General features: G+C 48.4%; 1 protein-coding gene across 1 annotated transcript; it reads right to left on the reverse strand.

The window, feature by feature from the left end:
* Positions 1-1296: 1296 nt before the first annotated feature.
* GALNT9 (polypeptide N-acetylgalactosaminyltransferase 9) lies at positions 1297-76432 on the reverse strand. The gene is made up of 11 exons (XM_080941253.1): positions 75871-76432; positions 44593-44773; positions 33257-33423; positions 31558-31732; positions 25493-25690; positions 19216-19333; positions 9100-9285; positions 7553-7690; positions 5105-5200; positions 3243-3410; positions 1297-2044 (listed from the first exon to the last, which is right to left on the reverse strand). Exons 1-11 carry the CDS (start codon positions 76109-76111, stop codon positions 1898-1900), a joined length of 1815 nt encoding a protein of 604 aa, XP_080797379.1. The 5' UTR covers positions 76112-76432; the 3' UTR covers positions 1297-1897.
* Positions 76433-140448: the final 64016 nt, after the last annotated feature.

The following is a 140448-nucleotide window of genomic DNA, read 5'->3' on the forward strand; positions in this document are numbered from 1 at the left end:
AGCCAGGGAGCATTGTGGCAAGGTGCAATGCTAGACCAGCTAGCAGACTGCCCGGGTCAGAGACTACCAGGGACTGGCTTGGAGCAGTGACCCGCTGGAACCAGCCGCAGCATTTAAAAATATTTACTGCAACACTTGCCCGGTGGTTACACATCGAGACAGCTCTGTGGCTGTGGCTTGCAACGTTCTCCGAGTGAAGGCACAGGCCATATTTACCCGCTGATGGATGAGATCTCACACCTGTGGACTTATTCCCGAGTCCTCCTAGGAGGGGTACAGGGGGAGGGGTGTCCCACGGGAGCTTCGGAAGGAAAAATGGAGACATGTGTTCTGTGTCTCCCCCATAGTGAGAGAGCATCATGGAACACCTCTGGAAATAGCTCTGTTCGTTCCTCCAAGAGGCCAAGAGCCTGAACTGTGGAACTTAGCCCACATCGGGGCAGTTAGGGGTGGGGTGGGTAGCCTGTCATTTACTGGCTCTTTCAGCAGTTTCCTTCCTGAGCGGTCAAGGTTGTGACACTTCCTTTCCTGGGAAGAACAAGCCAGAAGAGGGACTGTCAAGCTCTGGGCCCCTAAAGTCGAGGCTGCTCGGCTAATACAAGAATAGGGCAGGCCTGTGGCAGATGGAGACTCTGTTGTACAGAAACTAACGTGCTGTCTCTGTGGATAGACATGGGAAGCCAGCAACTGGTCCATAGTTCCACCCTTGGGAGACCATCAGAGGGGTCAGGAGGCTTCTACGTGGGCAGAGCTGGCTGGTTTTCAGCAGCCACCAGTGAGTAGTGAGTTCTGATGTCTGGTAGGTGTTAAGACTTCAGTCACAGTTAATCTTCAGTGTACTTCCTCCTAGTGAGGACAATAAGGGACAACCGGTCTTTGGTATACTTCTTCCTATCAAGGGACGAGTTGCCCTCACTGCCCTTTGTTAGGAAGCTTTGCTGCTCAGTTTGGCAGCCCTGGAATGGCCAGGGTTTTAGGGTAGTGGACACAGCCAGAACCCCACAAGCACACCTACCTCCAGCTGCTTAGCTTCCAAGGCTGGTGCCCCCACGTCTATCTTCCCCCTCCACAGCTGGGCAGCAACTCAGCGAGGCCAGCCCTCCTGAACTACAAGAGCGTGCACATCCTAGCAAAGACATCTGGAAGCATCCCATAAAATCCAAGACATTAAGAGCCATGCAGCATGGTCTTCACCTTGCTGCAGCTCAGCCACTGCAGCCGCACATTATCTCAGACAATAGGTATGGCTGTGTGCCAATAAAACTTTATTTATAAAACAAGTGAGGGGCCGGAGGGATCATTTGATGATGTGCTGCAGAAATGGCAGAGCAACGAGAGACTCACACTTCCCAGGCTGAGACCTGGGAAGAAAGATGTGCTGGGTCTCATCCCTGTGATCTCTTCCTGTTGCCTTGCTACCAGAGCACAAGTGGCCGCTCTCTAAGTTCACCCTAGGTTATGGTGAGGTTGAGCAGGTGAGCGAGGGCAGCTGAGCTGAGAGGTCCAAACCTTCGAGGACACGGTGCCCTCAGCACTGAATAGCTGAGTCTGTTTCCATATGGGTTATGTACAGGGACATGGCACATGCATGATGGCTATCCTCGCAGTCAGTTGGGGAACACTGTAGAAAAGGCACGTGATTTGGCATGTGTGTGCACTGTCCTCAGGTGTCCTCCCTCAGGCAGAGCTGCCTGTTCCACAAAAGTTTGGTTCCAAAGTCTTGGCTACCCCTGGTGACAGGGCCCAGCCCTGAGATGTGCAGGGCCCACATTCCTCTAGGGTCTGTGGGGGTGGGCAAGAAGTTCCCATCCTGGCTCCAGCCCAGGATATTCTGAGTTCTGCAGCATTCAAGAGTCCAATGGCCCAAATGTGTGGTGGAGGTGGGCAGGGGCTGAGGTCAGGGCTTGGCGTGTTTAATCCAGTTTCTGATTATCCACTTCTGCCCCGAGCAGCGCTGTACCACCAACCGCAGCCCAAAGTTGGCATCTTTAGACATCTCTACCTCCAGACACCGACCTGTGTCTCGGCTCACGATGGGGCCACTCTGTAGGTCAGGAGAAACATGTCAGCCTGGGGGACCAGGACTTGTTGCTGATGAGGGATGATCCTAGCCCCATCCTGGTTCCTGCACTAGCACCATAAAGACGTAGGGACCTGTCTCTTTGGATTGCTTGCATCTCCTCTTCCCCCCTTCAGCCAGGTGCTGGCCACTCTCTTCAGTTTTCTTGGAAGTTCTTTGAACCCCAGAGCACATCTAGGGTCACCCAAGACTGTCCTTTTCCTGGATGCCCATTGATCCTTTTAATTACTTGGTATCTTTGTGGCCCCCAAACACTGTAGAGCCTGGCTTACGTCTGGTGACTTTGGAGTCATCTTCAGCAGGTTCTGTGTCCTCACACTGTCCGCTCAGCTAGGCTCCTGGGAACCTCAGTGCTCAGCAAGCAACAGTGGCAGCTCATCCCTACAGCCAGAGTAGCTAGACCCCACCTTTCTGCTCCTACAAACTGTGTGGGATTCCTAGAGGCTGAGGGCCAGAAGATCAGAGGATATGTGACCCGTAGAGGCTAGTGCTGAGTAGATCGGGGTACACAGAAAGGGATGGTGAGGGGTGCTGGACCTGGCTCAGGGCCCAGAGACCCAGAGGAGCAGAGCTTGACATAAATGAAGGGCACTGTGGAAAAGAGTCAGAACCCAACGCATCAGAGCCCTGAGGAATTCTAGTGGCCAGGGCTTGTCTTAAACTCATCCCCCCCTCTCTCTGAGACCAGGTGCTGGGACAGGCAAAGCTGTGCCCCTCTCTTCCTATGTGGCTCAGGGCCAGTTTTATAAACTTTCCGTGTGACAGGGCATGAGGTGATCAGTCTTAACTACCAACCTGATTTGATTGAGAGGTGTCTACCAGTGGCAAAGCACACTTTTGAGTGTGTCTGTGAAGGGTACTTGCAGAGGTTAGACAGAGGTCACGTCTTATACCCCTAGCTAGGGGCAGGGTCCAGGTGAAATAGTAAGGAGGAAGCCAGCAGGTATAGGCTAGCTCTCTCTCTCTCCCTCCTTCCCTCCTTCCTTTCCTCCTCCTTCCCCTCTCTCCCACCATGATGAGTGGTGAGCTGCCCTGCTCTGCCACTATGGTGAGCCCTCTGAAACCATGAACCAAAACAAATCTTTCCCTTAAGTGGTTTCTCTCAGTATTTGCCACAGCCATGAAGTCCGACTTTCCAGGGCTGTCAGCCCCATCCACTGACCTGAGTGAAGTCCCATAGCCTCTGCGTAGGCCTGGCTACATCCTCACACTTCTTCAGGGTGGGCATGCGTCCCCGGCCATCATCTACCAGACACTTGGAGTCTGGCAGAAAGGCGGTAGAGCCCAGAGGGCCCAGCTGCAGGAGGCCTTCAGCATTGTAGCGCACCAGCTGGGGAGACAGTGGGAGCTGTGAGTGAAACTTAGGTTCAGGCTCAAGGTGCCCTGAGCCTGAAACCAAAGTATCTATGCCCAGGCCTTCATCATTTATTTCCCAGGCCCACAACTTTCCTCTCTAGCAGGAGAATGTGATTTTGGTGTGGCCATGTCTACCCTGGTCACGGCATGAGGCACCTTTGCAGGGACTCCTGTCCCAATAGTACAAGCTTCCTCATCTTGGACTTGGGAAAATGGTGTCAGCCCTAGATGTTGACAAGAGACTGGAGAGACAGCTTTTACATCTTCACTGAAAGCTCCCTTTGTCCTCAAGCAGAGGTCATTGTGCTGAAAATCTACTGGGAGAGGTCCATTCAGAGTGCTTAACAGTGGTGGGTCATGGAGGACAGTCCTCTTCTACTCCCTGGGGCCACTGTCTCAAAGCAGGCATCTTGCAGTCTGAAATTAAGAAGCACCAGAGACTGGCTGTCTCTATCCATATTGGAGGCAGCAAAACCAGAGGCTCACAGAAATCCAGGTCTACCCACATGGATGTTCATGAATGAGGCTCAGGTTCAGAACTCAGAAGCTGCTGGGGAGATGCTATTATCAACAGCAGCAAAACTGGATTCACTTGTGGTTGGAACTAGCCACCTAGAGGTATGCAACCCCAGCTCTGAGCTGCATACAGTTCTTAGTCGAGTCTGAAAAGCCTTGGGGGCTCCCCTAACAAAAATGGAATGGAAACAACTGTTTCCCCCATGACTAGGCAGCACCTTGCAACTCCTGTTTAACCCACAAGACCATGGGAGAAAGTAATTGCTGCCTCCGCCCCATTCAAATGGTAGAGAAACTGAGGCATAGGACTGCTCATGACTTGCTAAGGCCCATTTGACCCAAAGACCTTTTCTGTTTTGTTTTTTTTTTTTTTGTTGTTGTTGTTGTTGTTTCTGTTATGTGTTTTATCACAATTAAAAGTAAATAATACAAATACAAATTTATCAATGTATTTCAAAAACTAAGTTTAAATTTGGTACTGTGGTTAAATGACATTTCACAAAGTAGTTTTTCTTGTGGGGCTAAGGACTGGATCCAGGGTCTTGTACATTAGGCAAGTGCTCTACTGAGAGCAGCCCCTGGGACGTATTTGTTGAAATAAAGGCCACAGGCAGCTGACCACAGCCCCACAGTAGGATCCTAAAGTAGTTCCATCGTTCAATAAGTCAGTCAGTTAATGAAATGTCCTTAGAGCATCATACATATTTATACATACCTATTTATTATAAACATATTAGGAACAGAGTCAATGTAAAAATATAAATTTATATAGACTATTTTCTGATTATGCTTTACTATGAGTAATTAGGAAAGTGAAGCAGCTAACATTTTAAAAACACAACACAACCATAACTGCTCAAGACTCGGGGGGGGGGCTACTCCTCCTCTTCTTCATCAGTCTCAAAGAACAGAGAGCACAGGGCTGCATTAGGGCGGCAAACAAAAGCATCCCCTCCCAACTCAGACAGCTGCTCCAGGGAACACACAGAAGGGTCATGAAGACCTTGTTTTAAAACTTATGGCACCCACTGCCTCCAGAGTCTCAAGATGCCCCAGCCTCTTCTGAGCTTGGCTCCAACAGCACAGCGACTTTCTGTGACCTATTCTGTGCCAACCTACCCTCCTTCACTGTGAGGTCTAGATGCTACCTACCTGTGAAGACATGCCATGGCAGGGGTAGAGGATGGCTCGGTCATCATCTTCTGACCCCTGGTCCAAGCAGTAACCACTGGCTTTGCTGTTTCTCACCTATATCCAGAAGTAACAGAGAAACCACAGGTCACTGAGGAGGGTCCCAGGGCTGAGGGAAGGTCTCTGGGAGCTCTCCCACCCCTGTCCCCACTTTGTAGCTGACTGTGGACTGCCTGTATGAGACAGGCATGAACTTTAAATCCACAGTTCCTCTCTTGGGATAAAACCCTGGGGCTTGGCATCTGCCTGGGGTGGGCAGAAGATATGCTGCCTAAGGAGGAGGTGGGGGGAAACAGGTGTGGCAATTCTGGCTCCTTAAGCAGCCTGGAAAGAGATGACTGTGTTTGTCACATAAGCGTGTGCTCTGTGAGTATATGGACAGTTGGCTGGCCCCCAGTAGATGAGGCTGGATTTGGTCAATAGGATGGCTTGTGTTACTAGCTCAGGGACACCCCTGTGCTGACATCTCCTGTGCAGATGCAGAAGCTCTTCTGCCTCCAGGACACCTTGGCTAAGGACTACAGTGAAAGTGACCGTGTATAGCCATGAACGCAGAAGACAATTGCAGGTTCCTCAGAGGACCTACTAGGAGCTCACTGTAGCTCCCAGCCAGTGACAAGGTCATATCACCCAGCCAACGGCCAGCTGATCTCTAGTCTACGTAACAAGCAAGGGGCGGGGGCACCAATGCAGCCCCTGCGCATCAGAACAGTGGTGACCTTGGGCTCTGACCCAGGAGAGCTGTGTTCTGTTTCATCTCACTGGGTTTCAGGCTGTGGATTTTGCAATAAGTCAACCACAAAGCACAATGCCCCAAAAGGGCACATGGGCCTGGCCCTAGGACGGAAAAAGTCCTAGGGTCACAGCATTCTGGCTGGGTATGGGTCCCACAGTTGGCACAAGTGGGAAGGACAACACAGGAGAGCAGAGAACACTACTCTCTACTTGAACTTACAGAAAAGCTTCGTGTCCATAGGCTGGATCTGACTAAGGGGTTAGTTACCAAGGGGTGATGGTTCTGCAAGGACCACCCACCAGGCTCCTCACCCCTACCCCTGAGTGCTGTCCCAGGGCTAGCCTGTTATAGGGAGTAGAGAAGCTGGGAGCAGGGGGTTGCTGCTGTCTGTGGAAATGCTTTCCGTTCTCCTTGTCAGTTCTGTAGTGAGAGACCTTAGATTCCCAACCTGGGTCAAGGTAGGGGAGCACAGTACATTCTCTCCAGATTCAGAGAGAGCCCTGTGCACAGCTGTGCATTTGGGAGCTCAGAATAATACATGGTACAGCCGATGTGCCAGCACTCAAGTGTACATGTATACACGTTTCTGTGTGTACTCAGAGTGTATGGACTGTGGTGTGAATGTGGCTATGTGGTACTGGTGCACAAATGTGTGTGTGTTCTTCCATGTTTCAAGGGGGGTTTGTATAGGATGAAAATGAATGTTTTGGAGAGCTCCATGTACACGAACAGGAACAGTGTGCACGTGTGTGTGTGTGTGTGTGTGTGCACCTGTATCCATAGGTGCAGACATGCATCAGTATGTGTTTGTATGACACATGTATGCATGTTATGAACTTCTGTATAATATACACACATGAGTGAGCACAGGCTGCACATATGTATCTGTGTAAGTTCATTTATTTACAAATGTATGAATTCGAGCTCATGTGTAATCATGCATTTACGCACACGTTATCTTAATATGAATGCATGTGAATTCATTTGTGTGTGATGGGCACACTTGTGATTTTATGTGTCTGTCAGCATGTGTGAGACTGCATGTCTACATACACATGGGTATGCATGTGTGGATGTCTGTTTATACATGTGTATATAACAGTCCTATCTATTTGGGTATATTTATTATAAAAGTTTATTTTTCCAGGCACTGTAGTATACATCTTTAACCCCAGCAGGAGGATCTCTGTGAGTTTGATACCAGCATGGTCTGCATTGAAAGCTCCAGGACATCCAGGGCTATATTGAAAATTTTTGTTTAAAAAAACTCAGTTAATTAATATTCATCTCATGTGTGGGCACACACTTGTTATGGCATGCATGTGGAGGTCAGAGGGCAACTTGAGGGAGTTGGTTTTCTGCTCCTACCTTATAGGTCTCAGGGATCAAACTCAGTCATCAGGCTTGGCAGCAAGCACCTTCACCTGCCTAGCTGCCTCACTGGTCCATTTATTTGGGTATTTATTTTTTTGCATGCAAATGTGTAAGTATACTCCTGTGTGGACTCAATAGTAATTCTGCTCACAAACAGGATATAACTGTGTCATCTGGGTATACCCCAATGTCCCAGAATGTGCACAAGAATATATGCATTTATGCTGTTGAGTTTCTGGTGTCAGGGCACAGGATGATGGGGCCCACCACCCCAGCAGGGCCCTGTGCAGAGGCGGTACCTCTCCGTACGTGAGGGTGTTGTTGTAGATCCTCATCTCGGGGTACACGTTCTCCAGGTACCATTTGAAGCTTCGGCATTTCAGCTTCTGGCGCAGGGCCAACCTCTCAGACACATCGCCAAAGTCCACTCCTGGGTTCTATGTATGGCACACAAGCGCAGGACACTGTAAGTGTTGCAGATCCTTGCCCCCCCCCCCCCCCGTGGTTAGATCTTTCCCTGTGGTAAGGTCTCTTGGGCTTACGAATGGTCCCAGTTGTAGACTTGGGCCACCAGGGCCTCATCTTGGCTTCCTAACCTGGAACTCATGGAGGCTTCTGGCTGTGTGTGCAGACTGCCCTGAGCTTTAGTCTTTCTGCCTGATCTGCGTGGGGTTTGCCTGTGCTTCAGTGATACTCATGGTGGGGCCCTGGACCATAAAGCATCAGCTGGACTCAGTTTAACTTCGGGGCTTGGGGTTGTCATCACAACTGAGCCCCAGACAGAGAAGCTCAGGTTACATATTAGTACTGGGAAGGCTCAGTAGCAGATTCATGGGCCCTGCAAATTCATGCATCTCCTTCCTATGTATGCTTACACAGAAGCTCTGCTGAGTTTGTGGTCCTTCAGGTGAATTGTGGAGGCTGTGTTGCTGTAGAGCTTGGTACCCTTTCTGGGCCCTGAACCATCATGTGCTTTTTCCCTTCCAGCTTGACTGGGTAGAGCTGGGGTAGTAGACCTTGTGCATGTGGCTCCCATGATTGGCTGTGATGTCCTATGCTCCCTTCCAGTGTTAACAGAGATATAGTTGTGTGTTCTTGAAATCGGCCTGTGTTACAGTCAACAGGATCTTAGGGGTTTTGCCTCTACGATATTAAGACTACATTCTAACAGGATCCTGATCCTCGAGGCTGGAGGGAAACCTGAAAGCAGACTTTTCAGGTCCTGGGGAAAGGTGGTCCATTTCCTGCATCTCAGCAGGGTTGGCAAGGGATGCGGGTGGTCCACTAGAGACACTCCACATGGTTATCCAAATGACAGCTGTGCTGCCTTAGTGAAGGTGAGCCAGCATGGGAGAATGAAGAGAGATGTTTGAAAAATTCTAAGTAGGCCTGTGACCCCAGCCCAACAGGGGAAGAAGCAGTCTACTGCGGGTGAAGGCCAATAGCAGACTATGGCAGAGCGAGACCCCACTTAAAAAAAACATAAACATGAGCCCTGATGGGGATGGAAGGAGAAAAAGAGAGGTTGTTTCCAAGAGGCTGGACCAGCTGGAGAAGACTGACTTGGGAACATTGGGGTGAGACTTGGGGCATGGCTGAGCTTTGCTTACAACCTTTGGTGGCCACTTGCAGCTTGGAATAGTTACCTATAGGGAGGAGAAGGTTGTGGCCACAGAGGTTGAGCCAACGCAATGAGAGGAAGCCTTTCCTGTATGAGCTACCTACCTACCATGCGGGGGAGGCTGCCTGGATGTGGCCCAGAATTCCAGAATACTTCACGTCAACTCCTTCCCTAAGGCCTACAAGCTTCCCTGTATCTGTCCACCCCACCCAGTCACCGCCTTACTGTCATGGGGATATTCCATGCCATGTACACGTGGGACTTGAAATCATCCATCCACACCTCGGCAGCCCTCAGTGCATTACGCTTGGCGTAGTAGTCGATGTCATTGTTATATGGCTTTTTGGTACGCTCAATGTGGGCCACGCGGGAGCAGGGGAGTACCTCCATGCTGCCACCACACTGCCACACCTGGGGAGAGAGGAACGGGCCTGGTTAGAGGCCACCCGACATGCTAGGTAACAACATACAATGGGAGGGCACCTGAGCCACTGGAACCCAGACAGTTTGATTTGTTAGAGAAAGGTGTCTAAGGAGAAGTCATGGACTATAGCCTGTACCTACCAGGGCTTCAGCATGAGGCTACCTCCCTTTTGGATTTTGTCATGCCTGATTTATGGTATGACCATGGATTTGTGCCCATCCACCTCACTCAGTGCTGAGTAGGAATTCTCAATAACTACCTTCCCAGCCCAGTTTGCCAGTCAGTCTAAAGCTAATTTGGGTTGAGTAAAAAGTTTTATCAGTTGCATAACAGCAGCCAAATTGGAAACCACCCCTCCCTCTACCCTGCCCTAAGCATTTTTAGATGCTTTCTTCCCAGTGTTTGGTGCTGTCTTTGGCAGCCTGGAAATACCAAGAGGAGGAAGTGGAATGCAGGTCAGGTGTGAAGCCTGCTTCCTGTTATACTGACCACTTCCTCATCAGCCAGGATGTGACATGTTCCTGACGCCAAGCCTTCTCCAACATGAGGGATGGAGCCTATGAAACTGTGCATCCAAGTAAATGTTACCTTACGCAGGCTGTTGCTATTGAGTGTTTTGGTCACAGTAAACTGAAGACAGCACACAGCCTCTGGTACCATAAGCAAACACACGTATCCAATAGAAGGTGGAGTAGTTTGCTTCCTCCCTTCACCATCTGCTGCTCTGCAGTAGAAATGGGTTTCACACTGGGTCCAAGCACAGACTTTCTCCATTCATTTCGATTAAGCTTAGCTCCCCCAGCTGATCTCCATGATTATCTCCAGCTGGGCTAGCACGTGACTCATTCATGCTGCTCTCTGTCTGCTCAGGAGTGGGATGGTTACACAAGTGTTATTTGGATCTACTTCCTCCAGCCTTTCCCACTAGCTGGGGACCGAGCCCTCAATACACAAACCTGTAGGGGACATTTTATTTTCAAACTGTGACACAGTAATAAAAACAAGAGAATAGCCGAGAAAATTCTAGATAGAAAACGAGGACATAGTCAGTTGTTAGACATTAAGTATCTTATAAACCAGTGAAGTAATGGCTAAAAGTAGAAAGCTCAAGACAGAGACAACACACACATATATAGACATATACATAGAGACATTCATATATACACAGAACCACACACACACACACACACATATATATACACAAAATACACACATAGATACACACATACACATACACATATTTATGGACAAACTCATTATATACAAAACCACACATGCACATGTATATACACACCAACGTATACAATTACATATATATAGACACACATATGTACACAAAACCACACATGCACATGTTTATACACAAACACACACACACATATTACTCACACACCAACACAGACATGCATATATACCACACACCAAATGCATACCACACACTGAAACACATGCATACACACCACACATACAAACACACATATGCATACACACATGCAGAGCATATGGCAGAGGCTGTTGTTCTTGTGGCAAAGGATGGAGGAGCCTCTATCTTAAAACAGTGGAAAGGTAATTAGAACCTCACTTCTGTACAAGTGCACTGCACACTGACCAAGCTCTTAGAGTGGGAACTCTGTAGTGCCAACAGGAAGGTATTTAAAGAGCTGATGGTTTCAAGTTATCCCTCCAGAAAACACCAGGAAAAGCCCAGTGCCCAGAATGTAAGCCAGATGCAACAGGAAGTAGCTTCCCAACCACACACGGAGCTCATGTCCCTGAGGGCAGAACAGCTCTTCAACCAGCCAGAGAAGGAGGGGCAAGCAAGCAGAGCCAGCCAGGGAGGGAAAAACATATGGTGAGCACTTGTACACAGTGCTCAGACTCATTCAAAACCACAAAGCTATGTCCCCAGTGTCTGTCATGGTTGCAGAAAATAAAAAATGACAGCTGATCAGCCCCCACAAGTCACAAGACCTGAACAATGGCTTCCCTCAGGCATCACTGCCAAAGAAAACATTCCATACACCATACACATATATACCATGCACAAACACAACACATTCCACACACATACACAAATATCACAACACATGTATGCCATACACATACACATACCACACACACAAATATGCATTACACACAACATATACACATAAATGCATATATGCACAAATACCACACCGTACACCATAAGTATCCACATGCATAGACATATATATCACATATATGTAGACATATCACACATGTATACATACAACATACATACAGATACCACACTCATTCCATATGTGTACATATCACACTCACATATACACATAGATGTATAATCTATATATAACACACATACAAATACCAAATGCACACGCACATGTGCACATTGAAATATACCATACGAATAAACATACGAATATCCTTCTAGGGGCAGAAAAAGGGGCTAACATTTGTATCAAAAGCTGTACAAATAGAAGCCTCATTTGACCGGACAATTCCATTTTCAGAGAAGTATTACAAGGGGTTACTGAGACGGTTACTTGTTGGAACAAGCTGTCCCTCCCAGGCTGGTGACAGAAGCCACAAGAGCCTGCCAGGAAGGTACCATGAGTCTGAGGATGTGGAAGAGGATGAGGAACTATGGATACATGTCTGCAGTAGATATGGTGTTTCAGGATATCTGCAGAACCACACCAAAGACACCACATAAATAACACATGGCAAAGCTCATCACGAATGACCTGCCACATGCAAGAGCGCACGCATATCCACAGGCAGGCTCTGACTGGGAAGCACCCCTGCCGCTGACAAACTGGGCAATTCTGATTCTCTGAGCTAGTGTGCCTCTTCCCGCCCCCACCCAACCCCTGCCACATCAGGCCGATTTCATAAAAAGAAGTGAAACCATCAACACTCACAGCGGTTAATCCTTAAACTGTTCCAGGGTAAGTTCTCCAGTGGACTGGGAAACAGGCTGAGAGAGCTGGTGGTGCAGATGAATGAGCAGAGACTTGAATGCAAGTCTCAGGGAACCTTTGAAGACACCGTACCTGTGATGCCTCTGCTCATGAGGCAGCAGGTACCCTTCACCCTCCCCTCCCCCGGCAATGCCTGCACCCCACAGCTGGAGCTCGTGGACATGTTGATAGCTGTCAGGGAGGACACTCAGCTTGTGGCTACTCCTGCCCGACACCCAGACAGCAAAGGGCCCCTCTGCCCTGTCTCACACGGGCGTTCTTAGTGAGGTCTGCAGCTGCATGGCAGCCATAGTTGGCCCACAGGACGTGTCCAGGTTAGCCCTGCTCCTTGCATGGTTGAGTTACCACGTAGCCAGTGCCCCTAGAAAACTCTTGGCAGCCTGCAGCAGTTAATGTCAGAGTTGGTGGAAGCAGGCTCCTTCTAGGCCACCCACTTGCAGGGGAGCAGTCGAGACACCCCAATATAAATAGAGACAGTGTGGTAATGGCCACAGGTCTGGCACAACTCTGAGTTGCTCTCTCAGCCTGGTCACCTTGAATTGAGGTCTGACACCCAGGACTCAAATGAACTCTCCCCATGCAGTCTGTGTGTGCTTTGGCTAAACAGAAGAATGGAGGGGCTGAGGGACTTCCACGAGGAAGGCTGGGAAGATGGGAGGAGGGCTCTAAGGCTGACACCTGAACAGAGACATGAAGGCTCCCGTTTGGTGGGAGCCAGGCTAGCTGGGGGCCAGCAGGGTAAAGTGGCCCCGGTAGAGAAAAAGCAACTCTGAGGGAGAGCGGGCTGTGTGCACCTGTTCAGGACGCTGGTTTGCAGCCACAGGTCTATGCTGTTCCCTGTTCTCACCGTCTCTGACCTGTGATTAATATGATGGCCCACACAGCCTTTCTAATCGGCTCAATCCAATTAGAGGGGACTCCGAGGTCTCAAGGTCAATTTTCATCCCTCTGATTGTAGAAATACCAGCTGCACGTCCCCTAATGAGGAATGTCCTGGAGCCAATTAGGGGGAAATGATTCTGCTGCGTACATTAGGTTTAATAAAGGTCAGGATGAAATCGAATGACACCTGCGTTGGGAAGCCAGCGGCAGAGCGAACGCTCAGATGCTTGCTCCAGTGTTGTAAGTCACCTACGGCTCGAGGAGCAGGGCAGATGCTCCGTCCTGTACTGAGAATCACCGCTGGCCCGGGACCCCCACCCCATGGGGACTGGCCTTATGGCTTGGTTTGCAAGACGGGGTTTCTCTGTGTAGCCTTGGCTGTCCTGGAACTCTAGACCAGGCCAGCCTCAAACTCACAGAAATCCATCTGTTTCTTCTTCCCCAGCTCTGGGATTAAAGGTGTGAGCAGCTACCCAGCTGAAACCCTGTTCTTATTCTGTAGATCCACTTTCAAAAAGTGCGGTCTAGGGGCTGGAAAGATAACTCAGTGGCTGAGAGCATTGTATAGGCAAGAAGACCATGGTTGGAGTGAACACCCTTAGACGGATGACTGGTGAAAAGGAGCTATGCCATGGCTGGGGAACGGTCTGTCGGTTTGTACAAAGGATCGCAGTAATGGGTGCAAACACCCTGGCCCCACCCGCTTTCTGCCTATATAAGCAAACTGTTCATCTCTGTGAGTCACTGGGAGACGCCCTCCTTTGCTGCACGTCCCACCCTGCCCCAGGTGAACTGGTAACAAGAAGAAAAGGCTATGGTAGTGGAACAGCAAGGGCAGCAGCAGCAGTGACTAGAGGCAGGAACAAGGGTAAAGAGACAAGAGGCAGAAACAATATGGCGGGGGTTGGGAGTCAGAGGTAGTGAGCAAGTCAGAGCGGGTGAAGAGTGGAGACTGGAAAAAAAAACAAAACAGAGAGCCCTAGACAAGAAAGCATGGGTCCAGGCTGCTGGAAGAATTGCACAGAGCTGCACAGCTTTAAGGGCTAAAGATCCTGACATCCAAAGCCTGAGAGCTGTAAGTCTGTCCCTCCAGGCCAAAGGGTCCCAGCACCTAAGGCTTGCTCCAGAGCTATGTCACTGCAGTTGGCACTCCAGCTGCTCCGAGCTGTCTGTCTGCTGCCGCCATTTATTTTCTGTGGCTAGAAGCTGAGAGGATCACAGGAGCTGCCAAGTATTTGGGCTACTGGTAGTTAAGGCCCAGGACAATAAGCCTCTAGCTGGGGTGTCCAGAGAAATGCATTTCTGCCATCTGGAGGGCCTGGAGCCACAGGCATCTGGGTCCTCAGGAAATATAGGGCCCAGGACGCCCTGGAAGAGCATCTCTTTCTTCTTAGGATTCCTATCTGGGTGGAGCAGGAGGAGGAGCCAGCTGTTGGCAACACAGTGAAGCTTTCCCCTGTGTGTGCATTCATGCATGTGTTCCCATTGCCTCTCAGGATGGGGCTTCATATGGTTAGATGAGCATCTCGATTGAGGTGTCATGGCCCTCCCCAGCATGCCTCGGACATCAATCACACCAGAGCCCATGAATGTCAGCTGCGACAGAACCCCCTCCCCCACCATATCCATGTTCTCACAGAGGGTGTCAGCACTCATCCAGTGGGGTGGATACTGGGACATTTAGACTTAAGAGGTGGATGGCTAATCTGGATTGTTGACTTGATAAGACTTAGAATCACCCCCGAGCCTGTCTATGGGGAAGTTTCTCCATTGGGTTAACTGAGGAGGGAAGGCAGCACCTGACCTCGGACACAGTATCATCCTCTGCCTCACACTCCTGCCGCCATGATAGGTTGCACTTTCAAGCTACAAGCCAAAACAAACCTTTCCTCCCTCCCTCCCTTAGGTTGTTTTGTTGGGTATTTGGTCACAGAAATAAGAAAAGTGACTGAGCCTGAAGCCAATACAGCATCCGGGGTCACAGCATGGGAGTCCACCGAGACTGAGGTGTAGCAGCTGCTGTCAAAGATGGCAAAGGTCAACTCTTCTGAGCCATCATGGAGATGGGCTTCCATACCTGGTTACCTCTGCTTACTCCTGACTTCTTCTGTCTTTATTTCCAAGTGCTCAGTGGCAGCTTTCTCTCTTTAAAAAGCTGCTTTATGCTCACCTACTTTAGGAATGATTTTTTTTTTTAAAAAGCCAAAAGACACCAACCCTCACCCCATAGGCAGTTCCCAATAGCCGCTAGCCATTCCCGTCCTGTCTGTCCCCTTCCAGACTAAACCACAGGCATCCTGTGATGCACCAGCCACATCCGCTGACTTGCCATCTCTAGCTTGGGTCTGTCCTGACTCCTTGCTTGCTTCCAGATCATCAGGGCACTATGGGTGAGGGTGGTGGAGCGAGCGCCCTGGATCTCTGTGCTCGAGGGTCCTTTTTGTCATCTCAGGGTCGCTGTGGAGAGCAGGAGCATAGCCTGAAGGGTCAGATCTACATCGATCTGGGCAAAACAGCTTCCATGATCGCTACTGACTGCAGAGACACCTGTCCATTGCCGCTTTCTAGAACCACCCACCTTGGGGGAGCCATTTTCCATCAGTTATGCTAGAGCCATGTTCAGAGGACACTCATTCGGGAAGACAGAGATCTGTGGAATTCTCTGAGATTAAGTACCTCAGTAGGGGCTGCCCCCCACAGTTAAAGAGACCTGCAGCCACACGGGTGTCAGGTGAAAGCAAATTTGGTACCTTGGTGGGGAGGGCAGCTCACCTTGCTTCCTATCCATGGATCAGGCCTCTTGCCTGGCTCCCACACACTCTACCCTGTTTGGGCTCCTGGTTTTGGGTTCTTCCCAGGACTCTGGGTCCCTGGATAAGTAGAGTTCCTCCCTGCAGAGCCCTTTGGAATTCAGACTCCAGTCTTTGACAATGAAAACAGAGGGTCCTGGGTTCAACCTTCCAAGCCTCAGGGTTGGACAGAAAAACAGAGCTTCTTGGCAGTGGCCTGGCTCAGAGGACTGCCGGCTTTCCTCCTACCCAGCTCCGCAGGGCTGTATAAGTATGCTGTGTCAGCCCCTCCCTCCTCCCTCCCTCCCTCCTTCTCTGATTTATTTTATCTTGCTGGAACTGTCTGCTTCCATGCAAGTTCCCCTAACTGCGGTCAGAAATAAAAATAGAAAATACACGCTCGGCTCCCTCATGTGAGTGACACGCAGCCTTGCAGCCTGTGCGCCTGTGATGTGCACCCTCCTCAGTCCTGTGTGCAGATCTCCACAAAGAATAAAATTTACCTGCAGGTGGAGCCACACTCTTGTCTCTTCCCTTACTGGCTAATCTAGGGGGGCAGGTCAGGACTGCCCCTAGGAAGGTGGGTTCACCTTAAAGATGACGTACTTTCCTGATGTAGAAAAAACTCAAAGCAGTAAAATTGATGTTACAAAGGATTTGTTGTTAATAGATTGGCCTTGTAAACATAAAATTGCAAAAAGTGGAATTTTAGTTGAGGGGTACTGCTCCCCAGATACCCTAAAGATATGTAGTATGCCAGCTAGGCCTGTTAGAGATAATCAAATTTACAATGCCAGAGTATAAACATTTGTTCACCAAGGTTGACCATGCCTCTGACATGCTCAAGGGGGCAGTGCAGAGCCACAGCCAGTGTTAAGTCCTGGTCTGACACAAGCCCCCTGCTCCCTTCTGGGGAAAACACAATTCTGCCAAATGGGAAAAACGAACCCAGATCTTTAAAAAGATCTGGTTTACTTAAATTGTTCTGGGGCTGGAGAGATGGCTCAGTGGTTAGAGCACTGACTGCTCTTCCAGAGGTCCTGAGTTCAATTCCCAGCAACCACATGGTGGCTCACAACCATCTCTAATTGGATCTGAAGCCCTCTTCCGGTGTGTCTGAAGATAGTGAAAGTGCACTCATATACATAAAATAAATAAATCTGAAAAACAAAAAAGAAATGATTCTGGTGACATCTTTGCTATGGAGAATCTCTCATCTGCCCAAGTGGCCAGACTTGCAGTCTTCTGTGTCTGTTTACATTGTTTCAAGTGTAACCTGGGGCCTGGACCTAAAAAAAATTTAAGAATGACTGTAACATGCATGAGCCCAAGTTTGACACAGATTTTCACTAACTTATTAAAATCTATTAGTGGCCAACTTGTATTTGGCCATCAGCCCCAGTAGGCCATGCGCTTTTTTCCTTCATTTCTAAGTATGCAGAGAGATTTCCCAATGAAAGGGGTTATTATTTCTGTGACATCCCTTCCCAGAATTCCAGCCCCTTAGTGCAGCCCCTATGAACCTCAAATTCTGCTGGGTCTGCCTGCCTTTGGGCATTCTGACTCAGAAAGATCCAACAATTCCCTTTCTCCTTTTTATCTGGGATGCTGGTTAGAGCCTAACTATGCATTTCAACTCCCTAATGCAGGCTTGGGATTTCCTTCCTCACAGTCTGGCTGCCTGCAGCCCCACTGCTGACCTTTGTGCATGTTTAACTCCTCCTCCTGATGGTGCAGGTCACAACTTACCTGTCCTTGGGTTTTCCTGTAAACTCTAAATCAACTTGAAGCTTTCCTGTGAGTCTGCTCTTTGTCTTCCAGGAAGTCAGAGCATGGCACAGGTGGGCTGCACACAGCCTCCTCCCCTGAGCCTTTACTAGCACAAGCAGAGCCTTGGCTGCTAGCTTCCAAGTCCAACCTGATTGTTTTCGTTTTGTGAACAAAACAAAGCACTGAACAACTGTTCTCTCCACAAGATACTGGGAACACAGACAGAGAGAGCAACTGAGGCTTGGGAAGGCTTCGGTGAGGTCTCTCCCAGTAACAGAGCTGCAGGGATGCTGAACTTGGGAGGGACTTCAGGATCTGTGGCATGCACCCATAGTCAGTCTCCATACTCCTGAGACACCTCTGTCCTTCCAGATGCTCAAAACCAATAAGGCAGGGAAGGGGCTTTCCATCCCCTCCTCCACCGCCCACCATCAGACATGGCTGGTCTCTTTCAGGATATCTCAGTCTGAGGAGCAAGCCCACTCCCCATCACTACCTCCTCAATTCTTCCCTCAGCTACGTCTTGTCCTCTCTGTGTAGTCTCTCCCATCCCACAAGTCAGAGGCATCCTGGAAGAAGGTATCAGGAACCTTGGAGTCTGGTGTTCCATGTCCTGCTCCATCAACTAGGTGAGTACCCCTCCCATCTCTGAGGTATACAAACCTTGGGAGTGCCTCAAGCTGCGCCAGAGCCTTGTACTGGTCAGTCCCTTTCCTGCCACATCTTGCCTTGCTGATCAGGCTCCTGTGGCTCACTAGAGTGTTTCCCTAGATGTCTTTGTTGTGATTAATGCTCCTGCCTCAGCCCCTCCCTGCTTCATTTCCTACTCCATCTTCCCCTCTGAAGGACAGGCTTCCTTTACTCTAGTCAGCACTTTCCCTAGAAGGCAGGATACAGGAAGGCAGGCCGTCCTCTCCAAGAGGCCCAGTGCTCGAGGGATACAGAGGCAAAAGCTCCAGGCAAGCCTATGCTCACATCTGGCTCACCTGGGTTGCATAAGGGCTCATGGCTCTTTAATCTCTACTTCACAACCTCTCTGCCTGAGGTCACAGTCTACCCTGTGCAAAGACCCTGTGCCCAGTTCCCCCTGTCATCTCTGCAGCAGGCTGTCCTGATGCTCTCCTCATAGGGGCAGCTGTGCCTTCTGTGGGTGCTCTGTTTCCCCTGTAACCAGGGTGATAGGTGCACGAGCTGTATCCAGTTAGCTGGAGAACCAATTTCCCCCCACTGCATCCACCTGGGCTCTAAGGACAAGACTTTCCCAGGCAACCCCACCAGCTAATGTGCATAGCATGGGGAAAATGACAGTTTGAGACACAAACAGACATAGGGCTCCATCTGCTTTGATGGGCTCAGAGGCAGAGCTTCACTTTCAAAGTGCTAGCAAGGACTCCCACTGGGCCTTTGTCTTGTCTGAGCTAACATAGTCTTCTAGGCAGCTTGAGTCCTCAGGGCCACCCCTATAGACTGTCTTGACTCCCCAAATCATGCCAGCCTTGTGCCCACTCACCCGCATCCCCAGCTCAATGTTCTCTGCACCGTACACCTCCATGCCTGGGTCCAGCAGGCCAATGTCCCCGAAGTACTCCCGGTCCACCACAAATGAACAGCCAATCATGGCAGGTGTCCTGGGGAAGGAGAGATGCAGAATGAGGCTATCACCAGGGTCTAGCTCGGAGCCCTAACTGCCCTCTCTGCCCCTTCAGTATCCCCACACCTCTTGTTCTTATGGACATCACTGCCCCCTGGGTACAGTGGGAAGCCATTGCTCCAGCTGCCACAGACCTTCCTTGTATGCCTCAGGCTCTGGTAGAACAGGCCAGGCCAGAGTCTAAGAGCTTGGCTTGGGTTGTGTGACTCCAACAGACACTGCTTTCCACAGGTCACACCTAGTCTTCCTCATTTAGTGTTGTGCTTGTTGGAGTAATGGATTCAGGGTTACATGGGACAACTGTGTAAGCTGTGTGCTACTCAGCTCCATGAACCTTTACTGATGTCAGTCCGAGCAACAAGCTCTGAAGTTCTGGAGTACACAGCTAGCTATGTAGCTGCAGTGAGTAGACCGCCAGCTACCATGTAATATTTCAGTTTAAATGCACACACTCAAAAATGGCAGCAAAAAGCCTTTCAGAGTTTTGTTGAAATCATGAATGAATAGGCTCGTTACCTAGGTACCAAAAATCCATCAATGTCAGCCAGGCAATGGTGATGCATGACTTTAATCCCAGAAGCATTTGGGGGCAGAGGCAGGTGGATCTCTGAGTTCAAGGCCAGCCCGGATTTACATACCCTGTTTCAAAATCAAACAAACAAAACGGAAAAACAAAACAAAACAACCCATTAATGTGCATACCCCCAGGAAACAGGACATAGAGAAGCAAGGTCATAAAGGACCAGATGGCATGGAGAGTAGGGGCCACCATCTTGATGACATTTGCATGTGTGGATGTATTGGTACAGGGTGGAGTGCCCTGAGCCTGCCAGGCAGGATGAAGAAGACTGTAGAGATGGAGTAAAGGCAGTGATCTATGTAGACCACAGGGACTGTGAGCCACATAACACACTCTGGCCTGCAGACCACAGGGGGCATGAAGACTGTGAGCCAAGTACTCTTTCATACTCTGCATGAAAGACTTTGCCTCAGAACAAAGGCATCCCTCGGCATCCAGAGCTTAGTCTCTCCTAGGCCATGGCACTGGTGCTAAAGCCAGTGGAGGCTGCTAATGCTTTCTCCAGGCCTCAATTTTTCCAATAAAAAGAATAAAAAGACGTCAGTGGTGTGCATTAAATTTAACAGAAACATTCTGCTCTTGTTGACTGAAAAGCAGTGGTGAACACAGTAGTATTAAAAAGCAGTTGTCCTTTTATGTGAGCAAAGATTATTTTTGTTATTGTTCACAAAGCTCACAGTAACAAAATCTTAATAGCACCCTTGAATTTTGATAGCAAGTACTCAATTTAATAGCAAGTACTTGATTGGTTAAGGTAAGATCCCAATGTCCAACAGGTATGTCTCTCATCTTAACAACAATCCCAGGATGATTTCGGATGAAGAGAGGCACCAAATTCCCCACCAAGGCTATCATAGCCAGTAATGACTTCTTATTGCTCTGCTCCAAAATAAACAGAAACTCAGGAGGCCTCTGTGCACAAGTCAGATGCACTGATTTTATTTGCATGAGGAATCCTTGCTGTGATTACAGAAGAGCAGAACCAAGCAATACCTCAGATGAGGTCTCCTCAGGTTGGGGGCGTGTCCTGGTCATTAGAGTGACCCCTACTTCTCCAGCATTCAGAGGACACTGAGACACAGCAACAGGTCCCCATGAGGGCTAGAGGATCTGTTCCAATACCAGATCATTTGCCTCTAACCCCATCTTCTGGGCCTGTAGGGTCCACTAGAACCCAGATGTTTCTGTTGTAGAGTAAAAAGTGGATTGACCCAAATGGCTGCTGCAGTTGATTGATAAACAATGGCCTGTGCACAGCAGAATATTATTTGGCTATTACAGGAGTCTATCAGGCCACCAACAGTCAGGACACACCAAGGAATGGCCTCCACCTTTTCTGACTCTTCTGCATTTCTCTTTCATTTCTGGTAGCTTTATCATTTGTGTAAGACTTGACTCCAGTATCCTGTTCCAGTTACATATCTGGAGGGTGCACAGGTGATTCTGGAGACCCAATGGAGCTATGGTGTATCGATGAGTCGGAAGCATATTCCATGGGCTTGCAGAAGCCGTGGCTCTGCGTGGGGGTCACAGGCAGTCAGTTCAGAATCAGGGTCCAAAACTGGGAAATTTCTGATCTGCAGCACAGCCTGTTAAATGAACTCCAGTTTTCCAAGGGAGGTTATAGAGGTCGGACATGGTAGTGTTTGACTGTGTGGGGAAGGTGCTTTCTCTTTAGGAACTGGTCAGTGTGTGTGTGTGTGTGTGTGTGTGTGTGTGTGTGTGTGTGTGTGTGTGTTTGAGCTTGAAGACAAATCTCAGGGCAGACAAATGCCCTTAATCCCAACACTGAGGAAGCACAAGCAGGTGGAGCTCTGTGAGAACAAGGCTGTCCTTGATCTACTTGTCAAGTTCCAGGCCAGCCAGAGTTGCATAGTGGGACTCTGTCTCAAAAGGGTGCTGTGGAGGAGGAGGAAGAGGAAGAGGAAGAGGGGGAGCAGAAGGAGGAAGAGGAGGAGAAAAGGAAGAGAAAGAGCAGAAGGAGGAAGAACAGGAAGAGAAATGAGAGATGGAGGAAGACAGAGGAAAGGGAAGAGAGGGGAAGGAGGGAGGGGAGGAGGGAGGAGAAGGAGAGGGGAAGGAGGAAGAAGAGGGAGGAAATGGAGGGGAGGAGGAGGTGGAGAAGGAGGGAAGGGAGGAAGGGGAAAGCCATGTCTCTTGGCCATTTGAGTTAAGACAGCATGATAGCAAAGCAGCCACTTGGTGAGAAAGGCTTCGAGGAAGATCTAAAAAGCCCAAAGAGAGAAAGGACACCCTTAGGCTTAGGCCAGTATCAGAAAGAGAGAGAAAAGAAGATGGTGGGCAGACCTGATAGAACCTCACAGTAGTTCTGTTATGACCATATCAGGCTCAGGCTTGCCAGGAAGGGAAAACGCATTATCTCATTAAAGAAGAATTATTCCTCTCCTCTCTTTAGCCTGGTGTTAGGTGAATCTACATTCCTGAAGGGTGGTCCCTTTAGCCAGGTCATTGACTGGCCCAGCTGGCTTAATTAAGGAAGGAGATCATATTGTGTTCCACCCACGGGCAGATTCCATTCTTTTGCTGGTCTCTCCTTTGAGGAATCAGCATAGATCTTCTGGTGTGAGAGAAATCAGTCTTGGTTAGAAGCAATAATTACTCCAGATCCTCAGCTGTGAGAAGCCACACTTGACCTGACAACATAGAGTAAATGCTGCCTCATCGGGCTCTAGATTTCTGATCCTCCAAAGTGAGCCGGATTCCTCGCTGTTACTCCTGATACCGTAGAGTGGGTGAGGTGACAAGCGAGGGCTCTTCCTCCTCTGTTGTGCCTGTGGCAGCACTGTGAGGAAGGTGAGACCTGCCCCCATCCCAGAGTGAGGGAGCTGAGGACTGACAGGATTCTCCTCTGTTGCTCTTGCTCAGACACTGTGAAGGAGGAAACCTGACAGGATTCTCTCCCACACTTCCTCGTATTCCAGAGGGAGGCAGGCAGTTTCTGACTGGATTCCCTGTCTCTCCTTGCTCCTCATACTCCAGAGTTTAGGGAGATGAAGCCTAACTGAATTCTCCCTTGTGCTCTCAGGCAGGAGAAACAATAATATCAAGACAGCGATGCAAACCAGATGTAACCACCTCTAACAGCAAATCCTCAAGGGAGAGGATGTCTGTCAGGATCCTCTTCTCTGCCACTTCCTGTCCTCCGAAATAAGGGAGGCTGTGTCTGCCAGGACACACCAGGCCAAAATGCTTGGCTTGTTTCTACAGGGAGCATTTTAAAATTCATCATCCCAAGCCTTTTTGTGGGCTGTGTGTACATTCGTTTGGTAAAACCTTCCAGGAATAGAATGTACAGAGGACACAGGAATCTCTTGCGTCTTCACAGGAGACAGCAGTTCTCTAAAGTGGCTTCCACCAGATAGGCACTAGCTTCCGTGTGCTCCGGCCCCTTAAACTATAACTAGTTTTCCATGTGCATTTTTAAAAATGTGATATCTGTTAAGTCAGCCCCATTAGTTAGCTGGGTTTTGGCAGCAGGGTTAACAGCTCTGGTGTGATTTTGTTAATTTTTATTTATATGAGTATGCTGTAGCTGTCTTCAGACACACCAGAAGAGGGCATCAGATCCCATTACAGATGGTTGTGAGCCACCATGTGGTTGCTGAGATTTGAACTCAGGACCTCTGGAAATGCAGTCAGTGCTCTTAACCACTGAGCCATCTCTCCAGCTCTCCGGTGTGGTTCTAATAAAGGGGTTTGGGAATCAGCACCCCTCAAGACTCAACCAGACTGTCAGGGTTGTTCCGCAGTGTCTCTTGCATGTCCAGAGCCTGGCACAAACTGTGGGAGATGTCTCCCATTGGGCCTCAGACTTCTTCTGATTTCTAAAATGTCACACACGAAGCATTTATCTTGCTACTAATTGGGATCATGAAGTGAATCTCAAATGAAGAAAAATAACCTTCAGACTGTCACTCTCTGCTTCAATGGGCCCCTTGGGACCCATCTGTGGGCCCGTGCCTTGGGAAGCGCCATGTGCCGGTCTTGCCGCAAAGCCCCGGAGCCCAGAGCCCTGCCCAGGAAATCACTGAAGCCCGAGCAACTCCAAGATTCCCAGTCCATCTCTAAGAAAACCTTATGGAGCTAAGAGATTTGGGATATGGCACTTTGCCAGTTTCGGAAGCTGCTTAGTCTTGGCATTGTAAAACCGTTTCCTCTGGGCTGATGGTTTTGTTTTGCTTTGCTTTTTTTTTTTTGGTCCCCACCCCCACCCCGCTTCCGTGCCAAATGATTTCATCTCACAGTGCTGAGTTCTGGATTTACTACCAATAGCTCTTTGCCAGTGGAGAGGAGATAAGCAAGGCATTTGGATGAGATAGCTCTTCAGTGTGCAGGGTCAAGCTGTTCACCAGCTCCTAGGAGGCCTCAGGAGACCCTCCTGCGGGAGCAGCAGGTCCAAGGGATTGCAGCTGCTCACAGCATTCTAGCCAGAAGGTGCCATTTTTATTAGGAGGCAAGGAGGCATCTCACCACATCCTACACTCTGTAGGGAGATAGGACAAGGTGCAAAACAACACCCGGGGGCCTGGAGATGTCCATTCATTCCAAAGACAGTTGAGCCCCCAGGAGAAAGTGGAGCAAGCCACTAGATATAAAGGGACAGATTTCCCAGGGGCTCATCGGGTGGTGTGGCGGGAGGTGGGCGTTACCTGAGGAAGAGCCTGAAAGCTACAGAAGATTGTACCGTCAGGAGCAAGCAGGTGGAAGGAAACTGAGTGGGAGTGACGTCAGGTAGCAGGATGTCAGGTAACAGGAGGGTCTCCCACAAACACGCTCCCATGGCCCCTGTTGGGCAGAGTCCATAATTCTTTTGGATGAATGGGGTTCCCAGATCTTATGAAATGGTCGAACTTCCTCTCCTCAAGTTTAAAGTACCAATTCACACTAAAGGAAAATGTTCCACAGGGTAGTGTGAGGTGAGGGTATTATCCTTACTGAGCACAGTTCACAGCCATGGGCTGTCCTCTCTGCCCATACTCGGGGCTTCTCCATGGCTGCCTCCCCTCCTCTCCACTGCCATCTGTGTCTCTGTGTCTCTATGTCTCCCCTTCTCTGTCTCTTCCAGTCTCTTTTCTCGCTGTCCCAGTCTCTCTGTCTGTTTCCATCTGCGTTTTTATGTCTCTGACCTTCACTCTTTGTCTCAGCCTTTTGTCTCCCTCTGTTGCTGTCTCTGTCTTGTTTTTCTGTTTCTGTCTCAGTCTGCGTCACTCAATCAGCCAATCTGCCTCTGACCCCGCCTCTCCATTGCTGCCTCTTCTAGTCTCTCTTCTATCTGCCTCTCCTTTTCCCAACACCACACAGCCAGACCACAATCTAATCAACCTGGTCATCATTCTAGACTTGGATCTGAGCCATCCCTGTCCATGTTCCCTGACTATGGCTATTCTGTAGTCTTGGCACTCCCTGCTCCTGTGAGGTAGGGACACATTTTTAAAATCTGGGGCCAGGCTAGGGCTTCTTCAAGGAAACAATCCTCCCTCTGGTCCTGAGCCGTCTTTGGTGGAACTTCCCAACCCTCACACTGATCCGGCTCACCTGATGGGTGCTGCCTCGTCGCCTCGGTCCAGCCAGTCCTGTGGAGGGATGATGTACATGCACCACAGGCCCCAGTTGTACCCATGGGCTGCACTGGCGTACTGCTGCACCTCAAATGTGCTGTACTTGATGTTGTCGATGGCTGGCAGGATGATGCGCCGGCGGTCCTCCTGGATCCGTGCAAGGGCAGGCTCAGCCCTGGGAAAGGTACTGTCAATGAGCAAGAGCCTCCCCAAACCCTCAGAAACCCAAGGAAGAAGCCCCACTGGCCATGAGTTCAGACCCCGCAGCTGGGCCTGATATCTAGCTGAACACAGGACCCAGTCACGGCAGACTTGGACTGCTAGGAATGGCTAAACCACAATACTGCCCTGAAGAAGCCTGGGACTCCTTGACTGGTTAGTGCTAGGCACAGGGACATCTGAAGATCCTTCATGGGTCAGCTAGGGTCCTGGGGCTACACAGAGAGACTTCTTAGCCTAACCCTTCGCTTCCCCCAATTCCTGTACCTGTGGCAAATACATCTGTTAACTGAAGATCTGTCTCGGGCCACACTTATTGTAACAGATTGCATTCATAAAATTAAAAATAAAAAAAAAATACATGCTTCATGGTGCTTACATATACTGCACACAATGCACAGCCTACACAGCAGACCGTGGTGAAAGGGAGTGAGGATGATGAGGCTTGGGTAGAGGACGTGTGGGGGGAAGGTACTGTGGAAAACAGGAAGCGTTGAGTGGGGTGTGCTCTGCATTCTAGATGATATTCAGTGTGGAGTGTTCTGGGTACTGCGTGGGAGGATGCTAGGAGTGTGGATGGACAGTTTATAGACAGAGCATCTTTACCAGCTGTCTGCACATGCTCAGTATAAACATAGAGCATGTCATGAGGCCATAGGAGAGAGGGGCAAGAGAGCCTCTAAAGGCAGAGGTTAAGGGCCAAAGTAGGAGAAATTCGCTCTGTAACATCAGCTGGGCTGTTGACTGTGTACTGTCTTGGAGGTGAAAGGGACAGCCCTAGCCTTTAAAGACGTTATCTGCCACAAGGTAGAGGGCTGTATCCAAACTGGGGTTCACTGAAGATCTGAGATTGAGGTGACTGGTGGGTCAAGGGTCTATGTGCTACAGCAACGAAAGGATCAAGAGTCAGGGCATTGTGGGCCTATCCCCTTATCCTGTCAGGAGCAGCTTTGTCCCTCTGGGTGAGCCTTTATTGATCAGTGAATAAACAAAGCCCACCAAAGACATTGCAAGTGCTGTTTCTGCCAATATGTAGGATCTGCAATTTGCATATAGCAGGGTTTCCGATTATGAAAATGAGTCATGTAGGCACACACACACACAAAAAAAGTTGCATTCTGACTGATAATTTCAGCTCTCCCAAGTGCCTACTATACTCACGGAGCTGATGGTAGACAGTGCCGGCTGTAGTGAAGGGCACAACCCACACTGCAGTACAAGGTGATTCCAGTGGTTGGAGGGTAGCTGATGACATGATTGACAAATGGTATAGGATATGAGGAGGTGACAGAAAGATGAAAAAATAAAAGGAAGAGCTGCATCACAGAGCTGCAGAGGAGGGAGGCGTAGGAGTATTGAGAACAGGAGGAGGCAGGTCTGTCAGACACCCGTTGAGCATAACCAACCAAGTTGTAGTTGTAGGGTACCTAAGATAACTGGGGTATCACAGTAGCTGCACAAAAGAAGATGCCTCCAAGACATGTCTGTCTGACAGGCCAAACCCTGGTGAGTCAGGAAACGCTGTTCCATTACTAGGAGCTAAGAGCTGTCCTGAAACTCTCAGTACCTGGGGACCCTCAGTGGCTCTGAGACCACACATGGGTGGGTGGATAGTTCCACACACTAGTGCACTGAGCCCTCCTGTAGCTCTCAGGCCCCCAACTCCCAGGTTGACACCATGACAAACTTCTCTATTTAAAAAGCAAGTTGGTGGGCTAGTGAGATGGCTCAGAGGGGAGAGGTACTTGCTGCCAAGCCTCAATTCTATCCCTGGGACCCACAAGGAAGAAAGAGAGAATCGTTCCTTCTAATTTATACTCTGATTTCCACACGTACACTGTGGCATGCTCTTGTGTATATGTTCACAATAAACAACAACAACAAAACAACTTAAATTTCTTTTTAAAAGGTGAGAGAAGGACTGGAGAGATGGTTCAGTGGTTAAGAGCATTGGCTACTCTTCCAAGGGTCTTGGGGTTAGTACCCAGCAATCACACACGGTGGCTCACATCATCTATAGTAGAATCTGATGCCCTCTCTGGCCTGCAGGTGTACATGCAGATAGAGCACTTATATACATAAATATTTTTTTAAAGGGTGGGAGAAGTGATACAAAACTCTGAGTTTTTGTTTTTCTTGAAAGTGGACAACTGGATTTTCCGTGGTAACCTGGTTCTGGGTGGGTCCTTCACTGTCGTTTTAGTTAGGGTTTTACTGCTGTGAGGATGACATTTAATTGGGCTGGCTCACAGGGTCAGAGGGTCAGTCCATTATCATCAAGGCAGGAACGTGGCAGCGTCCAGGCAGACATGGGGCTGGAAGAGCTGAGTTCCACCTCTTGTTCTGCAGGCAGCTAGCAGAAGACTGACTTCCAGACAGCTGGGATAAGGGTCTCAAAGCCCACAGTGACACACCTCCTCCAACAAGGCTACATCCACCCCAACAAGGCTACACCTTCTAATAGTGTCACTCCCTTGGCCAAGCACAAGCAAACCATCACATTCCACTCCATGACCCCCATAGACTTGTTCAAACACATGAGTCTATGGGGGGGGCATACCTACCCATAGCATAATAAAAAATACATTTAGTCCAATTTCAAAGCTGCCATAGTCTTCACAATGTTAAAAGTCCAAAGTTCAATAATCACTTCACTGTAATCCCCAAAGCAAGACAGGAAACCAGCTGGGCAATCTCTGCATCTCTATGCCAGTCTGATAGCAAAGTGCTTTTCAGATCTCCAACTCCTTTTTCATCTTTCTTGACTGCAACAAACCTCTTTCTCCTGGGCTGGTTCCACTCCCTGTTAGCAGCTTTCCTTAGCCCATGGCTCTGGCATCTTGAACCTTTTGGGATCTCTAAGGAAACATCAGTGTTACAGCTTTTTGTTTCATTGTCTGAGATCCACACATGATCTTCTGAGCTCCTGCAAAGGGCTGGCATCACTTCTCCAGCTCTGACTCTGTAGAACTCTAAGCTCAGGTTGATCCACTCCACTGCTGCTGCTGTTCTTGATGGTCATCCCATGGTACTGGCATTTCCAATACAATGGGGTCTTCCACTACGACTAGGCTTCACCAATAGCCTCTCACAGGCTCTCTCCATGGTGCCAAGCCTCAAATCCTTTGTATGACCCCTTCAGTCCTGGGCCATCAACTGCAACTGGGCTGCACCTTCACCATGGCTTCTCACAGTGCCAAGCCTCAGCTGTTCTCCATGACCCCTTCATCCCTTCACAACCAGTACCAGCTGGGTGACTCTTACACATTACCAAGTCCAGCAGCAGCGGGAGGTACAACGTTGACCATCTCTGGAACACAGCTTCACTGTGCTCTCAGAAAACACTTTCCAGATTTCACCTCAGCGGTGCTGATCTCTTCTCAATCACTGTTAATTTCTTAGCTCCAGCTGACCAGCATCAATAGTCCCAGTAGTCCCTTCTATTCTTGACTAAAGCCAGAGCCAAATGGCTGAAGCTGCCGATTTCTGCTGCTTGCTAGGGCTGGAACATGGCCCCTTGTTCTATTCTATTATCACTTCCTGTTTTTCAACCCCTTCACCACCTAAGCTTGGCTGACCTGGAACTTTCTCTGTAGATGGATCTTGAACTCAGAGATCTGCATGGCTCTGTCTCCTGAATGCTGGGAGTAAAGGTGTGGCCCCCCACACCTGGACTTTAGCTTTTCTCCACCTAGAACCTGCTCTGTTTTAGGCTTGAACTCAAAAAACTGCTTGCCTTTCCCTCCTGGGATTAAGCCTGGACCTACACTTAGCTGGGTTGGAACTTGCCCAAGGTTCCCTTAATTCAATTTAATATCCTTGAACACAGGATTCAGCTCCATTTCACTTCCTAGTGCTCCTTTAATACTCTAGCCATATATTTTATATCTTTCCTTCCTCGGCTTGCTATGCTTGTTTAAAATGCTCTTCATGAGATTTAACCAGAGAACAAAGTCTATGATGAGTGTTTTCTGAGACTTCCTTTGTCAATGCAATTAATCTGAGTCTCTTCACCTTAGCCTTAGGCAGACTCTTCAGATAATGGCAAAAAGCAGCCACATTCTTCATGGAAGCACAACAAAAAGTCTTTACTCCAGATACTGGAATTCTCCTCTGAAACCTCTTGGGTTAAGTCTGCACAATTCAAATCACTCTCAGCAATAAAGTCTTCCATATTCCTACTAGAATGGGCCCATTAAGCCCCATTAAAGCATCCCACCACTTTCCAAATCCAAAGTCCCAAAATCCATGTTCTTCCAAACAAAAGTATGGTCAGGCCTATCACAACAGTACCCTAACTCCTGGTACCAACTTCTGTCTTAGGGTTTTATTGCTATGAAGAGACACCATGACCAAGGCAAGTCTTCTAAGGACAACATTTAATTGGGGCTGGTTTACAGGGTCAGAGGTTCAGTTCATTATCATCAAGGTGGGAGCATGGCAGCATCCAGGCAGGCATGGTGCAGGAGGAGCCGAGAGTTCTACATCATCTGAAGGCTGCTCGCAGAATTGGGACTTCCAGACAGCTAGGATGAGGGTTTTAAAGCCACATTCACAGTGACACACCCACTCCAACAAGGCCACATCTCTTAATAGTGCCACTCCCTAGGCCAAGCACATGCAAACCATCACAACTTAGAGAAGCTCTAAGGCTCAGGTTTGGCACAGACCTTCTTGGTAGAGCCAGTGACCAGGGTTCTAACAAGGGACAGGAAGCCAGTAGAGTGATGCAGCCACATATTGAGGGACATCTGGCTACCAGGAGCTGAGAGAGGGCAAGACCCCCTCTAGAGCCTCAGAGGGACCAGCCCGAAAGCACCTTGATCAGAGTGCCTGAGCTGGCATTGGACAAACCTCAGCTGTCTTCAGCAACTAGTGAGGGGCTTTGGTGGTGGCAGCCCTGGGGCAGCACTATTCCAGGCCACCTTCCCTCTGCTCCACCCTGCTCTCTGCACCCTCTGGTACCCACTCTCACTTCTCACAACACCTTGCCCTGAAGTGGTCTTGGCATCTTGGCTTATGGTTCCAGATGCTCATGTGGCATGCACATATATGTGACAGCAGGTACCACTCTGTGATCTTGACAAGCACAGAGACTGAGTCCCAGAGTAGAGCTACAAGCAGGGATTCTAATGCCCCCTTCTCCATATGAGAAAAAAAAACATAGGAGATCTCTGCCAGCCACACCCATAGGAACAGCACAGCCACCATAGACACCATGGATTAGTAGCTGGGGACCCTGGTCACCAGAGGAGAGCATTGCTGAAGCACATAGCTGCCCAGGTTCAGCAGGACTGACATGCTCTTTTCTAGCAGCATGGGACAAGGAACAGCTCTGGCCCCATTGCTTCTCCGGGATGTGTCACTTGCTGGACAAAAGACACTGTACTTGCTGTCCTCAAGGTGTTTTTTTGCTGAACAAATATGAGAAATCCCAGGACAAAGATGCTAAATCATTTAGCCCCTGTGGATGTCTTGGTCTTACACAGCCCTGCCTCCATGGACCACAGGATCCCAATCAGTACTGAAGTGATAGATTGCTCCTGTAATGGAAATCTTCATGCTTGCTGACTTATGACCACAGGATGGGGATGCCTCTTCATCTCCTGGCCACTGGGCCCCATTGTTTTCTCATTTGAGCCCTGAATGAGAAGTAGTTCTAGAACTAGCATTTCCCACAAGGTCAAGAAGATACTTCCTCTTGTGCCAAAGAGCCATCAGCAGAGACCATTTCTGGAAACCTCCAGAGACCCAGCCGCCACCCAGCCTTATATGCTGTCTGATCTGAATCCATACAGAATGTTCACACACCCCAGTCCTTACCAACCAGTGTTGAACTCGACGTGGGCATCAAAGAAGCCAACGATGGGAGCCGTGGCCACCTTCCATCCCTGCAGCCGGGCACGGATCAGACCTTCCCGACGGCTGTTGCGAACAACCTTCACGAGGCCTGGGTACCTTTTGTGAACATACTGGTCCAGATTGAACTTGAGTTCCACTGAAGGGGAAAGACACATGTGTTAGCATGCTGCCCTGGCAAGAGCCCAAGCCATGTCTGGGATGTTTGAGCTCTGCTCCCAAACTGGGATTTCAAAAAGGTACTGTGAAGTCACATTGGGTTGAGTGAGATCCAAAATACTGGACAGGACCCGCAGTCCCATGAATCTGGGAAAGTTAGCAAAAGAAAAAAATAAGAACAGCTCAGATAAAAGTGATTGAGGCAGAGTAGGCACAGCAGGATCCCAGTTGCGCTACAAGCAAGAATGAGGACCTTGTGCAGAAGAGGGTATGGCCCACCACATCTCTACACACAGGAATGAACTCCTGTGTAGATGAAGGGGCAGCCAGCAAGATCCCTCCACACAAGGGAGTCACTTGGTGATGATGAGACAGGCACCATGATACTGCTGCAATACGCAGGGACTATGACAGTATAAAGTGACACACACCAGACACTAACAGATAGTGTGTTTTGGTTGTCTTTTCGACATGTCTACAGGTGCCAAATCCTCGCAGGGGCAGTAGGAAGGTGCTGGCTGCTGGAGCAGGTAAACAACTGGTTTCCAAGAGAACATGTTCTGTTTTGGACAATGAAAGAAGAATTTTGTGGCCACAGCATGGTGGCCTATGACTGTGATCCCAGAACTCCAGCAGGTGAGGCAGGAGGATCTCTGTGAGTCTGGGATTAGCTTGGGCTATGTAAATGAGTCCCAAGCTAGCCTAGGTTACAGAAAGAGGCTCAAAAGACCCCCTCCCCCAACAGTTCTGAAGTAGAGGTGATGGTTGTCCAACATGGATATCCTCCATATCATCAAACCACACACTTGAAGATAGTTAAAATGGTTAAAGTGGCAAATGAAGAAGGTTTTAGACTGGGTTAGTTGAGGTGGGAGGCCCATTCTAACCGTGGGCGGCACCACCTATGAACAGGAGAAATGATCAGAGCACCAGCATTGATCTTCTGTTTTCTGAATGTGGATGTGACTAGCTGCCTACTGTGCCTTCTGCCATGCCAGCCCCATCATGATGCACCAAACCCTCAAACTGTGAACCAAAACAGACCCTCCCTTGAGTTGATTTTGTTAGATACTTCCTCCCAGCCATCTGTAAAGTAATTAAAGCAGGCCCATTGGCTGAAGTTTGAGAGAGGTGTAGAGGACTGGGTGCCAACAACACAAAGACAGAACAAAGGGTCACAGCCTAGAACCTGTGTGCTGCTGGTGGTGGCAGCTGAAGATGGGACGAGGCTCAGCAGGGTGCTTTCCCAGGCTGCACCTCCAGGCTGTTGCCTCTTAACCTAGCAATTCAACTCTATGGCTTCAAGCCCCTAATTAGAAGCCCTTAGCTGGAACAGCCACAGGAATCCATACACACTGAGAGCTAATCCACAGCTGCAAAGCCTTGTACTCCACAGCACTGCCCTTAAGGCATCAAAGCCATATGCTTGCCCAACATAGATATCCTTAATATCAATGGATATCTGCTCACCATTGAGTGGGGATATCAACGGATAGCCACTCACCATTGTCGCTGTTGTCATCCACCAGGATGACTTCCTTCAGGAGCTGGGAGGGTGTGTGGTTGACCACACTGTGTACGGATCGAAGGATGACTGAAAGAGCCTCGTTGACAAAGATGAAGACCACGGAGATCTGAGGCAGGTCTTCCGAATATGTTATCTGTCTGCACCTGTGGGAGGCATGGTGGTCACCAGGGCATGCTTTGGGAAGCTGGGACGGCGGTGGTCACTGTGGGGTGCTGACCTGGTGGGTTCTAGACCCTGAAGCCAGCAGAAGGGCAAAAATAAGGCAGTCGCTGGAAAGCAAGCAATGCTACAGAGGGGCCAACCTTTGGAAGCTGCAGCTTCTCACACACTGAGCCTGTGCCAACCCACTTTAAGCCTTTTATACTGAAGGCTGTTTAATGGGTTAGGGATTTGGGTTAGGGTTAGGGGTTAGGAGTTAGGGTTATGTAGGGTTAGAGGACAGAAGTTCATGAGGTCTATTGGAGGGTAAGGGTTTAGGGTTAGGGTTAGGGGTTAGGGTTTGAGTTAGGGTTTAGGGTTAGGGTTAGAGTTTATGGTTAGGGTTTAGGGATAGGGTTAGGGTTAGAGTTAGAGTTTATGGTTAGGGTTAGGGTTAGGGTTTAGGGTTAGGGTTAGGGTTTAGGGATAGGGTTAGGGTTAGGGGTTAGGATTAGAGTTAGGGTTAGGGTTAGGGTTTAGGGTTAGGGTTAGGGTTTAGGGATAGGGTTAGGGTTAGGGGTTAGGATTAGAGTTAGGGTTAGGGTTTAGGGTTAGGGTTAGGGTTAGAGTTAGGGTTAGGGTTAGGGTTAGAATTAGGGTTTAGGGTTAGGGTTAGAGAGGGTTAGTGTTAGGGTTAGGGTTAGCGGTTAGGGTTTGAGTTAGGGTTTAGGGATAGGGTTAGGGTTAGGGGTTAGGATTAGAGTTAGGATTTAGGGTTAGGGTTTAGGGTTAGGGTTAGGGTTTAGGGATAGGGTTAGGGTTAGGGGTTAGGATTAGAGTTAGGGTTAGGGTTAGGGTTAGAGTTAGGGTTAGGGTTAGGGTTAGAATTAGGGTTTAGGGTTAGGGTTAGAGAGGGTTAGTGTTAGGGTTAGGGTTAGCGGTTAGGGTTTGAGTTAGGGTTTAGGGATAGGGTTAGGGTTAGGGGTTAGGATTAGAGTTAGGATTTAGGGTTAGGGTTAGGGTTAGAGTTAGGGTTAGGGTTAGGGTTAGAATTAGGGTTTAGGGTTAGGGTTAGAGAGGGTTAGGGTTAGTGTTAGGGTTTGAGTTAGGGTTTAGGGATAGGGTTAGGGTTAGGGGTTAGGATTAGAGTTAGGATTTAGGGTTAGGGTTAGAATTAGGGTTTAGTGTTAGGGTTAGGGTTAGAGAACAGAAGTTCCTGAGTCTATTGGAAGGAGCTCTGCTGCTCACCCTCAGTGTAGTTCTAGGGTTGTCCATTGTCTCAGAGCAGGAGGAACAGGTTACAGTCTCTAGATAAACTGTATAGATTCTGCTCAACAGTAGCATATGCCATGAACAGCTGGGTACAACTCTCCAACAATCTCTGCTGAGCTAGGGGAAGCATGCAGGAGCCACTTGGCTTTTGGGAACAAATGTGCTGTGGAACCACAAGGGTCCAGTGTGAAAGACATAAGGAGGAAGCCTCATGTCTCTGGGACTACAGAGGGAAGGTCAAAGCTGGGAGGGCCAGGGCTCTGCGGTTGGAATCCAGGACCCGAGACAGAGAGTCTGGTGACAAAATTGAGCAGGGAAAGTCATGTTTCCAGCAGAAGCAAACACAGCTGAGAAACACACAAGGGTGTGACAAACAAACCCAAGGGCAGGGATGGAAGGGTCAGGAATTCAAGGTCATCCTCGGCTACTCTGCAAGCTTAACCTGAGCGTGCCAGCCAGTGTTATGTTAACTTGACACAAGCGAGAGTTATCAGACAACCACAATGGCAAATTTTTCTTTATGAGACTGGCCTGTAGGAAAGGCTATGGGATACTGACTTGATTAATTATTGGTGTGGGGGATCCAGATCACTGTGGGTGGTACCATTCCTGGGCAGGTGGTCCTGGGATCTATAACAAATCAGGCTGAGGAGCCATGAGGAGAAAGCCAGTAAGCAGCACCCCTCTATGGCCTTTGTGTCAGTTTGTCCCTCCAGGCCTCTGCCTTGTTTGAGTTCCTGCCCCAGTTTTTCATTTAGACATTACCTGGAAGCTTAAGATGAAATAAATCTTTTCCTCTCCAAGTTACTTTTGGTCATGGTGGTTTATGACACCCTAAGATACTGGGATACTTAAGATTCTGTCTCAAAAAAAAAAAAAAAATCGAACTCAGGGCTACAGACATGGATGATTGTTAAGAGAACCAGCTGCTCTTCCAGAGGACCCAGGTTTGATTCCCAGCACCCACATGGTGGCTCACTACCTTCCGTACCTCTAGTTCTAGGGGATCTGATGCCCTTTTCTCGCCAGCATGAGAAATGCACATGGTACACAGACATATATACATATATGTAGGTAGATCATCCACAAACATGAAATAAAATCCAAATAAGAAAGTGAAGGATCTAGGGAAGTCAGGTGGTTGACACTAGTAATCCCAGCACCCAGGAGGATGAGGCAGGAGGATTGCAGTGAGTTTGAGGCTAGCCTGGACACACAGAGAGTTCCAGACCAATCTGTGCAAGAATGAGATCCTATCTCAAAACAACAACAAATAAACAGATGGAGGAAGAAATGAAACTCAGGAAATTAGGTGAAGTGAGGGATGGAGCCCACTGGAAGCTGTTAGACTCTGCACAGAAGTAAATAAGGTTTCCTTCCTAATGGAAAAGCCGTTTGAACTTAGACATACCTACCTTTGTGTGATACAGGATGCTACAGGAGAGACGTGCTGGGTGGGTACCACCTAACCCTTTCAGAAGCAGGAGTGTAAAGAGCAATGTGACAATACTGGACGTAAGGGTAGCTAACACTTCGGAAGACAAAACTGTTACAAGACCCTATCACCAAGGGGGGGGAAAGACTGGAGGGGAGCTAGGCAAGCTCAGTATCAGCATCCAGGATGGAGTCAGGAGACTACAGGAATTACACAGCATCTCCCTAATGCTTCCAGGGCATGTTCCTATTTGTTCTGATGTCCAGCATCTAAAGACACTTGCCAAATCCGACAACCTGAGTTTAGTCCCTAAGACCCAAAAAGCAGAGGAAAGAAATGATTTTTACAAGTTGTCCTCTGACTGCCAGACATGTGCCGTGGCATGCGTGCTCCCCAAACCCACAAATAAATAGACAAATAAAAATGTAATTTAAATGTAATATAAATAAAGAAAACCACAGGGGTGCACAACAGGCAGTGTCCTATCCAACCTCTGCCTCCTCCTTACATGGGATTTGGGGGGGGGGCACCCTTGATTAATCATGCTCATAGTAGCTCTGCTTCCAGGTGAAGCATATGAAGTCCTGTAGGTTAATGTTTCAAAGCGAATTCAGGGGACAGAGATCAGCCTGTGACACCAGAAGCTGCTAGCAATGTTCACTCTGGACACCCTGTACACAGCACAGCTAAGGATCCAGCCTCCCCCAGCAGTCACCGCCTTCACGGCCAGGCTGCACACATCCTAAGCTGCCTGTGTGACTTTCAAGGGACAAGCACCGCGCAGCAGCCCTGCATTGACATGGATTGTGTGTGCTTAGCGATGGAGATTTCATCACTCAGACAAACGCTTCCTGACAAGAAGACCTGGGCCCGTTTATTTATCCGTGGAGGGAGAAAGTTAAATGTGTGATTTTCATGAACTTGCAGAGCATGTAAAACAGAAATCATCAGCGGGCTTGCAGGAGCTGCAGCCACCTGGAAGGGACCCCATGCCTCCCCACGGGAGGAGTGTAACTGTTTCCTGCACTAGGAAACTGTAGGCGGCTGTCACTGAATCCATCATTAGAGTCCCTATCCATGATTTACCCTTATGGCAGCTGAAGTTCCTTCCTGAGGAGAAGATGCAGGGTGTAAATCAAGTCTATTTCTCCTCCTAGGGTCCCAACAACAAACAGGTGCAATTCCACTAACCAGCCACGCTTTCATACGGAGCACAGGTTACTTACGAGGTTGTGAGTGCTACTGGAGAAAGCTACACTGGAAAGTCTTTCATCAGCAGGGATGTTGATTTCCCCACAGCCTCAGATGAAGCCTCTCTCACTTCGTCTTCTCGGGCCTATATACTTTAGCCCCTTCCTGGGGCCACATGGAATCACAGCATATTGCAAGTGGTAGAGAGATGCTAGATACTCAGGTAGCCATCGTGAAATCACTCCTACCTCTCTATTAGTGGATGTAAGCAGTCAAGAAGCCCAGATGGGATGATCTTCTGCATGTGGGATGGTGGTTGGTCTGCTTTGAGGATAGTTATGTAGAATACGCACCCAGCACAGACCTCATGACTGTGTCCCTCCATATGTCCTGTGTTAGGGTCTTCTCCTCTACTCCTTCACAAGAGAATGATGGTGGATATCCAGGCCAAATACCATTGCAGCATCTAAAAAAGCCCTGCTGTGTAGCTGGCTGGACCGGGGTAGACTCTACCAATTCTCCTTCTGTTTCTGGGTTAGTTGTCTAGAAGCCCACAGACTTGGCCATGGACATGTGCACTTGTTCCAAAGAACCTTCCAGCCACAAGGACTGGTTTATTAGGGTGAGTGCTTTTAGAGTGTCCTGTCTCTGGCCCTTAACCTGTCAAGGGATGTTGAGAGGGAAAGATCCTATCTCCTGGTCCGTGGGGTCCAGCCTTGACTTACCACTTCCACTGAGGAAGGCTAGACTTTCCTCATATTCGCTGTCCACTGGGCTGGAATGTAGGCATAGGAGACTGTCCCTGATCTCCTACAGAAGAGCCATGGTTTCCCAGGAGTGGAAGAGTAATGGGCCTTCCCCAGACACTGATAAATGTCTGTCCAACAGAAGCCCAGTGAAATGGCCTACAGGATTGCACAGGGACCCTGCTTGCCAGAGCCTGGCCTCATGGTCAGGAGACCCCAGGAGATGGTGGGAGTGTCTTCATTCTGGCTCGGACCTAATTTTATAATTCTCTCCAAGAAAGACATAGTCAGAGACAAAGACAAGGTAACAGAGTCAAAAAGAGAGAAAGATAGAGACAGAGGGAACTACAGACATGAAAACAGACGGACAGGGACAGCAGACAGACAGTGTCATGAGTCCTTTAAACAAATACAGAATGCGTAGTTGCTGGCTCATACTTCACACTTTGTCTCACACACTCCTGAGCTTTTGTTGTTTGGCTCATCTTTCGGCTTCCATATCCCATTCTGAAAGCTCAGATATGACACAGAGTTGACCCCATCCTGCTCTTGTTCTGCCCCTTCCTTATGGACACTGATGTCCTCACGACTGTGTGTTACAGAGGGCCATGTGTCATGTTTCCTGGAGGTACATTGTCCCTCTTCAGACAAATGATGGCTGAATATGGAGTCAGTGCAGCACGCAGCACTCTGGGCTGCATGTGTGAAAATCATTCATGAAGTAATGTCTCAATCACCCTGTGCCCCCTCCTGACCTTGGGTTCCCTAGGGTACTATGTATGCTGAGATAATGCTCAGAACCATTCAAGACTCCAAGACTCAGAGAAGAAAAGAGTGAACCACAACTCATAGCCCCACAGTGTACAGGAAGGAGGCTCCTCCCAACTTCAGTAGTATCACATCTGTCAGGGAGGAAATAAACCAAAGCTTAGGTCTTTTCATGGTTAGCCACACTGCCTTTCTGGCCTGCCATGCACCACGATGTGATGGCTATGTTTTGTTCCTACTCCTGGGCTCAGTGACGTGCTGTCCCTAAGCAGAATAAAGCAGTGCATTCAACCATAAGAACTGATAGACAATCAACCAACTAGTTTGCCCATCATGGCTTTTCTGTGCACAGAGTCCCCTCCCATTGCTGGCACAGAGTAGGGTTTCTGCAAAGGCACAGTTGAGCATGAGTTTGACAGGAGGGTGATGTCAAGGCTGGGAAGTACACTAAAGGTACCATGTGCCACGGAGATTCAAGCTTATAACCAGGAGATAGGAGAATCCTGCCTGAGAGATGGCGGTGTGGCGCCCTTGACAAGAACCCGAGCTCCTCTCCCCAGATGCCCAGATCATCGGTGCTAATGGAAATGTACAAGGCTGCCCCTTGTGCCCTGGAAAAATGACTATGGAAATGACAGGAAGTGAAGTGGTGGCATGTCCCTGAGAGCTGCTGGCTGCGAGACAATGGGACCCGTGTCTCATGCCAAGCTGGGCCTCAGTGGACAGAAAGTTGCTCATTTCTGGGAATATTGTTTGGGGAGATTCTTAAAAGGCAGGTCCTTGGGGACTGCGCTGCTGCCATGCTTCATGTGGCAGAATCCTGCTTTGCTCGGAAACACATGCTCATGCAAGCAGAACGTGCACATGAGTTCAAAACCATGAACTGGGCAGCCACCTGTGCTACTGCCTTCTTGCTGCTATCTGAGAAGCAGTGGAGGAGTGCCCTCCATGGCCAGTAAGATAGTAAAGACCCAGAAACTAGGGGTCCCTCCTGTATCAAATTGTCTTTCACAGACTGAATGAATCCATCCATCCATCCATCCATCCATCCATCCATCCATCATCCATCCATCCATGTTGCTAGAGACAAGCCTGCCCTACAATATACCCACACCTACGCACAACACACATTTCCATACACGCATGTTCACATTCACACATGCATACCCAGCATTTTGTCTGGAGACCCACACACATCCCACCAAGCCCCCTCTAGTTGGCATGCTGATGACATGTGGGGCACATACACTGATTGACACAGTGCCTGTCCCTACAGTTATAGCCACATGGCCATATGGCCACAGACAATATCCATGCACAGACTGAAAGCCACAAGCAAAAAGCTGAAAGCAAGCCTTCACACTCTGCCTACCAGCCCTCTTTTCACAGGTCCAAACTCCCTTTTGGAGACATAGACATACTTCAACCACATATCAGAAGCAAGACACATAGATGTAATAGGCACACACAGAACACTCTCATAACACCTCCTGTCAAAGGGACTTCAAACTAGTTATAGGGTCACAACCAGAGTGAACCAGCCACTCAGAGACAGGCGGCCTCCCGGGACCCCATGGGGTGTTGGTATGTCCCCTATTCTTCAGGCAGTGACAACACTCAAACCATTTGTGGGTCACTGGTGTTGGCAGATCTCCCAGGTCTGGGAGACACACTACGTTCTGGGCCAACTCAGCTCACGATGTTCTCTGTTGACTTTAAGCAGCTGTTATTAGCTCCTTGCTGCCTTAGCCCAGGGCCCTCTACAGGGGCCTGTGGGTGCTCAGTGGGCTCTGGTCAGAACTCACACAGCAGGAGAGGGGACAGTCACACTGTAGGCCTAAGGTGGAAGGTAAACCACAGTCAATGTGCTCTGTGTCCAGCTCTGCCTACTGAGAGGCCTAGAGCCAGCCCTGAGCTCTAACTCCATTTAAGGATGTAAGGACAGTGGCTTTCATTGTCAGATTAGGTTTCATAGCTCCTATCGGTGGTATCAAGGACAGGTCTGGAGCACCACAGACAGTTGCTGGGTTGAATTCTCCTGGAAGCAAGGCCTTCATCTGTCCTTCACAGTCCTACAAGCATATAAACCTAGGCGGAGAGAAATGGTAAGGACCAGCTATGCATTCAGGACAAGGGCTTGCTGTCCACAGCTCCACACCTGGTAAAAGCCAGGACCAGGAGTCAAGGCACAGACCTGTCACCCCAGTACCCAGAAGGCTGAAGCAGGAGGACTGTGAATTTCAGCCCAACCTGGACTCCATGAAGACACCCTCCAGAAAACCGCCACCGAACGAAAACTGACAAAACTACTGTGCCACAAAACACAGGTCAAGGATCATGTGGTCGGGGGACCCCAGCAGTCCTGAGATCCAAAGTGCTCAAAATTCTTCTCTTCCTCACAAGGACCAAGAGCACAAGGGGATGGAAGTGGGGTTCACCCAGTAGACGGTGCAGCTTGAATCCAAGGAACTAGCTCAGCCTTCCGCTACCACGCACTCGATCCACACTTATCGGAGCTGACAGCCACGCTGTTCCTGGCTCAGTCGATGAATATGCATGGAGACCGCAGACACGAGGCGAGGGACGTCGCAGTGGAGGCTTCTGGGGAACACTGTTCGTTTTGATGACACTGTTTAATTTGGATTTACCGGCCTCCTTTCGTCATCCCAGGGGCAGGCTTAGTAATCAACATCTATGTGATGTGCTTTGTGCCATAATTAAAGCTGCCGCCTAATTAGAAAAACTGTCCACCCCCAGACAAAAGGCATCCAAGGATGACACCAACTAGAAAGTGTGAGAAATCATTTGTGTGGGTGGTGTCGCCTGTGGGTGCCGGAACACACTCACATGTATGCACACACACACACACACACACACACACACACACACACACACACACATATCTCTGCAGCCCAGTTTCTGATGACCATGTTTGCTGGTCCTGGAGGCATGTTCTGGCCATGCTGGGAGGGTAAAGCCCTTGAAGAAATCATAGAAAGCTTTGGGGGAGCCTGGACTGAGCCTGTAATGGTCAGTTTTCCCACTTAGCTATCCTCACACACCTGTCACTAAGACCAGGTGTGAAAGTTTGCCGAGTAGGACAATGCTCAAAGGTGCTGACAAAACCGCCCGTGTGTTTGCTCTTCACCGGATGTCCTACTACAGGCTGCACACAGCAACCTAAACTTATGATTCATACAATAGCCATTTCTTGTCATGGTTCTGGGGTCACAGGGTTGGGACAGGAATTTGGAGACCTCTTCAAAGATTATAGATTGGGGGCTGTCATGTGGTATGGTCATATGAGGAATAAAGAGGATGTGAAGGGGCTGAGCCCCCAGGAGGTGTGGGTGTCTCTTTTAAGCAGCACCTCAGAGCCTGCCCACAGCACACTGACTATCCGCTTGCTCAGACGTACCACTTGTTCCTGTTTTACTTCTCAGCAGCTCCAACATGCTTGTGGTTCAGTCTCTCTGGGCTGTTGCCCATCCTGCCTGTGCTCTGATTGGCCGGGCCTGGCAAACATGCCTCACCTAGTATGCCTTCTGCCATACTTCATGGAACTAGACATGGGAAAAGGGGATCCACGGGCTGAGTGACGAAGTTCTGAATGCGCTTGTCCTTGATTCACTCTCTGGGAAGGGGAATGTCCGTCGGGGAGAATCCCATTGTGGGACTGTCCATTGGGGAGAGACCATCGTGGGAATGTCACTGTTCCTTGGCAAGACAAGTGGTGACACTTTGATGCCGGTGGACTGCCCAGGTCAGGATCTTACCCACATAGCCCTTTCTTACCTTCCCAACCCAGGTCAGCAGGCTGGGAGAAAGAATCTAACAGGGGCCCGCCAGGCTCTGTTAAAGCAGCTCATAAACCTTTGTGTAACCTCAAACTTAAAGGCAGCAGCTAGCTTCCTGGGTCTGTCTCAGGATGTAAATAATTCAACTTCTGAATTTCAGAAGATACCCAAAAATAAAAGGATCAAGCATGAAAAATACAGGTTATTTTGGGACTTAAAAAATAGCACAGCTACCAGGGTAATCCGAGAGGTGCAGTCTCCATTCCATGCTGGGAGGCTCACCCAGCCCAGGCACCATCCTGCAAGTGATTCAAGCACAGCCCCAGAAAACTGTTCCAGATTCTGGGCATTCACAGCCGGCTGGGACTCTGGGCTTTGGCCATCTTACTACCTTGGCTCATGCACAGAGCAAACTGGGGGTGAGGAATGAAGGACCTCAAAAGCAATTTGAAGATTGAGACTCAGGAACTTGGTAGATGGTGGGGTGGTCCCACCTTTCTTCTCCATCAGAGCACCCACTGCTCTGGTGAGGTACCTCCCTGAGCTTCTTGTTTCACCATCCTGGCTCCACCGTCCTTGGCAAGCTCCTAGTCCTTAGGTCTACTGGGCAGTAGAGCTACAAACAGACCTTCTCCGGTTCCAAGAACACTCTAGCAGATGCTGAGCCCTAAGCTCAGCTATCAGGAGTTGCAGAGTTTCTCTATTGAGGCTTTCTGTCCTGGTGGTCTGGGATGGAGTTGCTGTTGGCAACTCCAAGTCTTGGAATTCTAGATGCTGGGACTAGCTGGTTCTCATATCAAGATATTTGTTCAAGCTCAGCCCTGATCAGCCCGCTTGTGTGCTTTTGGAATGAGATAATAATCAGGGGCAAGAACCCAGTCCTGAGATACAAGCAAGGCCATAGCAATGAGCATCTTGGTGGTGAGAAACAAGATGGCCACACCCTCTGAAGGACTGCTGAAACCTTTCGGACACCGAAGGCTCACTGGGCAATAACAGCACTAGAACATCAGCGATAGCTGAAAACGCCATCGAGAACATACTTAGCAGGAACCAAGGCCACTAGCTCAGGTGTTTGAGTCCATCTGCATGCCTATGTGCACGTTTGTATACACAGCTACAGCTGGGCTCATAGAGATAGCCTAGCCACCTCTAGCCTGCTAGCCTCTAAGACCAAAGAAAAAGGGGACTGATCCTGTGTGAGGTGTGGGGCTCAAAAAGATGAACATAGCAGACAGTAGAGGGGCAAGAGAGACAGAGATAGGAAGGGGGCAGAGACAGGGAAAGAGACAGAGAGAAAAACAGAAAGAAATAGAGATAGAAACAGAAAGAGAGAGATGGGTAGACAGAGAGAGTCAGAGACATGGAGGGAGAGACAGAGAGACAGATAGGGAAAGAGACATGGAGAAGACATTGACAGAAAAAACAGAGAGACAGAGACAGGGAAAGAGAGATAGAGAGATAGAGATAGAAAAAAACAGAGATAGACAGGGAAGGAGAGAGACAGAGAGATAGAGAGACAGACAGAAAGAGATAGAGACAGATAGAGGCAGAGACAGGGAGGGAGAGAGAAGGGAAAGACAGAGAGACAGAAAGAAGCAGAGACATAGAGTCAGAGATAGGGAGGGAGAGACAGAGACAGGGAGAGTCAGATACAGGAAGAGAGGAAACAAGAGAGACAGAAACAGGGAGAGAGACAGCAAGAGAAAGAGACAATGAGAGAGACAGAAAGACAGAGACAGGAGGCACAGAGAGAGAGACAGAGACAGGAAGAAAGTCAGAGAGAGATAGAGAGACATACAGAAAGGAAGATTGAAGGAGACAGAAGAGAAACAGAGAGATGCAGAGACAGAGGGGTCAAGGGAGACAGAACCACAAAGAGACCGAGGGATGTTCTACAGCATCACTCCCCTGTACAGCAGAATCCCACCTCCAGTCCTCAGGGACTAAGGCCAGGCTGCTCACCTCTTGGGCCTGTAGTCAGGGATGGTCCTATCCAGGGAGATGCGGTCACTGAGCTGTGCATTGTACCCAAAGTCCTCGAACTTGCCCTCGGTCTCTTGGCTGTCATCTTGTAGAGTGGCAGCCACTCCTCCCTGGCCCAGGCCACCTGGCCCCTCCACCAGCCCAATGGGCTTTGCAAGGCCTAGAGAAGACAAGAAAAGACAGGTCAGGAGATCCTTGAAGTTGCTCCCAGCATCCCCACCCCCTGTGCCGTGTACCCTGGAATGAGACTGGCAGTGAGGTCAGAGACACAGTCTGGCAAGGTTATACAAGGGTGAACAAGGGAAGCATGAGCCAAGGCAGAGGGACTACTCTACAGTTCACCATGACGTCAAGAGTGAGTCTGTAATCAGTAAAGAGAGTCTGAGAGGCATTTGGGAAGTGAGGGACCCTATCAAAGCCTCCCAGTAATGAGGGCTATGGAGCCTGAAATACCCATCTTCTATAACCAGGAAAGGCTCCTAGCAGTGGCACAAGGACAGCAACCCAGTGACAAACCTCTGACCTACAATATGTCCTGCCTGAAAGATGTGCTGGGGTAATGGAGGTATAGAACTTGTAGGAGTGGCCAACCAATGACTGAGCTAAGCCGAGGCCTACACAAGGAGCCCACACTTGACACTGTGTGGATGGTCAGCCCAGAGACCCAGGATAGAACCAAGCATGACTGTCAAAAAAAAAAAAAAAAAAAAAAAAACCAATAGAATGTTTTTTCAATGATACTCTGCTATACTCATAGATTAGTGCCTAGCCCAATTGTCATCAGAGAGGCATTGTCCAGCACTTGAGAGGAGCAGATACAGAGAACCCCAACAAAACACTATGCAAAGCCAGGGGAAGAAGAGGGGGAAAAGGATTCTAGGAGCCAGAGGGGTCAAGGACATCATGAGAACATGACCCACAGAATCAACTAAGCAGGGCTCATAGAGGCTCACAGAGACTGAAATCACAGTCATGACCCTGGATGGTTCAGAGCTAGGTCCTCTGCATGTACACTGTGGTTGCATTGCTTGGTGTTCTTTTGGGATCCCTAATAGCAAGAGTGGGAGGTATCTCTGACTCTTTTTGCCTGCACTTAGGACCCTTCTCCTGCCGGGTTACCTCATCCATTCTTAATAGGAGGGTGTTTGCCTAGTCATACTGTAATTTGTTATGCTGTTTTGGTTGATACTCCTAGGAGGCCCCCCCCTCTTCCCCCAGCCCCATCTCTCTTCCTCCCTCCCTCCCTCCCTCTTTTGAAGGGAAACAGGAACAGTAGATTTGGATCTAAAGGAGAGGAGAGGTTGGGAGGGGGGACTGGGAAAATAAACATAGGTAGGAAGGAAAGAAGGAAGGAAGGAAGGAAGGAAGGAAGGAGGGAAGGAAGGAGGGAAGGAAGGGAGGGAGGGAAGGAGGAAGGAAGGAAGGAAGGAAGGAAGGAAGGAAGGAATGAGGGAAGGAAGGAAGGAAGGAGGGAAGGAAGGGAGGGAGGGAGGGAGGGAAGGAAGGAGGGAAGGAAAGAAGAAAGGTTCAGAGGATAAGGGTGCTACTGTGTGGAGTTCAACCCCTAGAAACCACACGGTATAAGGGGAGAAACGGCTCCTGAAAATTGTCCTCTGGGTTCCACCCACATGCTGTGGCATACATAAGCATGAACACACACACACAAAGAGACAGACACACACACACACACACTAAATAAGTAAATAAATAAATGTAATAAAATTTACAATAAAGAATAAAGTTAATTAATATATAAAATTTTAATATGTGGCTGGGTAGTAGTGGCACACACCCTTAATCCCAGCACCTAGGAGGCAGAGGCAGGCAGATCTGAGTTCAAGGCCAGCCTGGTCTACAGAGTGAGTTCCAGGACAGCCAGGGCTATAATATAGAAAGACCCTGTCTAAAAAAACTAAAAATAAATAAAAACAAGTGGTGAAAAGTAAACATATTGCAAAGAACTAAAATAAATTAAACTTTTAAATACAAAATCATCGTTTGTGCCCTGGGCATGGGTAGTGCTTGTCTTTGAGACCAATTGCAAATTGCTGCCGTATATTGTTCCAACCGGAGGACACCGGTGGTAACTCAGGAAACAAGGCATTAGAGAAGAGAAGCCAGGGACTCTTCAGAGAGCTAAGACAGAAGCCTGCTCTGCTCCAAGCCTTAGATGGGGCAGTGGCTGTGGAACCTGGGGACCCCAGCTACGGAGGTTCTCAACAGTCACTGGGGTCATAACACTGGACGTGACTCCATCTTCGGAGTTTCCATCCTAGAGGAGCTGTTGTCCATGGCAACAACTACACAAGAGACCCTTTGCTCTCCTTGGTCCACCAAGGTCCTCTAGGTCCAGCTGGGTAATGTGAGGCATCAACCGCCACACTCCAAATAGCCAGCAGGGGAGTGGAGGCTCTTGTTCCTAAATCTCTGTGTTCTGTAACATTCCATTTAATTTTTTTCTTATTTTACAGAATTATTTATTTATTTAATATATGTGAGTACACTGTCACTGTCTTCAGACACACCAGAAGAAGGAATCAGGTCTCATTACAGATGGTTATGTGGTTGCTGGGGATTTGAACTCAGGGTCCTTTGGAAGAACAGTCAGTGCTCTTTAACTGCTGAGCCATCTCTCCAGCCCCAATATCCCATTTTAATTGTTCAAACATAGAGCTGGTGTTTGTATAGGACTGGAGGGTATGCACTGAATATAAAACAGAAAAATCATGAGACATATCACTTCACCTGCTTGGTTTTTTTTATTCACTTGCCTTTTTTTTTTTTTTTTTTTAATCTTAGTACTGCAACATATCTAAAAACCATGCTGTAGACATGTTGTCTCCTGTAGCCCAGGCTGGTCTAGAGTTCACTGTGTCATCCCTGCAGAACCCCTCCTGCCTTACCACCACATATGGCAAAATCCTACTATTTTTAAACACGGTACACTTTGTGCCTTTCATTAAGACAGGCTTCCCACAGGGCAGACACACAGTAGCCTCCAAGCTGGCAAGAGAGCAGCCCTGATACCTTCTGAGTACTTGTCCTCAGAGCCTGCTGCCTGGCTGACGTGTGGCTGGGGGCTGTCCAGGGGTGCTAGGACCCAGCTTTGTAAAAGCAAAATATCCACTTGATGAACTGTTCAGTCAATCCAGAAAACACCACTTGTGCTCACTTCCTGCAACCCCACCCTTGGAAGCACTTGGCTCTCTGTGGGGTGGCCTGCTACATTCTTTCCACACCAGCAGTATATGAACACTGTAGCAGCAAGTATATGAACATTGTAGCGGCAAGTATGTGAACATTGTAGCCCTCATAGCCGGATGGATCTGGTTCCTGCTTTGTGAGCCAGAGACAAGTCCCAGGGCTCCTCAGACTGAAAAATGAGTGGAGTCTGTTTCCACCTCCGCCTACATCCCCTCCCCTGCGCCTGCCTTCCCCCGATTTTTCTCAGCTCTGTTTTATTTTTAGTGATTCTGGTGGTTGCCCTGTGACTTCAAGAAGAGTATTGAATGCTCTATCTCCGGGAATGTCAACTTTTGCCATGTCCCTCGATGCCTAACATGTAAAATGAGGGACATATGGCTTCTTGCCCACAGCACCACAGTGTCCCCCAAGGTTGTCTCCAGCAGCCCTTCTATGCTGTGCAGAAGCAGGAAAAATCCCATGAGATTTTAAAACAAGATATGGATCAGTATTTATCCTGTGAAGTTATGTGAACAGAACTCGCTCCAGAATCCACCTGGATCAAAATGTAATAATTCCATCACAAACCAATCTCAGGCCACATAATGAATTTTCAAATATCAAGGCAATATTTCTTCCTTCCTTCTTTTTTTTCTCTCTTTCTTTCTCTCTTTCTTTCTTTGTCTCCTTCTTTCTTTCTTTCTTTCTTTCTTTCTTTCTCCCTCTCCCCTTCTCTTTCCTTTGAGACAGGGTCTCTCTATGAAGTATTAGCTGTCCTGGAATCGACCCTGTAGACCAGTCTAGCCTCAAACTCACCAAGACCCACATGCCTTTTCCTTCCACATTCTGGGGGTAAAGGCATGGGCCAGCACTGCTTAGCTGGCAATATTGATTTCTATTGCCTGTGCTCTAAATTTCCAGAACCACATGTACTTTGGTTGTTTTATATTAGGTCAAGACCATCTTGCTCTAGCATGGGCATGTAAGTGTGGTAGTGACAGTATTGTATGTCTGCAGACATATCCATTCCCTCATTCTCTACAGCACCTCTAGGAGGTCATAGGGGCATTTCCATCTGCAGAAGAGGAAACTGAGGCTCAGAGTCAGGTGACACCTGAGTTTGTGGTGTTAGGGAGCACATGACCAGAAACAGCTGGTCTCCATGCTGTATCTCAGGCCTGTTAATGAGGTGATTGTGAGGTAGACTCCAGCCTGTCTCACTGGAGAGCGGGGACCATGAGCAGTGTTCAGCACCCAGGGACTTTTACCTCCTACATCATTTGTATTGTCTTTCTTAGACACCATCCTTGGTTTCTTATGCTCAGCCTGGGTAAGGCTCTCCAATTTTGTGATTTCCACGTCTCTTTAGATGCTCAGGAACCTCTACTGTGAAATGACAAAGTGGAGTCCTGGTGGCTCTGCTGGTCCAGGCCTGGCCCCCAACTTCCTTCCTACATATGACCCCACTGAATACACTACACATGTGGAAGTCTTGTATATCAGTTGTCTTTACCACTGCTGGGATAAAACACCTAACAAAGGGATGTAAGGAAGGACAAATTGGGGCCGGAACATGAGGCAGCTGGGCATTCTGCATGCACAGTCAGGAAGTAGGGAGATGAGCATGCTGGCACTCAGCTTGACCTCTCCTTTTGGTTCAGTCCAGGACCCCAGCCCATGAAATGTAATCACCTATTCTGGGCGAGCCTTCCCGTCTTAAATAACCTAACCTAGAGACTCTTTCAAACACGGAGCTTTTGTCTCCTAGGTAACTCTAGATCAGCCTGAGTTCACAATCAGCACTATCACACCTTGTTTTCAAAGTGTGCCCAAGGGCCGCAGGAGAAGTTCAGGGTGGTACACGTCTATCAGTCCTTAAGGACACACCTGTTTCTCGACATTCTCTAGGTTTCTGTGGAGCCCCAAAAGAGAATATGGGACATGAATGCTATTTGGGGGGGGGGAGATTCACATGTGGGTTCCACACAGACTTGCTTCTGAGGTGCACTGGGTTAGGGGCTGCCAGTGGAGAGGGGTTAGCACAGGCAAAGCAAAACTCCAGAACCAGCCTTGGAGTGGGGCCTGAAATCAGAGCTTCCTGCCTGTGGCTCAGTCCCCCTCACAGTTCTCTGGAGCTGGAATCTGTACCAGCAACACTGACTGAAAACTCCAGACTGGATTTGCCTTTAAGGAAAGGCCAATCTGCCGTCAGATCCTGGCCCCTAACCTTTCTTCACTTCCCAGATTTTACTTCACAAAGACTTTTTTCTGTAAAGAGATGTTTGATCTCACCAGGAAACAGGGGCAAACCTGGAAGGGCACCAAGATGGCCTCTTGGTGATAGAAATGTCATGAGGCCTGTTTTACCAAGTTAACTGTCTGTAGGGCTGCCCATACTCTGAGGCTCTGCCAAAAAACATGCTGAGCTGAGAAGCCCCTTCTACTCGGACTGTGGAACTTCTGGGCAGCAGCTGTGGGTTTTCCCTGTCTTCACTGTAGGCCAAGCTCCAGACACCATACAGACTGGGTGGGAGGTGCGTGGTTCTGAGTAGGTGCTGCTGTTTCATTCTTTCCTGGTTCTCAGGATCCCCAGTTCCAAGGGGGCAGAACAAGTATTATACCCACTAGACACACAAGATCAGACTACAGACCCTACTGACTGCATCCTCCAAATATGTGTAAGGTCAATGTGCTTAAATTCTCATTTCAAGAGTCATGAATGGAGCCCAGTTTGGAAATAGTTGTGATTAGAGTAAAATGAAGTCACACTGGGTGAGGCTGGACCCCAAGTCTAGCATAGCTGGTGTCCTCAGAACTGGGGAATCTGGATGTCTACTCACAGGGAAGACCATCTGTGTACAAGGCAGAGAGAGTTGATGCCACAAGACAGGGATACCTGAAACTTCCAACGGCTGGACGGGGTGGAAAGGGTTTCCCTGGAACTGTGAGAAGTGAAACCTACAGACTCCTTGACTTCAGAGCTTGTTGTTATAGCTGGTCTGTGGTGTTTCCTGCACAGTCCCAGCCTGCACCACCTACTCAGACCTGACCAAGGCCCACTGGCATCTGGGACAGGAGATCCTGATATGTGTGGACTGTGCTTCACAAAGGGTGACCCAGTGTGTGTCCATCCCAGGGAGCTGAGATGTGAGAAAAGGGAGACATGGTTTACAATAGCACAGCAGTTCCAGGAGAAGCTAGGATGAAGTGCTTTCTAGTTTCTGGTCCAGAAATCGCCCCTAGCTGAACGATACTGTAGCATGTGTTATGTCCTCCAAGTCATGTGACTCTAAGAACAATGGGAAATGTACACTCCTTAGCTCAGTTTAAAACATCTTCTCATCTTTCCTAGAAGACGGAAACCAACATCCTGTCCATATGACAGCTCATATGTCCACATGAGGCAGTCTAACAGCCGGCCTCCCACGCTCAATCCAAGGTCACCCTCCAAGGATCTGGAGCCCTGCAGAAAAGATGGAGCCACTCAGGGCCCAGGATCATCATATAACCCAGCCAGTCACTCAATATTGAGCACAGATGTGCTCAATAGAAAACAGAAAGTCAATAGTTAACCTATCAACCAAAAGCATTGTCTTTAATCCCACCAGGCCAGTGAAGGAGAGATAACCGATAAAGGTCAGCTTTTTGGTGAACACTCTTGAGGGATTATCACCACATTGCCTTCACATTGGCAGGGAGACCATGAATGCAGAATCATTCAAGGGTCTCATCTCAGAGACAAAATCAATATACACGGCTTAGTGCCCTACATTATTTTTGTAAGATTATGACCATGGGGGACATAGGGGACAGATCAAGTTCACATTTGCCCTCCTCACTCTACTTTAACACTCACTTCCCTGCTACTGAAGATTCCTTTAAAAGTTCAGTTGGATATCGATAGGGATTAAAAACCCAGTGTGGAACAGCATCTCTTATTTCTTTGTCCATTTGTCAAAATGACCATGAAGAGGGACTAGAGAAATGACCAAAAGCATTTGCTTCTAGGGAACCAAAGTTTGGTTCTGATGGCCTCCTGTGGACCCGTGTGCACATGGCGTTCATTCATGCTCCTGTACACAAACACACACACACATGCACACATGCATGCCTGCACACATGAATTATGTGTAGCCCCATACCAATGGGCAGGCACATGCTGTCATCAGGAAACTCGGCAGGGGCAGGAAACCAAGTGTGGTGCAAACCATGGTAACCGTGAGCACCAGCAGTGGGGTCCAGCTGTGATTGGCTGCTCCACACCTGGAGTCAGTACAGGGAGAAGAGTATTGTGGGGCAAGGCATGCTGGGAAGAGATCAGGAAAGACCCTGAAAGGTTGGTATGGGAGTTATAATGGGGCGGGGGAGCTTAATCCTCAGTGTAATCCAAAGCTACAAATGGGTCTGTGCCGGGCACTGGGGGTGACTGTTCAGTCTCACACATGGGGAAACTACTGAGGTAAGCATGGTGGGGACTCAGGGACAGGGCAGGGAGCAGGTGAGAAAAGCAGGCTGAGCATGTTGGGGACTCAGGGACGGTGCAGGGAGCAGGTGAGAAAAGCAGGCTTTCTGTTCTAGGGAGAGGGGAGAGAGTAGGTGCAGGGAGAGCTAGACACAGGAATAAGAAGTTTGGTTTTTCTCCCCAAACCCCTGGGAGGCAGCAGCTGGAAGGCAAAGGAGCTTAGAGTTGAGCTTAACATTTAACAGGTCTTAACAGTTAAGACCTGGCTGCACGGAGGAGCAGCTCTGCTTAGGACAGAGGACATTCAGAGCCACCATAAAAGTGACTACAGCAAACATAGGATCCATTTGGAAGGTTGTTTTCTCATCTTAATTCCTGTTCCATTAATTTCTGTTTATTGTCTCCCTCTTTCCAATTTATTTAACCACTGTGTGCTTTCCTCAAGACCTGAGGTAATACAGTTTGACCTTACTTGTTTCCCAGTATATTACTATAAACCATAAAGTTAAATACAGACCAGGCTGAACCTAACAATTCTTAAATCATTTGGTTTCTGAGTCTTTTATGATGTTCAGTGTCCTACCCGTTCTAGTTCACAGAACACATAAGGTTAGAGCTTTATGTGAGCATATGTAACTTGCTGGCGTCTCTTTTCTACAGAGTCTACCTTCCATGTGTCCAGCAGAAAACGTGATGTACACGGTGGGCTGCACTTGGGGCTTGCCTGTGGTCTGGTGCAGGCTCAAATTTTGTTTTGTTTTGAGATAATGTCTCTCTGCATACCCTTGGCTGTCCTGGAACTCACTATGTAGACCAGGCTAGCCTCCAATTCACAGAGATTCACCTGCCTTTGCCTCCCAAATGTTTGGTTCAAAGGAATGTGCCACTATACCTGGCTCGGGCTTATTCTAATTAAAAAACTTTTTTTACATTATTGCATATATACATACATGTACATGTCACAGCACATGTGTGAAAGACAGGATAATTTTCAGGAGTGGGTTATATCCTTCCACCACGTGGGTTCTGGGTATCAAACTCAAGCTTTAGACTTGACAGCAATTCTTTTGACCCTCTGAGCCATCTAGTTGGCCCTGCCAACTCAGGTCTTGAGAACAGTCTGTGCATCACCTAAGAAAGCAGGATGTTTGATCCGACAGAGCTGAGAGGCCTCCCCTCGCTCAGTTTCCCAAGATGCTCCATTTCTTCTTAGTTCTTTCAATGTTTTCCCTTATGGGGACATGGGAGGACACTGAAGCACTTCCCTGGTGAGTCATCCGTCACCTTGGTTTTTACTGTTAGAAACACCTGTGTTGCACTCCTCTGGCATGCTGCTTTTAATGATAGCTCCTGAGTTTCCTGCAGGCACACTTGCCTCTTACCGCCAATGATCACCATCTCTGCTCTCCTCAATACCTCAGATCCTATGTGATGATGACGGATAGACTTTGTGTTCTTAGAGTGGCCCTTGTCCTAAATGTGGCTCAAACAGCCAGGTGCTGCAGACCTGTCCCAAGCTTGCCTGGTTTATTTTCCAAGCCCATCTCCCAGTCTTCTCTTCAGGGGTCTGTCTCTTTCTGCTCTCAGGACATAGTAGGATGCTGTTGCCTTTCCAGGTGCCCTCCCCCATCCCATCCACACAATGCCTTTCCTCTTCCTCAACATAATTGGCCCAGGCTATCTTCTCAAGAACATCTTCCAGGTCTACATCTTTTCTTCAGCAGCATCTAGTTCCTTTGTAACTTTGTAATCTTCCATTTTAATGGCAACAATGTACTTCAAATTTGGAAGTTTGTATATATTTGTCTTTACTTTTCTTTTCAAATTGTTGAAACAAGGCTCAGTAGTCTGGGCTGACCTCAAATTTGCAACCCACTTGCTACTACACCAGTGTTACTACATATTTTTCTAACCTATACTTTCTTGTTTTACAATATAATCTCCTTATAATTTTCATCCCTGTTCTCTTTTAAGTACTTCACAGAGAACAGCTGATTGTCTCTCAAAACATCCATCATCCCTGTCCTAGGTGTGTCTCTCGGCCACACCCATCAGTTCTCAGGAGTGGTTAGCTCCTCTTTCACTACAAGGTTTGTCAATTTCCATGTGAAATGATCCTCAGAGGGGGCCTTTTGATCTGGGAAGATTCTGATGGTCCACAGTACAGAGGGAAATGTCTAGAGCACTCCCACACTGGCTAGGAAGCACCAGACAGAGCTAGCCCTCCCCTTTGAGTAATCAGTCAGGGCCATGCATATGAGTCAAACGACCCTGGTTCCTTCCTCAGAAGGCCAATTTCCCAGGATGACCTGGAATCACCCTGCCACTGAGGTGGGGCTCACCTCAGCCCCATTGGAGTCTTGTCAGACATCTATCTATATATGAAACTAGTTCCCTTGTTGGGCATCAAGAAGTCTCTGTGGCTTTGGCCAAATGTTGATAAGAGGCACAGGTTTTAAAAGTAAGTGTTGGGAATACTCACTACAGACTAGCAATGAGGGAAGCAGAAACCAGGCTTACCTGGCTGACCTCTTGGGCTCCAGATAAGTGATGTCTGTCTGAGGCTCAAGAGTCCAGGGGAGAGGTGAACAAAGGGCTATTATAGGAGAAGATAGCAGAGTAGCAGATACAGGTGTGGCTTTGAGACAGGGCGTTTCTCCACAAATTCCTCAGATTATGACAAAGAGCCACAAGGAAGGTTCTAGTCCAGAAGAAGGAGGATGGGGATAGCATCTCACACTGGTTCTGGAAATAGGGTCTCAGGGTCAGTGGCATCCAGTCACCTGGGAGTGTGAGAGGAAGGCCCAAGTACCACAGCCCAGCACACTAAGTCAGAGGACGCAGAGCCAGGTGGAGACATGGCTCAGCAGTTAAGAACATTTGCTCCTCTTAGAGAAGAGCCAGGTTCTGTTTGGAGCACCCACATAGCAGCTCATAATTGCCTGCAACTCCAGTTCCAGGGAATCCAGTGTCTTTTTCTGGCCTCTGCAGGCACAAGTTATACATATGGTGCACACATATACATGCAGGGAAACACATGTGAGAATAAAAAAAAGGGGGGGGGGCAGGGCTTAGGCCCTGAACAGCACACAGCTAACATAGAAGACTGCTGCTCTAGGTCCCTGAACCACTGACTGACCTCACCCAGGAGTCTGAAAAGCACTAGTTAGAATCTAAAAACCAGCACCCAGCCCCTCCTCAGAGCTGCACCTGACTCGTCAGGGCGGGAGTTGGGGGGATGGGGTCGGGAACGACAGGATCCTCAATGTTGTACTCCTCCTGTCTCAGCTTCCAACTGTTGGGATTACGGAGGCCTGCCACTGTACCCAGCTGGTTTCTGGAATCCTTAACAACCCCCAGATCATTCTCATAAGTGAATGGGTGCTCTGGTTCTGGCCTTCAGGTATCACTGAATCTCAGGTGTCACCTCCTAGCAGGTGAATTAGAGCTGGACCAACTTGGCAGAGGTGAAACCAGGACTCCTAGGGCTGGGGAACAGTTCAGTGTTTGGGTACAAATAGATATCAGCTGGTCCTGGCTATGGGGAGCAAGTATCCAGAGCAAAGGCCAAGAGCTGGAGGAACCACACATTTGTACCTCTACCCGTCCCCATGGAGGCAGGTCACATGACAACAGGAGCAAGCTACTCCATGCCACTGCTCTAGCCCAGGGCCCAGGCCCTCGTCTGGTTTGGGGCAGTGGTCTGACTTGCAAGTGGCAAGCAGCCTTAGCATGAAACTCACGCAAGCTACCTCCCCATCCAATCCAATGGCAACAGAGCCACCGAAGGCAATGGCTCGGTGATGTGCAAAGCTAGCAGTAATCCCACCTTTCTAGAATAATACTTCAAAGTTCTTGTCCTGTGACCTGGGGCAGGGAACACACCCCTCTAATTATCATGAGATCACCGTGGGTGGAGCTGTTGCCAGAGGGTGGGTGTGAGGTTGTTTAACACAAGGAGGTGACTCAGTTTGAAAGCAGGGTGGCAGGCAAGGGTGACTCAGGAGTTGTTATGATTTGGATCCATTTCCACACATCCCTTCAAACTGCACTCTGAGGACAATCATGGCAGAAGTCCCAGGATAAACATGCCATTCACTGTGGTGCTGAGAGCTACAGACGACGGTAAGGGCTGGGGTTGACGGCTACACCGCCAGCCAGAATTGGGACCAAGAGTTCCAGGTCATCTAAGATTTCCAGAGAAGCATCAATACATAGGTTCCTACCATTGACATGGTTTTGGAAGAAATAGTTAAAAGACAAACATAAAAAGTCTGTGTGCCAGGCTGGGTTTTGGCTGGCTAAGTACTGGACACTAGGAAGCTGGCGTGGCTGTATCCAGTCTGTGAGAGTGACTAAGTCCAGCAGATTGAGATGAGACACGTTTCATGAGGGATGGCGTGGAGGCTGAATGCAGCCATAGGTAGTATACAAAATGGGTGTTATAACCAGGCAGTCCCTATAGCAACACCGCCAGGAATCGTGGATGCTGGGGTGGTGGTGGATTTCTCAAGAATACGAGTGGCAGGGAGACACCAGCCCCAGTGTCTGCACAGGCAGTGCAGCCTCCGGACACCTAGGTTTTGGTTCAGTGACACCCACTCTGGACTTCTACAATCCAGACCATCATTTGTGGTGACTTCTTCCCACAGGCCCAAGAAGAGAGTCAGGCAAAAACTCAGTGTTTAGACCCCGGATGCTAATGTCTACTGTCCTTCCCATGGGACCCTTGGACTTTGAGGCCCCTGGAGATAGCTGCAGTGGGGTTGGGGTGTACGGGAGCTGAGCACTCCCTGTGGGCCTGGACTGGAAGAGATGGTGGCTGCAGCCTACACAGCAGCCAAAGGTATGCTACAACCTGTTGCTTCTCTGTTTCTGTCAAGTGGGTCTGTGCACGAGAGCAGTGAGCCAGAGTAGCAACCAACTCTGCAGGGAGTGGTGAGGACAGGAAGCAGTGTTTCAGGCCTATCCACCAGGCCCATGCATATCTTTGCTGCAGAGGCTGCTTAGAAATCTGGCTGCTGCGATTATTCAAGGCCTGGAGATTCTCAGTTTAAGTATGGACATTCGGCCTCTTCAGGGGACACAAATTTGGACACATAGATCTGCTTCCCGCAGGGTAGGGATGGGCTCTTATGAGGACTGTCTGTGCCCACCGTAAGCAGCTCCCAGAAGCTGCCTGAGGGCCCAAACTGTACCTTAGACTGTGGATATATCCCTTGAAGACTGCAAATGGGGCCTTGTCTGCAAAAGGGGTTGTTGTTGGCACTGTTAAGTGTGAATGTGGAGATGAAAGGGGTCTGGGTTGAGAAGTCCTAAATCCAGTAGGCAGTATCCTCATGACAGGCACAGCAAGTAGGCAGAGAAACGATGGCAAGTCTAGGTCACTGGATGTCTAGAACCATCAAGAGAAAGGTCAAGGGAGGCAAAGCTACCTGTGCCTCCACGTTGGAACCTTCAGACTTGTCATTTGTTACACCAACCCCAGGAAATAAGAAATTAAAGACAGAAGGGAAGTAACAGTGGAGGACCTGTAGTGAGGTCTGGCATCCACTGCTTCCTGCAGAGCCACTGTTTGCTTCAGGGAGAATGGTTTGAATGGCCCTGGTGAGTCACCTCCATGAGGGCCATGCAGGCTGGAATGAGTCTGAACCTAGGCTGTCCTCAGTATTCAAATTGGACCCGATGAATGCCACTCTGAGAGACATACCTAAGGGGCATGTCCATCCCCATAACATGTGAGCTTTGCTTTTTATCTAGTCCTGGGCCTCTTTCCTGCTTGGAACTAGGACTCAATTTCTGGGGCAAGAGTAGCCATGGTGTCAGCATCAAATGATGTCAGCATCAAATGATGTCAGCATCAAATGATGTCAGCATCAAATGATGTCAGCATCAAGTGCAATGCCACATGGCAGGGCTTCAGAGAGTGTTGGATCTGAAAGATTTCCACCATCCCCGTGGATCCCGTGTGCCACAGAAAACCCACAGTGCAGGTGTTCTCTTTAGCTGTGCTTTGGAAGCATGCAGAGACAAAGAACCCAAGCCTCTGATAATCAGACTGAATTCTCTCCCATGCAAGAAAGACAAGATCTCAGCACAGGAAAATCCACACTGCCAACTTATCAATGGCCCTGCCAAGAAGAACTCCACTAGCGTCTCCTGGCTAGGCAAGAGCCCCCGCAGGAACGGAAGGGCTGCCAGCTCCCAGAAAACTTCTCTGTCTCCCCCCTCACCCCCCGCCACAGTGGCAGTTCACACACGCCCAGCCCACCTCTTCCGCACAGAGTACCTGGGCTCGTGGGCGGCTGTGATTTTCGACTTGGAAGGCAGTGTGGCTCTGGAGCTCCCTGCTTCCCTTTGAGTCACCACCGGCTTTCCATCTGTCACCACAGCATCAGCCAGCATTCTGAGACAGGAAACAGCCCTGAGGTCCCAGGCTGCCAGCCACAAATCCATTGCAGAGGAAGAAGCAGAGGGAAAGGCCTCTGGGAAGAAGGGTGTTTGGCCTTGAAGGTGAAGGTGCTGGATATGACAACCAGGTCCTAGGGTCAGCTTTCCCTAGCTGGAGTCTTAGCCTGCCATGACAACTAGGGTTCCCAATAGCCCAGAGAACAGACTCACTGTTACCCAAAGCATCAGGAGGTCAGAAAAAACCGTGCTCACTGAAAACAGCCAAGAATGTAACAGTCAGCAGAACCAACTTCTAAAAAGCAATAAGCGGGGCTAGGATAGATTGCTCCATGGTGAGGAGCATTAACTGCCCTTCCAGAGAACCCAGGTTTGATTCCCAGAACCTACATGGCAGCTCAAAACCATCTATAATTCCAGTCCCAAAGGGTATGACACCACTTTCTGGGCACCCTGGACCTGGGCACACACACAATACATAGATTTACATGCAGGCCAAGCACCTATACACATAAAATAAATACATTTTAAAACATAATAAACACTCAATGAAGAGGTAAGAAGTATATGAGCCAGAGAGAGGGCCAGCAGAGCAGGAGTGTGAGACAGGACAGCTGGGTAGCACTTGTTCCTTGCCCTGATGGGGGCTCCCAATGCTACAAATCTGACATTGCAGGTGGAAGAAATCAGCAGGGTTATTTAATCTCTCTATAGCAGGCGAGCATGAAACCCGTGTGCCCCACCATATAAGGACACGGTTTGGGCCTGAACGTTCATGAGGGTAGACTAAAGGACCGAGCCCAGAGAACCAGCCTTGGTCCCCTTCAAGGGAATCTCTCCATTCACACTGCAAAGCTTGCAGATCAGACTGCACCACAACAGCCAGAGCCCGTACAAAAAGGCACAAAGACAGACCTGCGAGTGCACGTCACAGAGCAGTGGAGGCTGGCTTCAGACACCAGTCCTTAGTTTCCCTTTGGTCCCAAAAGTACCAGCTGTCTCCACCTTTGTCTAACAAGCAAAACCTCACCATCTGCAGGAGGAAATGGTCACTGTTACCTGCCAGGGTCTATCAAAGCCTCCCCCATGATTCTGAGATGTTTGCTGCCAATCTTGTGGAGTATATAGATGGGAACAAGAAGAGTGGGGACAAAGAGAACACCACTCCAGCCCCCCTTGCTCCTCTGTCTCATTCTAGAAATGCAAACTGATTTAACGTGCCTGGCTAATTCATTTCGATGACCACAGAATCTGGATAATAATGGCCGCCCCTGGTTTGCCTCTGTGGATGATGTCTCTCACACAACTTCTATTCCATCCACTCTCTTCAAATATAACAGTTCTTTTCATTATGGTTAGTTGAGTCTTTTAAGATTCCCTGGGGACCCACACCAATAACAGGTTGTAAATAGCATAGACCAATGTCCTTAAATGATGAGGTCACTAACATTTTGCAGGCTCTGGCAGTAACAGGAAGGTGCCCTTGGAGGCTGTTATCTGATAAATCCTCCCATGGAGTTCCTAGAAAGCAACTGAGAGCACAGAAGGCAAGATGGGGTGAATTGGAGTTTCTAGAACTTGGGGCTTCATAGCTCTTCCCTATACAGTAAACCCACAATGGCTAAACAGCCTCAATGCATAGCAACCAGTGCCCACAAACCCAGGCTGCATCTAAGGATCATTGACAGTAAGGACAGGGCAGTCTAGAGTGACCTCAACAGTAACACCTGAGTTAAGTGAGGGTGGAAATCACAACACAGAGATCCATCCACATATTCATCCATCCATTCATCCTCCCACCCACACCCATCTACTTGCTCATCTGTCTGTTTGTCCATCTGTCCATCCTTCTATCACCTCTGTAGTCATCCAAATGTCCCACCAAACAATATTTATCTACTGCATGACTGGCATCCTACCCATTTATCCACATCCTCCCTCATCTTAACTGTTCCTTCCACGTCTTCATTAACATTTCTGAGAACCAGCTTGGCTTCATCACGCCCTCCACAGGCATCTGACGTAATCCCCGTGATCCTATGACAGGGACTGATAACTTACATTTCATAAGTGTGGAAACCAAGGTTCAAAGAGAAACAATGACTTCCCATTGGAATTGGTGCCCAGACAGATCCATCCAACACCAAATGTGTAGCTTGAATGCCTCCCCTCCATGAAACCATCTGACTTGTCATTAAACCATTCCTTCCTTGTACCCCTGTGGGTTTTCACACCCTGATAGCACACTATCCTAGATAGTAGTGACACTTGCTACTGCCTCCCATACCTGAGTGGAGACTCTCAGAGAAAGCCAGGGTGCAGAGCTCAGCATTGCTCTTGGACTTAGAGCACACACAGGGCTTACACCCACCACCTCCTCCCCAGCTTCCTGTGGAAGCACAAGACTCATGACTTTTAGTTACATGCATCAGAGAAGAACTGCACTGGGCTGGAGAGACGAGTCGGTGGCTAAGTGCACTGGTTGTTCTTGCAGAGGACCTGGGTCTAGTTTCAAGCACCAATGCAGTTTCTAGCTCACAACTCTCTGTAACTCCAGTTCCAGGGGGATTTGATGCCCTCTTCTGGCTTCTATAGGCACTGCACACATTTGTTGCACATACACATAAAATAAAAATAAATGAATCTTTTAAAAAATAATCTTTAAAAACACAACAGCTGATCCCTATGAAGTTGGGTGAGAAGATCAAGTGGACAGTGCAGGGCAGAAATGACAGAACTGAGGAAATGGTGACCAGAAATGGGAAACACCTCACTCCAGGCATTGCTCCCAAAGTTTTCCATTCTTCCAGAGGTGAGCACCTACACTCTCATTCAGAGGAAGACACTGAGGAAAAAAGGCATCAGGCGTGTGACTGAGGCTGTATTAGCAAGGGTTGGGGCCAGCCCAGCTCTTCAACCTGCTTGAGTCATGCACTCCCCTCCTGCCAATCAAGACCATCTCTGTGTGCCCAGCAACTGCCTAGTGCTTCAGAACTGGTGTGCAAACAGGCATTTCCCACAGCCTTCTCAGAAAGTGTGATAACTCTGCTTACATAAGGCAGTCCTTGCCTATGATCCTCTTACTTAAGAATAAAATCAAGACCCGCTTGGTTTTAGACTGGGGCATACGCAGAGTAACTGGCTGAGCCATATGTTCAAACAAAACCAGTTACAGGATGGCAAGACGACTCAGTGGTAAAGGCATTTGCTGTTAAGCCTGACCTGAGTTTGATCCCCAGAACCCAGATGGTAAAAGGAGAGAATTATCCCTCAGGTTGTCCTCTGACCTCCGTGTGTGCACAGAAGGGACCACATGCATGTGCCTGTACACATATATATGCAATAAATATAATTTTTAAGATAACAAAAATTTAAAACTTCCTTCTTACCATGAGAAGTGGAAGATATGACACCTATCCCTGATCCAAATGAGTCATGTCTCCTTGGCCAAGCTCAGTGAGGTATGGAGGTCATGCCTGGGTTCAAATCCCACCTCTGCCATCACTGAGCTGTGAGGTTTCTTGGGTCCTGGTATCCTTTGGGCAAAGTCTTTAAAGAACCAGTGCCATCACAGGTGTGTGTAGGACCAAGAGTGAAAACACACATCTCTGTGTTTACGGTAGCTCGGTTTTATTTTGTGTGTGTGCCCTCTATTATTAACCTTAATCCTGAGGCCTCACTCAGAACTGAGAGGACTTGGGACATATGAAGTAAGTAGGCTGGTCTGACCCTAAGACTTTCTCCGAGATGCTAGTACTCACCAGTGAGGATGATGGGAATGGTGTCAAAGAGAGTCATACTAACCCTGCAATCTATCTGCTCAGTGAATCATTGCTTCCATTTGTCTCTCCATCTCTCTCCTTCTCAGGAAAAGGCCTAGCTGAGGACCGTGGACTGTGCAGAAACACTTAAGGGTTGTAGCTATTCTGCTGTGCTCAGCAGCCCCTGGGGATCAGAGGTAGTGCCACAACTTAAAAGCACACACCATGGGGCTGGAGAAATTGCTCAGTGGTTATGAGTACAAACTGCTCTTCCACAAGACCAAACAACCCTGGCTCTATTCCCAGCAACCACAGGGCAGCTCACAACCGTTTATAACTACTTTCTGGGAGGCTCATGTTATCTTCCGGCATCCATGGACACCAGGCATGCAAGTGACACATGAACAGTCATACAGGAAAAGCATAAAAATACACATAAAAATAAAAATTCAATTAAAGAAAAAGAGAGGGGCCACACTTCACCTTATAGACTGATGGTCTCAGTAAAATTATACCTAATGTTCTCACCTGAGTGTAAGGTGCATCCTATAACACCCCTATGTGCATTCTTACACATACTTTAAAGCACTGTCTAGTCAGTCGTGCTGAGGAATATCTTTAATCTCAGTTTTCAGTAGACAGAAGCAAGCAAATTTCTGAGTTCCTGCATACCAAGGCTACACAGAGAGACTCTATCTCAACCAAATTAAAAAAAAAAAAAGACAAACTGTCTAGTGTTATAGAGGAGAGAGAGAGAGAGAGAGAGAGAGAGAGAGAGAGAGAGAGAGAGAGAGAAGAGAGAGAGAGAGAGAGAGAGAGAGAGAGAGAGAGAGAGAGAGAGAGAGAGAGAGAACTATGGGAAGAGTAAGGGAGAAGGGAAGAGAGAGACAGGGAGAGGAAGGAAGAGAGGGAGAGGCAGAGAGGGAAAGAGGAGTGGGGAGAGAGGGAGGGAGCAGCGGAGAGCGGAGGAGGAGAGAGAGGACAGGAAGGTAATTTGCAGTTAACTTCAGCCTCATGACCTGTTTCTTGCCTCCCTAGGAAAACGGAAAATCCCTGGAGAAAAGCCAGCTGGCATGATCAGCTCTCCTGACAAACTTCCACGGGGAGCTGTCCATGGTGTTAGCGAGCCGTGCGATCTCCTTGACCTTGTTCCCACTCAAGGACAGGGCACTAATCCCGTCCTCCTGTCTTCCCAAAAGCCCTGTCTTTCTTAGCAGTCTGAGCCAATACACATAGTGCCTCCTTCCATCTTAAAGGCATATGCCCTTTAGCCATTGAATACCTGTACTGAACTGGTTCTCAGGAGTGTCTGTCCTCAGGGAGATCATTGTAGTTTTTACAACCAAGAGATAGCATGAATCAGTATCTACCCCTATCAGAATAGGGCTCAGGGTTGCAGCCCACCCATGCAACAAACAGCACACAAGCATCCTGAACTATATTCTGCATTCTGCTCTGGTCCGTGTGCACCCTGACTCTAACAACACTGGATAGATAATACAGACTCATTGTCCCCATAACCCTATTGATCACACTCCTGGCCTTTTCTGGATACCCCTGGCCCCTGCTGCCCCCAGGACATTTGCACTGGTTAAGTCTGAGCATGCTGCCTCAGACACTATTGATTCTTCTTCTCACTTCAGGCTGTCCTTAAGCTGGTTTTCTACAGAACTAGGTCCCAAAAGTAAGTGTAAGCAGGCGAAGAAGGAGTCTTCCTTCTTCCAATGTCCTTATGTAGGCCTCTACAGAAGGTGTGGCCCAGATTAAAAATATGTACCAGCACGCCTGGATCTAAAATTTGCTTTGTCCCAGGCTGACCTTGAACTCAGATCTCCTTGCCTCAGTCTCCAGGGATTAAAGGCGTGTACTACCTTGCCTGAATCTAAGCTTTTCATGGCCACTGTGCCTCAAGGTCTCCATGCCAAGATCCAGGTCAGAAACTTGTGTCTTCCAGCCTCAAGATGTGAATCACAGGTGACCCCCCCCCCATTTCTGGATTGTGGTCCAGATACAGTCAAGTTGACAACTAGAAATAGCCATCATATGTGAGAAGTCACTGCCATGCAAGGCCCTCTCTGGGCACCTTAGAAAATGCCAAGACCTTCAACTCCTCCTTCAGCCTACTGTTTATCTGCTTCCTCCTGAACACTGAACACTGCTGAGCAGTCTGCGTATGTTGCTGACTGACAAGAAAGTAGCAGCGTCTCCTCAAATCTTGGCATGTTCACCCTAAACCTTGGGAGTAAGGGGACAGATGACTCCTAAAGAGAGAGAGAGAGGAGGAGGGGAAGAGGAGGAGGGGGAGGAAAGGGGAAGGGGTAGAGTGAGAGAGCAAACTCTGGCTGTACTGATCGGTGTCCCAGTGTAATCCTGGGGCCTTGGAGGCAGTATATTGACACGCAGGCTGACAATATGAAGTAATCAGGGGCTTCAGGTGGCACCTCTAGGGCACAGGACAGTGACCAGCTCTGGGCTTCCACACCTGGGTCTGAGCCTTCACTGGACTCTAGAAATTAACCACCTCTGTCTTTGCCACTCTGGTCTCCATCAAGACTTGGGGACCACGGAGCTCTCTCAGCACACTCTCCTCTCTGGGCAGCGTCTTGCACCCTGAGCGTGGCCAGGAGCACAGTGGACAGTGGATGTTATAAAAAGATGAATGAGACTGAGTAGACCACTGTGTGGAACACATCTGGGGAGGACCACGCAGAGGCAGGATGGAGGTGAGGAGGTGACAGAAGAGACTCGGGGCTGACTCTGCTGCCTGTAGATACCCCAGAGGACACTCCGAACCCACACTATAACTGAGTTTGCATATTTTGAACAAGATACATATGTATCTTCTTAGGATTTACTCTGGTTGATTGTATAAAAATTCCAGTGAAAATTTATCAGGTTTACGTGAAAAAAAGAGAATGGGCTCAGCTTGTCACACAGACGGCTGGGCAGGTCTCTGGTATGAGCCCAGCCTGCCTTCTCTCAGCTCTGCTTTCTCAAAAGCATCAACACATAGGCAGAACGGCCCTCCCTATCCTCTCTCTCAGGGTGAGCTACCTCAGGGGCAACACTGGGCTACCAAAATGATGCTAGGGCCCTCCCCAAAGAGCTCACAGAGGGATAGCAGGAGGCCCTCAGACATAAGCTTCATGGTATCACGTGAGAGGCACCAATGGACTCAGCAGCTGTCTCACCACACAGCATTGCATCCACATGTGCCGTCGGGCCTTCCACAGCTGGCATTAGTGATCTCACGAACTCCATTATCGTGTGGTGAAGAGCTATGTGTACCATGTCCCATGCATCTGCCAAAGACATTAACTAAATGTATAGACTCTATGCTGTATCACAAATCTGGTGGCTTACTAAACTTGAGTTAAACTTTCTTTTTTCCAGTTGGGTGGTGGTGCACACACCTCTGATCCCAGTGCTCAGGAAGCAGAGGCAGGCAGATCTCTGAGCTAGAGGCTAGCCTGGTTTACAGAGCAAGTTCCAGGACAACCAAGGCTACATAAAGAAACCCTGCCTCGAAAAACCAAAATGACCTTAAGGCCTGCAGCCATATGGGCCCTGGGAAGTATCTAGTTCTCTTAAACTTATTCCCACCCTCCTGAACAGCAGTTCAGACTTTTCCTCAGGAGGGCAGGGAAGCCCAGCAGGAAGAGCTCTAACTGGGCTACATGGACTATGGAGCAGGAAGCCCAAGCTCCCTGTGAGGTCCTGGGACAAGGGTTCGTTTATTTTCCTGGTACAACAGCAAGGCCTGGGCAAGCCTTGAAGAGCATTTGCACTTAGAATGTGTATTTAAATACACACCAGCAGCCGAGGCATCCAAGGGGGCGTGTGGCCCAATTAGTCAGTCAGAGCTTCCAGGATACATGCCGTGGGCTCCAGGTGGACCTGACCCAGAAAGAGAGATACTGTGGGGCCTCACAGTTGCTATGCCTTCCTTTCATGGTCTGGGAAAAAGGTGAAAGCCATCCAATTTTCCCTGGGCCAAAGGTCCAGCCCCTAACACCAGGTATTCATACCAGTGGGGTTACCAGTCAGCATGCGGCAGTACAAAGAGCACTCACAGTGTGCTCAGTGTGTGAGCCACAGAGAAATGCAGACTCTGGGACCACCCAGCAGGCAGGGAGGGTGGTCAGTCATCCTCCCTACACTGACATGGTGACACCCTGACCTGTACCCCCAACCAAGCATCACAAATACCTAGGCTGTTACCTGTTCTCAGTGGACTGAGAACATAGGATGCTCGGGCCAGGACCTGGGATCGGGAGGTAGGTGTCGCCCTCTACCAACTCTGGTCACGCTGGAGCCCCAAAGATCACCATCCTCTGGCTTCCTCCCATCCCACTGTACATTCTTTGCAAACTGGTCAAGTTTATATTATTCTGAAGATTTCCTGAAGTTGACTCATCTTTTGAATTAAGTAAGTTTGTCTCTCTCTCTCTTCTTTAAGATTCAAGGGTACAGCCAGGCAAGGAGCTTGGTTTACAATCACTCCCGTGAAATGCTTCAAAAAAAAAAAAAAAAAAAAAAAATACGACCAATTTCTCTGCAGATTGCACATACTTCAGCGACGATGACCTAATTTTTGTGAATACGTGTGTATGATTAGGCAAAAGTAAGGTAGCTCACACTGTAAGATTTATAGAGTCCTGTGGTAAGATTTTTGAGTGCTTGTGAGAAAACTCGAAGAAACCAAGGCCAGAATCTTGTGACCTCAGTTTCTTCAGATAGCGTTAGACTTTTCTTGGACGGCGCTCTCGTGCCCTCCCAGGTGTAGCAGATCGGAGTGAGTTCGCTTTGTACTGTTTATCACAACTGGCTATTGTTCATCTGCCTCGATGGAAAAAGTATGTTTTAGCCGTTGGCTGCTGGTCTGCCTCCTGGGGCTTACCCTTGTGACTGTGCACGTTACTCATCGACTGAGAACAATCCAATTCTCACACTCCATTTATGGCCCCCACTTCTTGATCAGTGCCTCTTGGGTAAGTAATGTGTCGCTACCAATGAAAGACAAACTACATCATTTGTCAGAAAAAAAATGCTAGTAAATAGAAAATGAAGACATACAGCATCGACAGCCAGTCACATCTTCACACATGCACACACGCACAATGTGCACACGCATACACGCGTGCTCACGGATGGCCTCTTGAAGGTCACTAGGGAGTCAGGCTCAGAATCTGCTATGGACGACACAGTTGCTGGCTTTGACTGGAAGTTGGAGACAGTGGCAAGGGGGCATGCCCACACTTTACTTAAAAAAAGGTGCATACATCACAGAGTCCCTTCCCCTACAAAACATATGGTAAGACTCCAGCCTATAATAACACCTTCAGTCCCTACCAGACCCCCACATCCACCTCACAAGTGGAGAATTTAAATCTCAGATAGGCAGATGCTGCCCACGGGAAAGGTAGAGCTAGAGAGGAACCCAGCTGGTCAATGGCCACACTCCTAATGAAAACAGGGGAGCTGGGCCAGGCAGACCTTCCCTGGGGACATAGCTAGAGTAGCAGCTATTAAGGGGTTGCCTCTGGCAGATGGCAGGATCAGACCCAGTATTCAACATCTCATAATCCATAAATCAATAAACTAGACACATAGGACACCTGGGACAAAGTAGCCGGGCCTCATGTCTGAAACATTGAATTTAAAAGCCCTGATTAGGACTTGGTCAGGTCATAGGCAGTGTGGGTCACCCTTCAGAATGGACAGAGGGACGGTCCAGCTCTTGGGTTGCCTGGAAACCTTGTTCTTTCTCCTCTGATAATTGACAAATGCATTATTTCCCAGGTCACACTCGTCTGGTCCGAAACATCCAAGCGAAATCATTGGTGCTTTTCAAAAACAGCCAGCAAGGCAGAGGCGGCATCCTGGCTAAAGTCCAGGTCTCTGACCTGAAGAAATGGTTCAGTAGGTAAAGGCACCTTGTGCTCTTTCAGAGGGCCCAACTTCAGTTCCCAACACTCATATCAGGAGGCTCACAAACCACCTGTGACTCCAGGTCTAGAGGATCCAAAGTCTTCTTTAACCTCTGTAGGTAACTAACACACACACATACACACACACAAGCAGACATTCACATACACAAATACACACCCATGCACACACTCTCACACACATACATTCGCACACTCACAAAGACACACACAAAATCAAACAAAATGTTTAAGAAAAAAAACCTCAGGCATTTCTCAGTTCACTTTGATTACCCACTCTCTCCATAGGAACCTCCTAGAAGCCAAGGAACACAGATGATACCTGCTGACCTAACAAGCCACTGAGGAGACCACTACTCACTAGGACCCTCATGACACAGGACAGTGGTTGGGGCCCCTCTGGCAAACCTCTGTCTCCAAAAACATTATGATTCATATCAGTAGCAAAAATTACACTTATGAAGTAGCAACAAAAATGCTTTTATAGTGGGGGTCACCACAACATGAGGAACTATATTAAAAGGCCACTGCATTAGGAAGGTTGAAACTCACTGCTATGGATGAGGCCTTTGCATCTGCTGACACACACTCTGTTTCCTAGGATGCTCCTAGGTCACACTTGCCGTTCTTTTACATCTCAGTTCAAACACTGACTGGATAGAATCCCTGGCTGTACCTTTCTAAGAGTCCTCAGCTGCTCAGCATGCCACCTGGGGGCCCGACATATGGTCGTCTTGGATTCTATCCAGTTGGGAGTGCACAAGTTTAAGATTTAGGCATATCGAATAGAGCCCTGTCCCTGGAAGTTCTAAGGAAGGCACCCTGCCTTTCTCTGCTCCTGAACCATCCCAGATTCCCTTGGCTTGTGGCCACACTGCTCCGGCTCTGCCTCTGACCTTATAAGCCACTTCCTGTATCTTCTTTCCAGTTTTAAAAAGATCTATTTTTATCGCTGTGTGCGCGCATGTGTATGCAGGTGCCCACCGAGGCCTGATGTGGAAATCGGATCCCTGGGGGCTGGAATTACTGACAGCTGTGAGATACCTGATGTGGGCAGTAGGAGCCAAACCCCAGTTCCCTGAAAGAACAGGAAGTGCTCTTAACTGCTGAGCTATCTCTCCAGCACTTTTCTCCACTCCCCACAGAGACAGATGTCACTAGATTTAGGCTCACCCCAGAATGCATACGTTCAATATCTGCACAGAACTTTTCTCCATATAAGACCACATTCTAAGTGTTGGGGGATGAAAAATTTTGGAACACATAGTTCAAGCCATGTCAAGTAACTCTCAAATCCCTCATCTACCTACTTGCTCTGTCTGTCACCCCTTCTCTATATCATCTCTGCTGAAAATGCTTTACCTGGGCTCTGTATCCACCCTGTACCTCAGGGAGGTCACTATGTCCAGCAATAAAGGTGCATAAGGAAAGCTGCTACCTGGGTGGAGACTTTCAGCGCAGTGTTGGGCATCACCAGAGCCCGGCCAGTACAGGGTGGGCTTACAAATGCTTATGTTTTCCCCTCACACATCTCACAGGCCGCCCATTCTTCCCCAGTGTGAACATCCCATGGAACAGGGATGTTAGCTTGGTCCGCAAGGGCTGTAGAACAAGAGCCCATGAGCAATCCTGGGATGCTCCACAGAGGAGGAGGCAGCAGAGAGCCTGGGAAAGTGCTGATGACCACTGTATCCTGTGTTAGAATCCAAAGCCATCTTCCTCCTGGGGAAAAACTCTTGAAACTTGCAAAGCAGTTTTCTCCTTTTGAAAAAGTTTCAAAAGACTGTTCACACCCATCTTCACAGGGGTCAAGGACCCCGCTGAGGAGGTGGGAAGATGCTGTCCTTAACTCTTCCTGCTGGTAACACCTGTTTCCCCTCTCAAAGCATCTCTGAGACAGTGAGGATGAGGTGCAGAGCCTAGTTGCATTTCTTTGAGGACTACTCCTCCTCCCCCTCCTCCCCCTTTTTAATGTGTATGTTTTCCCTGCACGTATGTCTGCAGCTGTGTGCCACATGCCAACAGTGCCTATGGATGCCCTGGAACTGTACTTACAGATAACTGGGAGCCACCATATGGGTGCTGAAAATTAAACTCTGGTCCTCTGGAAGAGACTAGTATTCTCAACCACTCCAGCCCTCACCCACATGTCTCTGGAGGCAGATATGGTAAAGGAATTCACAGAAGCTTACTATGTCCAGTTTCCAACCAACACGTGGTAAACCATTTGTTACAGTTCTCTAATCTATCCCCAACAGACTAAAACAGACTGAGGGGAAGCCAGATTATAAACATAACCATTCCGCCCCAGCACCCCAAGGCTGGGGCTGCCACCTGTGAGTGCTTTCCAACAGATTACCCTCCTTCCCATCCCCACATTCAGGTCCGCTATTCACAGGAAAATAACATGGCAGTATGCTTTGGCTTCATGTCACGTGGTTGCTTGTCATATGTGGGCTCAGGGGTCCCCATACAACTATAGTCAAGGGCAATCAGTGTCTCTGATGATGGAGGATGTCCAGAAGACTGCATCCCACCCATGAGAAGCAACGTAGAGCCAAATTGCTTCCAAACTGAAGAAACCAAAACCAAAACAAACAAACAAAATCATTGCCACAGCTTCTCCAAGAGCCGTGCACATAGCAGACAGCACAGTCAGAATGGCAGCCATCACACACACACACACACACACACACACACACACACCCTGAATTCGCCCAGCTACGGAGCTGGGGCCATACTCAAGTGAGACACTCATCTTTTGTGGCTATTTGTCAGTGGTAGGCAAGCTGTAAAGGGGGAGAGGGTGGGTGGAAGTCAGCCAGTGCAACAAGTGCAGCTCTTTTCCCAGCCACCATGACTCTTGCCACCGAAGGGGGCCGTGCAGGACCATATACTCTGAGAAGGGAAAAACCAACAGGCTTGAGCTGAGAAGGCCTGGAGCCAGCAGTGAGCGGCTTTGGTAAGTAAAACTTGCAAGGGAACAAGAACGTTCCTACAGTCAGTCAATCATGTTCCCTGCAAATGAGGCGTCCTTCCTGTTTCTCCAGTGTGCAGAGATGCTCCAAACAGGCCCCTTTCTGGAAGCTAATGCCCTGATCTATCCAGAGGCTCAAGAGGGAATGTGTGCTGGACCTGTCAACGGAGAAGGAAGCCATCCTCAGGCCCAACACACACTCCTCCAACTGCATTACCTTCTTGCTCCTGAGAGTGTTGCCACCTGTCTGGTTACCTGCATGACAGAAGTGACTAAAAAGGGGCCACTCCTCGAGCGGACATCTGAAAGAGAGGCTCACTACGCTCAGCTTGTGTTCTAGGGACACCAGCTGCACTCTGAGCAAATGCTCTTGGTAGGGCCGAGATCTAGGGCGTGTCGTCACACCTGGCACAGCACCTGCTACGTTCCTCAGCCCTAGGATCAAGTCACCCTTACCTCCAACACCTGGTCTTAGGCTCAGTACTCACTACTCTGAAGTCAAAGGTTACAAGGGAAAGCCATACCCTTGCTGACATTTCAACATCCTTCCCTCGCCCTCCTTCCAGCCTCTGCTTCAGCTCTCAAAGTTCTTTATAGATGGAAACTCACTGCACCCAACATGAGCTGGCTGGGAGGGCGTTGCTGCCATGAAGGCGTCTCAGAACCCCACGCCCTATGTCAATTGCCTCAGTTTTCCCACCTGGCCTCCAGCACCTCCATCTTAACCCTAGATGGGGGCTTCTGAAACCTACTTCTAAAGCTGTATGCACTGTTTAGCTTCAGCTGCAGGAAGCAGGAAAGGTCTGAGTAACCCAGGCTCACAATGTGAGAACAATCATGCCCCTGCATCAGAGCTCTGCATCGTGGCTCACTCCACATCTCACTCCTCCTCACTGGAGCTGCTTCTTTTGATTCCTGATAGCAGTGCAACCGTGTGTGATCTTCCAGAACACTTTCATTCAGTGCTTCCACCAGCAAGCATGGCAGCGGGGCATGATGGCCCAGAATAAACTTATTCTGAGCCATGTGGCACCACAAGCCTTTGATCCCAGTATCTGAGGCAAAGGCGAGTGAATCCTGTGAGTTCAGCCTGGTATACATAGCCCAAGACAGCCAGTGCTATACAGAGAAAGACTTTGTTAAAACAAAGAAACTTATCTATCAAAAGCAATGTACAGCCCACCTACTCAAATATTCAATGGTGTGTCACTCTTCCTGAGTGTAGGACAATAGAGATGGAACCACAGACAAAAGTATTTAAAGGGGACCAAAGGAGCTGGGCGTGGTGGAGCACTCCTTTTGATCCCAGCACTTAGAAGGCAGGGGGAGGCAGGTCTCTGTAAATTTGAGGCTAACCTGGTCTACACACTAGAGAGACAAGACATTCAGTACTTGGTTAGGAAAACTAGGCCAGCATCCCAGAGAAGGGGAAGCAAGCCTTTATGAAGCAGATAGACACCATCTATTCCAGGACTTCTAGGGCCAGCATCTGGGGCCCACATTAAAATCTTCTGTTTTGTTTCTGTTTTTAACTTGAACTTGTGGTAATGTCAGAAATGCAGGTTCTGCATGTTCTTCAAGTGGCTGCGCCACCAGTTTCTTATGCAACCCTAGAAAGTCATTCCATTTCCTGGTTCCTAGTTCTGTCCCAACCCTAAGACCAATTGCAGCTTTGAATGTTACCAACAGTATGATGAACGGACATGGGGGAGGGGTCAGCACAAATTGGAGGGAATCTACATTTGCACATGCTCTGGTTTTAGAAACAACCCTTCAAGAGTGACCACCTACCCAGGTGTGAGACCCTGGGCCAAGTGGTCCTCTCCATCGTACAAAGCTCTCTGCAGCAGAGGGATGTGCCTCTGCTCTGCTGAGCCTTCACACAGACAGTAGAGAGGCACCCATTATGTATAAAAGCCCTGGTTGTCCCCACACACATCATTAGGGGAAAGGGGCTAAATTCCCAGCATCAGACTGGAAACAGCACCAACAGCTTGGAGGATTTGAATTTACTGCTCCTGAGAACCTGGGTCAGCCGCTCACACAGCCTTGGGCACCAGGCTTTATGTGCAATTTAAGGTATTCAGAGGATGAGTTTTTCCCATAAACATTTTTTCTTGCCTTGAGCGCTGAATTCAGGAGCAATTCTCAAGCACATATAAGAGGGACTGCGCACCCTTTCCCATGGTGACTTCTGGGTCCTATGAGCCTGAGTCTGCACCACGTTGGGGTGCTCTGACAGGGTAAGACATGCCACAGGGTCACAGGGCCAAAGAGAATGGCATACCACCCACACCAAAGCACCCTCCTGTGCCTCCTGCCTCTCCAGGACTTCCTCTTCTCCTGGGGAGCCAGGAAAGTGTTCAAAGGAAGAGTCTGGGCTCAGGGGATGTAAGCAATTGCTTCCTCTTACTGTTTTAATGCAACTGAGATAGTATCAGGTAGAAACCCTTGGGGATCAAGCCCACATCTCTAGGATCTAAAATAGAACAAGCAATAACAGGGAGAGGAGCCAGCCTCCTCCAGGAAGCTCTCATGGCTTTCCTCCATCCCCTCAGTCAGAGAGGCCTTAAGCCAAACCTGGAGTAAGGGTATCTCAAATGACTTCCCTTAGACAGCCCCTGGATACTCTTGCTCTCCCCAGAGGAGCCCACCTGAGACCATTGTTTTGTTTCCTTCCTAGGACAAATACTGAATGACAACTGAGTTTAGATTCTGCTAAGTTTATGAATCAAAGAGAGAGGCATAGCTGTTTCAGCACAGAGGAGGAAAAGGAAAGGGAAGGGATTTAGTGAGGGGTGAAGGAAGTTATAAAGGAAAGGTGGAGAAAGGGAGGGAATGAGAGAAGAGAAACAGGAAGAAGCTGTCAGGAGCATAGAAGCAGGGAGGAGATGGGCCAGAGGGAAGAACTTTACTCTGTCCAGCTCAATGTCAGGAAAGGTGATTGAGGGTCTCAGCTTTTACTTCCACCAAATATTGGCCCCTCTTGTCCTTGGGGAACTAGGGAAGGAAACAGCTCATGAGGCCAGCCGGCATGATGTTACACAAGCGCCAACAGTGCCAATGTTTTTATATAATCCTCTGGTCCGCCCCATAAAACAGACCATAACACCCTGGCAAATACACTTCAATAAAGCTCCGAGCTATTACGGGACCCAGCGTCTTCCAGAAGATGAATCATACGGACGGCAAGGCCAAGCCACTGCTCCAACTCAACTTTCTTCCTCTGTGCATTTGGCTGAATGGCTGATGGAGAAGCCTCAAAGCTGGTTGGGGTTGCTGTGGGTTCCTGGAGCTCCGTGGGTGGTGAGGGTTTTGCTATGAGGATACCTGAGCCATCTGGAACCCAGATGGCACTTTCCTGGAACCCAGTTCTCTTAGGAGACCCCAGTGACCCTTACACAGCAAGCAGACAACTTATAACCTGAGCCCTGCTGAATCTGCCCACCCAACCTAGTTACTGCCTAGTGAAGCCAGTTCCTAGCACTTGTAGAAAGTGGTTTGCTTGGGGCTGTTTCTGCTGAGAACCACACAGTACAGAAGCCTGCTGGAGCTGCAGGCATGCACCAATTATCTCCTTCCTGAAACCTAACAAAGCTGTCCTCCGGGACAGAGATGGTGCATTCATCCTACACTCAAAATGTAAAATATTCCATTCCCAACAGCAACAACCCTCCACTGTGACCAACTGTGACAAAGATGCTGAGTGCCCCTTTCCTCACGGAAAAGCAGATAGGCCACCAGAAGCAGAAACTTTCATGCCTCAGGGGTTCCCAGGCACTTGACCTCAGGCCACCGGAGCACTTGGCTCCTACCCAGTTCTGCTGAACACTGGAATCCATCTGTCCACACAGTATTGGTGTGGTGTCTTACATTTCTCCCATAACAGAACTTTCTATAGGAGCTTTGAGCATCCTTGAAAGGTGACTATGAGGCCAGAGGTCACACTTTAACGGACAGGACACCCTCGGTGCCATACAGTGAGGAAGATGGGATCAATCATTTTTAAAGAGGCAACAATCACCCCTCCTTCCATATCTCCAGGAAGAGGACTGGGACTAGTCTAAACCCACAGCTCGGAAGGATTCTCTGAGTCCTTGATGTGGACATAGGTGTCACCTCCACCCTCACAGCTCTGTAAAGTACCTCCGGTCCCTGGATGTGAATCTAGGCACTGTCTGGACCTCCCTCACTGTGGATCTAGGCATTGCCTGAGCCCCTCACTACCCTCCTGGCAACTCCTCAGAGGCTCTTCCTTGAGAAGTTCGAGTTCTCTCGGGTAGTAAGTTTGGAGGCATTGTGGGAGAAGCAGGGGACATTCCCAAGTGTTCACAGGATGAGTGGATAATGCAGTCACCCTATCAATGCCCTCTGCCAATGAAGGCCTCCCAACATTCCCTCTGCAGGACCCAGAGTAGCTTCCACTCCAGACCCCTTCGGATGGGTGTGGACAGTCACTCCTGGATACAGTAATGTCCTGACATGGGGCCCTGCCTTTCCATCCATCCCGCGACTCACCATTCAGCTGGTTGTAGACCACCTCTTCCAAATGGTCCAGGCGCTGAAGGATGGCCTCACGGTCGGCCAGAGCACTCGCCTTGGAGAGCCGATTGCGCATCCGGCGGTCAGCGCCTCGCACGACCTGCACCAGTGCCTCAGAACGGTCCTGCAGGCGGCAGTACACCGAGAAGAGAATGATGCCCACGAACACCAGGATGTTGACCGTCAGCAAAGTTTTGATCTTCCTGGCCACCGCCATGAGCGCGGCTCGGACGGGGCCGCTTCACCCGCCGGGCATTCCCGGGGCCCCGGGGCCGCAGGAGCCTGGGAACGGCCGGCCGCGGTCGGGACCATGGGCCGGGCAAGGGCGGGAGCTGTTCTTTCAGCACCGCCGCGCGGGCTCCAAGCTCCAGGCCGCCGCGACCCGCCCTTCTCCAGCGCACTGAAACCGCCTGGGGATGCGGGCACAGGGCACCGCCTGCATAGTCAGCAGGGCCCGCCCGCAGGAGCTTCCTGAGCCAGGAGGCAGCGCGAGGCCTTGGCTGCTGCGCCCCGTTCCTGCGCGCCCCACTCGCTCCTGCGCGCCCCGCTCCTGTGCGCTCGGCTCCTGCGCGCCCCGCTCCTGCGCGCCCCGAAACCACGGCGCCGGTGCGCAGTGACGCGGCCTGCGCTCATCAGCATGCACGCGGCGCCCGCTGCCCCGCCCGCCGCCCCAAACCGATCCCGCGCTCCACCCCTGGCCAGGATAGGCCGGCTTGGAGCGAGGTCCAGGGCGCGGCACCACTCAGAGCTTCGGACCGCCTTCCACGCCTGGGCTTATTTTAGGGGACAAAATCCACACTTGACCCCGGTGGACACGAAGCCTTAAGGAACGCCGGTCGGGACCGAGCTGTGGGTGCACGCCGGGGTGTGGTGGAGTGCCTTTGTGCGGTACTGAGTCAGAGCTACCTAGATTTGCCTGCCCACCGCGCCTGGCCAAACCCAATCTGATTGATTGCCCCCTCCTCTGGGTCCGAAGGATAAGAAAGGAGAGTAGGCAGGAGATTGAGCAATCCTATTGTAGTATCAGGCCAAACAAATACAGGAAAAACAAATCTTGACCAGGTTTCTCAAGTTCTCAGTGTTCAGGTGCATGCTCAGCCAAAAGAAAACAACAAACACCTGCCTCTTCCTCTCTAATTCAGTCCCAAACAGTTGTAGATGAGACGGTTGGAATGGGGGGGGGGGAATGGCAGAAGTCGCACAACCTGGGTTGTGAGCCTGAATCACAGGCAGTGAGCTCCTCCTGTATACCTGGTTACCGCTGACTTTACAGTGTCTGAAACGGTTTCTGACACGTAGCTGGTATTTATCAAATATTAACGAAATGAATAAACGATGGAGCATTTATGAGGAGTTTACTTTGTGGTGGGCCCATCTCACAAAAGAACAAGGTCTGTGGGACTTTATAGCTCTTGGTTCTGCCTGAGTATCTGTGCATGCATGTATCTGTCTTGTGTGTGCATATATCATGTGTAAGCATGTATGTTTATGTGTGCATTGTGTGTGCATGTGCCCATGTCTTTGCATATGTATTTGTGCATGATTATGGATATGTCCCTGTGTCTATGTTACACGTGTTTCTGTGTTCATAAGTCTCCTTTGTGTGTGAATATGCACATGTACAAAGGGTGTATGATATGTCTCTACGTGTTGTATATGTTTGTGCATATATGTGATATGTCTTCATAATGTACAAGCACATGAGTAGTGTGTGATGTGTCTGCATGTGTGTGTATATATATGCATGCATGTGCTGTGTCCTTGTGATTATGCATGTGTGCAATGTGTATGTGATGCGTGTGTGTGTGTTTGTATGTATTTGTGTGTGCAGTTTCTGTGTATGTGTGTGTCTGTATCATGTCTGTTCCAATTCGGAGGAGTGGACAAAGACTTAGAGACACTTGACTTCTGGTTGGAAGCAGGAGGAATGAAAGTCACACTGCTTTTTTTTCTAGCTAAGCCTCTCCTTCCTGTCACAGAAAATGTGGCCAGTGTGGATTTGCCAAAGGAGGCAGAGGCAGGAGAATCATGAGTTTAAGGCCAGCCAGGTCTACAGAGTGAGTTCCCAAACAGCCGGAGCTACACAGAGAAACCCTGTCTCCAAAGATTAAAAAGGAAAAGGAAATTGCCGGAGTCTAGCGCCAGCCGGTTTCAAATCCCCAGGGACGCAGATGTGGTGTCTGCACAGTGAAGATGACCACAACCTTGTACAGGAGAGAGCCCTGGAAGCTTCAAGCTTCTCTGTATTTATTTCATTTCAAAGTCATAAAGCATACAGCTTCAACTTTATTTCCTCAAACATGTTCCAAGAAACCAGATCAAAATTCTCTGCAGTTTTCTCTGTAAGTTTCTCTCCCACATTCTTTATTACCGCCAGGCGGGTATTTAACCTTATGGGCTTATAATTAAGCACATCTCTGTGATCACTGTGGCTGGCACTCTGTCTTAAACACCTACTACAAACTTTTATCTGAATCTACAAGGACAATATCTTTATTTCTGTCCCGCACAACCACAGAGCCATAGTAAGAAAATTTATTCCATTGGCACTAAATCTGGTTGACTCTTGACCAATCTTTTCTATTTTTCTAACTGCTCCGGGTTTTGGCATCTACATAGATGAGTTCCTGAACTAATGTCTTTATATTCATGTGTATTCATTAACTTCCCTAATCCATTTTTGCAAGGGCTACTCTCTCAGTCAGTGTGTGTTGTGTACCATTCCGAGGATAATTATGTGCCCCAGGGAGACTGCGTGATTTCTAGTCCATTTGTCACAAAGATTTCTCTAAGTTTTAAGTTGATTGAATAATCATTATTTCAATTCCATCGTATATTTTAAGTAAATCCACCTTAGAATTATTAAGAAATTTCTATTATGCCATTACCTCACCCAAGTACAGACAAAATGACAGGAAAAGTTGCCAAGAGCACATGCAGTGTTACACTAGAGGAAAGGGGTCACCCCTCAGCCAGTCCCAGGAAAGACAGCTGAGACTGCAGAGTGGTCTGTGCCGGGGGTACAGGAGCTGTTCCTCGGGTGTTTCCTACAAGGAGAGCCAACCTTGAAGCATTCAGATGCTTCTGCCTGGAACCAAGCAGGGTTTTACCAGAAAATATGTCTCTGAGACTCAGAGGACACTGCCACCACTGGGACTGTGGCCAGGGCTCTCACCAGAGACATGGTGCCTACTGAGATGGAACCTGACACACCTCACACCTCAGGAGTCTAGTACAGCAGCGTGGCTCACAGACACTGGTCTCTTTCCATAAACTGTCATCCCTGTGTCCTGATATAATGTGTTGTTCTGTGGGTGACACACCAGGGTCTGAGATGGCTACAAGTTTACAAGGGCAGCCTTTGAGTCACAGAACAGAACTCGCTTTGGTATAGGCACTGTTCTGGGCTGGGAGGACTACTGACTCGTTATTTCTAACATTAATTGGATGGGGGGGCAGAAGTGGGTATAGCCTAACTTCCCACCAGAGAAAACTGAGGCTCCAAGAAGAATGTATCTATACCCAAGGTCACGCTGGCAGCGAAGTCTCAGTCTGGATTTAAGCCCAGACAACTTGGCTCCAGAATCAAATTGATTAGCCACTGATGCTCAAATTTAAAAAAATCAAAAACTTTTCATTATATGTTTATGGAAAGTGATGTGAATGTGGTTCATGTGAATATCCAGCAGCAGGTCCTGAGTCAGTCTTTGGCTGAGTTCCACTGGCAGTGTGAGCAGACAGAACCTGGGGCGAGCAAGAGAAGGCTCCAACGGGCCTGGGAGAGATGCTGAATGCTTAGTGTTGAATGTGGCTTGGGGTCCCAGGACATACATCCCACTGTTGGGGAACAGAGAGCCCAAGAATGCTCTCCTCGTCCCCAAGCACTTCCTTCTACTGGCTCCCATGATGCTAAGTCTGTCCTTAGTATCTCTGCCAATTGCACACAGATCACCTGGAGAGGCCCAACAGTTCATGGGAGCCTCAGTCACACTTTGAGTGCAGGCTGCAGGAAGATTGATAGGGCAGTGGGAGGTCAGGGTGCATCTGGAGAGACACTAGGGTCATCTTTCAGGAAGATGGGTCTCTATGGGGTGCTTGACCTCAGACATCTCCCACAACTTTGCACTGAATGTAGCCAGCCTGGAAACACCGAGAGATGCTGCCACCGGGCATCTCGCTTCTGAACTGGCTGTTCCCGGTCCAGGAAAAAAAGACCATTGGAACTGTGGTATCATGAAAAGGGAAATGGATCTGGCCCAGGTTGGAATGAAAGCTGGAAGCGTAGGGATGAGAGGAATGCTCTCTGTCAGTGAAACATGCTCCATCAGGTTCTATTCCAAACTCACTGTATTGGTTACGTTTCTCTCAAGTACCCTACAAAAGATGGGTTTGTTTTGATTTACCATTTGAAGGTACAAAGCAGTCCATCAGAGTAGGAGTCATGGCGTCAGGGGTGTGAGACTGCTGGTCACACTGCATCTACAGTCAGGAAGCAGAGAGATAGGGATGAATGCTAGTACTAACCTAGCCTAGAACACACTGCATAGACAAGGCTAGCCTAGAACTCAATGTAGACCAGGCTGGCCTAGAACTCACAGAGATCTGCTTGCCTCACTCTCCAGAGTGCTTGGATTTAAAGGCAAATATAACAGCACCCAGCTTCACTCTCCTTTTATTCAATCTGGGACCCTAGTTCACAGAAAGGTGCTGCCCACACTCAGGGTGGGTCTTCTTGCTTTAATTAACCTAATCTAGAACTTCCTCATAGACATGCCAGAGGTCAGGGAGGGGAGAATGCTGAGAGCAGTAGGCAGGCTCTGTGGCATAGGCCCAGTGCAGGGTGGTAGTAGATTCACCTGCTCAGGGGAGTGATCCGTAAGGTATAAGTGCCAGGCTGGAGAGAGAGCTCGGCAGTCAAGCAGTTGCTGCTCTCACAGAGAACACTTGCTCAGTCCCAAGCACACACATAGCAAAGGAGATCTGACACCCTCTCTGGCCTCTGCAGGGACGAGGCACACATGTGGTATACAGACATGCACTGAAGCCAAAACACTCACATACACAAAAATAATAACAAAATGAAGTTAAGGGCTGGAGAGATGGCTCAGTGGTTAAGAGCACTGACTGCTCTTCCAGAGGTCCTGAGTTCAAATTCCAGCAAATACATGGTGGCTCCCAATCATCTGTAATGGAATCTGATGCCCTCTTCTGGTGTGTCTGAAGACAGCTGCAATGTACTTACATGTAATAAATTAATATTTTTAAAAAATGAAGCTAAAACTACGCAAAAGTGATGTTACGAGCTAGAGTAACTTTCCTGGTCCCATGAGCCAGGCTATTTCTCTGCTCTCAGAGCTGCCTCAGCGGATGGGGGCTCTTAACCTGGAGAGATAGTCAATACATGCTCCTGAAGGCTCTGGGTTATCCATCACCCTGCTCGGATCAAGTGTGGTGGTTCACATTATCCTTAATCATGGTCACTATGAGACATCTTGACAGCTCCCCTGCCCTCCCAACCTTCTTTCCTCATGGCTATCCAGGGCCAACCATTTCCTTCCACTGAGATGGATCAGTCACCCATCATTATGAGCCATATCTGCACCTATGGACACAGGCACTGGAGCCGGAGGCAGGTGTCACCTTCAAGGAAGGGCTCGCTTGCCAATCAGAGGGGGCATAGAGTGGGGCTGAGGGATGCTGGGAAGAGCAGTTGGTGTCAGTGATGGTTAAATGTACAGGACTCTACTGTCACCGCACAGTGTTCACCCATCTTCTTCACAGGTCACATAAGAGCAATCAATGGAGCCCATGGGGACACTGCCCCAACACCCTTTCAGTCCTTAGTGGCACCAATCTCTGTGATTCTCTATGTTTGCCATGATGATCCTGACTGACCAGTTTCTCAGACAAGGGTGGTTCTAGTGGGTTACACAGGTCAGGACCCACGTGGAGACTCTGCCAGCTGCTTGTCTACCCCAGTGATGCATTCTGGGACGGAACAGTAGCACAGGATGAATCTGAGGACTGAGACACACTGAGCCTCTCCTGGATCACCAAGGACACTGGTACCCCCTGATAACTTTATTTCTTGGGGCTCCGGTAAGAAGCCCTTTATCCTGCTAGATGGCAAGAGTCTCATGTGACAAACCTAATCCAATGTCCCTGTCGAAGTACTTGGAGCCTTGCAGAGCTGAGGCTAGTGGAAGGCCAGGAGGGTCACAGACACAACCTTTCGTTTCTACAGTAGTGGTGAGGCCTAGGGACGAGCTGAGCCACAGGACACCGAGAAGGGCATTGTCTCCCGGCAGACCCCATAGCCATAGCTCCTAGGTCTTGCCCTTTCAGGCTTCTGAGCTCAAAGAGAACAAATATCAATTATTTTTAAACTGCAATCTGTCCTATAAGCCCCTGAAAGAAAATTCAAAGCCTTTAAAATAAAGCTCAGCTCTCAATTGCAGCCATGATCAATAGGGATTTAAAAAGAAAAAAAAAACTTATTAGACTATACCAAATATTAGGGTTCTGAAGTCTCAATGAGCCCATAAGGTGAAATGGAGGCTCAGGAGAATTATCTCTCTTTGATGCCATTGGCATCACATGACATTCCATTGGCATCACATGACATTTCATTGGCATCACATGACATTCCATTGGCATCACATGACATTCCATTGGCATCACATGACATTCCATTGGCATCACATGACATTTGCTGCAAGTCAGGCATATGTCCAGATACCTCATCTCCAGACAGCTATGGCAAGATGGGAATGTCACCCACTTCTGTCAGCTCTTCTGCAGGTGTTCAAAAACCTGTATTCCATGAGGGCATCTCTAGACTTAAGAGTTGGCAGGACTGGGAAGCCATGGGGCCACCCCCACCAAGCTTCCCATGGGAGTTGTGCTTACTTCAATGCTTTTTACTGAGGCTTGGCAGGAGCAGATGTGGGAACATGAGCTGAGCCCCCCCCCCCCATCTCAGGCTAAATGTCACACGGGTCATGGAGAATGTGTGTGCAGCTCAGGTGAGGCAGAAGTTCCAGGCTGGGCTCCCCATTCACCACATCCCCTGTTGTAGCTGAGCACCATTTAGACACATCCTTCATCTTCTCCTGAAATGATGCTCTTTCTTTTAAGAAGGGCTGAGATGGAAAGAAAGCTACAAACTCCACTGAGAATTACATCAAAATATTTACAGCCCAATTCACAAGGCCATGGGGGAGCAGTGTTCTGGTTTGTGGGCAGATTTAAAAAGCAGAAGGGGCCTTACCCAACTCAGCTGAGGACACTTGTGTCAGGATTTTTGTACCTGTGGTGTGTGGCTGCAGAACCTAATCAGGTGGGCTGACCATATTGCTAAGACAGCTTATGCCCCACAGCAACCTCCTGCTACACAGGCTTGAAGTCAGTACTAATATGCATTAGTATATTAGCATATTAGAATAGCTAACAGTACCAAAATAGTGTCTTTCAATAAAAACACACATAAGCCAGGGTAACGTATTGGTGGGCGGATGAAAAGGCCACACTAGAGGCTTGAAGGAACCTGTTTTCATCACAGCAATCGGTTCCCAGTCAAGGTGGAGATGTCTCCTGGGGATAGTGGAAAACCCAAATACTGACACACATCAAGGACCCCTGTGACATCACTGGGTCCAGATATGCCTAGAGCATGACATTCATATCACAACTCCTGGTTATATCAACCAATATATTCTCTTTTCTAATTAAACTGGTTTGGGTTTAGTCTCTGCTGTTTACTAATAAAATCTGCCTTACTAACTCCAAATCCAATTTAGCCAGAATGTCTAAGCTGGCAGAGGGTGGGGAGGAGAGGGAAAGATCTTTCTTGTGAGATCTCCCCAGGCAACAGAAAAGGACTTTCATATTGTGACCCGCCATTGGAGCCTGGCCTTATTTTCCCTTCCCCCACTTGTTTTGCTAAAAATTCCTTCCCTGTATCTGTTGTGGTTCTTAACCACGCCCCAGAACATTCTGTCCAAGCTACCCTGAAAACATTTTGTTTTGCACACTCTTAACTGCACCTAGCTTCCCCAGGCTTCCTTGTTTACTCCTTATAAAAACAGTCCCGATTAAAGTCTAGGTGGCATTCACCCATTACTGAATGACCCATGTGTGTGTGTGTTTCTTTTTCAATCCCCCAGGCCTCTGTCTGAGGCTCGGTGACAGTGGCGGTTCGGGCACCATCACTTTCATGGACTTGGCAAGGATTATCATGTCCACTGCCTAGTCAGGTAGCCAGGCTCAGCATGCAGGACAAACTGGGACATGCAGGAGTCACTGAGAACAGCAGAATAGCAACAGGGCACGCTGGCTCTCCAAGGCCATCTTTCTCTGTCTTCAAAATGATATTCACATTGTCTCCTCCCATCTCCCCTCCTGGCAATCTTTCCAACCCTTGCTTCTTCAAAAAACTCCCCAAAGATAAGCCACAAAGCACAGTTGTCATAAGGAAGATCCATGGCTGCGCTGGAGACGTGCGGAGCTCGCAGACACTGCGCCTGGTGCCGTCTTTTCATTTTATTTAGTACCTAGGAGCAAGCTGGTCCCGAATCACATTTATGCTTTCTTCATCAATCAGCTGGTGTGGAGCAGCCGCACCTGGCTGGGTGTCCTTGGCCTGCTCTCCGACTGGGTGGTGAGTGCTCAGGACAACAGGCACCTTCGGGGCTCTAGTCTTTGCTCTCACACCAAGGAACTGGTGATCAGGAGTGTCTGGGAAAAGGAGCTTCAGCAAACAGGGATTTCTGGCTCATATCTTCACCAGGTTGCAGGGTTCTCTCGTTGTCTGCATCCATACGGCTGAGATTCAGTGCCCTTGAGCCAGCAGCCTCCTGAAGCTCACAGAGACTGGCCCTGTGTGCCAGCATCTTTGTCTGCACAAGGCACTGATGTTTGCCATTCAGGGCTGTTCTCCAGTACCTGATTCCAATCCCTGATGCACCCACCGTGTGCTCCACGCCTGTTTATAGTGAACCTGTGAGTCTGTGCTCCACACTGGGGACAGAGGGTCAGGCCAGGGACCAGGTGACCAACTGTGTCCTGAGAGTGATTCTGGCATTTGTGTAGAAACAGAGAATTGTTTCAGAGATGCTGGGCCTTCCCTGGCTGGGACAGCGGGTCACCAGGCTGTGTGCATACAAGGACTATATAGTGAGTCTGAGTTACTTGGGAAGGAAGGGAGGAAGGAAGGGAGAAAGAAAGGAGGGAGGGAGGGAAGGAGGGAGGGAGGGAAGGAGGGAGGGAGGGAGGGAGGGGGAGGAGGAGGAGGGAGGAGTGGGAGAGGCTTGCCATGTCATGTCAAACCATAAGACAAATATAACGGAGGATGCTACCTTTCTAACGACCTTCACTCTATGAATTAATTTTTAGAGGAAGAATCCTAGTTTTTTTTTTTTTTTTTTTGTACCAAAGGAAACATTTTTAAGCTTTATTTTCTATGCTGTGTGCGGTAGCCCTTAGTCCTGGCACCTGGGAAGCAGAGACAGACAAATCTCTGTGAGTCTAAAGATAGTCTGGTCTACATACTAAGTTCTAGACCACCCAGAACTACATAGTAAGACTCTGTCTAAAAAATTTAAATATATCTTATTTGTGTGTATGAGCACGTGTATGTGGGGGGGGGGGACCCAGAAAAGCCAGAAAGGGCATTGGCTCCTGTGCAGCTGAAGTTACAGTTAGCCTGACATGAGAACTGAACTTAAGTCTTCCGAAAGAGCAGCAAGTGCTCGTAACTCCCAAGGCATCTCTCCAGCTCCAAATAAAAACATAAACAAAAACAAAAAAACAAAACAAAACAAAACAAAAAACCCAGTAGGATTTGATGGGTCCAATTGGTACATTGGAATTAAGACTAAACTCATTAAGGGTCCAACCTCACCTTGCCTTGAGTACACGTAGCCATGCACAAGAACACAGTACAGACCCTTGCAGACACACAAGCCCTCCTGTCACATTCATCATTAGAACTGCCCGATCTAGGTTTCCATGTGCTGAGGCTCTGTTGAGGTGACTTACAGACATTTTCTGATGTGCCCTAGCCCTCTGGGCCATCATATGTAAAGTTGCTTTTCTTACAAATACAAACAGAAGGAAGCTGACTTCTTTGGTCTTAACCCTTCACTGCTTTCTGGTATTTTATGGGTTGGTTGCCTATGGGGTAGAAAATAGAGACTAAATGGAGTTAGAATGTGGGCAAGGCTGGGAACATCCCTTCAGGATTCATGGAGCCAGAGACGCAGCCACATCACCTGACTCACTGCTGTAAACCATTAGAATAACTTGTCACAGTTTCATTTAAAAAAGAGAAAAACAAAGGATGAAGGGATTACTCCATGGCCGAGAATACCTGCTGCTCTTGCAGAGACCCAGAGCTCAGTTCCTAGCACTGACATTGGGTTGTTCACAATATCGATTGCAAACCTGACCTGTAGGGCTTACAGTGCCCTCTTCTGGCCTCCATAGGTACCTGCATTCATAAACACACGCACACAAAGACATGCACACACAATTTTTTGTTTGGAGACCAGCTTTCTTTGTGCAGTTTTAGCTGTCCTGGAACTCACTCTGTAGACCAAGCTGGCCTTGAACTCACAGACATCCACCTGCCTCTGTTTCTTAAGTGCTGAGATTAAAGACAAGTGCCATCACCACCACTACCACCACTTTAATTTTTTTTTAATCTAAAAGAAAAAAAAAATGTGTTTGATATCAGGTTTCAGCGCCAGGACTGTGTGCCGTTCAAATTCCACCAGTGCTGGCCTGGGCTTTTGCCAACTTTCACTACTATATAATTTAATCTAATTGATCAATTAAATCCGAATAATTTTTAAACAACTCATAATAACAGTTATATAATTTCAGTAGTACATATAATTTTCTTAGCAACTTTATCAAAGGAAATTGCTCGTGAGGCTGTGCTGCCTGCCTCATGAAATCTGTCGCCTCCAGCATTCTTTCTAAGGTGCTTAGTAGCACGGGATCCCACAGGAAAGGAGACAGCTTACTGGTGGTCAGACTCCCACGGATCTCCTGGTCACCTCTCCACACTAAGGGACTCACTGGAGACCCCACAGGAAAGTCATGGTTCTCCTGTGCAGTGAAAAGGAGAAACTGCAGCTCCTGAGTTGCATGCCCACTCACCCTGGAGCTGCTCTGGGTAGATATTGCCATACTCAGACATTAATGACACACAGGAAACATCTCAGCTACCTTTGCTTGTGTGACTGCCTGAGGTCCTTCTGTGTTCTGTGAGTGGTTCTCTTGCATCCCTCCGGAGATGTCTAACCTCAGTTGAGATGCTGTATCCTCCTGTAGGCAGGCTGGGCTCACTGCACCCAGACGAGAGAACACATGTGCTAAAATCAGCTTTCAAAAAATGCCTTCCAAGGAAGAAAGGCTGTTTGGGCTCGTGATCTTTGAGGTTTCATTACAAGGCTGTTTTGCCCAGTTGCTTAGGACCAGTAAAGGGGCAGCACATCATTAGGAAGACTGGGGCAGAGGAAATTGCTCACCTTATAGCTGACAGGAAGCAAAAAAGACAGGAAGGGAGGAAGGGAGAAGAAAAGAAAAAAGAAGAGAAAGAGGCAGATACCTGAGTCCCGATGTTTCCTTCTCTCCCTGACAGTACTAGACGCCGAAGACCAAAGCTTTAACATAGGTACTCTTAAAAATCTATTTACATTTCTGCTGCCACTAGAGAAGTCACAGCACCCGGAGGAAGGGACCTGTAAAATCCCAATTGGAGGGCTGAGGGCTGGGTACAGGCACCTTCAGCAAGCCCAAAGTCTTCAGCCACAGATAACAGGAACCAACCAGAGCAACCTGATTGGAAACTAGGCTTATGGGTGGATACATCAGATCATCTAAGAGGAAATGAACTTGAAAATGCAGAAAATGAAATGAAGAGGCCCGCCCCAGGGACAGAAAGCCTAAGGCCTGGAATGGGTGTGGCCTTTCTGAGCCTTGGTTACACTGTGCAGGTTTGGGCAGGCTGGTCAGCTTCTCTTTGGTGTTGTTTGACTGAAGAGTTCCTCCAAGTCCCCTCAGAGCAGGGACCAGCCACCTCCTGGCTGGCCATGTGGCACCAGCAGCCCTGAGGAGCACTCACCATGGCTCATTCCTATGTAGAACACACCAGCTGACTGCCCCTCTGTGTGCTGGGCATTCTCATATCATTGTCCCTCTTGCTGTGTGACAGTTCCTGCCATCTCACACTGACTCCGGGAGATGCCAACACCCTGGCCCCGTTACACAGGTGTTACAGGTTAAAGGTTCCCCAAAACTTGCATGATACAGTCCTGCCCTCCACAACACCTCAAAATGTGACCACATTGTGAAGACCATTGGCTACAGCAGATGGGACAATGTCATGCTGGAGTGGGGTTCCCTAATCCACAGCCTCATAGAGGAGGGAAATCTGAGCACAAAATCCCACTAAGAAAATCATGAAAGTACACAGAGAAGATGTGTCCACAGACCCATAAGAGCAGCTTGGGCGGAGCCAACAACCTGATTTCTGTTACTGAATCGTGACCTCCTGTGGCATTGCAGCCACTTTGGGAGGTAGGACCAGCAGAGGAGGTCTCCAAGGTTCAGACACTGCAAGATTAAGCCACTAACAGTTAGGGCACACAGAGGGCCTGGTCCCACCAATCATAAGCAGGAGCTGGGATTGTAGGTCAGCATGCTACCTCCTGCTCTGTTGCTGCCTCTACTAGAGCTTTGACTAGTGTAGTAGTCAGGGTCCGAGGAGAGTGGAAGATGGCCAATCCTGAGAGTGAAGCAACCCTGGAGAAGAGCCAGGAATGGGGAGTCACAAAGCAGGGCCCTGTCAGATGTAAAGGCTGGTGTCTCAGAAGCAGCATCAGAACAGGTAAGAGAAGATAGAAGGCAGAGCCCATGTAAGCCAGGGCAACATGGGAACTGGGCAGGTCCTAGAAGTGAGCCTGGCCCCTGACTCTGTGCGTGCATCCATGTTTGCCTGAATACATATATGTGCTTGCATGTGTGTTTATATGTATATATCTGCATTTTTGTGTTAACACGTATGGTCTGCATGTATATGCCTATGTTGTGTTTCTGTGTGTATACATGTATATATGCCTGCATATATAAGTTCTTGCATGAGTACCCCTGCATGTGTGCCCCTGTATATATGTATTTGTGTATGTGTATATTAATATATATTATATATGAATATGTATTCATATATATGAATGAAATAGGAATATATACATAAATGTATTCCTTTACTTGAGTGGTTGTATTATAGTCTGTCATGTGTGTACTTAGTATGTATATATGTGCATGAGCATGCCTTCATGTGTATTCATCATTGTGTACATGTGCTTGCATCTGTGGTCCTGCTTATACTGTGTGTCTGCATGTACATTCCAACATTGTGTGCCTGAATAGATAAGTATGCATAGGTATGCTTGCATGTGTATGCATCTGTATATATCATTTGTATATGTGTGCCTGCATGTATATATCTCCATGTGCGTGTCTCAGTTTATGTGTTTCTTCATATATGCATGCTATATGTGTGCATTTCCTTGTATGTGTGCAGGGAGATGTCCTTTTGCATGTATATGTTTGTGTGTATGTGACTATGTGTGACTTGGCATGTATATATGGTATATTGTGCCATAAGCATGTCTCTGCGTGTGTTCAGTCATGCATTGCACTAAAAATGCTGTGCTATCAGTCAACAGCAAATCACATACACAACAAGGACCCATGATTACATAATTACACCACCTTATGATGTCATAACCATCTTAGTTTGTCTACACATGTGGTATATTCACAAAGCAGAGGAATTGTTTGGTAATGCATTTTTTCAGAAGATAACCTGTGGCTAGTGTCTGTCAATGTGACACAAACTAGAGTCACTTGGGAAGAAGGAATCTCAGTAAAAGGATTTCCTCCATCAGATTAGCCTATGGGCATTTTCTTAGGTGACTTAGGTGAGCATTTTGTGGAAAACTTGGGCAAAGAGGAATAACAGCGTCTTGCCACCAGACATTATTACTGTTGATCAGAGCCTGGCTCCACATGTTCAGCTGTTTCTCTATACTTCCTCCCTGCCCCTTCTTGGATCCATGTTCTGCATCAGAATTCCATGACCAAGGTCCAAAGATGGCCGTCTACTTTCTACAGACCCCCACCAAATGGAGAGCCACCTGTGGCTCTGTCTCCTTCATTGTCTCCTTGAAGAACTGTGTGCCTGGTGCTGGTGGTGAAACTCCCAAGATTTCTGCTTAAATGCAGCAACAAAGTTTTCATTAATTCTCCATAAGTGTAAATGTTCCCACGGGCACCAATTAAAGTCTTCTGTGGAGCTGAGCTTTCCCAAACAAGCACAATTTGAATTTGAATATCAAACACTTTGCGCAGCAGGGCTGCTGAGAGCCTCACAGAGCCAGGCCCTGAGAGGGAGAGCTACCCTGGCCCTGTTCACCCCACCTCCTCTGAGTTTCTCTCCCACTGGGGTCCTTCTTACCTTCTCAATAACTCCCACCTGCCTTCTCCAAGAAAGTGCCTGAGACCCAGAATTCTCCAGGCCTTGGAAATATGGGTACATGTATTTGGAAGGCTTAGAGGTTGAAGCCTTGGTTGGTCATTTAGGAACTCACACTGAAGGGGTAGGAAGGTCCCACACTCTCAGTCTTTCTGTCCATTACCTGCTTGTCACCCAAAGAGCGCTTCCTTGTCCCCAGTAGATAAACCTTGTGCCCACCAATGCTTCTTCAAATATTCAAGTTGTCAGAAATTGCCAATATCTACGACTTTTGTTGTGTGTACACTGTGTGCATCATGCACGTATGCATGCATTTGCATGCATGTGCATGCAGGTAGAGGCCCTCGGTCAGTATAAGGTATCTTGCCACATTGTTCTCTACTTTATATTTTGAGACGGGGTCTCTCATTGTACCCAGTGTTAACCAACTGGCTTAGACCAAATTACCAGCAAGCCCCAGGAATCTGCATGTCTCCCTGATACTGAGGTTACAGATTTGTGCCGCCCTGCCTTGCTGGGAATCTAAACCCAGGTCCTCAGGCCTTTGTGGCAAGCACTTCACTGAGTGAGCTATCTCCCCATCCCCAATATCTGCGCATCTTAGTCATCATCCACCTAAAGTATCTCTGGTATCCCTGTGGGTGTCCAGCAATGTAGCAAAGTGGGTCTGAGCTACAGAAGCTGCTTCTAAAATAACTTGGTGCAGATTCAGTTTGCAGCAAACTCTGTTCAGCCCAATTTGGCCATTTGTATTTCTTCCCTGCCATGTGGTCAAATTTTTGGTAGTGTTTGTACAGATTTCTTATCTTCAGACCTCCTAGACTGGTAACAATGTAATGGCACCATGATCAACATCTACAGAAGCATCATCATCACCACCACCATCACCACCACTGCCATCACCTTTATCACCATCATCATCACCATGACCACCATCACCATCACTACCATCACCATGACTACCATCATTACCACCATCACTGCCATCACCTTCATCACCATCACTATCATCATCATCATCACCACCATGATTATCAGCACACCTACACAATAGAGTCTTCTTCAGGATGATTTGGGTACCTCTGGCTCCATGAGAGGTCTCTCTATAACATGCCTAGTATTGTCAGTCCATATAAGTACATTTGGGGTGGAGCTGGATCATGAAGAGGTGGCTCAGAACCCACTGTTAATAATGTCCAGTTGGCACAGCTCTGAAGCTGTTGGTAAGACGTGGGTCACTCACCCTGCTCAGCTTTGCCTGCACATCTAGCTGAGAACGGATATTTTATTTTGTTTTGCTTTTTGATTTTTGGAACAGGGTTTCTCTGTGTAGACCAGGCTATCCTGGAACTCTTAGAGATCCTCTGTCTGCCTCTGTCTCCCATGTGTTGGGATTAAAGGTATACACCACCACCTCCTGGCTTCCCTCTTACTGAACTGTAAGATTTCTTTGAGGATCCACTCACTCTAAACCCATTGGTGGGGGTAACATTAACCAACTCCAAGCTCCAAGGATGATTTATGCATCTACCACAGCCCATTAACATTAACATTAATGTAGCCCCCACCCCCACCCTGACAGCCCTTGCCCAAACCAGGGAAGCCCATGGCTCAAACCAGGCAAATCTGAATTACTTCATGGCCTTTTTAAAGAAATGCCAAATGCACCCTTCTACCATCAGTTTTGTGTGCCATAAAGAAGATGGGTAAGGAGTTTCTGGGTATGTCTTCCCTAGCAACAGACAGCTAGACTAAGGAGCTAGTAGCAGGAGACAGCTGAGCTCTTGGGAGGCCTCCTAGCCTGGGGCAGCTGTGCCTGAGGCAGCTGCACAACCGAAGTGCTTGCTCTGGTGTATTTGGCTGAGTTTTACCACATTCAATCAAAACAGTCTTGGCACATTCGTCTTGTGTGGAGGACTTTCCAGGGAAAGTCCCCACCAGGCTGACTTATACAGCACTTGAGCATCATTTGAACATCTGCTCAGCTTCGGTCCCCTTCTCCCTGAAGTGGGATGAATGTCCCCACTTCTATCAGCTAAGGCACAGGCTGTGTCAGCCAAATAAGCCTCTTTGGAATCAGCAGGATATGCATCCTCAGAGGCCTATGCTCTGCCTGTTCATCAATCTAGCTGGCCCTGTGTTGGAGACACTAGAAAACAGAATGACCCATGTTCTCCCTATTGGGGTTCTCCCCAGTAGACTTAACTTTTGAGATTATAAAATAAGCCGGGAGAATCTGAGGATGGATGGTCTGGGCCTAGTCACTGGTCTCTTGAGGGTCAGGCCTGACAGCATGTGTCCTATCAGAGACCTTGTTCTACCCCTGGGACCCACTGCTCAGGGACGCCTCTAGGCAAGCAAGTCCTTCAGCCTCATGAATCTTTTGTGCTCTTGTCCCCTGATCCTCTGCCAATGAGCCCTGCCCGGCACATATTGAGTAGGGTGGGGGTCTGGATATGGTTTCCGTGAGCCCCTCATGTCTGCCTCCCTTCATGCGGTGGGACTCAGGAGAATGGAGCTGATAAATGAGGTGAATTGAAGTCTTGTGTGGAAGTGTTAAACTTTGTTCAGAACATCAGACAATTTATACATTGAGGGTTAAGTGGAGCCACTTGAGTAAAGTGTGCCATCGCCAGGGCACGCCGCGCATGGCAGGCAAGCGGCATATGGGTTTTCTGTAGAAGTATATAAACAAATAATAGCCAGTTATTATGAATAATATGAAGTAAACTCACTCCTATCTGCTACGTGTGGGAAGAGTATGAAAGCATAATCCAACAACAATTTTGTGGCTTTGAAGAAACTGAAATCACAAGTTTCTTGTCTTGGTTTCTTGGAGTTTTCTCATGAGCACTCAGAATCCTCCTCATACAACTCCATTCTTGGACTGTGATCTGACCCCAAACTTCATGTTCTACAAGGTTGGTCCCCAATCTAAAGTGGCAGGAACTTTAAGAGTCAGGATCTAATGGAAAGTGATTGAGCTAGCACCATATCCTTGAGCATGCAGAACTATCATCTACATAAACTGTTTTGTTATGAAGTGCTCTGCCCCGAGTGTTTTGTTACAGCATCAGAAGATAAAGATGCTATGTTATAGTTAAAAGATGGTCTTCTCCCCTGTGTGCTACCTCACAGTCTCACTTCCATTTCTCACTACCCAGTGACTGAAACGAGCATTCAATTTTCTTGTCTGTGAAGACGTGATCTGAAGGTGAGAAGCTACATGTGTACCTCAGTGGTAGAGCACTCGTCTAGCCCAAGTAAGATCCCAGGTTTGATGCATAGCTTCATAATTAATTAAAGGAGCTTTCGGTTAAAATATCTGATTGAAAAAATATTCAGAAACTAGGAGGTGTCCAGCCCAGGCTTCAGGATCCCCTTAACCATTCCTGTTTCTGCTCTTCATCTATTGGCAACCAAATAGGAGAAGTTGTCCCCTGCGTCCCCGGCATTCCACTGTGTCAAGTCGTCCTTAGATGCCTGGTGTCTCTTCAGTGAAAGCTGAGCACAAGAAAGTATGGGGGATATAGGAAGAGGTGATGCACATATGCACACACATGCTTGCACATACATGTGAATGCACACGCACACATGCACACCTGTGCACACATGCATGTACACATGCACACACACACACACACACACACGGCTCTTTATTCTCATGAATACTTTCTGGATATGTCAGACACTATAGTAGCCCCGAAATGAAAAGCATTCTGAATTTCTGCATCTCTAAGCACCAGGGAGAAGGGCTGGAGCTTCTCTTGGAAGAATTCATCTCCAGTTCAACTCTGCCTGTGTCATTCCTCACCTTGGAATTCCAAGTACAGTCTGCCTCTCAGTCACTACATGAACATCATCTGAGACCCTCCAGCTGGCTACTGGCAAGACATGTTTTCCCTACAAACCCATAGCTGTGGTCAGAGGCTCTTTATCTGGACCTGCCTCCTATGTTTTCAAACATAATCCTGTGAGCCACCTCGACAGCACTTGTCACACACAGCCTTTCTAACATAGTGCCACAATCTCCCAAACAGAGTGGGACAGGCATCATCATAGCAGTTCTGGGCAATTGCTGGCACCCAGGACAGACCTGCAGATGACTAGGAAGAGAACTGAAAGAGCCAACATCCCAAGGTGAGCCTCTTGTCCCATCATGGGACAGAGCCCCTGACCCCAAGTGTCACAATTCTAGTTCTTAAACCCAACAGGAAGAGCTCACTGCTGCTTCAAATACACCTTTGTGGGACCTTTAACCTTCTGCCCTTGCTCTCCTCCCTCTGCTGTCCCCAGTTCAAGACTTGGCTGCTAGTGGAAAATGCTGGAAGGGTTGGTGCCCTCAATCGGGTCTAGCCATATGCTCCTTCTCAAACACTCACTTCTCAAGTGGATGGATTTAAAGTCCCTCTCTTTCTGCCAATACCGAATGCCTCTCTTTTCCAGGAGGCTGGTCCAAGTGCTTCCTCCCCTGCCTTTCCAACACGGGGGAGGAAAGCAATCAGAATATATGAATAAGACAAGTTTTCTTGGATACTCTCTTCCTCCACAGGATGGGTCTGAAGATAAGATGAGGCTGCCAGGAACTGACTTCCAAAAACCAGAGGAGGATGGTCATGCTCAGATCATAGCTGCTCAGTATGCAGTCACCCAGACCCTGTTCCTGAGCTAATACTTGGGATCTACCCAGACCTCTGCAGGGACTCTATTGAGCTTTCCCTCAGTCCCAGGAAAGTCCCCAAAGACTAAACTGCTCCCCTTAAAAACATTCCACCATGGCTTATTTGTAAGGACAGCTTTTCTCTGGCTCAGCCTTAAAAGCAGGAGCCAGAACTTTCCAGAACAAAGCAGTTAAGTCCTGATCTCAGACACAGTATGAAAAAACATGCATCTCCAAAGCGGGGCCTCACTCACCGGCACCCCATGATGAGAAGAGTGTTGAATTACATGGGCCTCTATGGGTAAGAGATACTGCCTAGCTTGGGGGTCTCAGAAGTACCCTTGGGAGCACCTCTTTGCATCCTGACACAAGGTGCCTAAGCTGTCACCAATCCTAGCCTCCCACACTGACTTCCACAGCAGGAGCAGCAATGAGCTTCTCTAGGGATATCCTAGGAGCCCTGAGAAAGAGCCATATGGGAGTGTATGTGTCCATTTGTGGTGAAAGCCAGGCTGGGGAAAAAAATCAGTGAACCCCAGAGCCCTACAGCTGGCTGTGTGCTCCTCCCCACCACCACAGCTTCTTCCAGTGTTCAATGGCAGCAGGAACAATTTGAAAAACTGCTGCTCACAGGCAGGTCTTTCTTCAGAACTATGATAGCCACCCCACCCGGTGTCTACCCAGAGCTTCTCCTCTTGACTATGTCCCTGAAGGCAACTTTCCAATGCCCAGGAACAAACCCTTCCTGGGCAACCAGAATGAGAACCATTCCCTTAACCAGCCTCAAGAACATGCTAGACCCTTGGATCCCTCCCATTCCTTGAGCCTCGTGATCTGCTATTAATCAGCAGTGATCATGAACTTCCCATGAACAGTCGACGTCTCATCAACTTTACATTATAAAGGTGAAATGTAGCTTCAGAAACTGTGATGAGTTGCTGTGGTCTAGACGTCACTGCAGTGTCCCTCCAGAAGTTCATGTGCTGGAGCAAGTCCCTATGTAGTAAAGAAACTGAAGGGCAAAAGGTGACTGCCCACCCTACCCTCACTGTCTATTCCTGAACCCCAGGGACATCTGAATAGGTGGAGGCAAAAGAAGAGAGCAAGGAGCTCCCAGCCCTGTGTGTCCCAGCCTTCTCGCACCATTTCTACATCTCCGCCCACCATCTGGCACTCCGCTTGGATCTGCAGTGTTTACTTTCTGGAACTCTGCAGTCATGGGGTCTGAGACGGGAGGCGACTGTGTGTGGAAAACGGCGCTTCCTTTCATATGTTCTGGTGGCACAGAACAGCTTGCTTTCTGTACTTTAAAAACAAACCAGAAAGGAAGAACGTAAAGGGCTTGCCAAACCCCTTTCCCCCACTGAAGCAGGAAGCCTAGAGACTCCAGAAAGTGAGGAACCTCTCTTTCTTTCTCTGAAAGGTGGGTCACCTGGTGTAATGGGACAGTGTCGTCATGTACAGAAAAAAAAAGCCTCAGGACAAATGCCTTGTCTCATTCAGGGTGCCCTCTGAACCTCTTGGTTCTTCTGGGATCTGCAGATGAGCTGGGACATGACACCTGTGTTGTATAGTAGAGAGCACTAGGAACCCCAAAAATGTGCCAATGGAAGTCCCGAGCACTAGTTGGTTCTCTGTTCCCAGTATTTACACTGTCGGTGGGGTGCAACGGAAACCCTCTATTCTATAACAAAGCTTTGGGATTGAGAACAGGGGACCCTGTAAGCTCTGCTCTACATCAACTGTGTTGCTTCTGTCTCTTCCGCCAACCCAGTCCTCACCTGCTTCTTTCTTGATGTTCTCCTGGAAGCCCCCAGACCCACACCCTGAGCCATGTCTGCACTTTCTGTACCCACCCCAGAGAGTGGTAGACCCCATGTGGAACCTTGTCAGCCTCTCTTGCAGTGGACATAAGCTCCCTGGAGGAGAACATGCAGTATGTGGTACCCATGAGTAAAGCAGACATGGAGGAGGGATGGTGAGCCAGATGATGCCCCCAGCTAAATGGCTATGGGGGCTACCAAGACCAGTGGCTATGGGTGCGACTATATTGTCTTCGGCTCTCAGGTCTCAAGTTCAAAGACCCTAGGGCTCTGGTTGGCCTTTTGTGGGTCAGGGCCATCAAGGATCTCTTCCAATGTCAGGAAATCAGGACTGAATGAGAACCTGGCACCTCCAAGCAGCCAGATCCAGAGAAACAGGCCTGTCTCACAAATGACAAAAACTATTCTGATTAAAGAGGTAACACTCAGCCCCAGGCCTGCACAAAGCCCTAACTATTTACAGCACACAGTTAGATCTGTATAGGTCTCTGTTTTTCCACACAGTAGGACCCCTGTCCTAGCTTCTCACTCTCAGCACCACAGTCTACTGAAGCTGTTGGTGGTCGTGTCTCTTGTCAAGGTGACAGGACTTTTCCCTGTCTTCAGAGTGCACCAAAGGTGCAGAAGGCTCTCAGGTGTGCAGCCACAGGGAATGGTTCACCTCCGGGTCTCAGCAGGTCCCTCAACAACTTCAAATCTCTCCAATTGGCAGATCTTACTAGTACGTCCCTTAGGAGTTGTCTCTGTCAGTGCTGGGCGCAGACCTTCTGTGGGTCCAGAATCCCCTAAATTATCCATGAGACCAGCTATCATGGATGAGAACAGGCAGCTGTCCTAGATATTACGGATGGATATGAGCCTAGCTATTATGGATGGAAGTAGGCCCGGTGTACTCACCCAGCTATCATGGATGGGAGCAGGCTTAGTGTACTCACCCAGCTATCATGGATGGGAGAAGGCCCAGTGTACTCACCCAGCTATCATGGATGGGAGAAGGCCCAGTGTACTCACCCAGCTATCATAGATGGGAGAAGGCCCAGTGTACTCACCCAACTATCATGGATGGAAGCAGGCTTAGTGTACTCACCCAGCTATCATGGATGGGAGCAGGCCCAGTGTACTCACCCAGTCCCACCACCCTTGCTCAGAGAAGCTGGTCTGTCCTATGAGACACCTGTCAGCATCTGGAAGCCAGACTGCTGTTTTCAAAAGCCAGGCAGCCTGACCATGCTGCCTCCCCCATCTCCTCGATCATTCCTCTGTTCTCGTCTCACCACCCATTCCTGTCCTCTAGCCTCCTCTCTTGTCTTGGGGCCTTTGCAGAGAGTGCTACCATGCTCAGTATTCTGCACCCCTCAACCCCCCCCACACACACACCTTGAAGTCCTTTCTAGCTCATCCTTTACATGTCAGCCTTTCTCACTCCCAGAATGTGTCAGGACTCTGGTCCCTCTAACAGTCACAAAGTAGCACTTACCAACAGTCATAGCAACACAGATGTGCTTGTTTGATATCTTCCCAGCGGTCAAAAGCCCTGGTGAAGAGACACCTTGTCCCCTGAGAGGCTGTGGCAGAGCCTGACCTATACAGATGCAGATGCTCACAGCCAACCATGACACTGGACCCCAATGGAGGAGTTAGGGGAAGGACAGGACTCAAGGAGGTGAAGGGGATTGCAACCCCATAGGAAGAACAATAATACCACCCACCCACCCAACCAACCACACACACACACACACACACACACACACACACACACACACACCATAGCTCCCAGGGACTAAACCACCAATCAAAGAGCACACATGGAGGGACCCATGTTTCCAGCTGCATATGTAGCAGAGGATGGCCTTATCTGGTATCAATGGAAGGGGAGGCCCTTGGTCCTGTAGAGGCTCGATGCCTCGGTGTCGGGGAAATGCCAGGGGGGTGAGGTAGGAATGGGTGAGTGAATCATGGAGCATCCTCATAGAAGCCCGGGGGGGGGGGGGCTGGGGGAGGGGATAGGGGGATTGTGGAGAAGAAACTGGGAAGGGGAATAACATTTGAAATGTAAATAAATTAAAAAATGAATAAATGAGGGGGGGGGAGAGAGAGAGAGAGCACGCTTGCATAGCCCAGCCCATCCACCTCCACAGCTGCCACCTAGAAGTGTCCCCTGCTGAAGCCCAGTTCTTTGTCTTCATCTCGGCTGTTTCTGACTCTCCCTGTGGCCTGGCCCAGAAGGAAAGGAAGAATGTCAGACACCTGTCCTTCTCTAGGACAAAGTAGCTTAATTGTTCCCATTATCTTTGAGCTTTTACTATTGGCGATGCTGACCTTCCTTTTCAAAGACTGCGCCCCCCCCCCCCCCGTGGCTCCTAGTGAGCATGCGCACGGGCTTGTCTCAGCCAGCTGTGAAGAGGAAACCCTGTCTGGTCCTTTTATCTAGTTGGTATGAGAAAGGTGGGGTAGAGGGAGCTATGTGTGGCGGGCACCTTTGTGTGCTCCAGAAGCAGAGGCCCAGGCTCAGGAGACTGAGAAGGCTCTTCTCCCCCTGAGGTGCAAACAGAGATGGGAGCCCCAAGCAGGCTTCCTGGGTTCCCATTCCTGAGTGCTCCCCGCCGCCCCAGTTCTCTAGGAGTCAGTGCAACTTCCAGCGCCTAGTTGTCGGTGAATTGATCTGTCTGCTTCCGCGGCAAACATCTGGCGTTGTCATTCCGGCCTGCTCCACAGACTGACTAGGCAACGTGGTATTCAAGTCCCGGATTTTTAATCCAACTATCTAAAGAGGGGTTCCTGGAGGCCAGCTCACAGAGATCTATTGTGTAGATGAGACAGGCAAAACAGGGCAAAAGTGAAGGAAGAAGGGGACCTGAACTGTGATTAAAGCACTTGGGTACAGTTTCGCCTGGAGCTTCCTGCTCCTGAATTTTCAGTTACAAAAAGCCTCTGTATAAATTGCATCTCTGTCCATTAAGATTAAAATAGAAAAAAAATTTTAATAAACAAAGGACAGTGCCAGGTATGGTGGCTCATACCTCATGCTGAGGCAGGAGGATTACCATGACTTTGTTACCTAAGCTACACTGTGAAACACAGTCTTGGGACTGTCCTGTAGTACCAGTCCACATCCTGGAAGTGGCAGCAATAAGGCTGTGATTTCAGCTCCTGTCCCCTGTCCAGACTTCATAAACTATTATAGACTTGATCCTTTGACTGACCACCCAGCTGCATGGGGACAGCCTTGAGATGTCTGTCTAGCTAGCAAACCTAGCATGAATAAAAGACTGAGTTTGGTCCCAGCATAGCATAAACCAGGAGTGGTGCTCTCTGATAACCTAAGCACTCAGAAGGTAGAGTCAGGCAGTTCCAGATCATCTTCAGGCTAGGGCAAGTTTGAGGACATTGTGAACCGTAGAGAACTGTCTCAATAGAAGGAAAGAAAAGAAGGAAGGGAGGGGAGGAAGGAGAGAGGAAAATATCAAGAAGGATGAAAGGAAATAAAAAGAAAATGTATTCTGCTGCAAAGGATCTGGGTAACCATGAACCTTAGAAAAGGTTCTGGTACTGGAGAAAGAAGCCCAGAAGGTGCCGGCCACAGCCTGGGTCCAGAATGGGCTGGGGAGACCAGTATCTTTAGTGGGTAGGAAACAGTGCCTGGTGCTGGCACACATTGCCTTCTCCATGGTCCTCCATATAGATTTCAGGATCTAGAAACAAGCCATGTATGCTGTTTAGTGGGTCACACCTTGAAGAAAGTACCATACAATCTTCTACTGTCCTGACCACCCACCCATCAGTCCTCCCCAAGGTCAGCTCAGAGCAGACACCAGATCCTTCTACCAGAGGGCTCTGGGACCTCTGGGCTCCAGGGGGTGGTCCTGCTTGACCCTCCCTGGGACTGGAGGCCATCTATTTTTATTCACACGCCAAGACCTTCATGGCTTCCTCCATTGCTTGTCTACCTCCAACAGGCAACTGGTTTTTTTCTTTTTCTTTTTTTTTTTTTTGATTCTGAAAACATGACACTTGGACCAACCACATGGCATCAGAAACCAGTAGCAAGTTCAGTCAGGTGGCCCTTGGGACAGGGCCCAGCAGGGTTGCCAGTGGTGAAGCTCCTCACCCCAGTGGAATTTCAGAGAGCAGCCCAGATGGTGGGACAACGCACACAAGGGAACCCACTATCCTCCAAGAGCTCAACATCTCTGCAGCAAACAAGAGTCAGTGCATCCAAGAGTCTCCTGAAAACTCGAGGCAGATGCAGGATCACTTCCCTTCTCAGATCCTGGGTGATTACACCTGGACTTGGTGCGGGCAATGGCCTCATGCTTCCTCGGCAAGCCTGCCCTCCACGGGGAGGCAGGAGTCACACAGAAAAAGGAACTCTGGCTGAATCTTCTCCATTCAGCCCTTGCAAGGAAGCACCCAGGCTGCTGGATGCAGCTGTCCTCAGATCCTGCTGGGGATCCAGCAGACCTGAAGTTCAGTAAACAGCATTTACCTTAGAGCTGGGAGTTAGCCTGAGGGTGCAGGGTGGCAGATACATAACCGTACATCTTCTACCACATGCATCGCATGACACAGAGCAACCCTTCTGTGATCCCTGCGAGAAATTGACTGACTCGTAACAACTCATCACTAGTCGTTCACCAGTAGCGACATACCCTCTCACACAGCTGGCTAATAGTGGGGGGTGTTGCTCAAGGCCAACACGCTTTCTGCTCTGTTTCCTCTCTATAAAGTGTAGTACCTTTTAAAGCCAACACAGATTGTTTTCACACCCAAGCCTGTCAGGTTATGTCTCCTACCTACCCACTGCCTCCCACAGATGGCAGGGTCCCTGATCTGCGCACAAAGACATTTCTCCTGGATCTGTCAGAGTCTGCAGACATCAGCTGTCTACCCGATCCATCTCTGTCTTCTCACACAACCCAACATAGTTCGATGTTTGGTGCCTCTGTGAATTCAGCTGTAAATAATGACATCTTCCTGGTGCCCTGAAATGAGGTTACCCATCAGAATCTAAGCCCCACAGCATGAAAGGAGACATCTCTGGAGGATTTCTGGGAAAGCTTTGCCCTGATGAAGAAATCTCTATTTTTTTTCTTCTTTCTATTTTGAATGTCGATGTGGTAGTTAGGGAATAGTGCCCAATTCTTAGCAATGAAGTCTAAGGGTAGTCACTCTAAAGATAGCAACTCAGGAAGCAAGTCTGAGTTCTCCCTGACATTCTTCAGCCACTCTTTGAGGCTCACATTCTCTATCTGTCCCACATTTGCTTAAGTTATTATACTCAGGCTTCTGTTTGGTGCAGCTGAATTTACTCTCAAGTGGGATTAAACCCCCCCCCTTAGATACGTCAACCATGATTCGTAGAAAATAGCCCTAACTCCATGCCTAGGCCCAAGGACCCCCCAGTGACTCAGGTTTCAAGCCAGATTACTTGGACGTACCAGATGATCCAAAATCCACAGAGAAAGCTTCCAGCAGTGGGAGCTCTCCGTGGAGCTGAGGGTGGAGGAATGTGGATGAGCATCTCAGGAGGACCGCAGCCAGTTCTTGACAAAGGAAGGACTCACCTTCCTCAGCTGAGTAGTGTGGAAATGCCGGGCTTTGGATTATCAAAAGCAGAATCAGAGAGAGAGAGGCTGTACCCAGGCTCCAAACCTGCTCTCCTCTTGATGCGGTGGGCGGATCTCCTCTGTAGGTACCCAATTAGTGCAAATGGCACCAGCAGATGGGTGCCATCCCTATTTCCTCTTAATTTGCTTAGTTTAAACAAAAAGGAACTTCACATTTTCCAGGATATTTTGCCTCTCAGCACCCTGCTGGGCCCCGGAGCCTATCCTGGGTCTCTGGCTCAGCCTTTCTGGCCTCTCCCAGGTGTCAGGTCCTTTTTAAAGCATTACGAAGGGGGTTTGACTATAACAGCTGGAGGTCAGTTCTGCACAAAAGTGACTTCAGAAAACTGTCCAGCTGAAAACAAGGCTCCAAGGATGCTATTTGAAGAAGGAAGAACCTCCCATCTCCTTCAGGAGGCCACTGGCAGGTGGCCTCAACCACTCCATGGCTCTGGGAATAGGCCATCCACAGCCCAGAATGGTACTACCCTCATCACCCCTCATCCCTAGCCAATAAGACAGAGGGCACAGTCAGGAAGCCAGGATTCTGCTTGCTGATCCAGCACTGACTCACCATGTAACCCTGAGCCTCTGCACCCTTCTCTCAGAATGTAGTCGCTTCTCCTAGGACGGTGTCCACAGAGGCTGAGATGGCTCAGTTTCCAGCACCTGCATGGTGGCTTGCAACCATTCATAATTCCAGTTCTGAAGGATCTGACACTTTTTTTTCCGAACTTGAGGCATACATGTAGGACACATATATGCATGCAGGCATATGCACATGAAATGCATGCACATGAAATAAAAATATAATAACTTTGAAATTTTTGTAAAAGCATGGTGTCTGCAATAGTCAGGGTTTATTCGGTACTGACTAGGAATGGTGTAAATCAGAGAAGGGGGATCTACTGGTGCTCAGGAGTAGTGTGAACTTCAGGCACATCAAAATCAAGAGTAAGCCTCTCCCTCTCCTGGCTGTTTCCAGACTCCTTGCCTGTTCTGGTGGCAAGATGGTGCCAGCTGTCCAGATTCTTTCTTAACAGCTCCAAGCACTTGGCTCAGAGAACATTCTCTTCTCCTCACTTGCAGTGGATTAACTTTCTTTTCCTGTGACCAAGTGCCTGAGAGAAACAATGTAAGAGGAAGAGCTAACTGCTGGGTTGGCTCATTTCAGAGAGCCTGGGTCAAGGCTGCTTTTTAACCACTCAGTCTTCTTTCCATCCCTTTCTGTGGCATTCTTTAGTTTTTTTAGACTTATTTATTTTATATATATGAGCACACTGTAGCTGTCTTTAGACACACCAGAAGTGGGCATCAGATCCCATAATAGATGGCTGTGAGCCACTATGTGGTTGCTGGGTATTGAACTTAGGGCCTTTGAAAGAAGAGTCAGTGCTCTAACCACTTAGCCATCTCTCTGGCCCTCTGTGGCATTCTTGAAGTCACTGTAGGGCAAACCTTGCTGCCAAAATGACTGGCAATGAAAACAGGAAAGCCACACAGCTTCCTCAGTGAGCAGAGACTGTGAACAGAGCCTTGGCCCTTAATAGTGCACGAACATTCCCAGCCGCTGCCCACAGAGTGACAGAGGGGCTCTGTGGGAAAGGCCACAAGTACCTGAAATCCTCACTTTGGGCAGAGATATCATGGGTCTCCAAAACATTGCCCAGAAGCACTAAAAATGCCTGGACTGGTCACTCCTGAAGAGGAAAAAAGAGAGAAATGCCCCCAGCTCGTGCCGTGGGGCAGCATCTCCTTCACAGAGCAGCTGGACAGGTTGTCAGGCACAAACTCTTTGATTCAGACTGGGTATGAAATCCCAGACATCCTTGTACACTCTCAGCTGCAACAACAACAACAACAAAATGACCATCCTAGAGCAACAGGGGTAGGTTATCTCCATTCTCCAGGGGTTCTGCACACAGCTGCTGAGACAGGATGTGTTTAGCAACGTGCTTCTTGAGACGGCATCCAATGCCCCAGCAACCCATATTGGCAACATCACCTATGGCTTCCTGTGTTTATTTCTGGGATAAGGACCATTTCTGTAGCCCTGCCATGCCCTTTCTGAGTCCCTCCACTGGGGATGCCTGGCCAGTTCCACCCACCTGCTGCCTGGGGAGCCCCAGGATTGGTTGAGCTATTTGGAAGGTCAAGGAGTCCAATAGCTCTGGTTGCCTTAGTAACAAGCACAGTCACTCCATCCCCACAAGTCCTGAGCTGTTGCTGCCAGTCACAGCCAAAGATGGAAAGGAGGAAGGGGAGATACACAGAAGGTCACCAGCTAGGAGGACAGTAAGCCACGATTCTCTGAGGAAGCCTCTTGATGTACCCAGCCACACTGGACTGGTCATGCTGTCCCTAAAGCCCAAAGCTGAACAGGTTTCCAGTACATGTGAACTACTGAGTCCCTCCACTGGGGATGCCTGGCCAGTTCCAGTCACCTTCCCTGTGTCTACACCACATCCAGATTCTAACCTCTGGTGCCACAAGAGGCCAAGCCACAGCCTATACATGCAGAGTGCTGTGGGTTCTCCCTATCTTAAACAAGCAGGGATGCAGAGGGAACTTTAGTCAGTGACTATCTACTGCCTGGCACATACATAAATACATACATGAAAGTGTGCAGCATGTGCACACATAAACACATATATACCTATATACATATGTATGCATACACATGTGTATACACACATGGATACATACGTAAACATGTGTAGCATATGCACATATGAACACATACATATGAATGTATACATATGTGCATGCACAAATTTATGCTCATACACACATATACAAAATGCTCTATACATATGTGCATATACATATTTATCCACACATATCTGCATACCTATGCATGCATTTGCACATGTAGTTCTTACACTATCCTACTTTCTTTTTTATGTTGTTGTTGTTGTGTGTGTGTGTAGGTTGTTTCAAAATGTATTTGTTGTATATGAATTTTTCTGCATATATATATATACATACATACATACATACATACATATATATGAACCATGTGTGTTCCTGGTACCAGTGGAGGCCAAACAAAAAAGAATATTGGATCTCTGTGAGCTGCCATGTGTTTGCTGAATGTAAAACCTATGTCCTAAGTGCTCTTTCCTGCTAAGCCATCTCTCTGGCCCTTGTCTATTTATTTATTTGATTTTAGACAGAGTCTCACTCGTGGACCAGTCAAGTCTTTAACTCTGAGAGCTCCAACTTCCTCAGCCTCTCAAGTGCTGATATCAAAGGTGTGTTCTATGTCCTTTATTTATGCATGTGTGAATGAATCCCATGTGTGCATGGGGTGTCTCTAGAGACCAGAAGATGGTATCAGATCCCCTGGAGCTAAAGTTACAGGTGGGTGTAAGCTGCCTAATGTGGGTGTTGGGAACTGAACAGGGCTCTTCGTCAGGAGTGGCAATCCCTGAGCCCTCTCCCCAGCCCTTTTGTTGCTATTTTGTTTGTTTGTTGTTTTAAGCCTACAGCACCGAGTATTCCCATAGACTCTCCCATTCAAGTACTACCCTGCTTAGCTTCTGGGATCAGATAAGACCACGCACACTCAGGGTAGTATAGCCTCACTTTTTAAAAAACAAGTTTTATATAACCTACAACTCAAAATCTCCATGTAGATGAAGATGCATTTGATCTTGTTTTTTTGGAGGGGGTTGTTTGTTTGTCTTTATTTTGTTTTTTGCTTGTTGAGACGGGGCCACAGTTTGTAGCCCTGGCTGTACTGGACACTCATGTACACCAGACTGACTTTAAACTCACCGAAAGCCATTTGCCTCTCTGGAATTAAAGGCAACTATTGTTTTCTTTTTGAGATGGCCTCTGTAGCATAGGCTAGCCTGAAACTTGCTGATAATGACCAGCGTTTTTTTTTTTTTAACATTTACTACATTTATTTATTTGATAGGGAGTGGAATATACATATCTCAGTATTCCTGTGGAAGTTAGGGCACAACTTGGTATTCTCTTCTCTCCCCAGGAAGTAAACTCAAGTCCATTGACAGTAAGTGCCTTTACACGCTCAGCCAAATCACCAACCCTACCCGGAATTTCCATTCCTCCTTCCTCTATACTCATGCCCAGAACACAGGAACCACCCAGAGCTTCATACGTGCTAGGCAAACATTCAGTCAGCTGAGCCAGTCCTCAGCCCTACAAAAGAAACAGCTAATCTATGTGTCCAATTACCAATATAATCATAGCCCTGAGTCCATTAGTGTGACTGTTCATGAATACCCGACTTGCTGTGGAGGGAACAGGGGTGAGATTCATGATTGCAGTCAAGCTGGCGCTGAGAATTTTAATTTTTATTTTACTCAAAATTCAAACACCAAATAATAACAGCGCTACTTTGGTGGAATACATTTCTGCAATCAATTAAAACTGGAGCCACTGGTTCACAAGATGCTGTCAGACTGCCTGCTGAAGGCTGCTCTGCAGGATGAAAAGCCACCTCCAGTGAGGGTGTCACCCTGGAGAAGAGGCCTTCAATGTTAGTGACAGCCCTGGTGATGTAAGCTCTAGCTCTGGGGCCCAGGAACACACACCCTTGTCTTCTAGTTCATTGGGTGCGATGGGGGACATTTTGAACACATTCTGATCTCCTGCCTGATGAACAGAGCTCAGAAGGCCCAGGCAGCTCATGTTCCTGACAGCTAAGCATTCCCTCGGGCTCCACTCCAGAGCCCTGAGGTCACAGTGTCCCATGAGAAGTTTCCAATGTCTTTTGAATCCTAGCTGCAGAATGACCCTTCCCTGGAACTCAGGCCTGCTAGGAGACCCTGAGGATAACGTGTGTTTCTGCATGCTTGGCTCCTTAGGACATTAATCTCAGTGCATGGCCTTGTCTGGTTATATTATATATTGGGGTACTATTCAGTCTGTTTCCCTCTCTCAGGCACCTTTCTGGAATCTGGCCATCAGGGGCTGGAGAAACAGCTCAGAAGAGTGTGTACTGTTCTTACAGAGGATCTGGTTTGGGGTCCTGGTATCAATGGCAGGCCACTCACAGCTGTCTGTAACTCCAGCTCCAGAGGACTTCATGCCCTTGTCTGGCCTCTTCAGGCATATGCTCTGTGGCACACACTCAAACACACATCAAGGACTTTGTGATTTCAAGTGAAGAGTTTGAACTCATACTACTTGGCTTGGATTGGGCATCCTGGTGTCAAGCTCAGAAATGGGCTCTGGTTTCTGAAAACCAGTAGAGCAGAGCCACGGTGCTTGTTAGAAAGTGATGGCCCACCTTCTGCCATCCCAGCTGTCACTCACAGCCAACAACAGCACCTTCACCATGTGCTCATCAGCCCTTCGATAAAGGTTTTGATCCAAGTTTGCAATTCTTTCTGAAGCCATAATATCATCATTAGCATTTGCTGAATTATATTTTTTCTGATTCTTTGACTCCCAAATGTTATCTATCACTGAATATCAAAATATCCCCCCAATAATCAAAAATATTCCCCCAAAGTAATGAGGGTGACACAGAAAGGGGTTTTTCTTTAGCTGAGTGGTCAGTGAGTTTCCAGGTCAGGCAAACTTCTACCTATACAAGAAAAATGAAGGTTGAACAGGAGGCCCAAGACCTCAGCCTCAGGGTCTGTGATCTGCCCTTATATGGAAATATGAACCCAGAGGTGATGGCTCACGCCTTTAGTCCAAATGCTTGATAGGCAGAAGAAGTTCAAGTTTGGTCTACAGAGCAAGTTCTAAGACAGCCAGGGTTACACCAAAAAACCCTGTCTCAAAAAAAAAAAAAAAAAAAAAAAAAAAAAAAAAAAAAAATCAAACAGAGAGAAAGAGAGAGACAAACAGAGAGAGAGAGAAAGAGAGAGGAGGATCTTTGTATTTAAGTAGGGGTGTCTAGGTGAGACCATCCTGAATTTCGGGTAGGGTCCTAGATCCAGTAACATCTCCTTATATGAATGTAGAGAGTTGTATGGCTGTGCATGACATCAATCCCAGCACTCCAGAGGTAGAGGCTGGTGAATCTCTGTGAGTTCCAGGACAGCCAGGACTACATAGAGAGTACAGAGAAACTTAGGCTCAGACACACATACTCAGGAGCTCTGAAGACTAGAATGGAGGCTGACTCTGGAGGTCAGAGATCCTACCACCAACCAGGTGAGAAAGGTCTGCAAGACAGAGGCTCCAGAGGATCTAGCCCGATAGCCTCAAACTGAAAAGACAAGTTCCCGCTGCCTTGTTCTTGTTTGTGAACATAAGGGGCACCCCCATTCCCATCCCCCACCACACTGTTCCTCAGCACCTGGCTGGGTTCTTCTGCTCTACCCAGAAAGGAATTGTGGGTTGTAAGATGTTCCCCAATGCTAACAGTTCTGGGCCCTCAGTGCCCATGACCTAGGGGTTGGACAGACAGACCTAGAGGCTCACAACTCCAGGCCCTGGGAGCTAGGGACCTATTGCTCTAGCTTTAGAAGCCAAAAGCTCTCTGTTCTCAGCTTGGAGGTTATTGCTCTGGGCTTTAACCACCAGAAGCCCTGGATCTTGGCAGCTATTAAATCCTCAGCTTCCAGCAGCAGTGAAGGCGGCAGCAGCAGTAGCATTTACTAGTATTGCTCCTTGTAGATAGGCCTCAGTTTCAGGACCCTTGGGTCCATGGTGACGAGTTTAACAGCTCTCCTGCCAGGCCCTGAGAGGAAGTGACTCCTAGTGTTCACTGGGTATGTCTGAAACAAGCTGTTGGAACAGTTATGACTTGGACAGTACCTCTAGGAGCCAGAGCCATTAGTCAAAGTAGAGCTTCCTTGAGGCTTGTGTGTAATGTCCAAGGCTGTCTTCTTAGGAGGTGGGGGTGAACTGTGAGAGGTAGAGATAGAGAGATAGCTCCTGTGCATGTGTGTCTGAGCCTAGATTTCTCTCTATTCTCTATGTAGTCCTGGCTGGCCTTGAACTCACAAAGATCCACCTGCCTCGACCTGCAATGTGCTGGAATTAAAGGTGTCTGTACCACCAGACCTGACTTAGCCAGCTTGTCTTATAAAGGTAGTCTAGTCCTGAGGCATCAGGACACCAGAGACAGGTTTAACAATTATGGAGTCAACCTGTCCTTGACTCCAACATTTTTGTTTACCTAAAGGAAAAAATAAACATTAAAATGGCTACTTCAATTGAAAGCCTAAAAAGCCCTTACATTAGTGATGTTTTAGATGTATTTAATCATGTTCTATGATCTTAGCCAAATACACCAACGGACTGGGTCATTTAACATCTCAATGTGAGGCCCAAGATAAGTTTTAGGCAGAAGAACAAGGTGTACAAAGGTCCTGGGCAGAGACCAGCTAGTGTGATGAGGCAGGAAGTCCTAGCCATTATTGGATATAGAAGAGGAAGAACAGGCCAAGTCCTCAAGGATCTGGGCTGAGTTCCATGTGCTGAGAGAACTGCTGGAGAGATTTCAGCACAGAAAGTATAGTTTTGGCTGCTCTGGTGGGTGGGGATGAGTAAGGGACTCTGTAGTGAGGATTCTGGGGTTTTGGTTTCTTTTTAAAACACAGAAATATTATAAGAATGTGCTTTAGTTTTTAATCCCAGGTATGGGGCTGCTTCCGGCCAGCCACAGCAGCTGACTATGATTTGCCTCAAGCTCTAGTAGAGGCATGGTTTTGCCAGCTGCAGACAGTTTCTGCAACCGTGGGATGTTTGGAACTCTGGGAACTTTTCAGAGGGCATATAAACGCTAGGGTCCAAGAGGCAGGGTTGGTGGTCGGTGGTCGCTCCAGGTTGACTGTGGTTTGTTAGTAGTTGTGCTCGAAGAAACAAAAGGAAAGAATTAGATTCAGGGATCTCCATCTCTGCCCCCTCTAGCCCTCTCTTTCTAACTAGTAATAGGGGGTGAAATGGAGTTGGGGGGCGGGGGAAGATAAAGGCTGGGGAAAAGAAGAACCCACAGAATAGCAAAGACCAGAAAGAGGGCTCCTCTGATTCTTACATCCTGCCACAGCTGCTCCTGAGGAGATGCAAATGTGACAGAAGCTTCTGGCACTCCCCAGAGCCGACAACCAAACAGGAGAGACAAAGCTTGGGATGTTTGCTGAAGCAGCAGAAGCCAGGCAGTACCAGCATTGATGCCACACAATGCCTGCAAATGAGACTTCCTGAAGTCTGCCGTTGCTAAAAGGACAACAGAGTCCAAATTGAGAGCCTGTTCTTGGTGGATTCACATGCAAAACTATTTTCAAGCTGGTGTCTTTTCCCATGCGGGCCTCACATGTCCACCCAACCCTGGAGTGATCGGAGGGATGGAACCTGCCAGACTGGTCATTCTGGAAAACCAGCCACCATGCTAATTGCTCCATAATGGACTACATGCTGATGTATGGAAACAATCAATGGTTCAGGCGAATGCCCTGTGTCCACAGTCGAGATTTGATTACTTCTTTTTTATCACTAAATTAAATTCCCACTCCTGTTTGTCTTGTTACATTAAATCTCTTCAAATCTTAATAGACTGCAGCTTCTGCCTGCAGCTCAGTCTCTGAAAACATGTCTGTAATTTGTAGGGTCCAGGGACAGAGGTGCCAAGGAAGCCCGGCAGATGTACAGAGTGCTAAAAATAGGAAGGTGCTAGAGAAGCAGCTGGCCAGGAGGCTGGACGCAGACAGCAGAGGCTTCCATACCCAGGGCAGTGCTTGCTTGTTCCCAAGACACACCCAGCTTCTCAGGCTGTGTGGGAGGAACCTCCCAGGAGGGGCACAGCCACTTCCTGCCTGGAGATCAAGGCAGGGCCCCTACCTTCTCCCTCAGAGAAGCTCCAATCCTGCTTTGCACCCGGTGCATTACCAATCATCCCTATCAGGGTGCTGCGCCTTCCCCAGTATTCAGGCATATCCTGTGAGGAACTATCCTGGAAGGTCAAGGGCCTCTAAGGTCAAAGTTCATGTATATCCCAAGTCCAGCTGGCCAGGAGCTCCCTGCAGACACAGCAGGTAGACTTATACTTTGCGTTAACTAACAGGATGAAGGAGACATTCAATGGACATGTTGCTGAACATTGCCCATGGATCATCTGAAGACAGTTCGTAACATCCCTACGAACAGGGCCAGTTAGGTGTGGCAGTTCTCAACTTTAATCCCAGCACTTGGAAGGTGGATCCAAGTAGATCTCAGTGAATCCAAGGCCAGCCTGACCTACATAGTGAGTTCTAGGCCAGGAGGACTGACTACATAGTGAGATCCTGTCAAAAACAATGCAGGGTCAACCTCCAATGGCCTGTTGTGAGTGTGTGCAGGGCCTATGAACTCACATGTCTACCGTCTGATCCTGAAGCTTCCGTGTCTGCAGTTTGGGGCAGCTTCTTTAAAGCTGAATCATAAGTAAGGTGCTGGCCTTGAGACTCCGCTACTCTCCCAGGCTGAGTCTATTGTTCAATGTTGGTTTCTATTTGAATGAGTAACCACTACAGCCAAGTCGTGACTCGGGATCATTGGTTTGAGTGACATCTATTCACAGCCCAGCACCAGAATGTTCCTGACCGATCAGGGATCCAAGAGGTACCAAACAGGCAAGAGCCAAAGCCCAGGTGGGTGACAAAGACATCCAGCAGGGAGCCACAGACTTCCAGCAGGAAAATCCAAGGAGACACAGAAGGAAACCACAGAGTGTCCCTGTCCCAAGTAACTGACCGGGACAGGAGACCCTGAAAAGGGGAAGGAACCTTGAAGGGGGAAGAAGAGGCAGTTCCTGTTCTAGAAGAGCTAGTGCACCAGGCACGTAGATGGTTCATATGCAGGCAAAACAAAGACTCATAAAAATAAAATAAACAGGCCAGGCATGGTGGCACATGCCTTTAATCCCAGCAGGAGACAGAGGCAGGCAGATCTCTGTGAGTTTAAGGCCAGCCTGGTCTACAAAGTGAGTTCCAGGATAGCCAGGGGTATTATACATATTTTGAAACCCTGTCTCAAAAAGCCACCACCAAAAACAACAATAATAATTTTTACAGATTTGCTTTGCTTTGGTTTGATTTCATTTTACCGAGGCAGGGTTTCACCCTGTAGCCCAGGCACCCATCATCTTCCTTCTCGGTCACCTAAGTGCTGGTTTTTACAGGTACAGGTCATAGTTCTCTCTGGCTGACTGTTAGTGTCCCTAAAACACCCATGTTGGAATGTTAACCATGAGATAGCAGTGTTGGAGATGGGACCCTAGGGAGGCTACTGAGGAATGCTTCCTCCATGTCCCCCAAGAACAGAGCAATGAAGAAAAGAGAACTAGGAGACAAGCACAGAAGACAGACAGACAGACAGACAGACGAACCAGCCTTCCACCAATTCTGGAGCTGCAGGTCACAACAGGGATATGTGGGACTAGGAAGAGAGAAAACAACTCCAGAGGGTACCAACTTCCAGGAAGGCATTGCTGACAAGTAGCTCTTTTTCCCTGTAGTGACAAGTCGGTCATATTTCCTGGAGTAGTAACTATTGCTTCCTTCCTTGCAAATGGAACTTGGAGTGTCCTGATTTAGCCTGGAATATATTGGTTTATTTAAGCCAATTAAAAAAAATAAGGATCCTTTTGCTGCTGGTGTGCCTTTATTATTTCACTAAGTAAAGTTGGCTAGAGAATTCTAGAGAAAACATTTATCCTGGAAGAGAACGAAATATTTTCTGCTTGGCTCTCTCTGCCTTAAATATCATTTCAGGAGAATGAGACCTTCACAATGGGGGCATCCACGGTATGGTCCTGTGGCAATGGTACAAACCATCACACTGACCACAGGAAGGAAGTCAGGGTGAAGACTCAGAACTGAGGAATCAGTCACCTGCAGGACTTCTATGGTGGCATTAGTCTTTTCAGAGCGCTGTGAGAGTTTGGCAGTAGGAGTAGCCTTCCCTAAGGTGCATACAATTAGGGGGTGCATAATAAAGCAGCTAAAAATCAGTCTGAATCTGGGGAGATGACTAAGTCTATAACCTGCATGTCACAAAAGCACAAGGACCTGAGTTTAGATGCCTGAAAATGTATCCCATGGAAATATATATGCCTGAATCTTTAACACTGGAGAGACAGAGACGGAAGATGCCTGGAGCTTGTTGGCCAGTCAGTCAAGCAGAATCAAGGGGCTCGAGGTTCAGTGAGCGATCCCATCTCAAAAACTAATGACCTGGTGCTCTTAACCTTGTGGCAGCTAACAACCATCTGTGACTCCTGTCCCAGAGGATCTGATGCCCTCTCTTCTGGCCTCTGAGCGTCCCCTATGCAAAGAGTGCACAAGAGAAACACCCACGCACACAAAACAATAACATAATAATAACAGCAATAACAATAATACTTTTTAAATAAGGAGGCAGAAGAAAAGACTTAGTGATTGGGAGTATTTGTTCTTACAGGGGCCCCGGATTTAGTTCTCAGCACCCAAAGGATGACTTACAATCATCCATAACTCTAGTTCCAAGGGATCCAGTAGCCTTTTCAGATTTCCACAGGCACTAGGCACATACTTAGTATATATGTACACATGCAGCCAAAACACTCACATACATAAAATAAAATTTTCAAATTCTTTCACTTTTTAAAAAAATAAGTGAGGTGAAAAGCAATCAATCAAGATGCCTAGTGTGGATCTCTGGCACACACAGACACACACACAGACACACACACACACACCTGCACACATCTGCACATACACATCTGTACACACATGCATAGGCACATAAACTATGCACACACCTAGCTGCCCCCCCACATTTGTATACACGCCTGTACACACATACCTGTACATACACACACCTGCACATACACACACATCCCTGCACATACCTACATACACACACCTGCACACACATATAAACCTGCACATACACACATGCACACACACCTTCACACACATATACCTGCACACATGCACCCACATGTGCACGGGCATATGCCACACACAAAAATAAGTATAGTGACTGGTTTTGTGTCAACTTGACACGAGCTAGAGTCATCAGAGAGGAAGGAGCCTCAGTTGAGGAAATGCTTCCATGAGATCCAGCTCTAAGACATTTTCTCAATTAACAGTCAGTGGGGGAGGGGAGTAGCCCATTGTGGGTGGAGACATCCCTGGAATAGTGGTCCTGGGTTCTATAAGAAATCGGGCTGAGCAGCCAGGATGAATAAACCAGTAAGTAGCACCCTCCATAGCTTCTGCATGACTTTCTGCCTCCAGTATCCTGCCCTGTTGGAGTTCCTGTACTGATCCTTCAATAATTAGCAGCAACATGGAAGTGTAAGCCAAATAAACCCTTTTCTCCCCAAGGTTTTTTTTTTTTTTTTTTTTTTTTTTTGGTCATGGTGTTTTGTCACAGCAATAGAAACCTAAGACAATAAATAAAATAAGTCAATCCCATTACTAATCTGTTCAAACTGTTACTTTACCCACAAGTGATGATCCTTCACTATCCTTGGGGCCTGCAGCTTGCATCAGGGCCCACCACCTCCTTCCCTACTAGAAGCTGTGGACTGGTCTGTCTGTCTTGGGTAAGCAAACTGTTCTTGTGAGATAAGATTTGTCTTAGCAGGATTTTTTTGTTCTTGTTTCAGTCTTAGAAAAGGAAACCACCATTTGTCTACAAAGACAAATGTGAAATGAGGAGATCGTCTCAGTGTTAAAGAAAGTGTAACACTATTTCTGTGCATTCTGGGAAACTCTGAACAGGACCAGCAATGGCCTGAGAGCCAGTGGGCCAGCAACTGTGGTCAGCCTTGTGCGGCTGCAGTGGCTCCTGACTCCTACAACAGGCCAAGATCAGTAGACAACATTCACTCACATACCCCATATGGGGTGTTTTCCTCCCAGAGTTGGGACTGCCCCTTACTACCTCATGGGGCAGGGCAGCAGACTACCACATGGCCCAGGCTACAATTGCAACATGACCATATTCAGGAACAGTGAGAGTGGCTTCAGAAGTCACAGAGGGACCAAGACCAGTGGGGAATATTACCCAACCTTAGCAAGTGAAGAGCTAGCCTATGACACACTGGGGTGGCATGGAGAACTAGTCCAAAATTTGCTGGGGTAAGATGCAGAGGTAAACCATGATATGCTGGCGTGAGGGACAGAGCTCTTGACAGGCTGGGGTGAGGGGCTGAGCTATCCACACTGGGGTAAGATGAAAAGCTAGCCCACGACAGGCTGGGTTGTCCACTATCTATTCATCTTTGTATCTATCATTGATTCACCATCCCTTGACTCACGTATGGCTCCTCCCATCTGCCACCCATCACCTATCCTCCATCTGTCAATCATCTGTCTGTCTGTCCAGCATGCCTCCACTCACCATCCATCTATCCACCTCTGTCCCTCCATCCATCTAGCAGACATTTTCCGGGCAACACCTCCATCCCATGACTGCAGAGCTCTGATCAGTGTTACCTCATCCTGCCTGCTTTTGTAAGTCAGTAGCAGAAGAGAAACCATGTAAATGAGCACTCTGCCCATCACAAGAGGGCACACTGGGAGGACAGAAAGTCTAGACAAAGTTCCTCTCCCGGATGCTGAGGTGGGACCTGAAATCACAGACAGGTTTCCTTATCTTTGCCTTCTTACCATTCTGTGCTGTGGTCTGCATGCTCTACAATCACGCCACCCCCAGCCAGGTAGAACAGTGACTGGCTGCAGAGACCCCCATGCTGAGCATGCTGGGCCCACTCTGTATTTGAGGGGGATTACGGGAGATTTGTTTGTGTTTGATCTCTTGCCCAGCAGCCGATAAAATGTAATTAATTTTAAAACAAGATTCACAGCTCTGTACTGCATGCCGGGAGCTGCTTGCTCTGACTCTGGAAGCAGGATGTGTGCCCGGCAGGCCCTTGCTTTCTGCCTATTACAAGAACAAGGCCAGAGCCTCCTTTCTGCAACGGGGATAGCGGTTCTCCAGCCAGGACGGGGACCGAGGTCACAGATACCGATAGAATGTGGGTCAGGGAAGGTGCAGAACTGGTTTGTGTGGATGGGTGCTACAATCTAATCTGATACATTCAGAAGTCAGGCAGGCTCACGGATGGGTTCCAATGTCACAAGCCACATGGGAGGGGTGTGGCAGTGAGGGAGCTTCTGGAGAAGAGCTGACTGACAGAAGGCAGGAGTCCTGACAGGAGAGTCCCTAAGGAAGCTACCAGCATGCTGCTGGGTTCCTGGACCAGGTTTTGGCATCCTAGGGCTAAGAGTCACAGAATATTATTACAATCAGTAGACCCGCCGATCTTCCCAGCTAAGGGGCCTTAAAAGTGAAGGAAAACTAAACTTCTTGGCTTCCAATACAACGGAGAAAAATGGGATTTAAAATAGGTGGATATTCGATAACATTTAAACCAGTAGTGTAGGGTGCAAATAGATGCCAACCAGGATGGGGCTCAAGCCCCAGGCTTCAGACTTACATGGACAGAGACTGAGCCACTGGCTACCTGCACCGACAACCACTGAGAGTTTTTGAGGCCCAGCTAAGTACGGTAATAAAAAGACTGATCAGAACGTGTCATTCCCGGGAGAGTTGGCCACCAAGGTCAGATATAAGTAATGACAGCACAGCTCTGGGCCTCAGAGTCCCAGCAAAATTTTACACCCACCTCTGTGATCCAGTCATGAGATCACGAACAGTGTCCTGGTCTTCGGCAAGATTTACCTCCCCATACCAGAAGAAGGTGAACCCTCAGACTTACAACCATGGGGTTGTGCCCCTGCACTCTGAAGCTTCCTAAGACGGATTGATTGGGGCTATCAGAAGGTATCTAGGTTTGGGACAGATGTATGAAGCAGCTTCAGCATCTTGGCCAGCCTTAGGGCACACGGTATACGATCCAAACTGGCCCTCTCTGCTCTAAGCCATAGTCCCGTCTTCAGGCTAAACAGAACAAGACGAAACTTTCCACATCAAGCAAAGCCTAAGCACAAGGAAGCACAGAAAATGTTCTTGTTGGGGGCTTCCTAAACTTTGAGCATGAAGTGGCCAATCCCATTGGCTGTAGAAAGTTCTGCTTCCCTCTCCCCTCCCTTGTAGACCTGCTACATCCCATCTGAGCCTCTGATCCTATAGGTCATTAAACCAACTCCCCAAGGAGAGTTACCATCCCTCTTACCAAGGGCACTGGCTTCCTTGGGGATGGTTGGGGGTGGAGGTGACAGGCCATTGGTAGGGACTGTCGATATGGTAGGCTTTGATGGGGCTAGCTCATTATGACTAGGATTGGTGGAACAGCCAGCCAATCATCCCCTAAAACTCCATAGAGACTGTCCTGCTGCACTTACAGAGGTAACACTCCGGGAGCTGGAAAGAGCCTCGGTGACAGACTGAGAAGAGAGCTTGGCACTGCAGCTACGAGGCCCGGAACTCTGTCCAGCCCGTGGCCTTAAAAACTGACCTCAAGCCTCTGACAAGAGCCCAGTCATGACCTAATCCCAGGTTGTAAAGTCCCGAGCAAAGGACTAGTTACGCCCTGTCTCTGACTGTAGACACTACAGGTGGGAAGTGTGGGTGGTTTAGAGGCTTCAAAGCATATGATCTGCACCTAACACCAAATGAAGTCTGATCCCTAAAGAGGGCCCTCATATGCCCAGGAGGAAAAACAAGGAAATAGCCGGCAAAACCCCAGAGTAGAGGAAGACATGCTGTGTGGGCACAGAGCCCAAGGGAGTATGGGCCATGGGACCTGGAAGAGGACCCAGGTGGGGTCTGCTGAAGGGAAGTCTGTCCCAACCTGCTCAATCTGAGCTCAAGAAGATGTCAGGGCTACTCCCAGCAGGGGTTCTTGAGGGATAGTAACCAATGCTTCTGGGCCTGGGAACAGGGCTCAGGGAAGCTGGAGGGTGTGAGGAGCAGCTGAGCAGATCTCTGTGGGTCAGGGACAGCATAGTATGGGTCTGCTAGCACCAGGCTAACTGCTCACTCGCTGACCCGATCACAGCCTTGCACATTCCAGTGTTCCATGCCTGTGGGAAATAAAGGCACTCCCTGTGGTAAAAACCACATTTGTCCTCAGATGTCAGAGATGTTCCAACTCCCCCTTCCTCTGCAGAGCCACTAATGTCAAAGGGATGATGAAGGCTCTGCCTCCACAGACTAGTGTTAAGGAGGAGAGGAAAGAATCACTGCGAAGAAACCATGACTTTATGAAGACACATTGCTGAGGTGAAGTGCACTGGAGCAGAAAGGCCAAGCTGTGATGGATGGATCTGGTTCTAGCCGGGCGGGGCTCAGGAGGGAGCAGAAGTCATCAGATGCAAGGCAGAAACCCCAGCTGGATATCTGGAGAAAGCGCTGCCCCCATGTTAGCAGAGATGAGAGGAAGGAAGGGCCATCCTAGAAGCACAAGAAGGGGAAATGCAGACCAAGCCAGGCCACCTCAGAAAAGCCAAGTGGCTAAAAGTTAGTTGATGTCAGCTGGTGTGTGGGCAATGCAGCTCTGGTGATGAGAGGGAGAAAGAATGACAGCAAAGGCCGGTGCTGGGTTCTCTCCTGTCAGATGTCTGCATAGGACTTAATCTCACAGAGACAGATGCCTCCTGAGTATTAGAAGAAGAATCTGCCGTACAACTTTGGAGACAGTACAAGTGTCTGTCTGCAAACTAGGACATATCACAGGCTAGATGGCACAAGCTGAGAGCCACGAGGGGCCTGGCAGATGTCCGCCCAAGAACACAGCGCAAGGGCAGAGCAACACAGCTTTATTGGGCGGACATGGGACTGGTCTGAAAGACAAAGAGAAGGACAGTTCCCAGATTGGAATTTAAGAGCTTCAGGGAGGCCTTCAAGGCAGTGTGGATGGCTCTCAAAGCTACTGCAGCTGAAACCTAGACCCCTGGAGCCTCCCTGCCCGCTGTAGGCTTGTGCTGCCTGGTAGCTTCTGGAGACTCCCAGTGTTAAGAGAAAACCATAAACTACAAAAGTCATTCATATCCAGATATTAGCTGCCAAGGCCCGGGCTTTGTCTAAGCTCCAATTCAGCCACTAACTTCAGTAGGTGTCACTCACCAGGTTTGCTAAGAAAAGGTCTTCATTCCACCCCAGTGCCTTTCCGATAGACCAGAGATAAGCCAGGGCTCAGTGGGATAGACTGTAGGCGTGAGCTGTTGACTCATAGCTCCATACCTACAGCCCACTCTAACAACTTCAGGATGTGCCCTGACCTGAACTGTTCTATGTCCCTTGCTCCTGAAGGCCACTATCTATCCGACCCTGTGATAGGAGAGTCAGAGTGCATCCTGTGTAACCGAAGCCACCAAGGTCCTTGATGTCCCCACCCAGACCCCATTCAAGGGCTGCCAATGTCTGATGCTTCTGGGAAGTCCAATCACAGCACCTCCTTCCCCACTAGCTTTATAGCTTCATGCTCTGGAATGGGTGATCAGCATCCTAGGACACATAGACACACATAATGCCCACCTGAAAAGATTCCTGGAGGTGAGCAGAACCTTAGAGAAAGGACAGATGACAGCACCCACCTTAGGGTCTCTCTTGCCTCTCCCTACATAATGAATCTTAGGCAGAGAACTAGTGTGTCTCTTGGATCTGAAGGGTCCAAACCATAGGGACTTTGTGCCCCTAAACCCTCACCATAGACAGGGAGCCAAGTTAAAAGTGGGGTGCCTGTAAGTTCATTCTCCAAACCCTTGTAGGTATACAGCAGGGATGAAGGGTCAGAGGCCCTGGATGGTTCTGGCTAAGACCAGCAATGCAGATTTGAAAGTTGAGTAGCTCAATGTCAAAGCACATCTACCCCCAAATAGAGACATCCTTGTGAAGCTTGCCTGCCCCCAGATAAAAACCATGACTGAGGACTACTCAGGGATATGTCCATGACTCCAGCGTAGGAGGAATACCAAGGCAAGGGATTACTTTCTCTGACTGGAGAGACGCCCTCAACTATACAATGTCTAGGCTTTACTTGTATTCCTGAGGTCTTGGTGGCCTCAGTGGGCCAAATGGGGCCTGGACTGAGCTGAGCCACCACTGAGGATGTTCTGTGTTACGCAGTGGATGAAAACAGGCAGAAGGCAGGGACACTAATGCTGGGGGTCGTCCACACCCACATCCTCACAGTTCACCAGAATGCCAAGAGCAAGAGGAAAGCAAAGGAGAGAGTAGTAGACAACCTGAGAAAACAGACAGGGTTTGGAGGGCAGGTTCGCCTTCATAAGGAAGTTAGCATTCTGCCAGGGTACACAGAGGTAGCCAAACCTTGGTAATAAAATGCCCACTGCTACCCACTGTATACAACACCCCTGCTTAAGGGCTTTCTAGTGGTTGTACCCTTTCCCCTCCCCCAGACAGTATTCACTTCTGTGGATGGTTTACACAACAGGATTGAGCTCACAGGGTGGGTCCTAAGCTGCTGAAGCAGGCTGGAAATCTTCAGAGTTCCTCAACTTGTAGTAGCATCTCCCCCCACCCTAAATGGTTCCTTAGTGTCTGTGTTGGTGCAAATTTCCATAGCCGCTGGCTTAGAACACGCTACTTCACCCTAAATTCCATCTGCAATGACCCGTGTCCATCTGCCACATTCTGAAGTACAGGGTGGGACTTCACGTGTCCCTTTAAGCCCCTAACAGAAGTGGCAACCCTATAATGACTAAGTTTCACCTAGTCTGAGTGAGAAAACTCAGCATGATTCTCATTCCCTGTGTTGGGGTTAGGACAGAGTCAAGAATGCAAGGATGACCTGATAATGAACCGACTGGGAACTCCGAGGCAGGGCAGGACCTCTCCATAGCTCAAGCATCAAGGCTGGGCAGAGACCTCTGCATCAGGGCCTGGCCCTTATGCACCAAACACCTGAGGACCTTATTCTTTCTTTCGAGGTCTTCCTAAAATATCCATTGCAGCTTATGGGAGCCGAGGCCCCTCTAACCAGCTGAACCACTATTCCTGAGGAAGGAATGGGGCTTTATGACTTTGTGAAGCCCTTGAATGTCTACACCATGTGGCTAGGACTGAAAACCCCCAAGCACATTCCATGTATATACACACACATGCACGTGCGTATGCATACACACAGCTCATCAATTAGAGTCTCAGAACAAAGAAAACCCACTTTGAGATAATTTGCTGCCTAGATGCTGAAACAGAGAGTGATTTTTTAAAGGGCACCTTCTTTTAATTACAAACGGAATTGAAGTGTTGCCCCTGAGCCATCGGCAGTAGCTGAAAGAAGAAATGGGGCCATGGGGCCCCATGATGCTGGTCACATCTGGGTGCTATTAGGAGCTGAGGCTCCCAATTCTGTCAAGTAGGCCTCCTGCCTAGGAACTCGGCTGTGCAGGGCTGTTAGAAAGGGTCTGTAATGTTGGAGTGGGTATTAGGTGGGGTCTTCTATGTCAATGTGAACTCTATTGTATCAGCTGGGCTCTGGGGTAGGTGTTAGGTGTAGGCTGCCTTCCCCAGCCGTGTAGACTGTGTTTTTGGTACACTTCAGGCCCTCACCTCTGAACAACAGAAGGACTTCATACACATTAGTCAGGTCTAGGCTTTTGGGGAACTGGAGACCTCAATCCTAGACTGGCTCCAGAACTATGAAGTCTATGTAGGTTACCCACCTAAGCACATCTTCCTATCAAACCACGGGGATAATGGGACCCTGAGAGCTACACAGAGCCTGGACCAATGCCTGGCTATTCTCTCAACTCCACTGACAAGGAACAAGAAAGAGTTAACTGAGAAGGCCGAAGAGTGTGTCTGGAACACATGCCCAGTAGAGACATTCACAAGGCCTCAGACCACACAACACAGAGGTGTCTTCATGTTAATGTAACACATGTATGTGCAAGACCATGCTCCTCCAAAGCCACACTACTGTTCACCTGAGGCCCATAGCAGCCCTCCTTACCACAGACACTGTTTTCCTATGTGAGGAATAAGGATGCTGAGGAGTAGAAAGTTAAGGTACCATCTGGAGACAACCCAGCTAAAAAGGAAGCCCTAAAATCTGAGCCCAGAGAGCTCAAGATCAAAAGGAAAAGCAGACAAAGAAAGACAGGCCAACAGAAAGGCACCATCAGACAAAGAAAGAGACAAAGATAGAGATGGGGAGACAAACGGACAGAGAAAGGATACAAAGGAAGAAAAAAGAGAGGAACTTAAAGAAGAGCAAGGACCACATCACAGGCCTAAGCCAGAAGAGATAGGTATCCCTGCTGTGAGAACCAACACCTGCCCTGCAGCTGCTCCCTAAGTCAGACCTCTGCAGTCACAGCAGGCCTGCTGCCTGCTTAGACAGGCAGGCAACCCCCTGGCCTACCTCCTGGCCAGAACTCTTGGGCTGGTATGAAAGGTGCTGCTGGCACCTCGTGGCCATATCTGGTTCTACATGCCTGGAGCCATGGGCACTTCTGTTCGCTCACTAACACTGTCCTGAAGTTCCAGGAAACACCACATTAGCCCTGCTTCTTGCAGGCTGCAGGGGTTGTTGAGGTCTCCAATCTCTTGCCAGCTTCTCTAACTGTCTAGGGCCTGGCCCAGGGCTCTGTCCATCTTAACAGTTTTGAAGAAAACTGCTCAGGTGTTTTCTACATGTGTAGAAGAATTGTAATCCAGCAACATGGATGCTCTGACAAGGGATGTCATCCAAAGACTTCAGGTTTGTAGAAGTCTGAACCTGGTTCTTCCTCCCAGAAATAAGAATCAGACGCAAAATATATTTACAAATACCCTGGCCATATAGCTAGGCTCTTCCCTGACTAGATCATAACGTACTATAACCTATTTACTCAAATCTACATTCTGCCATGTGACTACCTGAGCTCAGATGCCATGTGTCCGTCTCATCACTTTGGGTGAAGTCAGGACCTGGCTCTATCCCAGAATCCTTTCTGCTTTCTGGATGCCCCGCCTTCTATAGGCCATGGGTTTTTTAACTGACAGATGATGCATCCATACAATACACAAGATGTTCCCTCTGCATAGGTCTGTGTGATCCAGCTGGAATATAGTCACACCTTTAATCCCAGGAAATGGAGGCAAGCAGATCTGTGAGTTCAAGGACAGCCTGCTATACAGAAAGTGTCAGGAAAGGAAAAGCTTAGTTCCAGTTATCTTTAATCCCAGCACTCAGAAGACAGAGGCGTGAAGCTCTCTGAGTTCTAGTCAGCTGAGCCAGTAAGTTAAGAGAGCAGCATGAGGTGGGGGGGGGATGAAGAGGAGGAGGAGAAGGCAGTTTTACTGGGACAGTTTTACAGAGACAGGTTGCAGGTGAAGACAGAGTGAGGCAAAGAATAGAAGGAGCCAGACGATTAGGACAGACTGCTAGAGTTAGTTTGAGGTCAAGCAGAGATATTCAGTTAGAAGCTGAGAGAAGCTAGTTTGAATCAGTCAGCTTAGAGGGGCATTTGGGCCAGAACATCTGAGTTGAACCAGCCAACCAGGATTTAGAAAGAGCTAGAAAGGGTGAGGTTGTTCAGAAGTAAGTCTCAAAGGGTGAAAACATTCTGATTAGATTGCATGGAGGCTAGAAGCTTCCAGAGGTAGGCCTAGGTCAGCAGACAGAGACAGTAAGCCTCCAAGATGACTTTACATCTGGAGAATAAAAGTTACTTTTATATACATGACCCTTCAGTTTGGGGGATTCTGGTTTTCAGTTTGAAGCAAATACCTGATCTCCTCAGGTCTAACTAGAGACCGACTCCAAAGGATGAGAACTGCACTGGCCAGGCCTTCCTCTTCTCTAACATGTCTTTCAGAGGTAGAATTCAGTGGCAGATTCCAATCTGTTGGCTGGTTGCACAACCATAGCAGATTCAGCAAAGTAACAGTGTGCCATCCTGAGCTGAAGGCCAAGGCTCAAAGACGACTTAGAGTTCTACCTAAATGTCACCTCCATTTGGTACCAGGCCTGAAGACCCTGCTGTGTTTGGAAAGGCAAGTCTCCAGTCCTGGTGAAGACTGGCTTTGGCAGGATACCACACAGCCCCCATCCATGTTTCTTGGGAGAGAGGTCAGTCCTAAGGCAGGTTAGACTGCCTTTATACCTACAACACACACATACCACACCGCTCACACGCCATTCACACACACACACCACATCACATCACGTCGCATACACATCACACACACACATATCACATATTACACAACCAAAGCTACCCACATGGGAAGTTATTTCATTAACAACTAGGTATTACATTTGCATACTTTGTGGGAGCCTCAGCCCAGGACACAGTCCTATAACTGGGCACCTGTAAAAGTAGCTTTTATTCTCCTGATATAATGGTCATCTGAAAGTTTACTGCCTCCATCTGCTAACCTAGGCCTAGACCTGGAAACTTCTAGACTCTGTATAATCTAATCTAGGCCTACAGTGTTTTCTGCCTCTGAGACTGACTGCTGAATTAGCTCTTTCTGATCTGACCTCTGGCTGGACAACTCGGTTGTTCTGGCTCAAACTCCTCTCCATATTAATTCAGTCTAGCTTCTCTCTAGTTTCTTACTGAATTGCTCTGCTTGACCTCATACTAACCTTGGCAATATGTTCTAATATTTTGGGCTATTCTCATTCTCAGGCTCATTCTGTCTTTACCTGGATCTAGTTTGTTTTCTCTTCAGCTCCTCTCTCTCTCTCTCTCTCTCTCTCTCTCTCTCTCTCTCTCTCTCTCTCTCTCTTATGTTTTACTTTGCTACTCAATTAGACATCACTTTTAAACATGGATGTGTCTGTCTATAAAGTAACTTTACCTTTGTTGTTGGGATTAAAGGTGTCTATTTAGGGAGTGTCTTTATTCCAGCCAGAGGAAGGTGTGGGCCAAGGGATGAGCCACACCACAGCTAGAAACAGGTTTTTCCAGTAAACAGCACAGTCTCAAGGTTCACAGTGTGAATCAAACATCCTGTAACAGGCACCTGGGGCCGAGCTGTGTGAGCTTATCCTGGCCCTTAGCAGAATCCAGTTCGATATGGGACCCACCACACTGGGCTCAAGGCAGGATGTCATAAAGCATGAAGCTCCCAGAGGCTCAAGCATAGTCTTGGAGGTCTGCACCCTAATCTTAGATATCCAGGCTGATGGACAGGGAGGAAGGCTAAACCTCAAGGCCAGATCAGGCCTCAGTGGTCCCCCTGTAAGTTGCTCTGCCCTGCTTGTATAGGTTCAACAAGAGGGAAAGAGCCTCATCTCCCTCCAACAGCCCTTCACAAGCCCCACCACCAGTCCCTCCACCCCATGTTCCACTCACTACTGCTGTATGAGAATCCCAAGACTGAGCCACAACCCCCATCATGTCAGGTCCTGGCCACGTGCTTTCTGGCCTTGTGCTTTGACTCTGAGGTAGCTATAGTCTGGGCTGCCTGACCATATGTGTTCTGGGGACTACAAGTTCTTGGGCACAGCCTAAGATGTCCAGTTACCAGATACTTGAAAGGAACTGGAACCCAACTAGTCAACAAGACTGTAGATGGCTGTCTCCCAGAACCTTCCCTTGCTCATCTAACCTTCGAAGGACCTCCCATTTCCATATGAGAAACCAAGGGGTTTCCCTACATAGGGAAGGCAATAGTAAAGCAGAGCCTCAGGGAAGAGCCAGGGAGTCTGAGACAGATGACTGGGGAGATGAAAAAGTAGGTTCAGAGGTCTGTGCTAGTCAAGGACAGTGAGTACCACTTCCCTCTGAAATGGAAAGAAGTCTCTGCAAACCTGGAGAACTGCAAGAGGCCAGAAGAGGGCGCCAGCCTCCTTCCCACTGCCCTGCCACACCCAGTGGTGCAGGATTAGGGGTCGGGATGATAGCTGTTTGCTCAGGTGTCGCTGCCCCCTTCCCTCTCCCTTCAACCTTCCCCTTCTTCCCATCTTTAGTGTTCTTGCCCATCCCTAGAATACAAGGCTGTAGGAACTTGCCTCCTACTTTTCTCAGCAACTTAGAATGAGCTCTGCAGACAGTAGGTGCCTAATAAGAGCCTTGGCAGGAAGGAGACTGTGAAAGCACAGCACTAAGACTTCTGTCCCAGTCTAATGTCACTTAGGGAAGCTCAGACCACACCCTGAGGGAGGAGCTGGAGTGGAGCACCGTGTTCCTCGGTCCTGTGTACTGAGGGCCTACTGAAGAGCCTCAGGTCATTCCTGTGATGAGTTATTTACTTAGACAAAGCGCACCACACAGTGGGAGCTGGAGGCCTGCCACTTACTGGGGATTGGCTTCTTCAAAGTCAGTAACACACGGGTTTCTGAGAGCTATAATGGGGTGCATATGTTAACCCTGTCAGCACAGCTGCTGCCCAGCATGAACTGGTGAGGAGGAAAACCAGAGACCAGGGCAGAGTACCACTCCCTCCCATAGACCCAGAGAGTTTCCTGACACACTGGATGGGGGATATAAAAGTGGGGAGGAGGCTGGGGTAGAAGTGGTACACACTTTTAATCCCATCACTCAGGAGGCAGAGGCAAGCAGATCTCTGAGTTCAAGGGCAGCCTGGTCTACAGAGCAAGTCCCAGAACAGCTAGAGCTACATAAGAAACTCTGAAAAAACTCAATCATCAATCAATCAGTCAATCAATGAGGAAGGAAAGCTGAGCACAGTAGCACACACCTGTAATCCCTCTGTCACTAGAGAGGCTAAGATGGGACAGCCTGAGCCACAGCATAGAGAACCATGTGTTTTAAAATGAAAAAAGGGAGAGAGAGTAAAGGAGGACCCTACCTCATGCCTTGGGAGGGAGAACCCCAAGGACAGACCTGTGAGAGAGTGGGGAAGCAGGGTTCTGAAGGATATACAGGAGCCTGCGGGCTGGGTGCAGTCACAGAACAGCAGTGAGACCAGAGGGGAGAGAGTGAGCCAGAGTGAAACACACCTGTAACCCCAGCACTGGAGAGGCAAGAGCTCGAGGGTCTCCAGTTTGAGAGCAGACGGAGCCACAGACAGTTTTTTGAGACCCTGTCCCAAAAGAGGGCGGTGGCAGGCAGAGGCAGGCAGATCTCTCTGAATTCAAGTCTAGCATTGTTTATCTAGGGGGCTCCAGACCAGCCAAGGGTACATGGTAAGACCTGTCTCAAAAGCATGGGGATGCTAGAGAGCTGGCTCCGAGGTGAAGAGGCCCTGTTGCCCTTACAGAGGAGCCAGGTTCAGTTCTCAGCACCTCCGTGACATCTCACAACTATCTGCAAATCCAGTTCCAGGGGATCCAATCCCCTCCTCTAGTGTCCATGAGCACCACATATGAACATGGTGTGCAAGCATACATGCATACATACATATATACATACATACAGAGAAAACACATACACATAAAATAAAACTTAAAACATTTTTAAAGGGTAGGGAATGCAAGCTCTTTATCTCATTATGCTTAGGGGAGGGACTAAACCAGGGCCAGCAGACAGAAACAGAGAATCATCAGAGGTATAGAGGAGAGGCAGACACATAAAGGCAGACAAAGAGACACCAAGACACAGAGAGGACAAAGGTAATATCCCTAGGGGTATCTACCCTCAGGATATGGCTGACTGCTTAGACCTTTGTCTAGATTTCCCAAGATGCTGCATGCAGGGTCCATTAGCAATGCATATAAAACCTAAAAACAGACATTTCTTATGAATAACGCCAAACACTCTGAAGGTTCTAGAACTTATCCCCAGTCCCCATAGTTACATGTGTGGTTGACAAGCAAAAAGATTCCTTCGCCCTGTGATCATACTTCCTTCTTCCTTCCTTCCCTAGACGAATGTGGCCAGCACCATGTTGTCACCAGACCCTGTCACCATCTGGCTGCGGACTGACAAGGAGGCCAGATTATAGCTTAATGTATGGAAACCTTATCACCCAAGTTTCACATTAGCAACACCTGCCCTGAGTGTGGCTCTCCTACAGTCACCATGGGGATAGCATCAAGAGGCCTTGGGACTTCTGTGGTCTGGAGAAAGAGCCCAAGGGTTTTTGCAAAGGCCCAAGGTGACGACTATCCTACCACTCACCCCACATCTACACACACACACAAGACACACACACGTGCACACACGTGTGCACACATACACACACACACACATCTCCCGCTCTGAGTTGACTATCACTCTTAAGAGACCTCAAAAAGTCCCTCAGTTATTGAGGCATCTATCTATCTGTTACAATAAAATTCCCTGAAGTTAAATAACTCAAGAAAGGATGGGTTTCTTATTACTTGTTTGTGGTGTTTTGTTTCGTTTGCAACAGAGTCTCTACATAGCATTTGCTGTCATGGAACTCACCATGTAGGCCAGGCTGGCCTCAGACTCAGAGATCCGCCTGCCTCTGCCTCCTGAGTGCTGGAATAAAGGTGTAAGTACTATACCTGGTTCAGGTTCACCAGCAAATGTGGGCACTGCCTGTGGGTGACAGGCTTTGCCACTCCCTGGGACAATTGACACATTTAGTGCCTGTCTCCCCATCTGTAAACTAGTCCAACAGAGGCACCTGTTTATAGGGTTGAAGTGTGTGTTGTGTGGTATTCAGTTTGGATCCTACAATGGAAGCTTACCACAGGCAGGTGGTCAGTTTCAAGTGTCAGAGAGACCCAGAGAATACATCCTACAAGGCACAGTGGTTTCCTTTCCTGCCAGTCAAGAATGTAAGGATACCATGGCCCTTATCCAGGAGTAGAGTTGTGACATATGTCAAGTCAGGAGGCCTCCTAGTGAGTCTCCTTCAGGCTTAATTAGATTTTGTTGTAAAGAGATAAAAAGCTGTTACTTTGTATCAGCAAAGCATCTTTTTCAGCTGGAGGAAGAGGGGGAAGTCTGGAGAGGGGTGGAAGAAAAGGGCTGGGCATAATGGACTTCGGAACAAAACCCTGACAGATCCAAATTGATGCTGAAGCCTGAGAAAATTGAGTTCAGAGAAAATTAGATTTATGCACTGTAAAATGTACCTGCCTCTCAGTATCTACCAAAAGCTGTTAAAATGGTAATCTTTAGAGATGTATGGAAATTGTGTGTGAATAGACCAATGAACCATCCTGGGAGCTGGCTGCCTCTGTGGAGAGATACACACCTCGCACTACCACAGTGAATAATGGTACATAGCAAATGTTGTGTGATTGTTCAAAAAGTGTAGCAGGATATGCTAAGCTGAAGGCTCCTGGTAACTGTCCCATGTGTATGCTCTCAGAACCCTGGGGACCGTGGGCTGCAGCATGGACCCAGCAGTGCCTGAACTGTGAAGCGTCACCTTCCCTTTTTGGAATGCAGAGGGATAGCCCAGTTTGTTTCTCAGGAGATCTCAGGAAATCTGTGATTTGCTGCTCTGTTGGAGATGGAGTCCAAGGAACCCAGTTCCTAACCCTTTCACCCCAGGAGAGTCTACCAGCCTAGCTGATGTCCTCCACTGACAGACTCTGTGTTGTTTGCTTTTAGAGTTTTTCAAGAACCTAGAAAATGAGTTTGGGACATGCTGTAAAAACAGCTTTGGATCTTTGTGCTATGAAGTAGAACAGACGGGCAGCCACTGACGGTAATCATCGGTCAAGCTGGCCATACTGAGCTGTGTGACAAACACCCCCACACTGTACTGAGCACATAAAGGTGTGCTTACATGCCACATGCAACAAAGGTCAGCATGTCCCCTCTGTTCTGTGACTACTGAAGACCAGAGACGGAGGGTAAGTCTCCCACAGCCACCAGAGTAGATCCACAGCCAAGCCTAAGGTCTAGGGAACAATAAAGTATGTCCTCTGTCCGGCTCTCAAAGAAGACCAAAGCATCTGCAAGCTGCTCTTAAAACTCCTAGAGTCAGCATCTGGACCAGGTCTACTGCCTCTGTCCAAATGAGAAGACCTTTCATTTGTTTTTTTATAAGTACACTGTAGTTGTCTTCAGACACATCAGAAGAGGGCGTCAGATCCCATTACAGATGGCTGTGAGCCACCATGTGGTTGCTGGGATTTGAACTCAGGACCTCTGGAAGAGCAGTCAGTGCTCTAACCACTGAGCAATCTCTCTGGCCCATGAGATGGCCTTTAAATTGCAGGGAGAGAATCAACAGAGGTCAGTGGTAGGAACCTGTCACAAACACAAGACTTGAACTTCATGCTCAGAGCTGGTAGCCCTGATCCCACGAGGCATTTGGAGGTGGGCTGTGTCTCTTCCGGTTTCTTCTCTCTGTCTCTGACTCTATCTCTGACTCTGTCTCTTTATCTCTGTTCTTTCCCACCTACTCTCCCAAGCCCCAGAGCCATGAGTCAGCAATGCCTGATAGTTCAGCGGCTTGCTCTGTGTTGTTAGAGAACATAGCTTGAGTCGCCCTGAGATAGATGCTAAACCAACCCAGCCTGAACTCTTCCTTCCCTGTATGAGCTCAGGCCCCCCCATGAAGACCTCCTGTGGGACATGAATATTGTAGAACCTAAAAGGATGCCTTGCTGTGGCCTTCATCTTTCTCTGTAACGATCACTTGTTCATAAACTCATCAGTTCTGGGAAAGGGAGAGGCCAGAGGCAGGAATTACAGTACATCAGACACCGCTCTGGGCCTGTGATATGCAGCAGGGAGGAATAAAATTCACCGGGAAAACCACCTGCTCTCCTGATTGCCTATTTCCTGGTTGCAAGAGGCGAGGCAACAGGGCTAGAGAGATGGCTCAGTGGTTAGAGCACTGACTGCTCTTCCAGAGGTCCTGAGTTCAAATTCCAGCAACCACATGGTGCCTCACAACCATCTGTAATGAGATCTGATGCCCTCTTCTGGTGTGTCCGAAGATAGCTAGCTACAGCGTGCTTAGATATAATAAATCTTTAAAAGGGGGGGGCAACAACAGAGAGTCTGGTATTGGCAGGTCCTAGGACAGTGGGAGGGTTTAGCAAGGTAGAGCTAAGAAGAATCCATAGGAAAGCTGACATTCAAAGAGTGTGAGAACTGAGCTATCCAAGGTGTTTGGAGAACAGCATCTCCATCAGAGGATGATACAATGCAAAGACTGAGACACAGTAGCCTGGGTGCTCAGAGAACAGCCCAAGTCAGCTGGAGGGGAGGAAGATAATGAGATGGGGACACAGGAGGCAGGAGGTGGTCACAAAGACAAAGCTGATGAGGGCATTGTAGAGCCATGAACAAACAACAAACCAATGTGAGGTGACTTGGGTCTTTCATGAAGTCTCCTCCTGCTGTTGGAGACAGATCACGGGATGCAATGGTTACTACTGTCAAATAAACAGCTCCTGAATTAGCAACATAAACATGTAGGAATAACCTCATGCATTCTGTGGATCAGGAACTAGACTAGTTTTAAGGCCTTGGTGTCAGCTGGGCCTGGGGTGTCTTCTGATAGCACCTGAAGGAAGTACCTTTTCCTCACACGCCTCTCAGTTGGGCCACTGGCTCTGACCCCAGATGGGTGTGCAAAGCCACATCTTCCCATAGCTGTCTTCTTCATGTGTTCCTGTTTGTATGTAGTAACATGGATCTGCCTCCTGCCTCCCCAAGGACCACAGGAAGGTACAAGTACCAGCAGGTTAAGTCTTGGGGCTACTTGAGGCTGCATACCAAAGACAATAAAAGTAGTAACTAGAAGACCAGCTCTACAGCAATGGTCCAGACCTGAGAAGGCGGGAGCTGGGGGAAGCAGCCAGGCTGTATTTTGTTTGTTTGTTTGTTTGTTTGTTTGTTTGTGATGCTGCAAACAGGACCTGGCAGACAATGTGAAGAAAGTCAGCCTTTGGCAGAAAGATGAGGTTGTCACAACAGGAGACAGAAATAGCTCAGCCTCCCCCCAAAGGGTTACTCCTGAAAAGAAGGGTTAGATGGGGAGAGCACCCTAAAACCTGCTCTGCTTGGCAGAGGTGGACAGACCTCAACCACATCTAGCTCAATACCCAACCCTGACCAAAAGCAATTCTCCTGTCGGTAAATTTCTACGTGGGACTGCTGCCAGCGCCTGAGCTCCTGTCCAGCCCTAACCAATCAAACCTCCCACTAATTGCTTTAGGGAAGAGGCATGGCAGAGGGCTCCTAATGGGGTTTTAAGGAAAGAGACAATAGCCCCACTCCAGCTGTTGCCCAGGGCAACTGTGCAAAGGGCTCTAGCAAGCAGAGACTGGATTACCAGCCTGTTTATTCATCCACACACACATTTATCCTGAGCCACCCAGGGTGGAGAGGGGATTTAGCAGCTGTGTCACAAGCCCATGAATGTGGGAAACATGCAGATGACAGAAATTCATCTCTGTCAGTTTCTGCTTCCTCTGTGACCTTCCCCTTCAAAGCACTTCTGAGCTAATCTGCTCAGAAACAAAAAGAGAGGCCAATTCTGTGAGGAACTGAGTCATACCTGGCTTGAGCTTCCAGGATCCCCTGGAATTTAAGGCAGATTTGACAGAATCCCATTTCCCCCAAGGGATGCACTGCTCAGGAAAGGAGGAGCCCTGCACAACCCCACATAAAATGCACCAAGCTCACTTCTTGCACTGGTCCAGGTTCCCCCGACCTCAGGACAAGACTGCAGGCTTTTTACAGATCTGCAAGGCCTCTGTTTGTATTTTCCCATGTCACCTTCTTGAACTAGCATAGCAAGGCAGATGCTATGCTATGCCACTCCTTGAAAGGAACTGGCAAACAGACTCTCTGCCCCACCTTGTCTTCTATTTCTAGAACTTCCAGAACTCAAGGCCTTGAAGATCCCCTGGGGAGGGAGGAAAGGAAGAAGTATCCAGGTGAAAGGGTACACAAACCATCAACCTGCAAGCCTAGTACATCAGTGCAGAGGAAGAAGACTGGCAGTGGAGATGCCCGATCCCTGTGCCTTCCCCCAGCACCTCGTGCTATTGAACACGGAGGACCTGCTAGAGGACATTCAGGTAAACACAGAGCTGAAGCAGGGCAAGAACGTAGACTTCTGGTACAACTTGACAACCATCACAAAAGGTGAGACTGCCAAGCTCTCGGCAAGTTGGGCATAGGCCCAGGCGAGCACCTTGAGGAGGTCAACTCCTTGGTCAGCTCCGATGTGCAGTCGGTGTTCAAGGGAAGACATACAACTAGCTCCAGGTCATGGTCCCGGGCATTGAAGGCAAGATCCATACTGGGGACCCCAACCTCCACATGGGCTTCTGGGAGAGCCTGCTTGCAGCAGTTGCCTGCACACATGGCCAAGGCCAGGATCAGTGAGCTTCTGCCAAAGCTGTTCAAAAGTGAAGCAGAAGCAGGTTGTGCTGTTCCCAGTCCTCAAGTCCGAGCCCGGGGACACACACAGCTTTAGGGCTGAGGAGCTGGCACCCAGTCCTGGGCCTTTGGTGGGACCAGAGGGAATGCAGAGACAGAGGCTAAGGCAGACTGTGAGACGGTGCTGATGGACACCCGCCTGCGGGAGCCTCCAGGACTTTCAGCTCCTGCAGTTGTCGCACCAGCAGCTCCAGGCCACAGGTGACAAAGCAGGAACGCTGAGGACATGGGGCAGGACCAGGCGCTGTTCAGCGTGGAAATGCCAATGGGTGGCCGCGAAAGTCATGCTTCTCCAGCCGCAGCAGGACTTCGACAAGCAGACGCTCGACATTGTGCCTGGGTACAAGTCAATGGTTTCTACCCTGACCTCTTCCGCAAGTGCGTCAAGGCTGAGTACTTTCTGGAGGCCAGCGCCCACAACCCCGACTTCGCCATCCTGAGCTTCTACGCCGGCCACCCTACGACGACATCACTTTAAAGATCTTGAGTCGCCAGTGGAGGACTCGCACCTCCACAGCTTCCCTCCCAGTTCACCTGCAGCAGATTCCAGCTCTGGGTTCACTTCAAGCGTTAAGGCTGCCGCCGGTGACAGCCGAGCTGGGCTAGCCGCTGCTTGGACAGCTCCCGGGTGGGAGGGCTAAGGGACTCCCCCCCAGTGTCAGTCAGGGCCCTTCTGGGTCCCCAGAGAGGATTTCAACTGTTTCCCTGAAAAGACTGCTTTAGGGGGGCAGGCATACATAGTTTTCACAGACTTGCTCAGCCGTGGAACATGGTTTTAAAACGTTAAAGTTTGAAATCTCTCCGCTGTGTGTCTGTAATGGTAAAAATAAAGTACCTTTTAAAGAGTGAAGATATGGGACATAACCATAATTTTCAGGAGGCAAAAACCAAGTTCTAACAGTGTAAACAATTTAGTGTTTCTAAAACCAATATCAAGTGGGTACCAGAGGTACTACCTTTTTTTTTTTTTTTTTTTTTTTTTAATTATCCTTAACAGTTCACAATAACTTAGTAACTTTCTTAAGACTAGGACACTATGTTTTGTTCCTGTTAGGTCTAGATTTAAAAAATCACAATTTTGAATTTAAAGCTCTAGTAACAAATTTTTTCAAGACAGGGTTTCTCTGTGTAACAGCCTTGGATGTCCTGGGACTCTAACTGTAGACTAAGCCCACCTTGAACTCAGAGAATAATCTACTGACAAGTGCTACTACATCTGGCCTATATTATATGGGGGGGTTGTTTGGTTTTTTAAAAAGAAAAAATTTGGAGGGGGCTGGAGAGATGGCTCAGCAGTTAAGAGCACTGACTGCTCTTCCAGAGGTCCTGAGTTCAATTCTCAGTAATCACATGGTAGCTCATAACCATCTGTAATAAGATCTGATGCCCTCTTCTGGTGTGTCTGAAGACAGCTGTAGTGTACTCACATACATAAAATAAATATTTTTACCCCCTCCAAAAAAAAAAAAAAAAAAAAAGAAAGAAAGAAAGAAAGAAAGAAAGAAATTTGAATTTGGGGGATTTTTTTTGGTGTATCTATTTATTTATCTATTTATTCTACCTGCATGTATATGTCATGCAGAAGAGGGCATCAGATCACACAACAGATGGTTGTGAGCCGCCATGTGGTTGCTGGTGATTGAACTCAGGACCCTGGATGAGCAAACAGTGCTCTTAACCCCTAAACCATTTCTCCAGCTCTTAAAGAATTTTAAGTGTGTGTGTCTACATGCGTGCAGTGCCCACTGAGTTACAGTTTAGAACAAGGTGTTGGGGTCTCTGGAGCTGAGGTTACAGAGGATCGGGAGTGGGAATCAAACCTGAGTCCTCTGGAAGAGCAGGAAGAGCTTTGAACAGCAGAGTCATCTCCTCAGCCCTATTCTGTTTTTCTTTTGAGATAGGGTCTTAGGTCAGCCCAAAGTAACTTCAAACTCTCTATGTAAATGAAGATCACCTAGAGCTCCTGGCTCTCTTTCTCTCCCCTCCTAAATTCAGGAATGTCTAGAGCATTTTGAGAGAAAATTATCTGGGGGAGAAAGAACTATTGTGAATGTGGAATGAGCTAGAGTCTCAAAATCAATTGAAAAAGGAAACAGAAGAAAGACAGCTAAGTGCAGGCATTCCTCCTCTGCTTCCCATTCCACAGATGTGTGGGAGTGTGAAGACGCTCAGCTGCATGTCCTCCCTGCATAGAGCTGCCTGATCTTGGGCCCTCCCACCATGGTGGGCTGCATCCCACCAGCCTATGAGCCAAAGCAAACGCTTCCTTCCTGAAGTTGCTTTTTCTTTGGACAGGGTCTCTATCTCTATCTGACACTCGGCTGACCTTGAACTGACAGATCCACACGTCTCGGTTGAGATTAAAGACTTCTGCTGCCACACCCACCACACCTACCTAATGCTGCTTCCTGTTAGGTACCCAGTAACTTTTTGAGAAAAGTAATGAATGGAATAACTTCAGAGATGTAAGGTAAGGTAAGATCAGATGATAACTTTCAGGTTTTCCTTACCCATCGTGGGTCCCAGGAATAGAACTCAAGACTTTACCAACTCAGCCGCCTTGCTGACCACTCTTTATACCTTTTATTTTGAGATAGGGTATTACAGTTGCCCAGTCTGGTCTTAAGCTCACTCTGTCGTCCAGTGATCCTCCTGTCTCAGCTGCATTTCCAACCTCTCTTCACTCCCAATAAAACCCGCTGAACTTCAGTGAGCCCCCTTGGTCTAATCATTATAGTCAACTAAAAATGTTGGGTTGTGGTTATGGCCTGCCTAGTTTCTTTCCCCAAGCTGTTTTCTTGGCTTTGGCACATTCATTTCCATTGCCAACCGTCACTCAGCCTTTTGTCAGTCCTGAGGATCTGGGGCTGGTCTCCTACACTGATCTCATCTGCAGCCTTCAGCCGTCCCCTCACCAGATCCCTCGAAGCCCTGGGAAACCACTGCTTCCTTGGTACCCTCCGTCCTGATAAGAATATGTTCTAGAAACACTCGGTACTTTTTCCCATTCCTGTAATCCTCTCAGGGGAACTCAGAAACCTTAAATCAACTCAAGGTTGTTCTTTGCAATTTGTAGATATTTTAACATTTATTTTATGCATATGAGCATTTTGCCTTCATGTATGTACATGTACCTGATGTGTGTCTGGTGCACATGGAGGACAGAGAATACAAGATCCTCTAGAATTACAGGTAGTTATGACCCACAATATTGGTATTGGGAACCACATCTAGGTCTTCTGTAAGAGCAGCAAATGGTCTTAAGCATAAAGACATCTCTCTAGCCCCTGGTTATTGTTGTTGTTTTGTTTGTTTGTTTGTTTTGATACAAGGCCCCATACTGTAGCCCAAGATGGCCTCAAACTTGTGATCCTCCTCCTCAGCCTCCTAAAAGCTGAGATTGCAGATGTGAGCCACCACAGCCAGCTCCCTTCTACTTGAATTAACAAATAATTGTGACTATCCAATGGTTTCCCCCTTCCTTGTTGCTGATCCAACAGCATGGGCTCCCTTGTATTTGGGGACTGAGTCATCATCTACCAAAACCCATGCAGGGAAATGTGTTGGTCGGGGTCCAACGAAGAAGACAGAAGGAGATGGATCAGGTGATTCTGTGACAGCACAGGAAGCCTGTTCCAGAGAAGGAGTCACAGGAGTCACTTGTCCCTCTGACCCCTCTATGTACAATCCAAAAAGGAAGTCTTGCAGTTTGATCCCCTCCCCCACTCGGACCACTGACCCACATGACCCAATGTTCACCATTACTATTTGACTGAAAATCGATCACATCCGAGGCCCATTAAAGAAGCAAATGAAAGAAATGGGGGAGGGATTAAGAGGATTGACTCTTCTTCTAGAGGACCTGGGTTCGACTCCCAGCCCTCACACGGTGACTCACAACTGCCTATGACCCCAGTTCTGATGCTCTCTTCTGACCTCTCTGAGCACTTTATACATATGGCACACAGACATACATGTAGGAAAAATGCCCATACATATAGAATTAAAACAAATAAAACTCAACGTTTTGAACAAACAAATAAATAAAGTAGCCAAAAGAACCTGATAGAAGGTAGGGGCTCTGGTAATTCACTGAGGATCCAGAGCTCAGAAAATCCAGCTGAAGCTAGGGGAGGGCTAAGTGGGGAGGGCTAAGTGGAGAGGCCATCATCCTTTTGGTAAAAAGCCTAGTTCTGGTCCAGTACCTGCCAGGAACAGCAGCCAGGCCAATATCCTAACAAGGCCCAGCAGCTCTGAAACTGACCTCAGCTGATCAATGGGGCATTCTTCAGCAGGATTCAGGTTTCCTAGGCCCTGCCATACCTTCCTGCCTAAAGGGTTTACCTAGATTTTTTTTTTAAAGACAGAGTCTCCATTTATAAATGTGTTCCCATATATCTTGAACTTGCTGTAGTTAAGGATGATCTTGAACTCCTGATCTCACTGCCTCTATTTTCCAGGGGCTGGGATTATAGTATGTCCCCCAACACTTGGCTAAGTGTGTGCTGGGAACCAAGGGTTCCATCCAAACAAGGCAAGCACTACTTAGTGAGCTATGTCATCAGCTCCTGAAGGTCCTTCTTAAATCAAGACTTGCTTGTCTGTTTTTTCTTTACATTTTCTAAGTTTTATTTTGCCCAGCGTGGTGACACATACCTTTAGTCCCAGCATTCAGGAGTCTAAGATAGATAGATATCTGAGATAGGCAGATCTCTGTTTCAGTCTGAATTTCAGGACAGCCAGGACTATGTATATCGAGAAACCATGTCTCACTATGTAAACAACAACAAAAAGATTTTGTTTTCTGTTATATGTATGTGTGTGCGTGTTTATGGGTACATGCACATTAGTACAGGTGCCCTTGGAGTCCAGAAGAGGGAGTCAGTTTTCCTAGGACTGAAGTTGCAGTCAGTTGTGAGCTTTCTGACATGGATGCTGGGAACCAAACTCAGATCCACTACAAGAACAGCATGTGCTTTGAACTGCTAAGCCATCCCTCCAGTACCTCGCTCTTCTCAGGAAGAAGAGATGAACTGGCTGGCTTTGTGTGTCAACTTGACACAAGCTGGAGTTCTCACAGAGAAAGGAGCCTCAGTTGAGGAAATGCCTCCATGAGATCCAGCTGTAAGGTTTTCTCAGCTAGTGATGGGGGCGGGGCAGCCCATTGTGGGTGGAGCCATCCCTGGGCTGATGGTCCTGGGTTCTATAAGAAAGTGGGCTGAGCAAGCCAAGGGAAGCAAGCCAGTAAGTGACATCCCTCCATGGCCTCTGCAGCAGCTCCTGCTTCCTGACCTGCTTGAGTTCCAGTCCTGACTTCCTTTGGTGATGAACAGCGATGTGGAAGTGTGAGCTGAATGAACCCTTTCCTACCCAACTTGCTTCTTGGTTGTGATGTTTTGTGCAAGAGTAGAAATTCTGACTAAGACTGCCATTGATCTATACTGACCTTCAACCCTAGGCCTGTAAGGAAGGCAATTTAGGAAATAGGACAGTAGAGATGACCCAGGGGTCAGGTGTTCTGGTCACTCACTGTGTGAGCCCATGTAAACCTCATAACCTCTCTGTAGCCTTGTCTGTGGGCAAAGCAAGGATGCCGATAATACCTGCCTTATTGAAGTTCCATGAGGGCATGCATTGTTCCAGGGCCAAATACTAGGGTTAATCATTCCAGGACTTTATGCCTCACACCTGGATCTGCAGAATCTCATATCTGGCCTCTATTTTTCCTTGTGACACTACTGAGCTGAGCTAGACTTAGGTAGAAAGGGAAGTTTGCTGTGGATACAGCAGAACTTAGTCTGTACCAGCTTCACAGTGGCAGGGGCCCTACAGAAGTCACTCACAGTCTGACGAACCAGACTTTGCCGGGATACTTGGAAGGTCTCTTATCTGTATGAGTGACACGGTCTGGAAAGACAGGTAATCCCCTGAGAGGAGGGCCGTGATGGGGACTGCCACTGGAACCCCAGGGCCCAGGGACGATGGATACATGCCCAAAGATGGACTCACCCCTACCCACCAGCTATTTGATACCTCCCTTTCTGTGAATGGACATACCTGTTTGTCAACCTCATAACCCACTGCAGCTATCCTAGTCGAAACAGGGCTGGCATTGGGAAGGCAGACACATACACATACAAACAAAAAATTCTGGGCCCATAAACAACAAATGACACAAGGCTATCAGAAGTTGTATAAATCTATAACAGGGTTCCCTTTTTCAAAAAAAGAATTGTGTGTGTGTGTGTGTGTGTGTGTAAAACCTGATCAGCACTGGGGGGGGTGGTAGAAACAAGAACAAGTGGCAACAAGCTGATAGCAAGTTTGAGACTAATTCAAGCTATATGAGACCTAAAGAAAAACAAACAAGCACCCATAACCCAGTCTGCAAAGGACTTTGGAGAAAGGAAAACCAGCCCCAGAGGCAGGCCTGGTTACTATGCAGTGAGCAGGTCCACTGATGGTTCTGGAAGAGTGTGTCCCAAGGAACCACCACATATATCTGGTTCAAAATGTCTCCAGTACTTCCTCCCTATGGCCTTGGGCACCCTGCAATCTCTACAAACTTACAGATTCTGGACATGTGTGGTAAAATGGATTGTCCTTTTGCATCTGACCTCACATAGATTTGGAAGAAGTAAAGGTGTGTAGGGTCTCAGATGGAAGAGTGAACCTTCAGATACGTGGAACAGACCTTTGCATGGGTTCGATCTGACTATGACAGGTGGGGTCATGAGACCACTCTGGTCCTGGTAGTTCAGTTCACAGCTTCTCAAGCCTGGGAACTACTCTTTTATGA

The sequence above is a fragment of the Micromys minutus genome (genome assembly GCF_963924665.1).
Source record: "Micromys minutus genome assembly, chromosome: 29".
In the NCBI taxonomy this organism is placed as follows: Eukaryota; Metazoa; Chordata; class Mammalia; order Rodentia; family Muridae; genus Micromys; species Micromys minutus.

What these genes read in the sequence shown, in the direction of transcription:
- GALNT9 (XM_080941253.1), bottom strand. Translation starts at nt 76,111, where the DNA reads ATGGCGGTGGCCAGGAAGATCAAAACTTTGCTGACGGTCAACATCCTG. An exon ending in CCTGACTACAGGCCCAAGAG is followed by an intron (nt 33,424 to 44,592) that starts GTGAGCAGCCTG and finishes TGCCTCCCACAG; the next exon opens with GTGCAGACAGATAACATATT. An exon ending in GGATGACAACAGCGACAATG is followed by an intron (nt 31,733 to 33,256) that starts GTGAGTGGCTAT and finishes TTTCCCCTTCAG; the next exon opens with TGGAACTCAAGTTCAATCTG.